Consider the following 131,221-nt stretch of genomic DNA (forward strand, 5'->3'; position numbering starts at 1 on the left):
AACAACAGTACTGGCACGGAGGGGGTTAACAGTCCTACCAGACCCTGCAAGCGGCAGCAGCAAGGGAAGCAGACAGAAGGAGGCTGTGGAGGGGAGGCAGCCGGCACGGGGATGAACAGCTTCAGGATCGGACGTAGAGGTATGCGATGTGGAGCCCGACGAAACCGGAAGTAGCGGAGCGCTATGAAGCTCCGCCCACCCCTCGCCGCGCTGAAGAGACGCAAAGCCGCGCGCGCGCGGCAAAATGATTTTAACCCCCAAGATTGGATGAGTGCCGGCCAGCTATGGCGCCTGTTCGTGCCAAGGAAAAAACGGCCCCCAGCCTACAGCCGTTCCCTGAAGGGAACCTCCCTTCTATGAGTTCGTGCCCTGCCGATAATAAAGTGGATTTTTGCCCTGACAAAGTCCCCCCCAAATGATACCCGGTAAGGTGGCCGGTAAGATATGCCCATGGGGGGGGGGGGGCTCGATGTAGCAGCAGTGGGAAGGAAGGGGAGGCTGGAGCAGCCACTCTCACCATACGCTGTCTTCGCCCTCAATCCATCCAGCAGGGTCGCCCCTTCAGCTACTGGCACCGCAGTGGCAGGAAGCCGGGGGAGGGACTTGGCGTGCGGGCGACCCTTGAGCTGGCGGGACGCAGGGGAGCGAGGCTGCCCTGGTCCACCTTGTCTTCTGTGGGGGAGGCGGCAGTGCGGTATTGCCGGCACTGGCGCAACTCAACCCCGGGAGAAACAGAGGGGTCTAATGCGCCTCTGTTGTCCCTGTAAGTAGAAAAAAATCGAATTAAAAACAACAAATAACGCAAAAAATTAAAAATTATAGGAAAACAACCCTGCATAAGCAGGGGGTGTCTTGCCTCCTTGGACACTAAGCAAAAACTGGCAGTCTCTTCTCCAGGCTGAGGGGTATAGCTGATGGAGGAGGGGCTTACAGCTTTCACTTAGTGTCACGCCTCCTAGGGAGCAGAGCTATACCCATGGTTTCCTGTGTCCCCCAAGGAATATGGGCGAGAAATACATACGTTCGTGTGCATGAGGCTTAACAGCAAAAAAGTGACTCAAATATAGATGAAAAACGGGAAACCTGTAACAAAATACAGAACAATAGTGGATACAACATGGAAGTAAAAAATCTAAATGTAGGTTCCTCTGTATATTTGACCCCGCTGTGTATTTTATTTCATTATTTGATGAAATTTGGATTTTTAGAAACTTCTATATTCTGATAATTTTTCTGCTGTTAAAGTGTATAAATTTACAGGAAAATGGACTTTCACACAATGACCCACAGGGACCCTCTTGGACTGTCCAAAATGTTGGTTGGAATGATCATGAGGCGGGAGACCTTTCGATTCTTCTGTTTTAGCTGGGTACACATGGCCTCTGCTCCAAAGGACTAGGTCAGTGACAGGAGGGTCTCCACTGGGTCTGACACCCAGCTGTCAGGTAGTCGCTCTTCACACGAGCCAGGAAGGAAACTCCGCCCACTGCCAAACATCACGTGACCCGGCAGCAGGAGCAATGTGGGGTTCACGTGAGTGACGGCTGCCTTAACCAATCAGTGAAGTCTCCGCCCAGCCGGCTGTGGGTAGACTGGTTACAAGGCGACGGGGATGCGGTCTGTGTAATGTGCCCCCGGTGGCGCTGACTGGTGAGTGTCTGATTCCGGTATATAAGCAGCCCTGGTGCATGGCTGCCGGTCTCACTTTATTACCGGAGACACGAAAACGCACTATTACCGGGCTACAAGGGAGGTCGCAGAGCGAAGCGTTCACCCAGTGCTGCATGCTGGGAGTAAAGACTTGTGACGTCATAAAGAGGCGATCTAGAAACCAGGTGGTCTGGCGCTCAGGGGTCCCCGTTGCCTGCTTGTTATGTAGGGGGTGAAGTACATGGTAATTGTAGTTCACCCCTCGTTACACGTGTAAATATCCCCCTTGGGTACTTTCACACTAGCGTTTTTCTTTTCCGGCATTTAGTTCCGTCCTAGGGCTCTATACCTGAAAAGAACTGATCAGTTTTATCCCCATGCATTCTGAATGGAGTGTAAGGCCTCTTTCACACTTGCGTTGTCCGGATCCGGCGTGTACTCCATTTGCCGGAATTACCCGCCGGATCCGGAAAAACGCAAGTGTACTGAAAGCATTTGAAGACGGATCCGTCTTCAAAATGCTTTCAGTGTTACTATGGCAGCCAGAACGCTATTAAAGTCCTGGTTGACATAGTAGGAGCGGGGGAGCAGTATACTTACAGTCCGTGCGGCTCCCGGGGCGCTCCAGGATGACGTCAGAGCGCCCCATGCGCATGGATGACGTGCCATGCGATCACGTGATCCATACGCTTGGGGCGCCCTGACGTCACTCTGGAGCGCCCCGGGAGCCGCACGGACGGTAAGTATGCTGCTCCCCCGCTACACTTTACCATGGCTGCCAGGACTTTAGCGTCCCGGCAGCCATGGTAACCATTCCGAAAAAGCTAAACGTCAGATCCGGCAATGCGCCGAAACGACGTTTAGCTTAAGGCCGGATCCGGATCAATGCCTTTCAATGGGCATTAATTCCAGATCCGGCCTTGCGGCAAGTCTTCAGGATTTTTGGCGGGAGCAAAAAGCGCAGCATGCTGCGGTATTTTCTCCGGCCAAAAAACGTTCCGTTCCGGAACTGAAGACATCCTGATGCATCCTGAATGGATTTCACTCCATTCAGAATGCATTAGGATAAAACTGATCAGGATTCTTCCGGCATAGAGCCCCGACGACGGAACTCTATGCCGGAAGAAAAGAATGCAGGTGTGAAAGAGCCCTAATCCGTTCAGGATGCATCAGGATGTCTTCAGTTCAGTCGTTTTGACTGATCAGGCAAAAGAGAAAACCGCAGCATGCTACGGTTTTCTCTCCGGTGAAAAAAACTGAAGACTTGCCTGAACGCCGGATCCGGCATTTTTTCCCATAGGAATGTATTAGCGCCGGATCCGGCATTCAGAATGCCGGATCCGGCCTTCCGCCTGCGCATGCGCAGACCGATAAAAATGTGAAAAAATGTACAAGACGGATCCGTCTGTCCGCATGACAAGCAGAGAGACGGATCCGTCCTTGCAATGCATTTGTGAGACGGATCCGGATCCGTCTCACAAATGCTTTCAGTCAGCGGCGGATCCGGCAGGCAGTTCCGACGACGGAACTGCCCGCCGGATCACACTGCCGAAAGTGTGAAAGTAGCCTAAGGCTACTTTCACACTAGCGGCACGGACCTCCGGCAGGCTGTTCCGTCGGGTGAACAGCCTGTCTGATCCGTCCTGCCGCTAGTGAACGTGTGCCCCCGGACTACCGCTCTATCCCCATTGACTATAATAGGGGCGGGGTGGCGTTCCGGTGGAGAGGCTGCCGGAATAAATGTCGGACATGTGGTAGTTTTATTCCGGCAGCCTCTCGCTGGAACTCCGCCCCTGCCCCCATTATAGTCAATGGGGATAGAGCGGCAGTCCGGGGGCACACAGTCACTAGCGGCAGGACTGATCCGATGGAACAGCCTGCCGGAGGTCCGTGCCGCTAGTGTGAAAGTAGCCTTATGCATTCTGAATGGAGAGCAATCTGTTAAGTCTTTTTGACTTTTCAGGGCGGAGATAATATCGCAGCATGCTGCGGTTTTATCTCCGGCCCAAAAAACGGAAGACTTGCCTGAATGCCAAATCCGTCATTTTTTTCCATAGAAATGTATTAGTGCTGGATCCGGCATTCAAAATACTGCAATGCCGAATCAGTCCTTCCTATCTGCACATGCAACTGATCTGGTATTGCAATGCATTTTTCTGACTGATCAGGCATTTTTCAGACTGATCAGTCTGAAAAATGCCTGATCAGTCAGAAAAAAATGACATGCGTTTGCATACAGTTTGCCTGATCAGGCAACGGAACTGCCTGCCGGAATCAAACAATGCAAGTGGGAAAGTATCCTTAGGCCTCTTGCACACGACCATATTGTCATTCCGTTTTTTTTTTGCGGATACATAGGACGCAGACCCATTCATTTCAATTGGTTCGCAAAAAATGCAGACAGCAAAGCGTTTGCTATCCGCATCCGTGTGTCCGTTCCGTAGCCCCGCAAAAAAAATAGAACATGTCCTATTATTGTCCGTTTTGCTGACCAGGATAGGCATTGTTACAATGGATCCGCAAAAAAAAACTAACGGATGCCATATGGATGTCATCGGACCGCAAAACGCATACGGTCGTGTGAATGTAGCCTTACAGAGGAGCTTTCATCAGTTTAGCCCTAGTCTAATTATGGTCTTACCTTATAGGGCGTCCGCTACTGATGCCATGGCACTTTTTTTACCCCAAAGACCCCCCCGTCCGTCCGCTGTTGGCCCCGTAGATTTCGGCGCCTTATATTATAATGAGCTGACTCGGTTATACTAGGCGGAGACTCCGTTTTGCTGGGGGCGGTTCTCTTCTCCCTGGCTGTGAGCGCACCGCTCTTAGGCTCCATTCACACGACCGTGGTGTATTGTGGATCCGCAACACACCCGCCCGCCACCCCTATAGAAATGCCTATTGTCCGCAAGAATAGGACATGTTCTATCTTTTGCGGAGCTGCGGACCCGACGATCGGGGCCGCGCTATGCGGATGCGGACAGCACACTGTGTGCTGTCCGCATCAATTCCTTCCCCTTAGAGAATGAATGGGTCCGCACCCGCAAATTGTGGAACGGATGCGGACCCATTTGCAGACGTGTGAATGGACCCTTAGCCAGATGGAGGCCCCCGTCACCCTTGTGTGGTGACTATAATATACATGACTATAGCCTTTCAATAAACATTGTTTATGGTATAAAAACCCAACTGCAATATCCTCTTCTTTCTGCATTTGTCAGTTATATAAATGAAATGTTAGCTTTTATGTAGAAAAGTGACAACTGAGAAATTAGGCATATAGCTACATCGACGTCCAAAGCACAGTCCCATAGAAGTGAATGGAGCCATGGCCACCGCCCCTCTGCTACCTCAGTGTTCATAATCCCCAGTAGGGATGAGCGAATTGGTGTCTTCAAGTTCGGAATGCGAGGTTTGGGGTATCTAAGAATTCCATAACTTATGGCCTATGTTAGCGGGATACGTAACGGAATTCTTAGATAACCCGAACCTTGCACGCCGAACTTGAAGACACAAATTCACTCATCCCTAATCCCCAGCGACCAGACAATTATCCCCTATCCTGTGGGTCAGGGGTAAGTTCAGTTCGTGGGACATTTCTTTAAGGGGTATCTGTCAGCAGATCTGTACCTATGACACCGGCTGACCTGTTACATGTGCACTTGGCAGCTGAAGGCATCTGTGTTGGTCCCATGTTCATCTGTGTCCGCATTGCTGAAAAATATGTTTTAATATATGCAAATGAACCTCTAGGAGCAACAGGGGCGTTGCCATTACACCTAGAGGCTCTGCTCTCTCTGCAGTTGCTGCGCACTACGCACTTTACACCATGTTCCAAATTATAATACAAAATATATTTTTATTTTTCTAAATGGTCGATGCAAATGACAGTCAGTATAATTTTCAAGTCATCAACTGTTAGGCTACGTCACTGATGCCTTTCTGAGAGACGGACGTTGAAAATTAACCCATTCAATTGTATGGGGGCGGTCTGTCAGTGAAAAACAGAGAAGTTAGAACATGTTCTATTTTTTGACGTCCGTTTTTCACTGAAAAAAAACTGCCATGTGAATAACCCCATAGACTACCATTGGTCTTAAAACAGACGTGTGATGCAGTTAAAAAAAATGTACATCACATGTCCGTTTTTCACATAGTCTAATAGTATAATCTAATTATATTGAACAACCCTCCCAATGATAACAGTTAATTATAAAAAAAACTCAAAATGCGCTGTTCCAAATTATTGTGCACAACAGAATTTCTAAATATTTTAGAGGTTGTAAAAAACTGAAAAAGGTCACATTTACTGAAATCAAACGCTATTGCAATCAAAAATATCTTAACAGACCAAGTTACATGTTTACATAGGACCCCATATCACAGGGATGGCCAACCTGCGGCCCTCCAGCTGTTGCAAAACTACAACTCCCAGCATCCCCAGACTGCCTACAGCAGGGCATGGTGGGAGTTGTAGTTTTACAACAGCTGTAGGGCCGCAGGTTGGCCATCCCTGCATTATATCACCTTCACAATGAAATTCCATTGAACTTGTGAGTTTTTGGAGAGTTTCTGCTTGTATTTCTTTGCAGGATGTCAGAATAGCCTCCCAGAGCTGCCTCCCACCCTCATAGATCTTTTGCTTGATGATACTCCAAAGGATCTTAATAGTGTTGAGGTCGGGGAGGATGGTAATCTCGCGCATGCGCAGTTATTTCCCTGAGGCTGATGCCGGCACTGACATGCGGCATACTTGCGCATGCTCGAGATTACTGCGCTTCCACTCTGTGACGTCAGGGGCGCAAGGAGGAGGTTCGGAGGATGCTGGGCTCCTGAAACATTGGTAACAGGCCCTTGGGCTCCTTACTAGCCTCATTTACATATATATAAAATAATTTTTGAGTGAATAAAAGCACCCAGAGCTATGGGAAATGTATATTGTGGACGTGCTAGTGGCGATCTAGCAGCGTATGTCCGCAGCTCTATAGGCTCAAACTAGCTGACCGAATCCCTTTAATAATGTGGAACGTCCTTATCCTAGGTGTTTGAGACTGATTTCTGCGATCCAAAGAGCCCTGAGACACAATACCATCCATGAGTTTAATTGGACATCAAAAATGATGATCTTTATGACACTTAAATCCAATTTGCATAATAATTTGGAACCCAGTGTAATTGACAGGGCAGGCTGTGAGAATGTGATCACTTCCTGGCTCAAAGTGCAGAGAGCTGAGCCTCTGGGTGTAACGGCAACGCCCCCGTTGCTCCTAGAGGCTCATTTGCGTTTATCAAAACATCATTATGTTATGCGGATACATATGAACATGTCTTCAGCTGCCACATGTAACAGGTCAGTTAGTTTTATAGATACAAATCTGCTGCCAGATGCCCTTTAATGGTTAAAACAAAGCCACCATCTTGTATTCTTTGCAGTGTTGGGATGTCTCACACGGAGGACCGCCGCTATGTGGAGCTGTGTCAAGACTCTGTCCGTCTGACTGCAGAAAGTGTGGGGTTTGAGATCACTGATGAAGTGGCTGCTCTGCTGGCTGAGGATGTATGCTACAGGCTTCGGGAAATCACACAGGTAGGCGTCATACAAGTCGTCCGCTTTTATCTTCTTAAATCATTCTTGAAATGTTAAAAAGAATCTGTTAGCCAGGCAGGGGCAGAACCAGGATTAAAATTGGAGGGCGGAAAAATGGTCATGTGCCGCTGCAAATTTTGGAAGTAAAACATAGAAACACCTAATTATACAGGAAAGATTGCTGTACCGTACAACTAAACAAGCACTAATGTAACCAGTAACAACTAATATATATATATAGTACTGTGCAGAAGGTTTATGCAGATGTGCGCAAAATGTTGCAAAGTAAGAATGCTTTCAAAAATAGAAGTGTTAGAGGGGTTGTCTCACTTAGGGTCCATTCACATGTCCGCAATTCTGTTCCGCATTTTGCTGAACGGAATTGCAGACCCATTCATTTCTATGGGCCCGCACGATGTGCTGCCCCGATCCAGAAATGCAGATCCGCATTTCCGTTTCCCCAAAAAATAGAACATGTCCTATTCTTGTCCGCAATTGCGGACAAGATTAGGCATATTCTATTATAGTGCCGGCGATGTGCGGTCCGCAAAATGCGGAACGCACATTGCCGGTGTCCGTGTTTTGTGGATCCGCAAAACACACACGGATGTGTGAATGGACCCTTAAGCAAATAGCACCCTGCAATTCAGCACTGGTTGCACGTTATAAGAAAAAGCGTCAGCCCCTCTGGTGGTCGGGACCATGGGAGCACACGTAGGCACGCATGCGCAGCAGCTCCTGTCCCGACCATCTTGTATCTTCGCTGTACCTGGACATGAGCAGTGTATAATGTGTTTGAAAAATGTATCTAGCAAACAAAGGAGGCAATATGGACAATCACAATACATTAGTAAGTGCCTTGTATTAATTGAAGTGACACAACCCATATAATAGTTTATTTTTATTCAAGTGGATGAGGTGAGTATTTATTTTTATTTTTTGGCTAAAGCAAAACATTACAGCTGGGGGCCACTATGGAGGACATTACTAATTTTTGGGGCCACTATGGGAGACATTAGTTAAAGGGGTTTTCAGCAAATAGTATTTATTATGCAGATAAAGTTTCCATGGTTACGACCACCCTGCAGTCCAACAGCATGGCTGTGCTTGTACACTATAGAAAAAAGTACCAGCTTACGTGAGCTCCCACGGTCTCAGCCACCAGAGAGGCTGGCATTTTTTTTGTCATAGTGCGCAAGCACAAAAAATGCAAAACAAAAATACGTTTGTGTGCATGAGGCCTAAGTTTGTATACATATGTACATAGCTCACTGATAGTTGACCGGGGGCGGTCTTAAAGGGGTTGTGTCACTTCAGTAAGTGGCATATATCATGTAGAGAAAGTTAATACAAGGCACTTACTAATGTATTGTTATTATCCATATTTAGTAATAGGAAAATGAGCGAGCACTCATACACTTGGCAACCAAATTGACATGTGCAGAAAATATTTATTAAATCCCCATAAAATACAAGTAATAAAATTTATAAGAACAATGTAGCAATAATATACAACATTACAATCACATATATTGTGGTAGATATGATCGATACTATTTTCGATAAAAATATATTCGATAGAAATATTCAATAAATTGAATGGTAGAAAATTCAATGTTGAAATATTCGATACCACTCAATAGTGTCGATAAATTCAATAATATATATCATACCAAAAACTTCAAGTATATGCTGTTATTTGGGAAAGAGGGGGTATTATCTTCTAGAGCTCTATCCCAATTTGGGAAACTGAATGTCACTAAAAATGTTGTAGGTGTATTCACTGGGAGCGCAATATGTTCATAAAGTGTCCACAGGAATCCTGATAATGTGAAAAGTCTCTTATATCATATCCTTTTAAGCTCGATATGAGCTTTGGATTGAAGAAAACTTTAAATCGATGTTTGGCTTACCGTCTAGCGTCTATTGTCTCCCTATTGCTTCAATGGAGCTTTAAATATTTGCCGGCTTATTCAGTCGCTCCATACAGCAAGCTGGTTTAAATTTCGCGGGAGTTCCAAAGATCGCGGGAGTTGCCACTCTGTTCCGCAATTTCCTTTGGTGCAGCTTTCGACGATAAGAATAGTTAATCCTTTACTGTAGAGATTTTCTTCTGTATGGCCATACAGTATTATCGGAGGCTTTTCAATGCAGGTACATCACTTGTTTCACCATACGAGTTACGGGTAGATTCACTCTCCCTTCCTCAGTGGTCCTGGGTAAATTTGGTATTTTTTTTATAAATAAAAATGATTTTTTTTAACTTTATTTTACCAGTGTCATGAAGTACAATATGTGACGAAAAAACAGTCTCAGAACGGCCTGGATAAGTCAAAGCGTTTTTAAGTTATCAGCACTTAAAGTGACACTGGTCAGATTTGCAAAAAATGGCCAAGTCCTTAAGGGGTTAAAGGGGTTGTGTCACTTCAGTAAGTGGCGTATATCATGTAGAGAAAGATAATACAAGGCACTTACTAATGTATTGTTATTATCCATATTGCTTCCTTTGCTGGCTTGGTTCATTTTTCTATCGCATTATACACTGCTCGTTTCCATGGTTACAACCACTCTGTAATCCAGCAGTGGTGGTCGTGCTTGCACATAAGAAAAAAATTCCACTATGGGGGACATTATTACAAATGGGGGCCACTATGAGGGAGATTACTGCTGGGGACACAGTGAGGGACATTATTACTACTGGGGGCCACTATGAGGGACATTATTACTGCTGGGGGCCACTATGGGGGACATCTCTTGAGGCCACTATGGGAGACATTACTTAATATGGGGGACATAACTAATTTTGGGGCCACTATGGGAGACATTATTACTGCTGGGGGTCACTATGAGGGACATCATTACTGCTGGTGCCTCTATGGGGGACATTATTACACATGGGGGCCACTATGGGGGACATTATTACAGATGGAGGCCATTATGGGCATTGCAGGGGTTGGGATCTTTCTGAAATAAAATCAATGAAATTCATCTTTTTTTCATGGCCATTTTTAACGGTCATGAAAAACTGATGCAAAACAGCCATTAAAAATGGACAGATGGCGAGAAAATGGATGCACAAATGGTCATTCTGCTCCAGAGCAGGCGACATCTTTAAGTCGACGACATCCGCTGTATATGTATAGCAGATGTCGTCAAGGGGTTAATGACACCGACTGTATGTTTTGGGTGTTTGTCCTGCTGCAGAATAACTTTCAAGCCAATCAGACTCCTCCCTGATGGTATGGCAGGTGGCACTATTTCTTCTTATGAAGAGTGCCTACTAGACATAAGGAGTCTTTTTTATATATATATATATATTTTGTCACGGGCAGCGGATGTGAACCCACTGTGCTACAGACTGGCTGTACCCTGGAGGGACGTGACTAAGCAGCTACCTGGTTTTCGCTAGAGCCTCTGATGGTGAGGATACACTTTGCTGTTAGGGTAGTTGCCAGGTACCACTCCAGGGCAGTCCCAGAGTCAGTAGGTCCAGGCGAACCAGGAGGTACCTGCAAAGGTACCGACAGTACAGGCGTGGTTAGACATGCAGGGTCGTTACCAGGAGCATCAAAGACAGGAACTGGAGGATGAGGCAAAGACATAGTCGAGACAAGCAATGGGTCAGAGCCGGTGCCACAGGAACAAAGTCAGACAATCCGGTTCGGCAACAGGAGGAGCGATGCAAGCAGGCAGGGATCAGACGAAGAGCGTAGTCTAAGAATGAAGCACGTAGTCGGGAACACAAGTGGTAACTAGCTCAATTGCACAGGATAAGGCCTTGACTCTGATGCGCTTGAGTAGAGGCTGAGCCACTTAAATACCTCCAGGAGAGCCAGGGCAGGTCAATGGAATCACCTGACACAACACAGCCACGCCCAAGGAGTGATGCGTACAGCAGCCGAGCACAAGCAGCGTTCAGGTAGACTGGAAACTGCGGAGCGGAATCTCCAGAGCAGCAGACAACAATGGGTAAGATGGGGAAGAATTTTATAAAGAAGGGTGGGAATTGATTAGATTATATTTACAAAAATGATCACTGTAACATCATTACCAGATTAGACAGTGATCATTGTGATGGGAATACCCCTTTAAGTTCAATGTTTTGTTAATCTGACTTTTATGTGATGAATCAGAACACAATAGTCCAAGTTGGTGAAGTGAAATGAGAAATATATATAAATAAAACTATTGTTCAGAAATAGAAAACAGAAAATTGGCATGTGCGTATGTATTCACCCCCTTTGTTAGGAAGCCCATAAAAAGCTTGGGTGCAACTAATCACCTTCAGAAGTCACATAATTAGTGAAATGATGTCCACCTGTGTGCAATCTAAGTGTCACATGATCTGTCATTACATATATACACCTTTTTTTGAAAGGCCCCAGAGGCTACAACACCTAAGCAAGAGGCATCACTAACCAAACACTGCCATGAAGACCAGGGAACTCTCCAAACAAGTAAGGGACAATGTTGTTGAGAAGTACAAGACAGGGTTAGGTTATAAAAAAAAATATCCAAATCTTTGATGATCCTCGGGAGCACCATCAAATCTATCATAACCAAATGGAAAGAACATGGCACAACAGCAAACCTGCCAAGAGACTGCCGCCCACCAAAACTAACGAACCGGGCAACGAGGGCATTAATCAGCACAGAGACCTAAGGTAACCCTGGAGGAGCTGCAGAGTTCCACAGCAGAGACTGGAGTATCTGTACATAGGACAACAATAAGCCGTACACTCCATAGAGTTGGGCTTTATGGCAGAGTGGCCAGAAGAAAGCCATTACTTTCAGCTAAAAACAAAAAGGCACATTGTGAGTTTGCAAAAAGGCATGTGGGAGACTCCCACAATGTATGGAGGAAGGTGCTCTGGTCTGATGAGACTAAAATTGAAGTTTTCGGCCATCAAAAAAAACGCTATGTCTGGCGCAAACCCAGCACATCACATCACCCAAAGAACACCATCCCCACAGTGAAACCTGGTGGTGGCAGCATTATGCTGTGAGGATGGGACTGGGAAACTGGTCAGAGTTGAGGGAAAGATGGATGGTGCTAAATACAGGGATATTCTTGAGCAAAACCTGTACCACTCTGTGATTTGGGGCTAGGACGGAGGTTCACCTTCCAGCAGGACAATGACCCGAAACACACTGCTAAAGCAACACTCGAGTGGTTTAAGGGAAAACATGCAAATGTGTTGGAATGGCCTAGTCAAAGCCCAGATCTCAATCCAATAGAAAATCTGTGGTCAGACTTAAAGGGGTTCTACAGTTTGTTTTAACAGATGATCTATCCTCTGGATAGATCATCAGCATCTGACCGGCGGGGGTCTGACACCCGGGACCCCTGCTGATCAGCTGCTGGAGCGCCGCTGCCTTCTCACTGTTTACCGCAGGCCCAGTGACGTCACTACTAGTATCAACTGGCCTGGGCGGGGCTAAGCTCTATTCAATTGGACAGAGCTTAGCCGCGCCCAGGTCAGTTGATACTAGTCGTGATGTCACTGGGCCTGCGGTAAACAGTGAGAAGGCCGCGGCGCTGCTGGAGCACCGCTGCCTTCTCAAACAACTGATCAGCAAGGGTCCCGGGTGTCAGACCACCGCCGGTCAGATGCTGATGATCTATCCAGAGGATATCCAAAGATCCCCCCTCCATAACAGTGTCATCCACAGATCCCCCCCTCCATAACAGTGTCATCCACAGATCCCCCCCCCCCTCCATAAGTGTCATCCACAGATCCTCCCCCTCCATAACAGTGTCATCCACAGATCCCCCCCCCCTCCATAACAGTGTCATCCACAGATCCCCCCCCCTCCATAACAGTGTCATCCACAGATCCCCCCCCCTCCATAACAGTGTCATCCACAGATCCCCCCCTCCATAACAGTGTCATCCACAGATCCCCCCCCTCCATAACAGTGTCATCCACAGATCCCCCCCCTCCATAACAGTGTCATCCACAGATCCCCCCCCCCTCCATAACAGTGTCATCCACAGATCCCCCCCCCCCCTCCATAACAGTGTCATCCACAGATCCCCCCCCCCCCTCCATAAGTGTCATCCACAGATCCCCCCCCCCTCCATAAGTGTCATCCACAGATCCTCCCCCCCTCCATAACAGTGTCATCCACAGATCCCCCCCCCCTCCATAACAGTGTCATCCACAGATCCCCCCCCCCTCCATAACAGTGTCATCCACAGATCCCCCCTCCATAACCCATAATTCTTATGTACAGGATTCCATATACTCGAGAACCTTTTCAGATTCTAAAAAAATTGGATTTCTCCCACCTCTATTAAAAATCAACTTCTAGGTCCCGCTAAGCCACGCCCCTACCTGGGTAGGCCACGCCTCTTCCCCTCCTCAGCCGACAGGGATTGAAAAAATGCGGTTAAAAATCAACTTCTGTCAGCTGTAGGGGTGGGGGGGACGGTGACTTTCTTCCTGCAGCTCATGCTCAGACAGCACAGTGCTGCTGTCTGAGAGTGAGCTGTTGAAAAGGACATTCTTGTGTCCATCCAGGCCCTACTCCAGATGGAGGACAGGGAGTCTGAAAGCCGGCCTAAAACTGGACCGCTGTCCACCCTAGGGGCAGGCTGCTGTGGAGGTCACAGTTAAGGGGATGGTCCGCTATGGAGGTCAGTGTTAAGAGGCAGCTTGCTGTAAAGGCCACTGTTAAGGGGGCGAGCCCCTGTGGAGGTCAATGTCAAGGGGGTGGTGTGCTGTGAAACTCACTTTTAAAGGGGAAGGCTGCTGTAAAGGTCAAAGTTAAGGAGGTGGGCTGCTGTGGAGGTCCAATTTTAAGGGACGGGGCACTGTGGTCCGTTCAGTGTTGTGGGGTGCTGTGGAGGTCACGGTTAAGGAGGCGGGCTGCTGTAGATGTCACTGTTGGGGTCCATTCACACGTCCGTAATTTGGGTCTGCATTCGTTCCGCAATTTGCGGACCCATTCACTTTCAATGGGGCTGGAACAGATGCGAATTTGCATTTCCGGGATCCGCATCTGAATTTTCGGGATCCGCATACGTTTTTTCTGGATCCGCAATTCCGTTCCTGAAAAAAAATAGAACATGTCCTATTCTTGTCCGCAATTGCGGACCAGAAAAGGCATTTTCTATTATAGTGTCTGTGATGTGCGGTCCACAAATTGCGGATCGCACATTGCAGGTGTCCGCGCAAAACTCTTACGGACGTGTGAATGGACCCTTAGGCCTATTGCACACGATCGTATGGGTTTTTCAGTGTTTTGCGTCCCGTTTTTCACGGATCCGTTGTTCCGTTTTTTGTTTCCGTTGTGTTTCCGTTTCTGTTCCGTTTTTCCGTTCGGCATATACAGTATACAGTAATTACATAGAAAAAATTGGTCTAGGCATCACCTTTTCAATACATGGTTCCGCAAGAACAGATACAGAAGACATACGGATGCATTTTCGTATGTGTTAAGGTTTTTTTACGGACCCAATGACTTGAATGGAGCCACGGAACGTGATTTGCAGGCGATAATAGTACATGTTCTATCTTTCAACGGAACGGAAAAACGGAATGCACACATTCCGTTTTTTTGGACCCATTGAAATGAATGGTACCGTATACGGAATGCAAAAAACGGCCCGTGAAGGGGGAAAAAAACGGTCGTGTGCATGAGGCCTTATAGTGGATAGTGTAAATATCTTTTAACGACACACACAAACATTAAATTAAATATACCCGAGCGAAGCCGGGTCCTTCAGCTAGTGTGTGTAATAAATAAATAAATATAAATAAATATAAATATATATAAATATATATATATATATATATATATATAGCAAAAAAACCACTGGCAGCACCACCCTGGATAGTGTGGAAAAATAGACGGGTGCAATGTCCAAGTATGGTAAAAGGTGCTTACCCACTTTAGAAGACAAAAAAATCGGACTGCACTCCAAGCATCTCTTCAAGAAAGTTTAGTTTTTATTCACCCATAAGGTGGCAAAGCGACGTTTCGGCTCAAGCATGAGCCTTTCTCAAGCTTGAGAAAGGCTCATGCTTGAGCCGAAACGTCGCTTTGCCACCTTATGGGTGAATAAAAACTAAACTTTCTTGAAGAGATGCTTGGAGTGCAGTCCGATTTTTTTGTCTTCTATATATATATATATATATATATATATATATATATATATATATATATATATATATATATATATATATGTATTTGGAAAAAAATTACCAGCGGCACCACCAAAACAGAAATCAAGTAGAGAGGGTGCAGGTCCGAGTATGGTAACTGGTGCTTACCCACTGATACGGAACAAAGAAATCGGACTGCACTCCAGTTGTGTCTTCAATGAAAAAAGGTTTATTCACCCATAAGTGGCACAAGCGACGTTTCGGCTCGCAATGAGCCTTTCTCAAGCTTGAGAAAGGCTCATTGCGAGCCGAAACGTCGCTTGTGCCACTTATGGGTGAATAAACCTTTTTTCATTGAAGACACAACTGGAGTGCAGTCCGATTTCTTTGTTCTATATATATATATATATATATATATATATATATATATATATATATATATATATATATATCTCTATTTCAGTTTCCGTGTGTCGTAAAAAGATATTGACAGTTTCCCCCATAACAGTGACCTCTACAGTACCCGCCCCTTTAACAATGACCTCCACAGTGCCCGCCCCTTTAACAATGACCTCCACAGTGCCTGCCCCTTTAACAATGACCTCCACAGTGCCCGCCCCTTTAACAGTGACTGCCCCTTTAGCATTGACCACCCCTTTAACAGAGACCTCCACAGTGCCCGCTCCTTTAACAGAGACCTCCACAGTGCCCGCCCTTTTAACAGGGACCTTCATAGCGCCCGCTCCTTTAAAAACAGTTACCTCCACAGTGCCCACCCCCCCTTTAAAAACAGTGACCTCCACAGTGCCCACCCCCCCCCCTTTAAAAACAGTGACCTCCACAGTGCCCACCCCTTTATGCAGTAAAGAAAAATGGATGGGTTGTTATGGAAACCTGGAGTAAAACTGTGATTATGGCAGTTGGGATTTGGAGAGAAAGTCTTGCAGGCTTGTATTGGCTAATCTGGGTCAGTTTTTGGGAATATCTCAGGAACGGTAAGTCCTAGAGGTCTAAAACCTTCACGGACACCTGATGTACCTGTGTGCCAAGATCGGTCCAGTCGTTTGGTCGCGCATAAAGAACGTCCAGACAAACGTCTAGACAAACAGAAACTCATTTTTATATTTATCTGTTCTATATATATAAAAATGAGAGAATAATATATATAAGATATCGCACTAGAAAAAATGGAAACCAATAGGTGCTCCTGTAAAATTGAGACCACTCACTCAATAAATAAGTATTAAATAGAATAATATAGATACAGGGCACTCAAGAGACTGTGACCATGTGGTTGCAACAAATGTATAGATTTATTGATAATAAAACAAATAAAATAGGAAATAAATACAATATAGTATAATTAGGAATATAAATACACAGTTAGTAAGTGCTTCAATGATTATAATAACTAAATTCGAGCTATTCAAAAGTCCGCTGCATGTAAATTGTCATAAAAGCGGACCTCAATGATATGACCAGCAATTGGTTGGTATCGCAATCACTAAAAGTTTAATCCAATACTTATGTGCAGTCTTTGAAATAGATACCTGAGTATGGTTGATATAGACCAGAAATCAAATGTCCCGCACTTAGTTGCAGCGGCGTCCCGCCGAAACAGATGTGGGTAGCGGCGTCCCGCTACTAATATACTTGCAAGTAAGAATAAATTATAATCGACCAAACCTTGACATGTGATCACTCTCCGGAATGTGCCTCTGTTCGTGCAGCACTTGTGAGATCCGGAGATTGCAGGCGGCTCAGGGTGCGACACCCCTCAACTTTGTACCGAAAGACCTAAGTACCGAAGACTGAGCAACTTACAGAGCAGAAGTGGACCTTTACCGACGAAATTTTCCGTCATTATACTACTGCGGTATTTCCACCTAAAAGCGGAGGTCCATAGGCTTGAATAGCGATTTATAGAGCCGCCTGCAATCTCCTGATCTCACAAGTGCTGCACGAACAGAGGCACATTCCGGAGAGTGATCACATGTCAAGGTTTGGTCGATTATAATTTATTATTACTTGCAAGTATATTAGTAGCGGGACGCCGCTACCCACATCTGTTTCGGCGGGACGCCGCTGCAACTAAGTGCGGGACATTTGATTTCTGGTCTATATCAACCATACTCAGGTATCTATTTCAAAGACTGCACATAAGTATTGGATTGAACTTTTAGTGATTGCGATACCAACCAATTGCTGGTCATATCATTGAGGTCCGCTTTTATGACAATTTACATGAAGCGGACTTTTGAATAGCTCGAATTTAGTTATTATAATCATTGAAGCACTTACTAACTGTGTATTTATATTCCTAATTATACTATATTGTATTTATTTGCTATTTTATTTGTTTTATTATCAATAAATCTATACATTTGTTGCAACCACATGGTCACAGTCTCTTGAGTGCCCTGTATCTATATTATTCTATATATAAAAATGAGTTTCTGTCTAGACGTTCTTTATGCACGACCAAACGACTGGACCGATCTTCACCAAATTTGGCACACAGGTACATCAGGTGTCCAGGAAGGTTTTAGACCGGGTCTCAGCTCTCTAGGACGTACCGTTCCTGAGATATTCCCCCAAAAATTACCCCCCCCAAATACAAGCCTGCAATTCTTTCTCTTCAAAGCCCAACTGCCATAAACTCCAGGTTTCCATAACAACCCAGCCATATTTCTTTACTGCTTAAAGGGGCGGTCACAGTGAAAGCCACAGTTGAAGGGGCGGGCACAGTGAAACCACAGTTAAAGGGGCGGTCACAATGAAAGTCACAGTTAAAGGAGCGATCACAGTTAAAGGGGCGGTCACAGTGAAAGTGACAGTTAAAGGGGCGGTCACTGTGAAAGCCACAGTAAAATGGACGGTCACAGTAAAAATCACAGTTAAAGGGGCGGTCACAGTGAAAGTGACAGTTAAAAGGGCGGTCACAGTGAAAGTGACAGTTAAAGGGGCGGTCACAGTGAAAGTGACAGTTAAAAGGGCGGTCACAGTGAAAGTGACAGTTAAAGGGGCGGTCACAGTGAAAGTGACAGTTAAAGGGGCGGTCACAGTGAAAGTGACAGTTAAAGGGGCGGTCACAGTGAAAGTGACAGTTAAAGGGGCGGTCACAGTGAAAGTGACAGTTAAAGGGGCGGTCACAGTGAAAGTGACAGTTAAAGGGGCGGTCACAGTGAAAGTGACAGTTAAAGGGGCGGTCACTGTGACAGTTAAAGGGGCGGTCACTGTGAAAGTCACTGTTAAAGGGGCGGGCACTGTAGAGGTCACTGTTATGGGGGAAACTGTTGATATTTTTTTTACGACACACAGAAACATAAAATGAAATAGATGAAATATACCCGTGCGAAGCCGGGTCCTTCTGCTAGTCTCTTATATATATAAAAATGAGTTTCTGTCTGTCAGTCTGTCTGTCTAGACGTGTGTCTGGACGTTCTTTATGCACAACCAAACGACTGGACCGATCTTCACTAAATTTGGCACACAGGTACATCAGGTGTCCGGGGAGGTTTTAGACCAGGTCTCGGCTCTCTAGGACTTACCGTTCCTGAGATATTTGCAAAAAATGAGCCCCCCCCCAATTCAAGCCTGCAAGTCTTTCTCTTCAAATCCCAACTGCTGTAAACAAAGTTTTACTCCAGGTTTCCATAACAACCCAGCCATTTTTCTTTACTGCTTAAAGGGGCGTGCACAGTGGAGGTCACTGTTATTAAAGGGGCAGGCACAGTGGAGGTCACTGTTATTAAAGGGGTGGGCACAGTGGAGGTCACTGTTATTAAAGGGGCGGGCACAGTGGAGGTCACTGTTATTAAAGGGGCGGGCACAGTTGAGGTCACTGTTATTAAATGGGCGGGCACTGTGGAGGTCACTGTTATTAAAGGAGCGGCCACTGTGAAAGTCCCTGTTAAAGGGGCGGCCACTGTGAAAGTCCCTGTTAAATGGGCGGCCACTGTGAAAGTCCCTGTTAAAGGGGCGGCCACTGTGAAAGTCCCTGTTAAAGGGGCGGCCACTGTGAAAGTCCCTGTTAAAGGGGCGGCCACTGTGAAAGTCCCTGTTAAAGGGGCGGCCACTGTGAAAGTCACTGTTATAGGGGTGGCCAATGCTTAAGGGGCGGTCACTGTTAAAGGGGCGGGCACTGTGGAGGTCATTGTTAAAGGGGCGGGTACTGTAGAGGTCACTGTTATGGGGGAAACTGTCTATCTTTTTACGACACACGGAAACATAAAATGAAATAGATGAAATATACCCGTGCGAATCCGGGTCCTTCTGCTAATATATATATATATATATATATATATATATACAGTACAGACCAAAAGTTTGGACACACCTTCTCATTCAAAGAGTTTTCTTTATTTTCATGACTATGAAAATTGTAGATTCACACTGAAGGCATCAAAACTATGAATTAACACATGTGGAATTATATACATAACAAACAAGTGTGAAACAACTAAAAATATGTCATATTCTAGGTTCTTCAAAGTAGTCACCTTTTGCTTTGATTACTGCTTTGCACACTCTTGGCATTCTCTTGATGAGCTTCAAGAGGTAGTCCCCTGAAATGGTTTTCACTTCACAGGTGTGCCCTGTCAGGTTTAATAAGTGGGATTTCTTGCCTTATAAATGGGGTTGGGACCATCAGTTGCGTTGAGGAGAAGTCAGGTGGATGCACAGCTGATAGTCCTACTGAATAGACTGTTAGAATTTGTATTATGGCAAGAAAAAAGCAGCTAAGTAAAGAAAAACGAGTGGCCATCATTACTTTAAGAAATGAAGGTCAGTCAGTCAGCCGAAAAATTGGGAAAACTTTGAAAGTAAGGGCTATTTGACCATGAAGGAGAGTGATGGGGTGCTGCGCCAGATGACCTGGCCTCCACAGTCACCGAACCTGAACCCAATCGAGATGGTTTGGGGTGAGCTGGACCGCAGAGTGAAGGCAAAAGGGCCAACAAGTGCTAAGCATCTCTGGGAACTCCTTCAAGACTGTTGGAAGACCATTTCAGGGGACTACCTCTTGAAGCTCATCAAGAGAAGGCCAAGAGTGTGCAAAGCAGTAATCAAAGCAAAAGGTGGCTACTTTGAAGAACCTAGAATATGACATATTTTCAGTTGTTTCACACTTGTTTGTTATGTATATAATTCCACATGTGTTAATTCATAGTTTTGATGCCTTCATAGTCATGAAAATAAAGAAAACTCTTTGAATGAGAAGGTGTGTCCAAACTTTTGGTCTGTACTGTGTATATATGTATATATATATATATATATATAATCTGGTGGCCAAATTAATTTGATTTGTTGTGATATAGTGGTTCATAACTATAATAATTATTAGTATTGCTTTTTTATATAAAATTTTGTTTCATTTAATGCCTCCTTTGATCATTGGTGGTATCAGTGGGGAATAAAGCGCTGGCCAATTAGGAAAATACTTACCACATAGGAGGATCCAGTGACGTCACCGCACTCTCCTCCTTCTTCTGTGATGCCAGCTGTCTTCTCTTCCGGGAGCACTGTGACGTATTCGGCACAGGTGCAGTGAGGAAGCCGGCGAGTGTACTTCCCTCACTGTGCCTGCGCTGAATACTGAACGGGATGGCGCAGGTGTGAGATTTCCCCAGCACACATGGCCAGCAGGAGGAGACTAACGCTGCCTGTCTCTGTCAATCAAGGATGGCAGGGCATGACCAGAGGTGGGAGAACGGAGCCTCTAAGAGCAGGAGCAACACCCCCCTGCTCCTAGAGGCTAATTTGCATATAATAAAGCTTAAAATTGCGCAAAATGTCGTCTTTTTAAAGATGGCGCCTGCTCCGGAGCAGAATGATTGCCATAGCTACAGGGTGCCCAGGGCTAATGTCTGCCAATTAGACATTTAACCCCTTAGATGCTGTGGTGACTATAGCATGTGAGAGCGGATCAAATTTTGGCACTCATATTGAACTAGACTCCATGGTGAATCTGCAATGGATATTTTCTGTTGCAAATTATGTCCCGTGAGATATGTCAGCTCCTCTGTATGGTGAAATAATTTTAAAGCATCTTTTCTTCGAATTTTACATTGTGCCATTCCTCTAGTATTCCTTATGGAAATGTATGAATAAATTAACAACTGGGTGCTATCATTTCCCTTGTAAAGAAGGCTTTGTTCTTACACAGGATGGAAGTGTCCAGTCACTTATCAGACATCCCATTGACAAGGAGAATGGGAACGCCCAGTTATCATATCACTTCTCCATACTTATCGTGATATTCTGTGCATTTTGATTGGTTGATATGTGTAATAAACTGATGGCGGATATATTTATTTATACACTGTGACATGAAGCGCTTCAGAAACGCATAAGCAGACATACTTTAAAGGGAACCTGCCATTTTGTGGTGTCTATTAGCTGCAGGCACCATATTATAGAGCAGGAGGAGCTGAGCGGACTGATATATAGTTTTCTGGAAAAAGATTTTGTATAAATTGTATTTCATTCATTTAAAGGCTATGTACACCTTTTGCAGTCATTTTTTTATGATTGTATTTTACTCATTTGGGCCTAAAAATTATTTTTTCATTTGGTCTTTTTTAAAAACATTGAGCCGTTCTGTTACAAAGGGTTGGGGTACTTTCACACTTGCATCGCCGGAACTGCCTGCCGGATCCGTCAAAACATATGCCAACTGATGGCATTTGTAAGACTGATCAGGATCCTGATCAGTCTTACAAATGCATTGAAATGCCGGATCCGTCTTTTCGGTGTCATCTGGAAAAACTGATCCCGCGTTTATTTTTTTTCACAGACCGGAATGGCGGATTCTGGCATTGCAGTATTTTGAATGCCGGATCCGGCACTAATACATTCCTATGGAAAAAAAGGCTGGATTCAGGCAAATGTTCAGTTTTTTTGGCCGGAGATAAAACCGCAGCATGCTGCGGTATTATCTCCGTCCTGAACAGTCAAAAAGACTGAACTGAAGACATCCTGATGCATCCTGAACGCATTGCTCTACATTCAGAATGCATGGGGATAAAACTGATCAGTTCTTTTCCAGTATAGAGCCCCTAGGACGAAACTCTACGCCAGAAAAGAAAACCGCTAGTGTGAAAGTACCCTTAGGCTACTTTCACACTGGCGTTTCTAGGTCCGCTTGTGAGATCCGTTTTAGGGCTCTCCCAAGCGGCCCAAAACAGATCAGTTCAGCCCCAATGCATTCTGAATGGATAAGGATCCGTTCAGAATTCATCAATTTGGCTGCGTTTGGTCTCCGTTGCGTTTTTTAGACGGTCACTAAAATGCAGCTTGCATCGTTTTGGTGACCATCTGACGATGCGGAGCCAAATGGATCTGTCCTGGCTTACAATGTAAGTCAATGGGGACAGATCCGTTTTTCACTGACACAATATGATGCAATTGAAAACGGATCCGTCCCCCATTGACTTTCAATGTAAGTCAAGACGGATCCGTTTTGACTTTGACTTTTTATTTATGAATAATGCAAACGGATCCATTATGAATGGATACAAGCGTTTGCATTACCTGTGCAGATCCGTCTGTGCAGATACAAGACGGATCCGCACCAAACGCGAGTGTGAAAGTAGCCTTAGCTGTGTGCATCCTACTTTCGCTTTCACTTTGTGTCGGTCATCTAATAACCCTTTTCTCAAAATTACTAAGAGGTCATAAACACTTATTTAAGCCACATTGTCATCAGAAAGATAAGAACGGCACTATAATGAGTGTTTATAATGTCTGAGAACAGAGATAAGGAGCCTGTCAGCTCCCTGTCTGACTGAGCAGAGAGAAAATTCAACTTCTGCTAATAGAACATCTCAGTTCTGCACGGAGAAAAGGGTTCCATGTTTTTAATAAAAACCAAGTAAATAAATGAATTCTAGCTTGTAATAAGTACAGTGCACTAATGAAAAACAAATTGCCCCCAAAGCTGTACATAGCCTTTAAATTCATTCTTCTAATTTGGGGTTTTGAAGTCAAGCAGGCGGTCCTATCAGTGACTGACAGCTCTCTGTATACACAGTCATAGAGGGAAGGCTGTCAGTCACTGATAAGACTGAATCCTTGACACCCAAGCCCAGAATGAGCAGGAACTTTAATAATTAAATTACAAGTTTTACTGAATATTTTTCCACAAAACTATATCTGATTCTCCTCCGGCTCTATAACATGCTGTCTGCAGCGCAAATATCTTGTTCAACGTGACAACTTCCCTTTAAGGACTGTTTATTGGATTTTACACTGGAGCAATAAAGAAGAAATGTTATTCCTAATACCAGTGCTGGATTAACTCTATACCCCCTCCCATATTCTCCAGTAGCTGTCGAACCATTCCCATTGACAGACACATAAGCACTCATGGGGCTCAGGTCCTCTCCTTGTCTCCTCTCCGATCTCCATGGCTATAAGCTCGTGCACTGCGCCTGTAGGGGTTGTGGGGAATCAAGATCAATACAAGAGTAGGAAAGTAATATTGCTGCCTGGTATTATTGAAGCATGAAGGAACAATTTTATTCTACAGGACAGCCTCTCGTTCTCTTCATGTCAGTATTCTATGTAACACTCTGCCTCCAGTGTCTCATGTCCCTTTATATTTTGATCCACAGTTCAGTGCACAGTGTCTCAGGCACTCTCGGAGGAGAAGACTTACAGTGGAGGACTTCAACCGAGCATTACGCTGGAGCAATGTAGAGGTAATGAGATAATGCAGGATACTGGAAATCATAGGAATCTTACCTAAGTCATTTTGGTACTAGGGGTCGATTTTGTTAGTTCATCCTTCATACATTCCAGATTCAGGATTAGCTATATGTTAATCTGAATATTCTCTCTAACTTGGTCATATTCATGAAAGCCAGTGCTGGATAGATGTACCGTATTTTTCGCCGTGCGGCCCACAAGAGGAGAACAATAAGAAAAAAATATTTTCCATTACACCTTAGGTCTGACCAGCAATCGGACCCCCAATGTTAATCAGACCTCAGCTTATAGCCCCAATCAGACCCCCAATGTCAATCAGACCTCAGATCAAACCCCAATACCTCGCATCAACCCTCCAACCATCTATCAGTCCCCTTATGTCAGCCCCCATATATTCAGCCATCAGCCCCCAGTGCAAATAAAATTTAAAAAAAACCTCACCTCTTCTGCTCCTGGACGCCACCGCTCCTCACCATCGCGATCCTCTTCATCCTGCTGTCGGTTGTGTATCGCGGCGCACAGTGTGAGGTCACAGAGCGCCCTCACGCTGTGCGCAGCCCTGCACAGCCGATAGCCGAGCCGAGGACCAGGAAGCTGTGAGTACAGAGTCTTCACCGCTTCCCGGTCCTCCGGTACTGATGAAGCGCTTCCATAATGGAAGCGCTTCATTAGCATTCGCCCCATAAGACGAAGGGGCATATTTCCCCTACTTTGGGGCGAAAAAATTCATATTATTTTGAGTACAAGCTCCTGTAGGTCATTCTTCCTGTCGTTAGAGCAGTGTTGTTCACTCGGTTAATTTACATAAACAATGTGCAGTTGTCTCTTTTAGCCAATATATGGACATGGATCCCCAGACCCGGTATCGTTTCGCAGTGTTAGAGATGGTGACTGTCATTGTGCTGAGGATCGTGATATAAATTTGGTGGAACTGGCGTTAGCCACAAACATTCCCAAAGGAACTGCAGAGACTGCTGTAAGAGGTAAGAAGCCATCTTTGCCTTGGTCTGCAAATATTCTGAGTGGTTGGTTTTTTCTAGATCTTGCTAAATTGTCTTTGCTTTCCCCAGTTCATGTATCTTATCTGGACAGTAAAGGAAACCTGGAGCCACAAGGGACAGGTAAGTGTTCACATGTTACATATAATTCCCTATGAACATTTGTGGATGTTAATTTTTCATATAATCTTCCAGTTCCTGCTGGTGTATCAATGCTAACAGATGACCTATTGAAATATTATCAGCGTGTGACGAGAGCTGTCCTAGGGGATGATTTGAATCTTATGAAGGTACTAATTATATTTATTATATACCTAACACTAAGTCAATTGTGAATGTGGCCCATCACTACCATCAGTACTCTAGGGAGTTCTTAAGTTGGCCATACACATTCAGTAGGTGATGGAGTAGGAAATCCATTTGTATAATATGAAGTTGTCTAATCGCTAACAATCTCATACCCGCCGTTTGACCAGGCATCTGTCCCCCATCTTTACATGTAATAATAAGGAACATTTAAAAAAAAAAAAAAAACTAGTAAGGACCTCAAGTCCAAACGATTATCTATGCTTATAATAATCGAGTCGATACATGTTTGATTGTTTATCGTGATTTGTATGACATCTCCTGGTATAATGGTAACTTTACTCTCATATGTATGGCCTTGTTTAGTATTATCCCATTTACTCATTACTGTTTATGCGTCTTGTCTTAATCCATCCCAGGTGGCACTTCAGGATTTACAGACAAACTCAAAAATAGCTGCATTGTTACCATATTTTGTGTATGTTGTGAGTGGGGTAAGTATATAATTACCAATATTGTAGTAATGTCTTACAGTATGTTAGTAATTTAAAGGGGTTCTCCAGGAATGATTTAAAATGGCTGCAGCAAACTGTCCTAGAATATGAGCAGGACTGATTGCCACCACTTGCAGAGCTGCCTAGGAGGTTGATACTGCTCTACAGTAGATGGTAATGATGCAATACTATCATGGCTGAACAGCCTGACAGGAATGCTCACTAATATGTTGTATATGGAAGAGCCAGAGTGTAGTGAGCCCTCGCCCCCTCACTCACCAGGCAGCTCTGCAAGTGGAGGCAACCAGTCCTGCTCACATTTAGGCTACTTTCACACTAGCGTTCGGGGCTCCGCTTGTGAGTTACGTTTGAAGGGGCTCACAAGCGGCCCCGAACGCATCCGTACTGCCCTAATGCATTCTGAGTGGATGCAGATCCGCTCAGAATGCATCAGTCTGGCAGCGTTCAGCCTCCGCTCCACTCAGCAAGCGGACACCCGAACGCTGCTTGCAGCGTTCGGGTGTCCGCCTGGCCGTGCGGAGGCAAACGGATCCGTCCAGACTTACAATGTAAGTCAATGGGGACGGATCCGTTTGAAGTTGACACAGTATGGCTCAATTTTCAAACGGATCCGTCCCCCATTGACTTTCAATGTAAAGTCTGGACGGATCCGTCTGAAGCTACTTTCACACTTAGAATTTTTTCTACAATATAATGCAGACGGATCCGTTCTGAACGGATCCCAAGTCTGCATTATAGGAGCGGATCCGTCTGGGCAGACATCAGACGGACCCGCTCTAAACGGTAGTGTGAAAGTAGCCTTAATCTGGTCATACACATTAGATAATTTTCAGCTGACCTTGTATAAGTCTAAGGCTACTTTCACACCTGCGTTTAGGTCGGATCCGTCTGGTATGTGCCCAGACGGATCCGCACCTATAATGCAAACGCTTAGATCCGTTCAGAACGGATCCGTTTGCATTACCCTGAACAAAAAAAAAAATAATTTTTTTTTTTTTTTTTTCATGATAATGCAAACGGATCCGTTTTGACTTTACATTGAAAGTCAATGGGAGACGGATCCGTTTGAAAATTGAGCCATACTGTGTCAACTTCAAACGGATCCGTCCCCATTGACTTACATTGTAAGTCTGGACGGATCCGTTTGCCTCCGCACGGCCAGGCGGACACCTGAACGCTGCAAGCAGCGTTCAGGTGTCCGTCTGCTGAGCGGAGCGGAGGACAAACGCTGCCAGACTGATGCATTCTGAGCGGATCCGCATCCATTCAGAATGCATTAGGGCTGGACGGATCCGTTCGGGGCCACTTGTGAGCTCCTTCAAACGGAACTCACAAGCGGAGCCCTGAACGCTAGTGTGAAAGTAGCCTAATGTGTATTAGAGCCCAGCTCCCTGGTGTCTGTGCAAACAAAATCCACTTGATAGGTTAGAAATGCAGGATCGGTGGGAATTAGACCTCTAAAACCGATCTTGCATTTATTACCTATTCAGGGAATAGATGAAAAATACATTAAACTGGAATATTCTGTATTGTCCCAGCTCAAAACAATATTATTTTTACATTACATTTTTTTACTATGCAAAACCCATTTAAAAGCAGGCTTGGCAGATATCAAAATATACTGTGAGAAGTGACAAACTGATCATATCTTTAATCTTTTGGGATGACCATTAACCACAGTTTTCCAGTTTTCCCCGAGTTTAGCTCGGGCTTTGGGAAAAGCACAGAATTGTTCTGCCCGAGACCAGTTAGGACAGAAGGGAGGGCTGATTTAACTGCTCAAATCTCTGAATTATTAGCAGCTAGAGATATGGGCCTGGTCTTGTTTGAAAGCTGGCATTCCATGACAGCATTAGCACATCATCAGCAGGAGATATTGCTGTTCGAAATCGAGTTGGGAATAAACGCAGTAAAACCTGCTTTCACTTTCAGGGACATTCACTGTATCCTGATTTCCCATGTCTCTAGCTGCTACCTATCCAGAGATATGAGCGGCTAAAGCAGCTGCTCCCCCTCACTTTCAGCCTAGAGGAGGGGGGGGGGGGCAGCCCAGGAGCTGATAGCCTGCAGAAGGAAAGGAAAAAACATAATCATAAATGTACAGAAATGTGGCATCATCATCATTGTAGTGACCCACATAATAAAGTTTTGCTAGTTATACCACACAGTGAACGCTGTAAATAAATTCCACAAAATAATGTTCAAATTGCAGTTTTTTATCTTTCCCCCTAATCCCGCAAAAAAATAAAATAATTTAGTAGAAAAAAAATAAAAACATGACTGCTGGAACACAAAGGGGGTAAATGTTTCTGGTCCTTAAGGCTAAAATGAATTATGTCACTAAGGGGTTAAAAATGCAATTGTGAGTTGTGCGCGAACACGATTTACTTCAGACACATTAAAACTCTACTATAAAAAAGTGACCTTTTTGAAAGGGATTTTCCAATTTTAATGTGACTGTTAGGAGGTTAAAACGGCACCATCTGATGGTAGGTAAGGCAAAAACCTCTACTGTTAATTGTCTATTCTTTCCCCCAAATGTATTTTTTTTATTTTCCCCTAGGTCAAGTCAGTGAGTCATGATCTGGAGCAGCTGAGTCGTCTGTTGCAGTTAGTTCGGTCTCTCCTGTCAAATCCGTATCTGTATTTGGGAAGTTACGGCTGCAGTCTCATGCAGAGTGTATTGTACTGTGTAACTGAGCCGCTTGCTGCCTCCATAAACCCACTAAATGATCACTGGACGTTACGAGACTATGGAGCGGGATTACTGAGTTGCATATGGTGAGAGAGAATCGATAGTATGGAAGGTGCAGTGGCGCTTCTCAGAGTGCTCTGCACCTTCCGCTTGCATCAGCCCTGCTCTGCATTACCGATCCATACAAAGCATATAGGATCCATACTTTGCATGCTGCCGGAACAGAGCCAATGCAAGGGGAAGGTGCCGATCAGTCTGACCTTTCATCTCTAGTGCTTTGTGTGAAGGTTTAGGTAACCTTTAACTCTTTTGGTTGCTGTTTTAGAAGAAATTGTTCAATGCAGTCATGAACTTAAAAGTATATGTGAGTGAGTGTTTTGGTATTGTATAAAGGGAAATATATAATCAGAAAATAACCAATTGTTTAAGGCTACTTTCACACTAGCGTTGTTTTAATCCGGCGTTTAATTCAGACACCGGAACTGCCCGCGGGATCCGGAAAAACTTGTGAAAACGGATTACATTTGAATTCTGATCAGGATTTTGATCACAATAAAAAAATGCATTGGAAAAAACGGATCCGCCATTTATGGACTTTAACTTTTTTTTCACATTTTTTGGGTTTAACATGCAAAAGCCGGATCTGGTTTGACTGAACACACAGCGCCGGATCCGGCGTTAATGCAAGTCAATAGGAAAAAGACCGGATTTGGCGTTCAGTCAAAGTGTTCAGGATTTTTGGCCGGAGGTAAAAATACAACATGCTATGTTTTTCTGAAAAGACTGAACTGAAGACATCCTGATGCATCCTGAACGGATTACTCTCCATTCAGAATGCATTAGGATAAAACTGAACAGTTCTTTTCCGGATTTGAGCCCCTAGGAAGGAAGTCGGCGCCGGAAAAGAAAAACGCTAGTGTGAAAGTACCCTTAATCAAGTTTTTTATGTTGATTGTTTCTAAAATCCTGCTGTTTTCACACTGGCCACTAAGTCTCATAATATGTGGAGGCTTCCTCTTCTGTAGAAATTTCACTTTTTACCAGTGATCTAATTATCATCACAAGCAGGATTACAATGGCAGATATCACCTCTGTATAGATATCACAGGATCCACCATTCACAATAGGTGATGGACACAGCTTTTCTACTTCCTACCTGTGAAGTGATGCTGCACAGGTCACAGAGCAGGTGTAGGAGACTCTCCCATAGAAGTCAATGGGTACCATCCAGTCTAATGGGTCTGTGGCCCTTATGGCAGCTGTAAAGCAAATCTCTAAATGCAAACAACAAGTAAAACAAGATGGCTGCCCCCATAATCTTGCCTAGGAAATGGAATAAAATCTACAGATCTCCTGTGGCATTAGGGACTCCGACTTTGCTCTTTCTTGCCCTTATGTTTTACATTACAGTTCAGCCTGCTATGTATAAGCAGAAGGAAGTGCACAGAGTGCTGATGATTGCTATTGGGTATCTGACTATTCTTCTGATCTATTCCTTCATGTTATATGCAGTCCGAGGACAGTGGCAGGTGGGGAGTTTGATTGGGGCAGTACATCTGTCAAGCCGTAACGTGGGTGTCCTAAGGCGAGCTCGGGGAGGACAGAATCCTCCTGTTGAGCTGAAGGTTTTGGATGAATTCTGTCTCCATGTGAAACCACTGCTTGGTGCCTTTGGGCAGAAAAGCTGGGTAAAAGTATAGGGAAATTAATATATGAGGTAATTCTATCTAACGTTCAGCACATTTATAAGTATGGTCAGAAAAGTGGAACTATACTTGAAAGGCACCAAATGTAGTGCAACAAAAAAGTCCTGCATGAGGGAAAATTTGTCCTTAAAAGCTATGGACATCTTCAACATAGAAGACAATGATTTTTTGCATGTGTTAGAGGTTACCTTCAGTTCAATAGTTGTGCTAAGTTTTGGCCTGCAATCTGTATTCTTTTATGCATTGTCCGACCTTCACTTTGCAGTTTGCAACCTGCTTTTCTTATGTGGGCTTGTCCCTCCCAGTAATACATGCTGGATGGGAGTCCTGTGTGTCCAGAATGCTGCTTTCGTCACTAGTTCTCTTGTATCAGCAAAGCTTCATTCCTGGACTGATTCCTTCTCAAGCCCTTAAAGGAATTCTCCCTTTTGCTAACAGACACTGATACTGAGGGATGTGCCATTCCCCCCTTCCCCTGCAGTGTTTCCAGCGGGTGCTGACACTGGTACACAGCTATGTTATTCAGTCCCCGCCTTCTTCTGTAGAATTTTCTGCTCTCCCTGATAACCTGGATGCTTTCCCCCTCTCCACAATCTGATCTGCTGTGTACTTCCCCATCTTTGCTGCTATCTCTAACACGAAGAGGAAGGGAGGGAGATAGAGGAGAGAGCCAGAACAGTCAGGATCAGTGTGCTTTTTGAAGTTAAAGTGGTTGTCCAACTTTCAAGTGCTTTTTAATAACCTCACTTTCCCCCTCAGTGGGACCTGTAAAGTGAAGCATAATTATCTGCTCTCCAACACTTGCATTCAGCTCACTGCTGTCTTCACTGCTCTTTGGTCCCGCAAGTAAACATTTGGTGCAAATGGGTTTCATATGTGCTGCTGCAGCCAAAGACTGGCCACAGCAGTGACGGTGACCCCTGTCTGTGCGGGAGGTTGGCATGCAGTGAATAAAGCGCAGTGAAGACAGCAGGTGACCAACTGAACGTCATTGAGCATGTAAGTATGCTTCCCTTGACAGGTCCCACTGGTGGGGGGTTATTTAAAAAGGACGGCTATGTGAAGGAGTCCTCAAACTCTACAGCAGTAACTTTATTAACAAATACGATTTAGAAGGGTCTTCAGTTTAATTAAAGGAAGCTTGTTCGCTTCGGAAAACTAGGTGTCCATGAGACCCCACACTAGAACTAAAAGTTAGTGACAGGCTGCCTTAATCACATTTCCACAGAATATTTGTTTGCAGGACTCTTTACGTGTTCCCAGTACCAAGTAGATTGCTGTAAAATGAGAGTCTGTAGACCGAGAATTTTAGTGCATGTTTTTTGTTTTTACAGTTTAGGCTGTTTATTTCTGCATTGTGGTAGCTGTTAAAAATGGAAACCATGGCGCATTGCACAGTTGTACTGTATATCAATGCTGCCTGACGGCCATCATTAAGGGTACTTTCACACTAGCAATTAAGTTTTCCAGTATTGAGTTCCGTCATAGGGGCTCAATACCGGAAAAAAAAACGCTTCAGTTTTATTCATTGTCAATGGGGACCAAACTGAACTGAACAGAACGGAATGCTCCAAAATGCATTCCATTCCGTTTAGTTGCGTTCCCATACCAGAGAGCAAACCGCAACTTGTTGTATTTTGCTTTCTGTCCTGGGATGCGGATGCAAGACTGATCCGTAATGACCCCATTGACTTTAAATTGAGTTAATTACGGATCCATCTTGGCTATGTTATAGATATGTTTAAGATAATACAACCGGATCCATTCATAACGGATGCAGATGGTTGTATTATAACTAACGGAAGCGTTTTTGCTGGACCCTGCCGGATCCAGCAAAAACGCTAGTGTGAAAGTACCTGAACTTTTAATGAGTCTGTAACTGCATACAAGAGAATGCTCCAAACTCCGAACGGTACCTCACGAATAGCTGCTAGCAGACGAATAGGAAACACACCCAAGCTGCTTACACTCCTAGCAATCAGTCTCTAACAGCATACAGTGAATCCCCCCAAGAACGAGACGAAGCTCCGTGTTGAGGGTCAAGCAGTGGTCACCCAGAGCTGTGTGTTTATTGTTCTTATATAACATTGTTACACATTAGTACCACCCACAGGGTTTTGTAAAAACAACCAATAAACACGTACAATACAGTAAAACACTCCCACACAAAATCCTCCCCTCTGCCTGTGATACAATTACCTTACACAATGGGTTGATGTAATTATCACAGGCAGGAGAATACACAATGTCTTCTGTCCTGGAGACAACCGAGGAGTAATTCAATTATCTCTCAGGACAAAGGGAAATCGCCAATACACACGTGGGGACAATAGGACAGACATCACTATTTAAATATACAATGTCCCAACCATTACAGTAACATAGACATTTAACATATCCCCAGATGGCTTGGATCTGAGCGCTCAAAATATCCAAACAGCGCTCAGATGCCACAAACACAGTCGAATCGCCATGGGGTTTTAGTTTAGCATGGGCTGATGAGAGGGCCCATAATCCTGGGGCAAGAGGCTGGCAAACTGGCCCCTCCAAAACCCAGTGGAGCGGTTAGTTTCGCCACAGAGTCCATCGTCATGGTGTTTGTCACTTGCATGCAGTGCTAATTTTTGGCAAATGTGACAGAATCTTTTAACATAGTCTGATGGTAGAGCTTTTAGCCACAAATACTTATAATTTTATTTTATTTTTTGTAATCTTCAGGACACATCGGGACTTGGAAGGTTCACTGTATACACAGGTTTTGCAATCTCTGCAAAAAGTTTTGGGAGACCCTGTCCGCCCTTTGTGCTCCCATTATGGTGCTGTGGTTGGTCTCCATGCCCTAGGCTGGAAGGTAAGCTGTTTTAGCATGGCTTGTGATCTTTTCATTATATAAGGATGGATGCATATTTCAGTATGTAAGGTAAAAGCTGGCCACAACTTGAATGCTAACTTTTCTCATTCAGGCAGTGGAACAGGTGTTGTACCCTTTGCTACCAACTTACTGGTCTGGATTGCAAACCGTGCTAGATGATCACTCAATGTCCAATGCACAGGTTAAGGCGGATGGCCATAAGGTCTATGGAGCCATTCTAGTAAGTAGACAAAGGTGAAATAACATATTGCAGTAAGGTTGAGTATTTGACAATAGTTTATTTTAAGTGGAGTTATAAGTGTTTAGAGAAACATGGTTACTTTCTTCACAAATCTCCACCACACCTTTCTATGGCTTGTACCCGGTTTTAGACCTTAAAGGGGTTATCCAGTATCATAAAAAGCCCCCCCCCCCCCATGTGCCGGGCCCCTCACAGGGAATATACTTACCCCGCTCCCTGCGCCGCTCCTGGTCCCAGCGCCACCACTGCTGCTTCTCCCTGTACACGGATGAAAACATCTGGTGTCGGGGGGAGCAGCCAATGGCAGACGGGGGGGGGGGGGGAGCCTCCCTAGCTTTGCGGGTGACGCTAGGGAGGCTCGTCCCCGCCTGCCATTGGCTGCCCTCCCCCCCCCCCCCCCCCCCGACACCAGATGTTGTTATATATAGATCTCTCTGTATAGATGTGTTAATTTTTGGCTAGTGTTCAGATTTTTTTTTCCTGGAGTAAATTTTGATTGTCAAATGTTTTTTATTATCATTTTCAAGGGTACAAGGTAACAATAATTCCATAGTCATATGAGATTACACAGTGTACAGATTTCGGATCTCTGATGCAACATTGACATATACATATGGGACTATAGTGATGCAGGAACATTAAGAGCAGTGAAAGCAGTTAATAATGTTCCCCATTGCATCCTTGTTTTTATGGAAGTGGTAGTCTATTTCAATAGACTGGGATACAAGAAAGATAATAGAAAAGCATTAAGCAAAATATAACATAAGTGAACAAAAGCAACAACAGTAACAGAGCACTCTCTGTTCCGGCGTTAAAGGTGGGCTCTTCTATGGGTCGGATACAACTGCATTAGAGGAGGACCGCAAAATCTGCCACATAGAGGCAAACTTGCAGTGTTTGTGATTCATAAGGGCTATCATTTTTTTATGAGTGCAGGTAGTATATACCATCGCCACCACTTCTTTGATGGGAGGAGTTGCAGGGGATTTCCAGTATCTCATGATGGGTACCGTAGTTTTGTGGAGAGCAAAACATGTGCTATTACTGTACGTAGGTGTGTTGGGAAGTCCATAATGCCAAGAAGAAGAAAGCTAGCCTGCCAGACTTCCTGTAGGAGGGGGCAGGACCAGACTATATGAAATAGTGACCCCCTGCCTCCACATCCTCTCCAGCAGGATATATGTAGCTCAGTTTTTCACTGGTAAGATACCACCTAAGGGCGGTTTTTCTTTTTTTTTTTTTCTTTTCAAAATCTTTTTATTAATTTTCAGTAATGAAATACATACATAAAGGCAAAAACAAAACTGCCAACTGGCAGGTACAATCCGTAGAGCGATTGAAGGCAATTTCTGAAACATTATGCCAACGGTGACCTGTGATTTATAAGTACGTTTCCAAGGGAAGAGTAGACTTAGTTCACATCAAAGAAGCAAAGGTTTACCTAGTCCCAGGCTCTCTGAGTACTCACGATCTGAGCTAGAGAACCGACCTCAAATCTAGGTAATGTTGTTCTAAGGCTCAGGAAGGGAGAAGAGGTCTGGGGTAAGCAAAAGGTCGTGAGAAACTTATTTGTCTACATAATAGTGTTTCAGACATGGAAATGAATTAGTACCTGCAAGGAGAAGGAAATAAAACAAAAACTCAAAACATAAGGTATAATACAGAAGGAAGGAGGGAAAAAGGGTAGGAGGGGATAGGGGAAATATGCCACTCTAGATGATTTCGTGCTGCATCTTGACTTGTATTAGATGTCTAGGGAGTGCTACTAAAGATTGAGTCTCGTTTTCAGAACCAAAAGGACCTGTTAGTGCGTGGTTATGTGAGGAGAACCATTTCATCCATGGAGACCAGATTTTTTTGTATTTACTATGGGTCCTAAGTTCCCAATGTGAGAGTTCTTCTAGTCTGGAAATGGCAGCTACTTTGTTTGACCAACAGGTGCTGGATAAGGGACCTTGTGCTTTCCAGTTGGAAGCTATAAGTAACCTTGCTGTTGCCAAAAGGACTCTTACTAGTTTCTTATCTGTTGAGGTTAGATTGTGTGGGAGAATGTTTAAAAGTGCAATTTCTGCATTAAGGGCGGTTCTTCTGAACGCTTCGTAGTGGGAGACACAAGTTAAGTTCCATTCACCCGTCCGCAAAATGGGTCTGCATCCTTTCCGCAATTTTGCGGAACAGGTGCGGACCCATTCATTTTCAGTGGGGTCGGAATGTGCTGTCCGCATCTGCACTTTCGTTCTGCAAAAAAATAGAACATGTCCTATTCTTGTCCGCAATTGCGGACAAAAAAAGGGATTTCTCGCCCATTTCCTTGGGGGACACAGGACACCTTGGGTATAAATCAGCTCCCTAGGAGGCGTGACACTGAGTGAAAACTGTTAAGCCCCTCCTCCAGCAGCTATACCCTCAGCCTGGAGAGAGAGACTGCCAGTTTTTGCTTAGTGTCCAAGGAGGCAAGGCACTCCCTGCTCTGCAGGGCTGTTTTTTCTCCTTATTTTTTATTTTATTTTTAATCAGGATCTTTTATTTTTTCAGGGATAACAGAGATGCCTGGACCTCTCTGTTTCTCCCGGGGTTGAGCTGTGCCAGTGCCGGTCATCCGCACTGCCGCCTCCCCCACAGAAGACAAGGTGGACCAGGGCAGCCTAGCTCTCCTGCATCCCGCCAGCGTAAGGTTCGCCCGCACGAAAAGTCCCTCTTCCAGCGTCCTGCCACTGCGGTGCCAGTAGCTGAAGGGGCGACCCTGCTGAAATGGACCGAGGGTGAAGACAGCAGGATGGTGAGAGGTGGCTGCTCCAGCCCTATCCCCCCCTCCCCTCCCCCACTGGCTACTTGGGGTCTGTTAATTCTGGGGCCTTTTTAGTTCTAGGGACCTGCTGGCTTCCCTTTCCACCTCTATCCTTTGGGGCCTCCCAGCTACTACGCTCCCCCACTCTTGCTCTAACCTGGGTATCGGCGCTGTACTATCAGGTCCTTGAAGATCACCGGCACTGCGGGTGTCCGCAGTGCTTCTACTTTCTGTACTGGCATCCAGGACCGCGTCTGCGGTCCTTACATACATTCGCATTACCTCCGTCCGGCGAGCGCACATCCACTCTGCTCTGCACTCCTGCTACTACTGCAGCTGCTGTTGCTCCTTGCTTCCCGAGGCTCTCCTGGTAGGACTGTTACCCCCTTCTAGCGCCAGGTATAGGCCTCTCTTCCTGGGTTATTTTACCGTCATCACCAACATGTCGGATCCCACAGGGGCCCCTAAGCCCTGGTACCATGTCTGTACCGCCTGTAGAGAACCTTTTCCACGGGGGCAATCTGATCCGCATTGCTCTGCATGCCAGGCCCCAACGCAGGGTCCGCCAACCGCTGTGCGGCTCCCGGTTCCCTCTGGTCCACCTGACTGGGCTAGGTCCCTATCCAAGGCCGTGGAAAGCCTCACCCACATAGTAGGCCGCCTTGTAGACAAACCACCTACCCCGCAGGCTGCCACACCCCCTGTCGCATCCTCCGGGTCTACTGCTTCTGCCGCTCCCTCTGGTTCCCTCGCTCCCAGTGAAGCCTCCAGGGCCCGGCACTCTCAGAAGCACTCCAGGGCAGAGTGTGCATCCTCCTCAGATGCGTCTCTCTCTCTGCCACTCGTGCGGACTCAGTCGGGATTCTCCTCCTCACAGGACATGCCTTCTGAGGGAGAATTGGCGGATTCAGATTGGGACATGGACTCGGCACTGCCGTCCAAGCTAGCCTCTGCAGTGGGTCATCTCACCGCTAACATTCGCGATACCTTTAAGATACACGACGACCCTCCCAGCACTGACCAGGCCGGCGTGTCCTTTTTCCGCCCCAAACAGGCATCCAAGGTTTTTCCTCTCCACGCCGACTTCTCTTCGGTGGTCTCTAAGGCTTGGGCTCGCCCTGCCGCCCGCTTTACCGCTCCCAAAAAGCTGGACATATGTTATCTATTTCTAGCAGGTTGACCCTCCCGTGGCCCGCCTGTCTAAGAGCACGGCCATTCCTGTGGCAGACGGCTCCTCACTTCAGTCCACCGAGGACCGTCGTATGGAGTCCCTCTCTAAAGCCATCTTTGCTGCCTCCGGGTCAGCCCTCAGACCGGTCTTTGCCTCCGCCTGGGTGGGGAAAGCGGTCTCTGAATGGGGCTCGCAGCTTGAACAGGAATTGGGTTTGGACGTTCCCATTCAGGACCTCCGATCCTTAGCCCAACTGATGGTTCAGGCAGGAAAATTTATTTGTGAGGCTTCTCTAGATGCGGATGCCCTCATAGCCCGCTCTTCTGCCCTAGCCGTTTCAGTCAGGAGGGAACTTTGGCTGAAGGTTTGGGCGGCAGACGCCGCCTCCAAGCGCTCCCTTGCTGGGCTGCCATTCACAGGCTCCCGTTTATTCGGGACCCGTTTAGACGAGATTATTTCAGAAGCCACGGGTGGAAAGAGCACCCATCTTCCCCAGCCCAGAACCAAGGGCGCCACTCGAGGCCGTTCTGGTTCATCTCGTTTTCGGTCCTCCCGCAGGTTCTCCGGGCCTCGACCCGCAGCCGGTCCGTCCTCCGGTCCCTCCCAAGATAGGCGCAAGAAGCCCTTTTTTCGGGCACAGCCCCACCTGGCGTAAGTCACAAGCTGCTCACCCCACACCCCCACCCCCCCACGGACAAGCAGCCCTGCGCTTGAAGGTGCGACCCTCCTCCTTTTCAGGGACATCTGGCGGCTCACGTCTCCAACGCCTGGGTGCTCGAAATTGTGTCTTCCGGATACAAAATTAAGTTTGCGTCACTCCCTCCGGATCGCTTCTTTCGGTCCCGTCCTCCGCGAGATCCCGAGTGTGCGGCCGCCAACTCCGTAGCCATTCGCACCCTTCTGGACAAGGGAGTTATTGCTCCCGTGCCTCAGGCAGACAGATTCAAAGGGTTCTCCTCGAACCTCTTTGTTGTCCCCAAAAAAGAGGGCTCGGTGCGGCCGATCTTAGATCTCAAACGGTTAAACCGTTTTTTCCACCTTTGGCGATTCCGGATGGAGTACCTCTGATCTGCGGTGGCTTCCCTGGAGAAGGGGGATTTTATGTCATCAATCGACATTCAGGATGCCTACCTCCACGTTCCAGTCGCTCGGTGTCACCATCGTTTCCTTTATTTTGCGGTGGGAAACGATCACTATCAGTTCGTCGCCCTCCCCTTCGGCCTGGCGACGGCTCCTCGGGTGTTCACCAAGGTCCTAGCCCCTGTCCGGGCCTTGCTCCGCTCCAGGGGTGTTTTTCTGCTGCCTTATTTGGACGACGTCCGCCAGCATGGACCTCACTCTGGAGACCCTGGCGCGATTCGGTTGGCTTATCAACCTTCCCAAGTCTTCCCTGACCCCCTCCAGATGGTTGATCTTCCTGGGGATGCTGCTGGATACGGAGGCGGCGGAGGTCCATCTTCCAATGGACAAGCGTCTGACCCTCCACCGGTCGGTTCGCAATCTTCTTCACCACTGCCCGTCCTTCCGATCCAGCATGCGGGTGTTGGGACAAATGGTTGCCTGCTTTGAGGCGATTCCGTTCACACAGTTTCATTCCCACACCTTTCAAAGGGCGATCCTCTCTGCCTGGGACAAGTCACCGGAGAGTCTGGACCGGCCCTTCCTTCTAACTCGGGCCTCCCTCCGCTGGTGGTTGCAGTCCCCTCTCCAGGGGAAATCCTTCCTTCCACTGACATGGCAGGTGGTTACCACCAACGCCAGTCTGGTGGCATACATAAACCACCAGGGGGGCACTCGCAGCGCCGCGGCAATGCGAGAGTTTGCCCGCATTCTCCTCTGGGCAGAAGCTCACTTTCCGGCCCTGTCAGCGATTTATATTCCAGGGGTGGAGAACTGGACGGCGGACTTCCTCAGCCGGACCACCATCGACCCGGGCGAGTGGTCGCTACACCCGGACGTGTTCGAGTCCATTTTCCTTCGTTGGGGTCGCCCGGACGTGGACCTCATGGCCTCCAGGTTCAACTACAAGCTTCCCACCTTCCTGGCCAGGGCAAGGGAACCGAGGGCGTACGGCGACGACGCCCTCGTTCTTCCGTGGCAAGAATTTTCCCTTCTGTATGTATTTCCCCCCATTACCTTACTGCTTCGGGTTCTCCGGAAGATCTCGGCAGAAGGCATTCCCACGATCCTGGTCGCTCCAGATTGGCCTCGTCGGTCTTGGTACGCCGATCTGATGCTGCTCCTGGGAGACGCGCCGTGGCCGTTACCTCTCAGAGAAGATCTCCTCTCCCAAGGGCCGATCTTCCACCAGCATTTCAGGTCGCTACGTTTGACGGCGTGGCTGTTGAGACCGCAGTTTTGACGCAACAGGGGTTTTCCACAGATGTGGTTCGCACCATGATCCGCGCCCGGAAGCTTGCCTTGTCCAAGATCTATTACCGGACTTGGAGGTCTTATTTTGGATTCTGTGAGAATCTGGGTGTTCCCCCCTCTCCATTTCTCTCTCCCCACGGTTCTGTCCTTCCTCCAGTCCGGCCTGGGGCTGGGTCTCAGTTCCTTGAAGGGTCAGGTATCGGCGCTGTCCATCCTCTTCCATCGTCCCCTGGCTCCTCTGGGACCTGTCCAAGACCTTCATCCAGGGAGTGGCTCATTCGGTTCCTCCATACCGTTCCCCGATTCCGCCCTGGGACCTGAATATTGTGCTCTCGGCGCTCCAAGCTTCCCCCTTCGAGCAGTTGTGGAAGATCTCCCTACGACTTTTGTCTTGTAAGGTCGTGTTCCTTGTTGCCATTACGTCTCTCAGATGGGTGTCCGAATTGGCGGCCCTTTCTTGTTCCGAGCCTTTTCTGGTCTTTCACCAAGATAAGGCTGTTCTCTGTCCCGTCCCTTCCTTCCTTCCGAAGGTGGTCTCCGCCTTTCATCTTAATGAGGACATTGTCCTCCCCTCTCTGTGTCCATCCCCTTCCCACCCTCGAGTACGGGAACTTCACTGCTTGGACGTTGTTAGGGCCTTGAAGATTTACCTGGTGATCGCCGGCCCCTTTTCGTCGCACGGACTCCCTTTTTGTAGTTCCGGAGGGTCCGCGCAAGGGGTTGGCAGCCTCCAAGGTGGCTATCGCCCGTTTCATCAAATTAGCTATTGCTGAGGCTTGCCGCGCCAAGGGCAGGGTTCCGCCTTTCGGTGTCACCGCTCATTCCACCAGAGCGGTCGGTGCCTCTTGGGCCCAGAGACATCGGGCTTCGGCTGAACAATTGTGCAAGCCGGCCACTTGGTCTTCCTTGCACACCTTTACCAAGTTTTACAGAGTGCACACTCATGCATCGGCGGATGCTGCTTTGGGTCGTCTGGTCTTACAGGCAGCGGTTTCTTGATGCCTACGGTGGCTTCGCCTTGGGCTGTGGTCCCTCCCTTCTTGGACTGCTCTCGAACATCCCAACATGTCCTGTGTCCCCCAAGGAAATGGGCGAGAGAACTAGATTTTTGTATAACTTACCAGTAAAATCTCTTTCTCGCTCTTCCTTGGGGGACACAGCACCCACCCATCATTATTTGTTCTACAGGTTACAGTTTGGTTGCCCCTGTCGGGTAGTTGACTTGTTTGGTTTCCACTTTGTTGGTCATTGCCTTTTTTTCTCACTACTTGGACACGCATCTGGTACTCTCTCCAGGCTGAGGGTATAGCTTCTGGAGGAGGGGCTTAACAGTTTTCACTTAGTGTCACGCCTCCTAGGGAGCTGAGCTATACTCAAGGTGTCCTGTGTCCCCCAAGGAAGAGCGAGAAAGAGATTTTACTGGTAAGTTATACAAAAATCTCGTTTTTCTATGAGAGTGGCGGCGAAGTGCGGTCCGCAAAATGCGGAACGCACATTGCTGGTGTCTATGTTTTGCGTAATGTGTGAATGGATCCTAAATGTTTTGACCCTGAATGTTGAAAAGGCCCAAATTTTAGTGGGGAAAACTTCTCCCAGTTCCTTTTCCCATGCTAGATATGGACTTGATTTGAGAAAGACATTTTTGGAGTCTAAAAGTGAGTACATAGGTTTAAGGCCCTTAGGGGATGGTGTTTTTGAGTCCCAGAGCTCAAAAATCTCCTTACAGGCGAGAACTGTAAGGGGGTCTGTGGATTTGAGTAGATGTCTACTTCTAAGGTATTGTAGAACAGTGATAGCCAGTTCGCATTGTTCGCCCGCGAACACATGCGGGCTGCCATCTTTTCTCACAAGTCCGGCGAGGTACAGGTAAGCCCTTACCTGTGCCTGCGCCGCGAGCCGATCTGAAACAAATGCGGTCACCGGGAGCAGGCAGCTCCAAGAACAGCCGCAGGGGGCCTTCATCGGGCTATTCTCGGAACTGCCTGCTCCCACTGACCGCATTTGTTTCAGACCGGCTCACGGGCACAGGCACAGGTAAGGGCTTACTTGTGCCTCGCCGGACTTGTGAGAAAAGATGGCAGCCCGCATGTGTTCGCGGGCGAACAATGCGAACTGGCCATCACTGTTGTAGAATTCTCTATGTGGGATGTGGAATTTCTCATGACTGAAAATTGGCACAGTTGAGAATTATCAAAGAGGGAAGATACAGTGGAGAGGCCATTGGAGACCCAGAGTTGTAGATCCATTTCAGGGAATATAAAACTAGAATCTCAAGGGGGGCATAGGAGTGTAAAGAGATGGGGGACTTGGCTGTTCTTGAATGAAAAAGTCTCCATTGGGTTATCGAGGTGGATATAAAGTATGGCAAGGAGCTAACCGGGAGAGAGCGGTCTCAAGACGCCACTAACAGAGCTTTTAGGTTTCCTCCTGGAGTTGCCGAGGATTCAATGTGAATCCAATGGTGTCTCCCATGTCCCTCCCACCATTCCCTCAGGAAGCTTATGTGGGTAGATAATGCGTGGACGTCGAGGGGTCCAGAGAAATGAGTTTACGGATCCTTGTAAAAAAGGAAGCCGGTAGTAGGATAGGCACTGTCCTAAATAAGTATAGGATCTTTGGGAGAGTTAGTATTTGAAAAGCCGCTATGCGGCCTACCCATGAGATCTCATGTTTGTTGTGTTGGTTTAAATCTTTCTCCACTACTTCAAGCAGTGGGAGGCAATTAAGGTGATATAGATGTTTCATCTGGTTAGGGACCTGCGTACCCAGGTATTGTACATGGCTTGTCTGTCAATCCAGTTTAAATCTGGAGCTGAGTGTTAAGGGTCATAGGAGACACACTGATGGGCAAGGTTTGGGATTTTTTTTCTCATTTATTTTATAGTAGGAGAAGGAACTAAATAGGTGGATTATGTCCATTGCGGCAGCCAATGATTTTTCTTTTGCGATAAGGGTTAAGATTACATCATCTGGGGGGGGGGGGGGTGCGTGGCCAACTGCCGCCATGAACGGTCGCAAGTGAGATCTGCTCCGACTCCCGCATGTAATCCTGAGCCATCCTTACACCCAGTGACCTCCCTGAACACCCCAACCGACGTATCGAGGTTGCCAGGAAAGGTGGAGGCAAAATATGGGTCCAAATAAAGTCCAGTCAGCAGCGAAACGCCTGAAAGACTTCGCTAGGCAGGAGCCTCAACATGGCGCCGCTACATCCGCCTCACCTCGCGCTCCTCATACACGCGGTCAGGCGCTGCAGGCACAAGTGGATGAAGCTGTGGAGCCGGATTTTACTCTAAAAACGGCACATGAGCTAATGGCGGCGATCGTTGCGTGTCAGTCGTCACTTACTGGCAAAATTGAAGAGGTCAGGGTGGATCTGGGGCTGCTGCGACAGGATGTCCAGCAGTTAAGGGAGAGAGTGCGCCACACTGAAGAGAGAGTTTCTGATCTTGAGGATCTAACAAGGCCCCTTACTGCCAGAGTGCAGGCTATAGAGAGCTCTGTGGAGCTATGGAGGCAAAAATGTGATGACCTCGAGAATAGAGCGAGGAGAAACAATGTGAGGATCCTTGGCATGCCGGAAAGAACAGAGGGATCCGATCCAGCCATGTTTCTAGAGCAGTGGTTCAAAGCTACATTCCTGGATGCTAACTTCTCAATGGCGTACGCTGTGGAAAGAGCTCACCGTGTTCCAGTGCGGCCACCACCACCAGGGGCACCTCCTAGACCCCTTCTGGCCCGTATGCTCAATTGGAAGGACAGAGATCTTATATTGTGCCAAGCAAGAAATAAAGCCACCATCACTGTGGGCAATGCCACCGCCTCACTGTTCCCGGATTTCTCAGCCGAGCTGCAGAAGAAGAGGGCCACCTTTTGTGGCGATTAAACATTGTATGAGGGAAGCTAACCTTCAATATTCAATGGCGTATCCAGCACGCTTGAGAGTAGCAGATGGCGGGAAAACCATATTTTTCACCAACCCGCAGGAGGCTGCAGAATGTCTTACTAAGCGTCAAAGACGTCCACTTCCCAACTGAAAGTTATCCGGGTTCCAGGTGGACTTTACCTCGCCTCTGGTCATCTAATGGAGGACTCTCAAATACCAGGTGTTTTGTCTCTTAAGTATGTATAATGGGACTTTTGGTGTTGAGATGTGTCTGTACTCAGCTAACAAATACTTAGCCAGCACTGCTTAATGTTCTCTTTTCATGTTTTGGTTGCTGGGATAATTACTATTGTTTAGGGAGTTTGCTCAGGCACCTGCATAGGTATAACATCCCACTGCACTATGCAGGTCCCCGAATACATAGCTACTGAAAAAGTTAAGTTTTATATGTTTAGTCAATTGTTATGTGAGACATGTTGCCGTACTGAATATAGAGGTTTCGGAATACTCCTGCAATGGACACGTTGCACGATACTGGTACATACCGGTGGTTCAAAAGAGGTTTATCCTGTCATTAAAATTAAACAAAGGTCATGTCTGCCCTAACTGTGATGTCCTGGAATGTGAGAGGTCTGTGGGGTCCCAGGAAAAGAATGGCAGTATTTGCACATATTCGTAGGTATCACCCTCACATTTTGGGAGTACAGGAAACACATCTGATGGCTGATACTGGGGAGAGGATGGGTAAGCCGTGGGTGCAATGGAAAGAAAATTCATATGGGAATTCGCATTCTAGAGGGGTATCCCTGCTGGTGCACCGAGCCATTCGGTGGGAAGTGCACCGAACAATGACAGACCCTGAAGGGCGATATGTTTTTGTCTTTGCTCACATTAATGGCATACCATATGTTCTAATAAATATACACTGCTCAAAAAAATAAAGGGAACACAAAAATAACACATCCTAGATCTGAGTTAATTAAATATTCTTCTGAAATACTTTGTTCTTTACATAGTTGAATGTGCTGACAACAAAATCACACAAAAATTAAAAAATGGAAATCAAATTTTTCAACCCATGGAGGTCTGGATTTGGAGTCACACTCAAAATTAAAGTGGAAAAACACACTACAGCCTGATCCAACTTTGATGTAATGTCCTTAAAACAAGTCAAAATGAGGCTCAGTAGTGTGTGTGGCCTCCACGTGCCTGTATGACCTCCCTACAACGCCTGTGCATGCTCCTGATGAGGTGGCGGACGGTCTCCTGACGGATCTCCTCCCAGACCTGGACTAAAGCATCTGCCAACTCCTGGACAGTCTGTGGTGCAACGTGACGTTGGTGGATAGAGCGAGACATGATGTCCCAGATGTGCTCAATTGGATTGAGGTCTGGGGAACGGGCGGGCCAGTCCATAGCATCAATGCCTTCGTCTTGCAGGAACTGCTGACACACTCCAGCCACATGAGGTCTAGCATTGTCTTGCATTAGGAGGAACCCAGGGCCAACCGCACCAGCATATGGTCTCACAAGGGGTCTGAGGATCTCATCTCGGTAGCTAATGGCAGTCAGGCTACCTCTGGCGAGCACATGGAGGGCTGTGCGGCCCTCCAAAGAAATGCCACCCCACACCATTACTGACCCAATGCCAAACCGGTCATGCTGGAGGATGTTGCAGGCAGCAGAACGTTCTCCACGGCGTCTCAAGACTCTGTCACGTCTGTCACATGTGCTCAGTGTGAACCTGCTTTCATCTGTGAAGAGCACAGGGCGCCAGTGGCGAATTTGCCAATCTTGGTGTTCTCTGGCAAATGCCAAATGTCCTGCACGGTGTTGGGCTGTAAGCACAACCCCCACCTGTGGACGTCGGGCCCTCATATCACCCTCATGGAGTCTGTTTCTGACCGTTTGAGCAGACACATGCACATTTGTGGCCTGCTGGAGGTCATTTTGCAGGGCTCTGGCAGTGCTCCTCCTGTTCCTCCTTGCACAAAGGCGGAGGTAGCGGTCCTGCTGCTGGGTTGTTGCCCTCCTACGGCATCCTCCACATCTCCTGATGTACTGGCCTGTCTCCTGGTAGCGCCTCCATGCTCTGGACACTACGCTGACAGACACAGCAAACTTTCTTGCCACAGCTCGCATTGCTGTGCCATCCTGGATAAGCTGCACTGCCTGAGCCACTTGTGTGGGTTGTAGACTCCGTCTCATGCTACCACTAGAGTGAAAGCACCGCCAGCATTCAAAAGTGACCAAAACATCAGCCAGGAAGCATAGGAACTGAGAAGTGGTCTGTGGTCACCACCTGCAGAACCACTGCTTTATTGGGAGTGTCTTGCTAATTGCCTATAATTTCCACCTGTTGTCTATCCCATTTGCACAACAGCATTTGAAATTGATTGTCACTCAGTATTGCTTCCTAAGTGGACAGTTTGATTTCACAGAAGTGTGATTTGACTTGCAGTTACATTGTGTTGTTTAAGTGTTCCCTTTATTTTTTTGAGCAGTGTATATAATCCCCCACCTGCCAACATCTCCGTCCTGCAGGCAGCGGCGGGTTTTGCTGCACAATACTCCAATGTTAGGTTGATATGTATGGGGGATTTCAGCATGGTGATGGACGAGCGCCTGGACAGATTCCACGGCTCAGCCGTTCACCCTAGTGTGAGATCGTCTGTCACCATTTTTACCAGGTTCGCTGGTGAGATGGGATGGGTGGACATGTGGAGGGAAAGGAACCCTGCGAGAGAGGAATACTCTTGTTTTACTCCATCAAGGAGTGCACTATCGAGAGTAGATTACATATTTGGCACTGAAAATACATATTTAGATTTAATAGACGTAAAGTATAAACTGGAGGGTCTGTTGGATCATGCGCCGGTTACACTGAAACTAACGCTACCTAATGCACCAGCCGGAGGTAATAAGATGCGCACACATCCATTCTGGTTGACACTAATGACAAATAATGACAGAGTACCTGATCAGATCAATGTGTTCTTAGAAATGCATGTAGATGAAACAAATGATTTGCTAGTGTGGGAGACTCTGAAAGCCTATTTGAGGGGATGCTTGAAATCATCAATATCCTATATTAAAAAGCAACTCAGCGTAAAGAGAATGAGTTGAGCTCCCAGTGCAAGGATGCTGAGTCTCGTTTCACATCTGATCCCACTGAGAATAATAGGAGGGATTGGATGCATAAAGGGAGACAATACATGATATACCTTAAAGAAAAAAGCGAACGAAAGATGTTCTTTCTCAAGCAGAAAACATTTGAGTTAGGTAACAAAGTTGGGAAAGTACTGGCCCACATAGTACATAGGAACGCGGCGGCGCCATCAGTGTTGCGTATACAGGATACAGACTGGAGGATAGTAGAGGATGCCCATGGGATACTAAACAGATTCAAAGCATTCTATCAGGACTTGTATAAGTCCACTATTCAATATACCCAATGTGAACTGGATGGCTACCTAGGAGAGATTAGGTGCTCACAACTAGAAATCCAAGACAGGGATATATTAGATGAAAGGATTACATTAGAAGAGGTTAAGGAAGCCATAAAAAAGTTGAACTTGGGGAAATCTCCCGTTCCTGATGGCATCCCGTTAGAAGTATATTCCAGGTATATAGACAAACTAGGACCACAACTACTCAAAATGTATGAAGCGTCACTAAGTCAGGGATATCTCCCCGAATCAATGTACGATGCCACAATAGTAGTGCTACTAAAACCTGACAAGAATCCCCTTGAATGTGGATCCTATAGACCCATATCCCTATTAAACATTGACTACAAGACTCTAACCAAAATACTAGCCAACAGATTGAATAAAGTAATAACTTCCATAGTACATGAAGACCAGACGGGATTTATACCGGGCAGATCCACATCAAGTAATATTCGGAGGGCACAAGTTATAGCACAAATAGGACGGAAACAGGATAAACAATGGGCCTTGGCCTCATTGGACACGGCCAAGGCGTTTGACTCTGTTGAATGGCCTTACTTAATATACAGTTGCAAGAAAAAGTATGTGAACCCTTTGGAATGATATGGATTTCTGCACAAATTGGTCATAAAATATGATCTGATCTTCATCTAAGTCACAACAATAGACAATCACAGTCTGCTTAAACTAATAACACACAAAGAATTAAATGTTACCATGTTTTTATTGAACGCACCATGTAAACATTCACAGTGCAGGTGGAAAAAGTATGTGAACCTTTGGATTAATGGTTGAACCTCCTTTGGCAGCAATAACTTCAACCAAACGTTTCCTGTAGTTGCAGATCAGACGTGCATAACGGTCAGGAGTAATTCTTGACCATTCCTCTTTACAGAACTGTTTCAGTTCAGCAATATTCTTGGGATGTCTGGTGTGAATCGCTTTCATGAGGTCATGCCACAGCATCTCAATCGGGTTGAGGTCAGGACTCTGACTGGGCCACTCCAGAAGGCGTATTTTCTTCTGTTTAAGCCATTCTGTTGTTGATTTACTTCTATGCTTTGGGTCGTTGTCCTGTTGCAACACCCATCTTCTGTTGAGCTTCAGCTGGTGGACAGATGGCCTTAAGTTCTCCTGCAAAATGTCTTGATAACTTGGGAATTCATTTTTCCTTCGATGATAGCAATCCGTCCAGGCCCTGACGCAGCAAAGCAGCCCCAAATCATGATGCCCCCACCACCATACTTCACAGTTGGGATGAGGTTTTGAGGTTGGTGTGCTGTGCCTCTTTTTCTCCACACATAGTGTTGTGTGTTTCTTCCAAACAACTCAACTTTGGTTTCATCTGTCCACAGATGATTTTGCCAGTACTGCTGTGGAACATCCAGGTGCAAACTGAAAACGTGCAGCAATAGGTTTTTTTGGACAGCAGTGGCTTCCTCTGTGGTATCCTCCCATGAAATCCATTCTTGTTTAGTGTTTTACGTATCGTAGATTCGCTAACAGGGATGTTAGCATATGCCAGAGACTTTTGTAAGTCTTTAGCTGACACTCTAGGATTCTTCTTCACCTCATTGAGCAGTCTGTGCTGTGCTCTTGCAGTAATCTTTATAGGACGGCCACTCCTAGGGCGAGTAGCAGCAGTGCTGAACTTTCTCCATTTATAGACAATTTGTCTTACCGTGGACTGATGAACAGCAAGGCTTTTGGAGATACTTTTATAACCCTTTACAGCTTTATGCAAGTCCAACAATTCTTAATCGTAGGTCTTCTGAGAGCTCTTTTGTGCGAGGCATCATTCACATCAGGCAATGCTTCTTGTGAAAACCAAACCCAGAACTGGTGTGTGTTTTTTATAGGGCAGGGCAGCTGTAACAAACACCTCCAATCTCATCTCATTGATTGGACTCCAGTTGGCTGACACCTCACTCCAATTAGCTCTTGGAGATGTCATTAGTCTAGGGGTTCACATACTTTTTCCACCTGCACTGTGAATGTTTACATGGTGTGTTCAATTAAAAACATGGTAACATTTAATTCTTTGAGTGTTATTAGTTTAAGCAGACTGTGATTGTCTATTGTTGTGACTTAGATGAAGATCAGATCACATTTTATGACCAATTTGTGCAGAAATCCATATCATTCCAAAGGGTTCACATACTTTTTCTTGCAACTGTAAGTGTTAAAAAGTTTTGGATTTGGCCCTATATTTATCAAATGGATACATATACTCTACCAAAATCCCAAAGCTAATGTATTGGTGAACGGATCTTTGACTCCTATGTTTCAGCTAAATAGGGGAACACGACAGGGATGCCCCCTATCCCCCCTTTTATTTGCGATAGCAATAGAGTATCTAGCTATTAAAATACGCCAGGATCCCATAATTAACCGCTTTACGTCCGCCCATAGGATATAAACGTCCTATGGGTGGACCTCTATTTCTAAAAGCACGTTTTAAAACGTCCTTTCAGAAATAGCAGCTGCACGCTAATCGTGCAGCTGCTGATCGGGTTGCCCGCTGTCAGTGACAGCAGGGCAACCCTAAAACAAGGCAGGGACAGTGCCCAGGTGTCCCTGCCTTCCGGATCGCTGCAGACACAGCGCTCACCGAGCGCTGTGTATGCAGAGAAGGAAGCGATATGCGCTTCCTGTTCCGGCCCGGCGGTCGCCGGGACCGGAGAGTGCAGGGGCTGTGTGAGGTCTCTCAGAGACCTCGATCAGCCCTGCTCTGAGGCTGTACAGCGCTGGATTGCTGCTGTACAGCCTCTCTAGGGGTGTATTTGTCCTGTAACTGGGGCTACTATGTCAGCCCCAGTTACAGGAGAAATAAACAGTGAAAAAAAAAAAAAGTGAAGTAAATGTCCCCCAGAGGTCTTGTATGACCTTATGGGGGACGAAAAGTGTAAAATAAAAAAAATAAAAATAAAAGGTTGAAAATAAAAAAATAAAAAAAGTTTCACATGTAAAAAAAAAAAAAAGTCCCCAAGTAAGGAATGAAAAAAAAAATGTTAAAAATAGAAAAATAAAATAAAAAATTACATATTAGGTATTGCCGCGTCCGTAAAAACCAGCTCTATAAAAATATCACATGACCTAACCCCTCGGGTGAACACCGTAAAAAAAAAAAAAACTGTGTCAAAACAAGCAATTTTTGTCACCTTGCATCACAAAAGGTGCAACACCAAGTGATCAAAAAACGCGTATGTCCCACAAAATAGTACCAATAAAACCGTTACCTCATCCCGCAAAAAATGAGCCCCTACATTAGAAAATCTCTCAAAAAAAAAATAAAAAAATATAGCTCTCAGAACATGGACACATTAAAACATAATTTTTTTGTTTCAAAAATGCTATTATTGTGTAAAACTTTAATAAATGAGAAAAAGTATACATATTAGGTGTCGCCACGTCCGTAAAAATCTGCTCTATAAAAATGTCACTTGACTGAACCCCTGAGGTGAACGCTGTAAAAATAAATAAATAGAAATTGTGCTAAAACAACCAATTTTTTTGGTCACCTTGCCCCATAAAGTGTTATAATGAATGATCAAAAAATCATATGTACCCAAAAATAGTACTAATAAAACTGGCACCTTATCCCCTAGTTTCCAAAATGGGGTCACTTCTTGGGAGTTTCTACTGTAAGGGTGCATCAGGGGGCTTCAAATGGGACATGGCATCTAAAAACCATGTGGAGTTCCTTTTCTTCTGCGCCCTGCCGTGTGCCCATACAGCAGTTTATGACTACATGTGGGGTGTTTCTGTAAACCGCAGAATCTGGGTAATAAATATTGAGTTTTGTTTGGCTGTTAACCATCGATGTGTTAAAGAAAAAAATTGATTAAAATGGAAAATCTGCGAAAAAAGTGAAATTTAAAAATTTGATCTCCATTTTCCTTTAATTCTTGTGGAACGCCTAAAGGGTTAACAAAGTTTGTAAAATCGGTTTTGAATACCTTGAGGGGTGTAGTTTCTACAATGGGGTCATTTATGGGGGTATCCACTATGTAGGCCCCACAAAGTGACTTCAGACCTGAACTGGTCCTTAAAAAGTGGGTTTTGGCAATTTTCTTAAAAATTTGAAGAATTGCTTCTAAACTTCTAAGCCTTCTAACGTCCTTAAAAAATAAAATATTTCCAAAATGATGCCAACATAAAGTAGACATATGGGGAATGTTAAATAATAAATATTTTATGAGGTATCACTTTCTGTTTTAAAAGCAGAGAAATTGAAATTTAGAAAATTGCGAAGTTTTCTAATTTTTGGGTAAATTTGGGATTTTTTCATAAATAAAGGTGAAATATTTTGACTCAAATTTATGACTATCATGAAGTACAATGTGTCACGAGAAAACAATCTCTGAATGACTTGGATAAATAAAGGCGTTCCAAAGTTATTACCACATAAAGTGAGATATGTCAGTTTTGCAAAATTTGGCCTGGTCAGGAAGGGGGCAAATGGCCCAGATGGCAGGTGGTTAAAGGAATAACCATGGGAGGTAGGGAAGATAAAATAGGGTTATATGCTGACGACATTATCCTATACACTCGCCTAAAGAATTATTAAGAACACCTGTTCTATTTCTCATTAATGCAATTATCTAGTCAACCAATCACATGGCAGTTGCTTCAATGCATTTAGGGGTGTGGTCCTGGTCAAGACAATCTCCTGAACTTCAAACTGAATGTCAGAATGGGAAAGAAAGGTGATTTAAGCAATTTTGAGCATGGCATGGTTGTTGGTGCCAGACGGGCCGGTCTGAGTATTTCACAATCTGCTCAGTTACTGGGATTTTCACGCACAACCATTTCTAGGGTTTACAAAGAATGATGTGAGAAGGGAAAAACATCCAGTATGCGGCAGTCCTGTGGGCAAAAATGCCTTGTGGATGCTAGAGGTCAGAGGAGAATGGGCCGACTGATTCAAGCTGATAGAAGAGCAACGTTGACTGAAATAACCACTCGTTACAACCAAGGTATGCAGCAATGCATTTGTGAAGCCACAACACGCACAACCTTGAGGCGGATGGGCTACAACAGCAGAAGACCCCACCGGGTACCACTCATCTCTACTACAAATAGGAAAAAGAGGCTACAATTTGCATGAGCTCACCAAAATTGGACTGTTGAAGACTGGAAAAATGTTGCCTGGTCTGATGAGTCTCGATTTCTTTTGAGACATTCAAATGGTAGAGTCCGAATTTGGCGTAAACAGAATGAGAACATGTATCCATCCTCTGATGGCTACTTCCAGCAGGATAATGCACCATGTCACAAAGCTCGAATCATTTCAAATTGGTTTCTTGAACATGACAATGAGTTCACTGTACTAAAATGGGCCCCCACAGTCACCAGATCTCAACCCAATAGAGCATCTTTGGGATGTGGTGGAACGGGAGCTTCGTGCCCTGGATGTGCATCCCTCAAATCTCCATCAACTGCAAGATGCTATCCTATTAATATGGGCCAACATTTCTAAAGAATGCTATCAGCACCTTGTTGAATCAATGTTGAACCATGTAGAATTAAGGCAGTTCTGAAGGCAAAAAGGGGTCCAACACTGTATTAGTATGGTGTTACTAATAATTCTTTAGGTGAGTGTATATGGATGATGTAGAAAATTCCCTCCCCAGAGCAATAGACTTAATTGAGGAATTTGGCCGATTTTCTGGCCTCAAAATAAACTGGACAAAATCTGCCCTTATGCCTCTGCGGATGACAGTGTGGCCCTCAATATATCACAACCTCACGGTGGTAGAATATTTCAAATACTTGGGTATATTCATAACCAAGGATCCCCTGGTATCTTACGCTATGAACATTGCCCCCTTAGAGTCCCTATTCAGCACTAAATTCAAGGTGTGGAGAGATTTACCTCGACCATGGGAAGATTGAATCTGATAAAAATTATTTTGCTCCCCAAGGGTTTATATCTCCTGGAACATGCTTGTACTCCTATCCCCCGGGTTTTCTTTGACCGATTGAATACCTTGATGACTGCTTTTGTCTGGCGTAAAGAAAGAAGGAAGTTAGCGCTGGGCACACTTCAGAGAACATGGCAACAGGGGGGTGCAGGTTTGCCGGACTTTCATTTATATTTCCTGGCTGGGCTATTGAGATTCTTAAAAACATGGCTGTCTCAAGCTGCCTTGCCAAATGCTGAATACTTTCTACAATGTCACTTACGTCTTACTAACATGTGGCCAATTTTGGAGGATATCAGGATATTCCAGAAACAAGCTTTGCAGATACATAGATTGGCACATCAGGTCTGGAATGCAGCAAAGCTTAGACAGTATGGAGACTTAGCGGATGATATTCCGCTATGGGATAATCCGATGTTACCCATTTAATGTCACTAGAGGGAACCTCATTCTGGAAGGAAAATGGGATACTTACACTAAAAGATTTATACGATAACGGGACGTTACACTCTTTTACCCGGTTGCAGGATAAATTTGGTATTTCTCGTCCTCATTTCTTCAGATATCTACAGCTGAGACATGCCCTTCAAGCGCACTAAGTGCGCTATCTCTAAATATCCATTGATAGGTGTTTTGAATACTCAGGGGCCTAGGGGCATCATATCTGCCCTCTACACTTATCTCCTGAACACTCGGGTGGCTCTGATCCCTCTGAACTCAGAGGCCAGGTGGAGGGAGAATATTCTACAACTGACTTCAGAGGAGTGTGGAGAGGCCCTGGAAGCGGCCTCAAAAGTATCGCCCTCACTCAACAACAGATTGATACAGCTGTTCATATTGCATAGGAGCTATTTTTTTTTTTTAACTCGCTTTATTGAAAATTAGTAAGCAAGATATTTAACAGTACATTCAAAAAGTAATACAATGTGCAAAGTCATACATTACATTAAAGAATGCGATGACAAATTGAACAATCTGCAACATTACAGATAGCAATAATCAAAACACATTGACCCCGTACATCATGCTAGTAATCATCCTTAGTCAATATAGTACAGCATGAATAGTGGTTTATCTTTATTAAATTAAATAAGTCCCATTAGTAAACTCTGAAGATTTGCAGCTAATTGAACATATTGATTAAGCCACAGAATGTAGGTGGGCCGCCGTAGCAGTCGAAGGAGAAGCACACCATGGTCCCCATATCTTCTGGAACTTTTGAGAACAGCCCCTACGAGAGTACATAATCCTCTCAAAGGGAATAATATTGTTGACCATGGTTTTCCACTGACCAACCGAAGGAGGTCTGTCCGCCATCCATCTAAGGGCAATAGCTTTCCTGGCAATAAACAGAACCTCCCTAATGAAAGTGAGTGTGTAGCGTGAACGTGACTCTTCTTCTACAATACCTAAAAGGCAGGGCTTGGGACAAACCACCAATGAATCTGGGATCAGGGAGGAGACTACAGCCACTACCTCTCTCCAAAAAGCCTGTATATAACTACAGTCCCATATTAAGTGCCAAAAATCCGCATTTAATTGTGAGCACCTATGGCACTCCGTGTGCGTTCTCCTGCCCATTTTGAAGAGCCTAGTTGGGGTTAAGTAACACCTGTTCAGAATGAAGAGCTGTGTCAATCTATTATTGAGAGACTGAGATACAGCCACTGGGGCCTCCAGTGCTTCACCCCATTCCTCATTTGTCAGATTAGGTATATTTCCTCTCCATTTACTTTCTGCAACTAATGGAGATGCTGAGGTCTTAAGATTAAGTAAATGTGTGTAAATGGCAGATATCAGTCCCCGTGGGCCCTGTGTCCTGAAAACCCCTATCAAAGGGTAGGCTGATACGATTCTCTTCAGGTCTCTCAGCTGGGCCTGAAGGGCATGCCTCAACTGTAGATACCTGAAGAAGTGTGGCCTCAAAACACCCACTCTAGTCTGCAGTTGGGAGAAGGAGAACAGAATGCCATTTTCATACAGATCCCTTAGGTAGCATACGCCATACCCCTTCCATATCACTTGCATAGGAGCTATTTAACCCCCACTAGACTGCATAAAATGGGTAGGTTACCCCATGGCAGATGCCACAGATGTGCAAAAGATGGTGCTGATTTTTGGCATATGATATGGGACTGTAGCTACATTAAACAGTTCTGGACGGAGGTAATTAATGTGCTTTCAACTATAGACACAGGCCCGATGATGGTATGTCCTAAAATGTGTTTTTTGGGAATAATAGAGGATGAAATTTGGTCACATCATACGTGTATTTTTCTCAGGGAAACCCTGTTCCTTGCTAGAAAAGCGATAGCACTGAGGTGGATGGCCCTGGTGAACCAAATTATTCCTTTAGAGAACATATTTTTTTAGAACAGGAAATGCCCCAAAAAATTTCAGGTGTGGGGTAATTGGTGTTCCTCGTCTCTGATGTTTACTAATCAACACATGTATTCTAGGGATTAACTAATATGATAAAGGCAGGATTGAGTAAAAAAGAAACATAAGTCAATGGAAGTCATTCATTTTACTGGTTGGAAATCATAAACTATATATGTGTATACGTGCATATTTGGTACAATGTAGCTGATTTGTATAGAGGAACTCGTCTGATGTATGGATCATTTTACTATCATGACGATATTGGATATATACATGTAACATGTCTTGTTGTTTTTCAATAAAACAAGTTTAAAAAAAAAAGATGACATCATCTGCGTATAAAGATAGTTTGTGGGACCTTCCTCTTATCGTGATTCCTTGAACCCTATCTGATGGCTTGTGCTAGGGGTTCTATAGAGAGTAAATATGAGGGGACACAGTGGACAGCCCCAGTGGGTGCCATTTGTTATAATAAAGTCGGAGGATAGGGTGTTATTCACATATACCCACGCTAATGTATTATTGTATAGGGCCTGGATTGCGCCTAAGCAGGGGCTGCATATACCCATGGTTTGTAGCACTGAGAAAGCAAACGCCCAGTTAATACGGTCGAAGGGCTTCTCGGCATCTGTTACCAGGACAGCTTCTGCCCCAGATCTCTCCACAAAATCAATGATGTTCAACACTCTTCTTGTATTGCCTATTATCTGCCGTTTACAAATCCAGATTATTCGCAGTCAACTAAAAATGGCAGGATAGGGGCCAGACGCAAGGCTAAGACCTTTGCATAGATTTTTAAGTCCGTGTTTAGCTGAGATGTAGGCTGAAAGTTCTGTGCAGAGTCTGGGGTTTTCCCTGGTTTAGGAATAGTGACTATTATTGCTTTGAGCATTTCGTCTGGGAAAGTGCCAGTAGAGAAACCTGTTTGTAATGCGTCTAGTAAATTGTGGAGGAGTACCATAAGAAAGGATTTATAGTAGCAGTTTGACAGTCCGTCAGGCCCGGGGACTTCTGTAGGGGGAGGGAATTTATTATTTTTTATAGTTCAGGGGCAGTGATGGGGGAGCTCAACTGGTTTAATTGTTCAGCAGAGATTGACGGCAGTTAGAGGTTGTTCAGAAAGGCCCTAATGACAGATTGGGATATCTGTGGGAGGGCCTCCGTGGAACTTAAATTGTATAAGGAGGAATAGTATTATTTGAATCTGTTAGCAATTCCTTGTGGGTCTATGATCTTGTTGACTCCATGGGAGGGTAAAATATACAGGATCCTACCTAGTTAGGGATCCTACCTAGTAGTATCTATTTTTAATCTTTTTGAGATTTCACTCATCTCTATAGAGGCACTCCCAGAGCTGAATGCTAAGCTCTCTAAGTTGGCCTATGTAAAGGGGAGTTATCTTATTCTTGGTTTCAAGATCCCTGATGGAGTTCAAAAGGTCAGAGATCTTTCTTTTCTTTTTCTTTTTTCTTTTCTTTTCCTTTCTCTGTGGCCTATTTTGAGGAATATTCTTCTTATGAACACCTTATAGGCGTTCCAGAGCATCATTTGGGCAAGGTACAGAGCCCACGTTATAGTGGAAGAACTCCTTCAGTGCCGTTTCTAGTTTTTTTTTTGTTTTTTTTTTTTGTAGGATGGGTGGGTTATTAGGAAGGTATTATTGCGCCATAGACCCCCGTAGGGGATAGTGTGGGCCTCCTGAAGGGAGAGAGTAATTGCTGCGTGGTCAGACCACTTAATTAGGCCAATAGTGGAGTCTGAACTAAGGGGAGTAGGGTTTTGTCAACCATAAATAGGTCAATGCGGGAATAGGAATGGTGTGCAGTAGAAAACCAGGTGTAATCTCTTTCCTGTAAATGTTGAATACGCCAAACATCAAACAATTCTTCGGTGTGTGCCCAGTGCATCAGGGATGGACCCAGTTGTCTATGGCGGGATATGGAGTCAATATCTGGGTCAGGGAATAAATTGAAATCCCCACAAATTAGCAAGTGTCCGCGTTTAACTTTGTCTATTTTGCGGGCTAGGTTCTTCAGAAACCCGAGTTGATGGGAGTTGGGGGCATAGATCGCCACTATAGTGTAGTGTACATTGTTGATAGAGCATACTAGTATAACATAACGCCCTGCTTCATTGACTACTTTACAAATAGGGGAAAAGGCTAGGGTGTCCCATAGCGCCAGGAGCCACTCCACTTTGTTTTTTGCAAAACTGGGACTGCATTATTGTAGGGAATTTAGGGTGTCTCAGTCTGTGGCTATCCTTTGCCATGACATGGGTCACCTGGGCGCACAGGACATCACACCCGAGGTCCAAAGCCTCTTTCCATAAGAAGTATCTTTTTGGTGGGCAGTTCAGGCCCCTGACATTAATGACTTTTAATAACTATGTGAACAGAAGAAGAGCTTTGTAATGAGCCCTCTCCATGGCCCGAGATGGAGGACCCCAAACCAAAGGGCCCCCCATTTCAGGCACCCAGAGGCCCCCCGCCCCACCCATTACCCTGAGCAGGATATGCAGCCAAACGAATGGTAGTGTCTCCGAAACACCAAAGTTCTCAGAGAGTGCATGAGTCCAAGCATGTAAACTGAAACGAAAGGAACAGAAAAACTGGGGGAAAAAGCAGCCTCAAGTGCCACTGCAGACGAGTGGGTGAAGTCTGTACTATGGCACCAAGGTTCACGGTGTGGTTGTCATGAGCACCAAAGTCGGCAGATGATCGGTCCTCGGTGCTTGGTTTCTCTCCTGGCTTCCACTTTGTGCCATTCCTTCTCCACACGATTCGGCGCTGGAGCCCGATTTTTGTGGTAGTCCGAGATGTCGATGTTCCAAGAGAATAGGAGGGATTTGCCTTCTTCTATGGTTTTAAAGCGGTTGTCCTCGTTCAGAGCTGAACCCGGACATGCCCAGAATTTCACACAGGCAGCCCCCCTGACTAGAGCATCTGAGCATTTCATGCTCCTTTGCCCTGCACTATTTAGTATTTTCAGGAGATCCGGTGACGTACCGGGCTCTCCTTCGGGCTGCCAGGCAGAGGCTTCTGCCCAGCAGTGAGCCCAGTGATGTCACCGGCACTGATGGGTGGGCTTTAGCGCTGCCCTAGCCTGTTAAAACGGCTAGGGCATCGCTAAAGCCCGCCCATCAGAGCCGGTGACCTCACCAAACACACTGCTGGGCGGAAGCCTCAGCCTGGCAGTGCGTTATAGTAAATAAAAGATCCCTTGCCCTGCATGATCCTGCGCAGGGGAAGGCAGAGCATTAGAGCATGAACTGCTCCGATGCTCTTGTCAGGTGGGCTGCCTGGGTGAAATTCTGGGTATGTCCGGGTTCAGCTCTTTGGAGTACAAAAGTTTGACCGAGAATCCCCAGTGGTATGCTATCTTGTGATTTCGCAGGGCTAGACTGACTGGAGCAAGTTGTTTGGTTGTCTTAAGGTGACTGTTGAGAGGTCTGCTTACAGCTTGACTTGCTGAAATGGTGAGGGTAAAACCTCTCTCTTTCTGGTTTCTGGGTGTCAGAACCCCACCAATTAGACAGAAAACCCCTTTAAACACTTCCACGAGTATAATATGAAGGGTAATTCTTAGATTCACTGAACAAAAATATAAACGCAACACTTTCGGTTTTGCTCCCATTTTGCATGAGCTGAACTCAAAGATCTGAAACATTTTCTACATACAAAAAAGACCCATTACTCTCAAATATTGTTCACAAATCTGTCTAGATCTGTGTTAGTGAGCACTTCTCCTTTGCCGAGATAATCTATCCCACCTCACAGGTGTGGCATATCAAGGTGCTGATTAGACAGCATGAATATTGCACAGGTGTGCCTTAGACTGCCCACAATAAAAGACCACTCAGAAATGTGCAGTTTGATCACACAGCACAATGCCACAGGTGTCGCAACGATTGAGGGAGCGTGCAATTGGCATGCTGACTGCAGGAATGTCTACCAGAGCTGTTGCCCGTGCAATGAATGTTCATTTCTCTACCATAAGCCATCTCCAAAGGCGTTTCAGAGAATTTGGCAGTACATCCAACCTGCCACACAACCGCAGACCATGTGTAACCACACCAGTCCAGGACCTCCACATCCAGCATATTCACCTCCATGATTGTCTGAGACCAGCCACCCGAACACCTGCAGCAACAATCGGTTTGCAGTATTTCTGCACAAACTGTCAGAAACCATCTCAGGGAAGCTCATCTTTTTTTTTTTTTTATCCGATAATTTTTTATTCCGTTTTCAAGAGGTAACAAGCTATGAATATCATTACACGTGCATATTGCAGTATGTAATATACATAATCTCTGTTAATTATCAAAGCAGTATCACACATTATGCATATTATCCAGCAACATTTTAAGAGGAATTTCTATCAGTGGAGAAAGGTAACTATCATATTCAGTAATAAGAAAATGAGCGAGCACTCATACACTTGGCAACCAGATTGACATATGCAGAAAATATTTATTAAATCCCCATAAAATACAAGTAATAAAATTTATAAGAACAATGTAGCAATAATATACAACATTACAGTCACATATATTGTGGTAGATATGATCGATACTATATTCAATAGAAATATATTCGATAGAAATATTTGATAAATTGAATGGTAGAAAATTCAATGTTGAAATATTCGATAGAATATTCGATACCACTCAATAGTGTCGATAAATTCAATAATATATATCATACCATATCATACAGTATATGCTGTTATTTGGGAAAGAGGGGGTATTATCTTCTAGCGCTCTATCCCAATTTGGGAAACAATGTCACAGAAAATGTTGTAGGTGTATTCACTGGGAGCGCAATATGTTCATAAAGTGTCCACAGGAATCCTGATAATGTGAAAAGTCTCTTATAGCATATCCTTTTAAGGTCAATATGAGCTTTGGATTGAAGAAAACTTTAAATCGATGTTTGGCTTACCGCCTAGCGTCTATTGTCTCCCTATTGCTTCAATGGAGCTTTAAATATTTGCCGGCTTATTCAGTCGCTCCCTACAGCAAGCTGGTTTAAATTTCGCGGGAGTTCCAAAGATCGCGGGAGTTGCCACTCTGTTCCGCAATTTCCTTTGGTGCAGCTTTCAACGATAAGAATAGTTAATCCTTTACTGTAGAAATTTTCTTCTGTATGGCCATACAGTATTATCGGAGGCTTTTCAATGCAGGTACATCACTTGTTTCACCATACGCGTTACGGGTAGATTCACTCTCCCTTCCTCAGTGGTCAAGTATCATATTCAGTCAACACTTAATCCCTCAACCCCCATCAAACCCCCTCCCCAGACGATGAAGCGGGCATGGCATCAGCTATACAGTTGAAATCCACAGGGTAACCATCATTCCCTGAGTACCATATCAAACCACCAAGCATATCATCCCTTCCATGTAGGACTCACATTCACAGGCATGAATACACGTACACAGAACACAATACTGCCTTCTCGTAGAAGCAGCTCCACAGTGAGAGGCCTAATTACATTGCATCAGTCCTATAGTCCACCCATTTGTCCCATATTTTTTTAAACTTAAGATATATTCCCTTTTCTAGGCAAAGGATATCAGTCATTTTGTTCAGGAATTCTTTCCTCGATGGGGCTTGGGACCTAAGCCAGTATTTAGCTATCAATTTTCTAGCCTGGAAAAGCAGACGCTGCACTCCTAAACGATAATGACTGTTTTTAATGTACAGTATTCCCAGTACACATGTCCTCGGATCAGGCGAGATCTCAATGGTATAAGCGTCTTTAATAGCTGCCAACACATCAGTCCAGAAATTCCTAAGCTCTGCGCACTCCCAGAACATGTGTAGCAAGGAAGCAGGACTCGCTCCACATCGAGGACAAGATGCATCAGGTCTAACTCCTATCTTGAACAGAAATGCTGGAGTCCTATACACCCATTACATAAGAAACAGTTGGGACATGCGTTGGCCTTCACAGAGCGATAGCTGAGGTGTCAATGCCAATAGCGACTTCCATTGCTCCTCTGTTACTGGTCCAACCTCCCCCTCCCATTTATACTTGACCACTAGAGTATCCTGTTTCATTGATTTCACAAATAAGTTCCTATAAATGGATGAAATTAATACACTTGAGTAACCCGTGAGGATTTGTTGAGACAGTGGGACTGTCGTACACTTAAGTGACATAGATTTCACCTGAACCTGAAAGGCGTGTCGTAGCTCCAAAACTGATAAAAGGCTGTATGAGGAAGAGCAAACTCAATTCTAAGTTGCTCAAAGGACTTAAACTCACCATCTTTTTGCAGCTGATATAAGAATTCCACGCCTTTACGGTCCCAAGGCAAAAAACCTTCTAGGCAAAATATTTCGGGCAGCTGGGGATTTTTCCACACAGGAGTGACCTGGGTGAAACCCTGTATGGACAGCAGTACGCGACACCTCTGCCAGACTTTATATATCATACTGAGTGTAGGGTATCCCGCTATCTTATCAGAGAGACCACTATGTTCCAGCAAAGCTATCTGTGAATCATGGCCTATGATATATGCTATCAGCCGGGCAGATGCAACATCCCCAGGGATCCTTCCCCACCCCCTCAGCTGCTGCAGCTGTGAAGATATATAGAATAGCCAGGAGTTAAGGATAGACATCTTTCCCTCTCTGCAACGTATCCAGTCGGATCCTAGCTGTTTTATTGCACCAAATCAGACTTCTAAATAGTCTATCTATTCTAAGAAAGATCCGGCGAGGTATCCATACAGGGGAATTATGCAGGACATAAATGAGTTTTGGCATAAGAACCATTTTAAGGAGTTTACACCTACCCATTTCTGACATTGGGAGTTTGCACCACGCCTTAATTTGTTCAGACATAATGCCCAGGAGCGGCTCTATATTATTTTTCGCATAGTGCCCCAGGTTCGTTGAGACCACTATTCCCAGAGATTTGAATTGATGAGCAATCTGCAGCTGAGTGGACCGAAGAAAGAAATCAACAGGGAACACATCTAGCAGCAACAGAGTAGATTTATCCCAATTAATACGAAGACCAGACCTGTCACCAAAATCCTTTATGAGGGACATAATAGGACCTAGTGACTTCTCTATATTCCCCACATATATGAGCAGGTCGTCAGCATAGAGACACCCGCTCTTCCCCAGCTCCCATAGGAAATCCTACAATTTTGTCTGAAGAACGGAGTAGACATGCCAGCGGCTCAATCGCAATGGCAAATAAGAGAGGGGATAGCGGGCATTCCTGACGCGTCCCCTTGCCCAGTTTAAATGCCTCTGATATCCCTCCATTAGCTCTAATCCTAGCTGTGGGGCCCCGGTATAGTAATTGAACCCAAGATATAAAGGTTTTCCCAAAGCCCATGACTGGTAGCACTGCCCAAAGATAGTTCCATTCTACACTATCAAAGGCCTTGGCCGCATCTAGGGAAAGTATGGCCCGTCCTCCATCCGATTCTGCCCTCCTGAATATTAAGAAAGAGTCTTCTAAGGTTTACCGAGGTGGATTTATCAGGCATAAATCCCGCTTGATCACTATGTATAATGGTCGAGATGACCGTTTGTAACCGATTCGCTAGGACTTCCGCTAAAATCTTAACCTCAGAAGTCAATAGTGAGATTGGCCAATACGAGTCAGGTTGGGATCTTTTCCAGGCTTGGGCAGTACAACAATTATGGCCTCCTTCATGGAAGCAGGCATTTCTCCTGTTAGAAAGGCATCATTAAATACAGATAGCAATTGGGGCAAAAGGACACCGCTATATTTCTTAAAAAACTCAGCTGGCAAGCCTATTCCAGGGGCCTTTTCATTTGGGAAGGATTTGAGCGCCAATTCTAACTCTGGTAACGTCAAGGGCCAGTCTAGATAGGCCACACTCTCCGCAGAGAGCCGTGGAACACTAATCCCAGCAAGATATTCAGTAATATTAGAGGAATCGACTGTAAGCTTTGTTCTATACAGGGATTCAAAATATGTAAGAAATATTTCAAATATATCTGCGTCTGACGTAACCACAGATCTATCAGTTCCTCGGATAGACAATATTTTTGATGGCCCATCTTGCGCCTTGACAACTCTGGCTAATAATGTACCAGAACTTTCCCCCACTTCAAAATACCTTTTGTTTCAGAAAGAAACTTTTATGATCCGGGGTGTGAAGGAAATGTTGCTTTAAACCTGCCTGTGCTGCTATAAATGACTCCTCATGGGCACTTGAGGGGTGGTTAACAAACCTCTCCTCCGTTTCTACGACTAGAGCCTGAATTTTTTTTTGAGTTTCCCTGGATTTCGTTTTATGACGACTTATCCGTTGATTTGTAAAGACCCCGGATAAATGCCTTGCACGTATCCCACACTACCCCAAGAGGTGCCGACCCCGTATTAGTAGCGAAGAATTCCCTAATCTCCTCTTCAATACCTGTATCCCTATCTACCAGCTGCAGCCAGAAAGGGTTAAGTCTCCACGTACCAACTCCAAAAGAATGCCGGACACCTAATTGAAGTTCCACATAAATAGGGGAATGGTCAGATAGACTTCTGGGCAAATACGTAGCCTCCACCACAAGAGACAATACATCAAGGGTCCCTATAGCGAAGTCAATCCTAGACAGTGAATGATGGGAGCTTGAGAAGCATGAGAAATGGCGCGCATTTAGGTTTCTCACCCGCCATATGTCATGCAGGTCCAATTCCCGCAGTACAGTGGCAAAGTTAGTGTCTCTGCCCGCGTCTCAACCACCTACCCTATCCAGCCGTGCAGAAGTCGGGTATTAAAGTCGCCCACTATTAGCAGAGGACACTGAGATAGCCCCTCAACGTATACCATAATCTCCTTCAACACTTCACTACTATAAGGGGGAGGAATATACACTGCCACTAAAACAAAGGAGAAATGATTACATGTACAATGTAAACACACATACCTTCCTGCAGAATCTATACGGGACGAATGACAGACAAACAATATAGATCTGTGCACGAGAACACTTACACCCCTGGAATGCGTGGAAAACGTGGAGTGGTAAGAATGACCCACACATGGTTTGTGTATGACATAGGTATTAGTAGGAATCAAATGTGTCTCTGATAAACATATTTTTGCAGGCTGGAAACGTTGTAGCGCTAAAAACATCGCAGCTCTCTTTGTTGGGTCCTCTAAGCCCCTTATGTTCCATCCTACTATTTTAAGGCTTTAAGCCATACTTCTCAGAATTATATGTAGTGACAAGGGGTACCTCCCGTATACTTAGGTCACCCTTCCGCCATTTCCACTCACCCAATATGTCTCATACCCACCTCATCGCCAGACCCACCCAATCCCAACCCCCATAATACAACCATAAACATTAATACAGCTTCAAAGGATGAGCTCCATAAAGGAGGTAACCCAACATTTAAAATAACAAGTAGGGCGAAAATATACCCTGTAGCCCGGGCACCCATACGTCAAAGTAACAGTCAAAAACATAAGAACAGATCAGATACTATATAACGGGTTTGTCTTACGGACCTGCCCTATGAATAGTAATTTCTGCAACGCACCAGAAATAAATAGACCACGAAATTGTAGTCTGAATGATCTGAGTCACAGAGAACTCTAACAGAGGTAGCCTAGTGCCTACAGAACAGGAACAGATGCTAGTGCAATTTGCATCACTAATACCGCTATAAACAAGAGTCCTTTTGTAGAAAAAAAAAAAAGTCAAAACACACAACCCGTGGCTTGTGTTACTTATCAGGCGCATCTTTCAGCTCCCGTAGGATTCAGCACAGTTCCAGAAACCTTGTATGAGGAATGTTCATCCATTCTTCGCCGATGCTTTGAACGCAGGTTCATTGGCGTCCACCCACTGTGCCGCGTCCAATGGAGTTTCGAAAATGCAGACTTCTCCATGTGCCACCACTCGCAGCTTGGCCGGATACAGCATAGAGTAGGGAATCTGCAGGTTCTGGAGATGGCGTTTCACATCTTAAAATTTGACTTTTTTTCGCTGTACCTCGGCAGAAAAATCCGGATATATAGCGATTTTATTCCCATTAATTAGAAGCTCAGGATGATCTGAAGTGCAATAGTTTCATCAAAACTGGGCGAGGGGGGGCCCCCGGTGGTGGAGCGCAGAATGGCACCCTATGTGCTCTCTCAATGGCAAACACACGGGATAGAGAATCTTTGCCAAATTTAAGCGTGAGCCAATCATCAAAAAATAATACAGGATCGGTACCTTCTGCCTTTTCTGGGACCCCGACTAGCCGCAGGGTTTTTCTCTGTGATCTGTTCTCCAGGCTATCAGTTTTAGACATCAGCAGAGTCACATTATGTATAATCCTACCAAGATCCCTCCTAACAGGGGGCAGTTGATCTTCAATAGTACCCACTCTGACCTCAACCTCTGTAATCCTCTCACTGACCGTTTTAAGATCTTGTAATGAGAGAAACATTCTCCTGCAATCTGCCCATATGTGTGGTAAGTAGAGCAAGGGAGCTACTGCACTGTTGCACAGCAGCATAGATATCTTTAGATGTGGGTTCACTACTCTCAGTAGCAGGCTGACCATACTTCACAGGAACAGACCCAGTACCAGAAGGAGGAATCTGTAGGGCAGAGGCTCCCGCCATAGCAAGCTGCTGGGTCTCCATTGCAAGGATCCCATGCGCAGAGCCAGCGCCTTCAGTGGGGGTTAAGGATGCCCAGGGGATTTGGAGGGAGCGGTAGTCACTACAGGAGGGGGCACCGAGGATGAGCGGGCATATTTACCGAGGCGGGCCGCAACCTCCGCGGCTCTCACCTCCGATGCGGCGCCATCTTGTTTTGCCAGTGTAGGAGGCCCAGCGTCCCTCAGCTCCTTGTCTCTCTTCCCCGTGCGGGTAAGGATGTCACAGGCAGGATCCGCACCTCCAGCGATGTCCCCCAGAACACTTTAGTGTAACAGCGAGCGCTGCAGAAGGAGGATGAAGGATGAAGGATGATAGTAGACGGCAGGTCCGGAGCTCCCCGCAAGCACGTCTTCCTACATGCCCGACCAGGCCACGCCCCCTCAGGGAAGCTCATTCTCATGCTCGTCGTCCTCATTGGGGTCTGGACCTGACTGCAGTTCGTCGTTGTAACAGACTTGAGTGGGCAACTGCTCACATTCTATGGCGTCTGGGACATTGGAGAGGCGTTCTGTTCACGGATGAGTCCTGGTTTTCACTGTTCAGGGCAGCGTGTTCCAGTTGCTGCCAATATTCTGCAACTTCGCAGAGGAGTGGACCAACATTCCATAGGCCACAATCAACAACCTGATCAACTCTATGCGATGGAGATGTGTTGCACTGCGTGATTCAAATTGTGGCCACACCAGATACTAACTGGTTTTCTGACCCCCCAGAGTAATGCAAAACTGTGCACATTTCAGAGTGGCCTTTTATTGTTTCAGATCTTTGAGTTCAGCTCATGCAAAATGGGAGCAAAACTGAAAGTGTTGTGTTGATATTTTTGGTCAGTGTAGATGTAAGTTGTATTTTGAAGTCACGGAACAGTTTTATTTTCTGATCCTGTGGGTAGGGCAGGGGGAAGCTGCAAGCGACATGAGGAAGAAATACACACACAGCTTGTTATTGTCATCTCTTCCTGTATACAGCCTCCAGTGACTCCCAGGGCAGTGGGTACAGGAACTTTTCTTCATGCTATTATCCTACAAACCAATATGAGAGAAGGTGTCACATTTGAGAGGTGTATTTTTTTATTTTTTATTTCCTTCCCCAAAACTATAGGGAAAGTTACCTTTTATTCTTTTCCTTTTTTTTTTTTTATAGAAGAGGTTGGGTGCACTGTGATAGCTGCACCCTCTTCCTCGGCCATGTGATGTCACCGTATATCGGTCACATGGCCTAGTTGCAGCTCATCCCCTTTCAAGTCAATGGGGCTGAGCTGCAGTACCATGCACAGCCACTATATGATGTACGGCACTGTGTTTGGAAAGCTTCCGGAAGCTCACAGAGCTTACCAGTGCTCCACTTCTGAGACTGGGACCCCTGCTGATGTGATAATGAGGTCATTATTATCTTTACTCAGATAACCTCTTAACCCCTTAAGGACTCGGCCCTATTTCACCTTCTGGACTTGGCCATTTTTTGCAAATCTGACCAGTGTCACTTTAAGTGCTGATAACTTTAAAACGCTTTGACTTATCCAGGCCATTCTGAGATTGTTTTTTCGTCACATATTGTACTTCATGACACTGGTAAAATGAAGTTAAAAAAAATTCATTTTTATTTATAAAAAAATTGCAAGTTTACCAAAAATTACTCTACTTCTATAATACATAGTAATACCTCCAAAAATAGTTATTACTTTACATTCCCCATATGTCTACTTCATGTTTGGATCATTTTGGGAATGATATTTATTTTTTGGGGATGTTACAAGGCTTAGAAGTTTAGAAGCAAATCTTGAAATTTTTCTGAAATTTTCAAAAACCCAATCTTTAGGGACCAATTCAGGTCTGAAGTCACTTTGCGAGGCTTACATAATAGAAACCACCCAAAAATGACCCCATTCTATAAACTACACCCCTCAAGGTATTCAAAACTGATTTTACAAATGTCGTTAACCCTTTAGGTGTTCCACAAGAATTAATGGAAAATAGAGATACAATTTCAAAATTTCACTTTTTTGGCAGATTTTCAATTTTAATATTTTTTTTACTTTTACAAAGCAAGGGTTAACAGCCAAACAAAACTCAATATTTATGGCCCTGATTCTGTAGTTTACAGAAACACCCCATATATGGTCGTAAACTACTGTACGGGCACAGAAGGAAAGGAATGCCATACGGTTTTTGGAAGGCAGGTTTTGCTGGACTGTTTTTTTTTTTACACCATGTCCCATTTGAAGCCCCCCTGATGCACCCCTAGAGTAGAAACTCCATAAAAGTGACCCCATCTAAGAAACTACACCCCTCAAGGTATTCAAAACTGATTTTACAAACTTTGTTAACCCTTTAGGTGTTGCACAAGATTTAATGGAAAATAGATACAATTTCAAAATTTAACTTTTTTGGCAGATTTTCCATTTTAATATTTTTTTTCCAGTTACAAAGCAAAGGTTAACAGCCAAACAAAACTCATTATTTATGGCCCTGATTCTGTAGTTTACAGAAACACCCCATATGTGGTCGTAAACCGCTGTATGGGCGCAGAAGGAAAGGAATGCCATACGGTTTTTGGAAGGCAGATTTTGCTGGACTGGTTTTTTTGACACCATGTCCCATTTGAAGCCCCCCTGATGCACCCCTAGAGTAGAAACGCCAAAAAAGTGGCCCTATTTTAGAAACTACGGGATAGGGTGGCAGTATTGTTGGTACTAGTTTAGGGTACATATGATTTTTGGTTGCTCTATATTACACTTTTTGTGAGGCAAGATAACAAGAAATAGCTGTTTTGGCACCGTTTTTATTTTTTGTTATTTACAACATTCATCTGACAGGTTAGATCATGTGATATTTTTATAGACCAGGTTGTCATGGATGCAGCGATACCTAATATGTATACTTTTTTGTTATTTATGTAAGTTTTACACAATGATTTCTTTTTTGAAGCAAAAAAAAAAATCATGTTTTAGTGTTTCCATAGTCTGAGAGCCATAGTTTTTTTTATTTTTTCGGCGATTGTCTCAGGTAGGGGCTCATTTTTGGCGGGATGAGGTGACAGATTGGTACTATTTTGGTGGGCAAACGCCTTTTTGATCGCTTGCTGTTGTACTTTTTGTGATGTAAGGTGCCAAAAAAATTGTTTATTTAGCACAGTTTATATTTTTTACGGTGTTCATCTGAGGGGTTAGGTCATGTGATATGTTTATAGAGCCAGTCAATACGGACGCAGCGATACCTAATATGTATACTTTTTTTTCCCCCTATTTTTTTACCAATTTTTTTTTACTTTATTTGGGGAAAATGACATTTGTGTTTATTTTTACTTGAAACTTTTATTTTTTTGGGGGGGAAAACTTAATTTTTTCAACTTTTTTTTCACTTTATTTTTTGTCCCACTTTGGGACTTGAACTTTTGGGGGTCTAATCCTTTACAATGCATTCCAATACTTCTGTATTGGAATGCATTGGCTGTATGAGTAACACAGTGTGTATTACTCATACGGCTTCCGGCCTGTGAGATCCAGGGGGCTGGATCTCACAGGCTCGTCACCGGAAGGCAGCGCGATGCCTTCCATGCCATCGGGTCCCCCCTACAGCCCCATGTGGACCCGATGGCACCACCACTGCCGCACCAGGTAAAAGCCGCAAACCGCAGATCTGAATTGACCTGTGGTTTGCGGCGATCGCCGACACGGGGGGGGGGGGGTCACGGGACCTCCCACGCGCATTTAGCCGAGGTGCCTGCTCAATGATTTGAGCAGGCACCGGGTTCCGATCACCGCCTGCTGGGCGGCGGTGATCGGAACTATACATGACGTACCGATACGTCATGGGTCCTTAAGGACTCGGGAACCATGCCGTACCGGTACGTCATGGGTCCCTAAGGGGTTAAACAAATACAAGTTGTCCTGCAAAAAATAAGTCTTCTTAATAAACTTAACCCCTTAGTGACCAAGCCTGTTTGGGCCTTAATGACCAAGCAACATTTTGGAAATCTGGCATGTGTCACTTTAGCAGAGAATAACTTCGTAAAGGTTTTACACATCCAAGTAATTCCGACATTGTTTTATCGTCACATATTGTACTTTACTTATGTGGTAAAATTTTACCAATACAATATGCGTATCTTGATTAAAAAATTTGCATATTTTCCTATTTTCAACTGCAATATTTCACATACATACATAAATACTATTCAATATTTTTATCAGAAATATATTTCCACAACTTTATTTTGGCTGCACGTACAAAAAACTTGAACTTTTTTATTTTATTTAGGAAACTTACCATTTTAACATTAATTTAAAATTTTTGAAGTACATATTTTTTCCTGCAACAAGCCAAGTTTGCAGAGGCTTATAAGTGTTAGGTTAATATAAACCCCCCCCCAAAAAAAAAGTGACCCCATTTTAAAAACTAGACCCCTTAATGTATTAATCTATGGGTGTAATGAGTTTTTTTTTAAAGAAATTAATGCTAAGAAGGTGGAAAAAAAATTTAAAGACAGGGTTTTTTTTTTCCCACAGAGATTGGTACTATTTTGAGTTGCATATGACTTTTTGATCGCTTGGTATTACACTTTTAGTGATGTATAGTGACAAAAATTAGCATTTTTGGTACAGTTTTTTTTATTTATTTTTATTTTGTTTACGGTATTCACCTGAGGGTGTAGGTCATGTGATATTTTTATAGAGCAGGTCATTATGGATGCGGCGATACCCAATATGTCTACTTTTTTTACATTTATTTAAGTTTTACACAATAAAAGCATTTTTGAAGAAACAAAATAGTATTTTTTGTGGGAAGAGATGACGATTTGGGGGTACATGTCTTTTTGATCGCTTGGAATGACACTTTTTGTGATGCAAGGTGACCCAAAAAATTGCATTTTTTTGCTTGTTTTTTTTATTTTTACGGTGTTCACCGATTATGGGTCCTTTTTATAGAGCACGTTGTTATGGACACGGCAATACTTAATATGTCTGTTTTTTATTTAAACACGATTTTATGGTGATGGGGCTTTTATTTTTTTATTATAAAAAAACACTTTTTTTTTCATATTTGTCCCACTGTGGGACTTCACCTTTACAGTGTTTGATCCCTGTTTCAATTACACAATGAAATGCTGACAGTTGCCTAGGAGACCCAGCCTGCAGGCTGGATCTACTGGGCTTCAGTAGCTGGCAGGCTCTGATGCCTGTGTAAGGTATCATAGCTGCCATGACAATCATCGGCCCCCTGTCACCGCGGCGGGCTCTTCCTCTCCCTCTGCAAACCCTGCACGTGCCGCGGTCAGCGCTGACCGTGACATGGGAAAGGGTTAATCCATCACCGCATACAGTGATGCCGGCGGATGCAGCAGGGGCCCGGTTATCAGTAACAGACGGGCCCGTGCTGCTGATCGGGCGGGTGCAGCTCCTGCACCTGCCGGATCACATCAGGTACATGCACATGAGGATGCGGCAAGAGGCCGCATTCCCTAACGTACATGTACGTAAATATGCGTGAAGGGTTTAAATGTCAGAGATAAGGAGCCTTCAGGTGAGTTGGCTCACAAAGCAGAGAGAGAATTCCGATCCTGCTACTAGAGCATCTCATCATCCACAGAGAAAAGGACTCCACATTTTTAATAATGACTAATTAAAAAAATTTGTACAAAATTTTTTAAAAAATTGCCCCCAAAGGTGTTTATAGCCTTTAAACTGCTTATCCAAGCCCTATAATGCCCCCCAAAACGCCCAGGTACCACATATAGGTTATACTTTTCCCGACACCCTTGTCACTCCTGATGCCCACATGGCCACCGCTGCATATCTCCCCATTGCGCAGATCAAAACATCTGGCGACAGGGGGTCAGCCAAAAGCAGGCTGCGATGGTAACGAGCCTCCCTAGAGTCACCCGCGATGCTAGGGAGGCTCATTCCCATCGCAGCATACTATTGTCCCCCCTCCCAGACGCCGAATATTTTTATCCGCGCGATGGGGAGATGCAGCGGCAACCGTGCGGGGAATCAGAATCGACGCGGGTGTTGGGGTAAGTATAACCTGTATGTGGTGCCCGGGCATTTTGTGTCTTTGAAGGCAGGGAGGGGGAAAAAAAAAACTCAATAGCAAAAATTGGCCTGATCTTGAAGAGGTTAAAATGACATTGTATGAATGAGAAGAGCAGCGATGGCATAAATAAATATACTGGCATTCAGAACTAATAAAGTTTGTTGTCCCCTTAGGTTGCTGTGGAACGCCTTCTGAAAATGAAAGCTAAATACTGTGAGAAAGATGCAGGCCCCTCTCCCCATGATTCGTACTCTACACTCCCTCCTGCCCCCACTGTCTCTCTGCTGGAGATGTACAATGAGTTGTATTGCTTTTTTGGTGACAGCTTAGCTGTTCGCTTTGGGACTGGAGGAACTCCATCACAACCAGGAACAATTTCTAGATGCCAACAAGAGCCAAAAAAGGAAAACTCAGTGGATGGGGCAAGGAAAATGCCACAGTTGACAGCTCATGCAGAAGAAGAAGTGGCTAACCCTAGCAGACAACCTCAACGACCTCCTCAGATCTCTCTAGCTTCATCTTCACGCCCTCGAGGGGCTTCACGGCAGGGAGTAAGAGACGCATTCCAAAGGAGTAGACTTGCACCACGTGGTTCTCCCCGCTTCACCTTCCTTATAGGAGGTAGACAAGCAGGTCGTGGGGGCAATGGTCGGAGGTTTCAGAGTGTCTTCCAGCTACACACTGGCCCTTCTGCCACTGCTAGCCGCTATGCCCAAAAGTTGCCAATGATCGGAAGAATGACAAAACCTGGACGCAGAGGATCCCAGGCTGAACTTTCACTTTATTTACCATTGTGATCAAGATCAGACTTGTGGTTTAAGCAAGGTGGACACTAAAATACTATCTACAAGAACACAGTCAATGTGCTGCTGAACAACAGCCTGAAGAACATGTGTTTATGGTTGAATCATATTGCAGTGCACTACATTTGGAATCTGCTTCCCTGACTGATCAGCATTGGCAGCTTAAAGTACTACCTGCTACGGACAACAAATCATTGTGTATTTTGTACATTGGAATAAATGCAAAAATACATGATCTTAAAAGGAATATGCCACCAATGCCACCATGTCTATACTGCCCTCCCTGCGGGCAGCATTAAGTAGTGAGTGACTTGCTGTTGGTTATATGTACCCATGGTGTATTTTTTGTGAAAGTTGCAGCACTCGCATCGTGATGTGAACCAGGAGATGGCAGTATTCAAGCTAAGGCCCCTTTCACACGGGCGAGTTTTCCGCACGGGTGCAATGCGCGAGTTGAACGCATTGCACCCACACTGAATCCGGACCCATTCATTTCTATGGGCCTGTTCACATGAGCGGTGATTTTCACGCATCACTTGTGCGTTGCGTGAAAATCGCAGCAAGCTCTATTTTGTGCGTTTTTCACGCAACACAGGCCCCATAGAAGTGAATGGGGCTGCGTGAAAATCGCAAGCAAGTGCGGATGCGGTGCGATTTTCACGCATGGTTGCTAGGAGACTATCGGGATGGGGACCCGATCATTATTATTTCCCCTTATAACATGGTTATAAGGGAAAATTATAGCATTGTGAATACAGAATGCAAAGTAAAATAGGGCTGGAGGGGTTAAAAATTTTTTTTTTTTAACTCGCCTTAATCCACTTGTTCGCGCAGCCGGCATCTCTTCTGTCTTCATCTGTGAGGAATAGGACCTTTTGATGACATCACTACGCTCGTCACATGGTCCATCACATGATCAATCACCATGGTGATGGACCATGTGATGAACGCAGTGACGTCATCAAAGGTCCTATTCCTCACAGATGAAGACAGAAGAGATGCCGGCTGCGCGAACAAGTGGATTAAGGTGAGTTAATTTTATTTATTTTTTTAACCCCTCCAGCCCTATTTTACTATGCATTCTGTATTCAGAATGCTATTATTTTCCATTATAACCATGTTATAAGGGAAAATAATACAATCTACACAACCTTGAACTCAAACCTGAACTTCTGTGAAGAAGTTTGGGTCTGGGTACCACATTCAGTTTTTTATCACGCGCGTGCAAAACGCATTGCACCCGCACGATAAAAACTGAACAAAACTGACTGCAATTGCATACCTACTCGCGCAGGTTTGCCGCAAAGTATCCGGACCTTATCTGGACACGCTCGTGTGAAAGAGGCCTAAAGGCTGCCCTGCTAATTGACAGCTTTCTCTCTATTAAAGGAAATTTGTCACCAGTTTTACGCTTTTCATAAATAAGGGCAACATAAGATAGTGACAGATCCCTCTTAGCAAAACGCTGGGTCACTTTCTTTAATTGACTTAGCCATTTTGCTAAAATCTCTTATTGAACAGCTCCAGGTTATGCCCTATGCACATTAAAGGGAATCTGTCAGCAGTTTTATGCTGCTAGGTTCTAACATCTCCAGCACATGCCAAGGAGTCCCCATATTCATGAGCTCACGGCTCTCCCCGCCCACCTGCCTTTGATTGACAGTTTTTTCTTTCATATGCATCAGCAGCAGGTGGCCGGGGAGAGCCAGGAGCTCATGAATATGGGGACTCATTTCGCATGCGCTGGAGCAGTTTAGCACAAGATTGTAGAAAAATTGATTAGTCAATTAACCACCTCCGGACCGCCTAACGCAGGATCGCGTTCCGGAGGTGGCAGCCCTGCGCAGAGTCACGCATATATGCGTCATCTCGCGATGGCCGAGACTTCCTGTGAACGCGCGCACACAGGCGCGCGCGCTCACAGGAACGGAAGGTAAGAGAGTTGATCTCCAGCCTGCCAGCGGCGATCGTTCGCTGGCAGGCTGGAGATGTGTTTTTTTTTAACCCCTAACAGGTATATTAGACGCTGTTTTCATAACAGCGTCTAATATACCTGCTACCTGGTCCTCTGGTGGTCCTCTTTGTTTGGATCGACCACCAGAGGACACAGGTAGCTCAGTAAAGTCCCACCAAGCACCACTACACTACACTACACCCCCCCCCCCGTCACTTATTAACCCCTTATTAGCCCCTGATCACCCCATATAGACTCCCTGATCACCCCCCTGTCATTGATCACCCCCCTGTCATTGATTACCCCCCTGTAAAGCTCCATTCAGATGTCCGCATGATTTTTACGGATCCACTGATAGATGGATCGGATCCGCAAAACGCATCCGGACGTCTGAATGAAGCCTTACAGGGGCGTGATCAATGATTGTGGTTATCACCCCATATAGACTCCCTGATCACCCCCCCTGTCATTGATTACCCCCCTGTCATTGATCAACCCCCTGTAAAGCTCCATTCAGACGTCCGCATGATTTTTACGGATCCACTGATAGATGGATCGGATCCGCAAAACGCATCCGGACGTCTGAATGAAGCCTTACAGGGGCATGATCAATGACTGTGGTGATCACCCCATATAGACTCCCTGATCACCCCCCTGTAAAGCTCCATTCAGATGTCCGCATGATTTTTACGGATGCACTGATAGATGGATCCGATCCGCAAAACGCATCCGGACGTCTGAATGAAGCCTTACAGGGGCATGATCAATGACTGTGGTGATCACCCCATATAGACTCCCTGATCACCCCCCTGTAAAGCTCCATTCAGATGTCCGCATGATTTTTACGGATGCACTGATAGATGGATCCGATCCGCAAAACGCATCCGGACGTCTGAATGAAGCCTTACAGGGGCGTGATCAATGACTGTGGTGATCACCCCATATAGACTCCCTGATCACCCCCCTGTCATTGATCACCCCCCTGTCATTGATCACCCCCCTGTCATTGATCACCCCCCCTGTCATTGATCACCCCCCCTGTCATTGATCACCCCTCTGTAAGGCTCCATTCAGATATTTTTTTGGCCCAAGTTAGCGGAATTTTTTTTTTTTTTCTTACAAAGTCTCATATTCCACTAACTTGTGTCAAAAAATAAAATCTCACATGAACTCACCATACCCCTCACGGAATCCAAATGCGTAAAATTTTTTAGACATTTATATTCCAGACTTCTTCTCACGCTTTAGGGCCCCTAGAATGCCAGGGCAGTATAAATACCCCACATGTGACCCCATTTCGGAAAGAAGACACCCCCAGGTATTCCGTGAGGGGCATATTGAGTCCATGAAAGATTGAAATTTTTGTCCCAAGTTAGCGGAACGGGAGACTTTGTGAGAAAAAAATTAAAAATATCAATTTCCGCTAACTTGTGCCAAAAAAAAAAAAATTCTATGAACTCGCCATGCCCCTCATTGAATACCTTGGGGTGTCTTCTTTCCAAAATGGGGTCACATGTGGGGTATTCATACTGCCCTGGCATTCTAGGGGCCCCAAAGCGTGAGAAGAAGTCTGGTATCCAAATGTCTAAAAATGCCCTCCTAAAAGGAATTTGGGCACCTTTGCGCATCTAGGCTGCAAAAAAGTGTCACACATCTGGTATCGCCGTACTCAGGAGAAGTTGGGGAATGTGTTTTAGGGTGTCATTTTACATATACCCATGCTGGGTGAGAGAAATATCTTGGTCAAATGCCAACTTTGTATAAAAAAATGGGAAAAGTTGTCTTTTGCCAAGATATTTCTCTCACCCAGCATGGGTATATGTAAAATGACACCCCAAAACACATTCCCCAACTTCTCCTGAATACGGCGATACCACATGTGTGACACTTTTTTGCAGCCTAGGTGGGCAAAGGGGCCCATATTCCAAAGAGCACCTTTAGGATTTCACAGGTCATTTACCTACTTACCACACATTAGGGCCCCTGGAAAATGCCAGGGCAGTATAACTACCCCACAAGTGACCCCATTTTGGAAAGAAGACACCCCAAGGTATTCCGTGAGGGGCATGGCGAGTTCCAAGAATTTTTTATTTTTTGTCACAAGTTAGTGGAAAATGCTTATTTTTTTTTTTATTTTTTTTTTCATACAAAGTCTCATATTCCACTAACTTGTGACAAAAAATAAAAACTTCCATGAACTCACTATGCCCATCAGCGAATACCTTGGGGTCTCTTCTTTCCAAAATGGGGTCACTTGTGGGGTAGTTATACTGCCCTGGCATTCTAGGGGCCCAAATGTGTGGTAAGGAGTTTGAAATCAAATTCTGTAAAAAATGACCTGTGAAATCCGAAAAGGTGCTCTTTGGAATATGGGCCCCTTTGCCCACCTAGGCTGCAAAAAAGTGTCACACATCTGGTATCTCCGTAATCGGGAGAAGTTGGGGAATGTGTTTTGGGGTGTTATTTTACATATACCCATGCTGGGTGAGAGAAATATCTTGGCAAAAGACAACTTTTCCCATTTTTTTATACAAAGTTGGCATTTGACCAAGATATTTATCTCACCCAGCATGGGTATATGTAAAAAGACACCCCAAAACACATTCCTCAACTTCTCCTGAATACAGAGATACCAGATGTGTGACACTTTTTTGCAGCCTAGGTGGGCAAAGGGGCCCATAATTTAAAGAGCACCTTTCGGATTTCACAGGTCATTTACCTACTTACCACACATTTGGGCCCCTAGAATGCCAGGGCAGTATAACTACCCCACAAGTGACCCCATTTTGGAAAGAAGAGACCCCAAGGTATTCGCTGATGGGCATAGTGAGTTCATGGAAGTTTTTATTTTTTGTCACAAGTTTGTGGAATATGAGACTTTGTATGAAAAAAAAAAAAAAAAAATCATCATTTTCCACTAACTTGTGACAAAAAATAAAAAATTCTAGGAACTCGCCATGCCCCTCACGGAATACCTTGGGGTGTCTTCTTTCCAAAATGGGGTCACTTGTGGGGTAGTTATACTGCCCTGGTATTCTAGGGGCCCAAATGTGTGGTAAGGAGTTTGAAATCAAATTCAGGAAAAAATGAGGAGTGAAATCCGAAAGGTGCTCTTTGGAATATGGGCCCCTTTGCCCACCTAGGCTGCAAAAAAGTGTCACACATCTGGTATCCCCGTACTCAGGAGAAGTTGAGGAATGTGTTTTGGGGTGTCTTTTTACATATACCCATGCTGGGTGAGATAAATATCTTGGTCAAATGACAACTTTGTATAAAAAAAATGGGAAAAGTTGTCTTTTGCCAAGATATTTCTCTCACCCAGCATGGGTATATATAAAATGACACCCCAAAACACATTCCCCACCTTCTCCTGAGTACGGAGATACCAGATGTGTGACACTTTTTTGCAGCCTAGGTGGGCAAAGGGGCCCATATTCCAAAGAGCACCTTTCGGATTTCACAGGTCATTTTTTACAGAATTTGATTTCAAACTCCTTACCACACATTTGGGCCCCTAGAATGCCAGGGCAGTATAACTACCCCACAAGTGACCCCATTTTGGAAAGAAGAGACCCCAAGGTATTCGCTGATGGGCATAGTGAGTTCATAGAACTTTTTATTTTTTGTCACAAGTTAGTGGAATATGAGACTTTGTAAGAAAAAAAAAAAGAAAAAAATAAATCATCATTTTCCGCTAACTTGTGACAAAAAATAAAAAGTTCTATGAACTCACTATGCCCATCAGCGAATACCTTAGGGTGTGTACTTTCAGAAATGGGGTCATTTGTGGGGTGTTTGTACTGTCTGGGCATTGTAGAACCTCAGGAAACATGACAGGTGCTCAGAAAGTCAGAGCTGCTTCAAAAAGCGGAAATTCACATTTTTGTACCATAGTTTGTAAACGCTATAACTTTTACCCAAACCATTTTTTTTTACCCAAACATTTTTTTTTTATCAAAGACATGTAGAACTATAAATTTAGAGCAAAATTTCTATATGGATGTCATTTTTTTTGCAAAATTTTACAACTGAAAGTGAAAAATGTCATTTTATTGCAAAAAAAATCGTTAAATTTCGATTAATAACAAAAAAAGTAAAAATGTCAGCAGCAATGAAATACCACCAAATGAAAGCTCTATTAGTGAGAAGAAAAGGAGGTAAAATTCATTTGGGTGGTAAGTTGCATGACCGAGCAATAAATGGTGAAAGTAGTGTAGTGCAGAATTGTAAAAAGTGGCCTGGTCTTTCAGGGTGTTTAAGCACTGGGGGCTGAGGTGGTTAAAGAAAGTGATCCAGCATTTTGCTAAGGGGATGTGTCACTAGTTTATGTTGCCCTTAGTTGGGACACCATCAAACTGGTGACTGATTCCATTTAAAGGGAATCTGTCAGCAGTTTTATGCCACTAGGTTCTAACACCTCTAGGACAGGCCGATGAGTCCCCATATTCATAAGCTTCTGTTTTTTCCCACCCCCTGCTGCTGATTCACTTGGAAAAAAACTGTCAATCAGGGGGAGGAGAAAGCCAGAAGCTCATTGGCATGTGCTAGAACCTTCCAGCATTAAACTGCTGACAACTTCCCTTTATCGGTATGTCTGTTCCACAGCCTATTCTTGTGGACAAGAATAGGCATTGTTACAATGGGTCCGCAAAAAAAATGGATGCAACACGGACGTCATTCGTGTTTTTATGGACTGCAAAATACATGGTCGTGTAAATGCACCCTTAATGTACATAGAGAGAAAACACTGGCTACACCAAGCACAGACATGACTATCGCAGAGCTGAAAGCAGCAAGTCTGTCACTACTTTATGCTGCCAGCAGACAGGGCAACATCCACCTGGTGACAAATCCCCTTCAATTTAAAGTTTAGAGCCAAAAATTTCTAAATGAAAACTAGTCTGATTTCCGTATTTTTGGATTTGTCCAAACCAACAAGTTTATAAGAAAAAAATAAAAATTAAAAAGAATTAGTTGGTTTATCTGGCATTGTAAATGGTATATCAGTTAATTAGTAAAGGGAACCTGTCAGCTCCACAATGCACCATAAATCGCAAGCGTTACCTTACAGATGTTGAGATCATGTTTCTGGTGTTTTTGTCTAAGATGTCCGATGCGCATGATCTCTGAAAAAGCACTTTTATTCCCCCGCAGGTTGTATGTAAATGAGGTTCTTGAAGTCCAGCTTGCCACTCCTTTGCATTTGATTGATGGCCTTTTATATTAATTCAGGTGCGATTCCATCCCCGGTTCTCACGCATGCACTGTATGATCTCATTTCTGGCGCCTGCACATTGATCCCTACTGTAGTTTACTTGGCTTCAGTGGGTCAATGTGCAGACTCACCTTGGCGAGCGTGCCAGAGAACATCTCAGTGCCTCAGCTTCAGTGATGGCCAGTTCGCCGGCGAACACATGCGAGCTGCCATCTTAAATCACAAGTCCGGCGAGGCACAGATAAGTCCTTACCTGTGCCTGCACCGCGAGCCGGTCTGAAACAAATGCGGTCACCAGGAGCAGTCAGTTCCGAGAACAGCCCGATGAAGGCCCCGGCGGCTGTTCTCGGAACTGCCTGCTCCCGGTGTCCGAATTTGTTTCAGACCGGCTCGCGGCACAGGTAAGGACTTACCTGTGCCTCGCCGGACTTGTGATTTAAGATAGCAGCCCGTATGTGTTCGCCGGCGAACTGGCCATCACTGCTCAGCTTTAATCACAGGACAGCGGGGATCAATGCACAAGCGCCGGAAACGAGATCATGCAGTGCATTCGTGAGATCTGAGGGATGTAATTGCACATGAAAGCATGAAAAAGGCCGGGAAGGGGGCACGGCAAGTTTGACTTCAAGAACCTCATTTGCATGTGGCCTGTGGGGGGAATAAAGGTTCTTTTTCAGCGATCCTGCGCTGTGGAAGGAAACCTGATTTCAACATCCCTAAGGAAACGCTTGTGATTGATGGTTCCCTTTCCAACTGTTTGTTCTACCCTGGTGTAGTCTGTATGTGTGTCCTGAAAGATCTCTCATTTCACCACAATCAGTAAGATTTATTTTTACATATATACATAAGATTTCTGAAAGGAATCTCATAGTGTACGGTACGCTCCCACAGTGAGATCAAACATCTTGGCGTTGGAAACCTGTCCTTGCTTGTCCAACAGGTAGTACAGAGGTCGACCTTTAACCTTCAAAGGGATCATAGCTGGAACCTCAGAGCGGTGAGCCATGCAAGAGACATGCCTCAAAGGGATGGTGAAGGAGGAACCAAGGCCAAATACTCCTGCTGTGGCAATAGTCACGGTGTCTCCTCCTGCGTGCAGAGTCACAGCACTGACGGATCGGCGGGAGAAGAGCAGACCTGCAGCCATTATAAGGGAACCTAGCAAAAGAATAAATGTATATGAATACCAAATGAAGAAAGCCAGAATTGTGCAGCCACAGCCATCCCCTAAATTCTACATTCATCTTTAGCATATTAAAGAGCATCTGGCACCTCATTTGCATATAAATAAAATAAATCAGTTCTCAGCGATGGTGATAGCATTTTAAAGAGGACCTTTCACCTTGAAAAACAATGTGAACTGAGTATGCTGCCATGTAGAGCGGCGCCCGGGGATCTCACTGCACTTACTATTATCCCCGGGCGCCGCTCCGTTCTCCCCTCCGGTATCTTCTCTCACTAAGTTATAGTAGGCGGAGTCTGCCCTTGTCCTGTGGGCGTCTCCTTCTCCTAGGCTGCAGCGCTGGCCAATCGCAGCGCACAGCTCACAGCCTGGGAGGTTTTTTTCTCCCAGGACAAGGGCAGACTCCGCCTACTATAACTTAGTGAGAGAAGAACGGAGCGGCGCCCGGGGATAATAGTAAGTGCAGGGGGATCCCCGGGCGCCACTCTATATGTCTGTAAACTTAGTTCACATTGTTTTTCAAGGTGAAAGGTCCTCTTTAATGACTGATCAACTCTAATCACGGTGACAGATGCTGTTTAACCCCTTAATAACCCAGCAACGTATCTGTTTTTATTTTCGGCCTTCACAGAGCCATAACTTTTTTATTATTCCATTCACATAACCACGAGGGCTTGTTTCTTGTGGGACAAGTTGGACTTTGTACTGTCACAATTTTATATTGAATACGATGTAGTGAGAAGCTGGGAAAAAACCCAAATGGGGGAGAACGCAATTCCATCATAGTTTTATGGGTTTCGTTTTTATGGTGTTCCCTATTACCATCATTCTCCGGGTCAGTACAATTACTGTGAAATCCAATTTATATAGTTCTTCTTGTATTTTAATCCTTAAAAAAAATGGATCTGTGTGAGCTCATGCAGGGTGACCTGTAGTTTTTGATACAATTTTTGTTCTTTGTTCATTTTTTTGGGGAGGTAAAGCAACGAACGAAACTGAATTGGCCATTTTGATTTTCTTCCATTGAGGCGTTCACTGTACGGGATAAATACGTTTATATGTTAATAGTTTGGGAATTTTGAGACATGGTGATGCCTATGATCTTAATTTTTAATATGGGATAAGGGGAATAATTTATTTTTAACAGTTTTTTTCTTTTCACCTATTTTAAGTCCTCCTATGGGACTTTAAAATGTGGTCATCCGATTAACATTGCAGTTTATAGGAGATTTCCTATTTTCCTACAGAGCCTGCCACAGACCGGGCTTCATAGTAGCTACTAACGGAGAGCCGTTTGGGCCTAGGAGTCCAGCCCTCCTCAGACTTCACTGCTCAGATGTTGCACCCAAAGGGTTAAAAGTCTGATTGGCCGTTCACGGACAATGCATCCGGGTGTCTGCTGTGTAAAACAGCAGGTAAGTGGCAGCTACGGTACCCGCTCAGCTTCTGAGTGGGCACCATCTGTAAAGGGGTTTTCCTGCAGTTTTGTACTGATGACCAATTCTCTGGATAGATCATCAGTATCTGATCGGTGGGGGTCCAACACTTGAGACTCCCACCAATCAGCTGTTTCAGAAAGCACCGATGCTCGCAGTAGTGCCGTGGGCTTCTCATAGCTCACCAAGCACAGCGCCATACCCTGTACAGTGGCTGTACTTGGTATCGCAGCTCAATCCCCTTTACTTCAATAGAGCTGAGCTGCGCCTAGGCCATGTGACCAATGAACGGGACGTGGCTCTAAATGTGGTATTCGAGTAAAGAACTTTAATTGTGGCATGCTCCATCTAATGTACGACGCCATACACATAGCTGAGGCTACTTTCACACTGGCGTTTTGGTTTCCGTTTGTGAGATCCGTTCAGGGCTCTCAGAAGCGTCCAAAACGTATCAGTTTCGCCCCAATGCATTCTGAATGGAGAAGGATCCGCTCAGAATACATCAGTTTGCCTCCTATTAGTCTCCATTCCGCTCTGGAGGCGAGGCTGCTTGCAGAGTTTTGGTGTCCGCCTGACGATGCAGAGGCATCCGTCCTGGCACACAATATAAGGCTACTTTCACACCTGCGTTCGGGTGTCCGCTCGTGAGCTCTGTTTGAAGGGGCTCACAAGCGGCCCTGAATGCAGCCGTCCGGCCCTAATGCATTCTCAGTGGACGCGGATCCGCTCAGAATGCATCAGTCTGCCTCCGCTCAGCAGGCGGACACCTGAACGCTGCTTGCAGCGTTCGTTTGTCCGCCTGGCCGTGCGGAGGCAAGCGGATCTGTCCAGACTTACAATGGAAGTCAATGGGGACGGATCCGCTTGAAGATGACACCATATGGCTCAATCTTCAAACGGATCCATCCCCCATTGACTTTTAATGTAAAGTCTGGACGGATCCGCTCAGGCTACTCACACTTAGAAATTTTTCTAAGTTATAATGCAGACGGATCCGTTCTGAACGGATGTAAATGTCTGCATTATAGGAGCGGATCTGTCTGGGCAGACACCAGACGGATCCTCTCTGAACGCAAGTGTGAAAGTAGCCTAAGGCCTCCTGCACACGAACGTATTTTTTTGCGGTCCGCAAAAACGGGACCCGTTTTTCCGTGATCCGTGACCGTTTTTTCGTCCGTGGGTCTTCATTGATTTTTGGAGGATCCACGGACATGAAAAAAAAGTCGTTTTGGTGTCCGCCTGGCCGTGCGGAGCCAAACGGATCCGTCCTGAATTACAATGCAAGTCAATGGGGACGGATCCGTTTGACGTTGACACAATATGGTGCCATTTCAAACAGATCCGTCCCCATTGACTTTCAATGTAAAGTCTGGAGTCCCTTTTATACCATCGGATCGGAGTTTTCTCCAATCCGATGGTATATTTTAACTTGAAGCGTCCCCATCACCATGGGAACGCCTCTATGTTAGAATATACTGTCGGATATGAGTTAGATCGTGAAACCTCATTTCCGACAGTATATTCTAACACAGAGGCGTTCCCATGGTGATGGGGACGCTTCTAGTTAGAATATACTACAAACTGTGTACATGACTGCCCCCTGCTGCCTAGCAGCATCCGATCTCTTACAGGGGGCTGTGATCAGCACAATTAACCCTTCAGGTGCCGCACCTGAAGGGGTTAATTGTGCTATCATCTCCCCCTGTAAGAGATCAGGGCTGCCAGGCAGCAGGGGGCAGACCCCCCCCCCCCCCCTCCCCAGTTTGAATATCATTGGTGGCCAGTGCAGCCCCCCCCCCCCCCCCTTCCTCCCTCTATTGTAATAATTCCTTGGTGGCACAGTGTGCCCCCCCTTCCTCCCTCTATTGTAATAATTCGTTGGTGGCACAGTGTGCGCCCCCCCCCCCCCCCCTTCCTCCCTCTATTGTAATAATTCGTTGGTGGCACAGTGTGCGCCCCCCATTGGCCCCCCTCCCTCTATAGCATTAACAACATTGGTGGCCAGTGTGCGGCCTCCCATCTAGCCCCCCGCCCCCCATCATTGGTGGCAGCGGGTTACTAGCAGTAGTAATTCATACTTACCTGGGAGCTGCGATGTCTGCTTCCGGCCGGGAGCTCCTCCTACTGGTAAGTGACAGTTCATTTAGCAATGACACTTACCAGTAGGAGGAGCTCCCGGCCGGACACGAACATCGCAGCAGCCGGCCCGGTAAGTATGAATCTTCTACTATTGTACTATTGCTAAGTAACCATGGCAACCAGTGTCCTGGTTGCCATGGTTACCGATCGGAGCCCCAGCGATTAAACTGGGACTCCGATCGGAACTCCGCTGCCACCAATGATGGGGGGGGGGGGGGGGAGATGGGAGGCCGCACACTGGCCACCAATGTTGTTAATGCTATAGAGGGAAGGGGGGGGGCCGATGGGGGGCGCACACTGTGCCACCAACGAATTATTACAATAGAGGGAGGGAGGGGGGGCGCACACTGTGCCACCAACGAATAATTACAATAGAGGGAGGGGGGGGGGCCGCACTGGCCACCAATGATATTTAAACTGGGGAGGGGGGGGGGGGGTCTGCCCCCTGCTGCCTGGCAGCCCTGATCTCTTACTGGGGGCCGTGATCAGCACAATTAACCCCTTCAGGTGCCGCACCTGAAGGGGTTAATTGTGCTGATCACGGCCCCCTGTAAGAGATCGGGTGCTGCCAGGCAGCAGGGGGCAGTCTTGTACACAGTTTGTAGTGTATTCTAACTAGAAGCGTCCCCATCACCATGGGAACGCTTCTGTGTTAGAATATACTGTCGGTTCTGAGTTTTCACGAAGTGAAAACTCAGCTTTGAAAAAGCTTTTATACAGACGGATCTTCGGATCCATCTGTATAAAAACTAACCTACGGCCACGGATCACGGACACGGATGCCAATCTTGTGTGCATCCGTGTTCTTTCACGGACCCATTGACTTGAATGGGTCCGTGAACCGTTGGCCGTGAAAAAAATAGGACAGGTCATATTTTTTTCACGGCCAGTAAACACGGATCACGGATGCGGCTGCAAAACGGTGCATTTTCCGATTTTTCCACGGACCCATTGAAAGTCAATAGGTCCGTGAAAAAAAGCGGAAAACGGCACAACGGCCACGGGTGCACACAACGTTCGTGTGCAGGAGGCCTAAGTCAATGGGGAGGGATCCGTTTTCACTGACACAATAGAAAACGGATCCGTCCTCCATTGACTTTTAATGGTGTTCAAGATGGATCCGTCTTTGCTATGTTATAGATAATACAAACGGATCCGTTCATAACAGATGCAGACGGTCGTATTATCGGTGCGGATCCGTCTGTGCAGATCCAAACGCGAGTGTGAAAGTAGCCTGCATCCATGTACATCCTGATCCCTGCTGATGGCATCCTCCGTACAGTCCACAGCAGTCCTCCCATGGGACCACATTACAGGATTATTCCACTGTGGCCATCTTGAGCTTTGATCCCCTGCCCTCTGAGCCCTGGAGGTCATATCACACATACCAACGGACAAGCAGCTGGCCGTGAAGGTTGTCCTCCACAAGGGGGAGCCCATGTTCCTTCCTTTCATTTCCTTCTCTTCCCCAGGGTCGCTCTGTTTTATGTCCCGCAGTGATGTGTAACCAAAATGAGCCAAGTATGCCCAAAACGCGGCCTGGGCCACACAGAAACCGCCGAGCAGCCGGAAGAAGCGCGGCCTCCTGTGCTGAAACAGAAGAACATCTCGGGGCACAGGATCTGCTTGGAAATACCGAGAGAGAAGAACGGCGGGGGGTCTCCTTACTGACCAAGCCCGAACGTCTCCTAGCAACCGCAGAAGACCCATGCCGCCCCCGATAGAACCGGCGATCTAGAGGCGCGGGAAAGTGACGTCAACACATGGGCGGAAGCGATTTTGGTGCGTGCGCAGAAACCACACTGAGGCTGCCCGGGTGTAGAAAGGTGGCGTCGCTGTAAGGGGGAGGGGTGATTGGAGGCTGCCGTGCTAAAGTAGAAATAAAAGCAAACACAAAACCCTGTTTCTTGCACTTGTATTAGACCTAACCCTCTATTATACAATTGTGGTATAGCCCCCGGCTTAGGTGATGAAGTCCTAAGTCTGCTGAACTGTATATAGAATGAACATCATGTTTGCCTTCTATGAGAACAGGTTCCATGAACAGCTTGGATGCCCCCCAGGACAATTGTGTGCATGTACCTTGTCCTCAAATAATAGGCTCCTCTCCCATAACTGTATAGGTATACTGCTCCCTGGCAGAGATCAGTGGAGAGGTAGCAGTGGTCCTCCGGCTGTAGAGTGCAGTGGTCCTCCGACTGTAGAGTGCAGCAGAGAGGGAGCAGTGGTCCTCTGGCTGTGAAGTGCAGTGGAGAGGGAGCAGTGGTCCTCCGTCTGTAGGGTGCAGTGGTCCTCCGGCTGTAGAGTGCAGTGGTCATCCGGCTGTAGAGTGCAGTGGTCCTCCGGCTGTAGAGTGCAGCGGAGAGGGAGCAGTGGTCCTCTAGCTGTAGAGTGCAGTGGAGAGGGAGCAGTGGTCCTCCGGCTGTAGAGTGAATCGGAGAGGGAGCAGTGGTCCTCCATCTGTAGAGTGCAGCAGAGAGGGAGCAGTGGTCCTCCAGCTGTAGAGTGAAGCGGAGAGGAAGCAGTGGTCCTCTGGCTGTAGAGTGAAGAGGAGAGGGAGCAGTGGTCCTACGGCTGTAGAGTGCAGTGGAGAGGGAGCAGTGGTCCTCTAGCTGTAGAGTGCAGTGGAGAGGGAGCAGTGGTCCTCCGGCTGTAGAGTGCAGTGGAGAGGGAGCAGTGGTCCTCCGGCTGTAGAGTGCAGCAGAGAGGGAGCAGTGGTCCTCCGGCTGTAGAGTGCAGTGGTCCTCCGGCTGTAGAGTGCAGTGGTCCTCCGGCTGTAGAGTGCAGTGGTCCTCCGGCTGTAGAGTGCAGCAGAGAGGCAGCAGTGGTCCTCTAGCTGTAGAGTGCAGTGGAGAGGGAGCAGTGGTCCTCTAGCTGTAGAGTGCAGTGGAGAGGCAGCAGTGGTCCTCTAGCTGTAGAGTGCAGTGGAGAGGGAGCAGTAGTCCTCAGGCTGTAGAGTGCAGTGGAGAGGGAGCAGTGGTCCTCCGGCTGTAGAGTGCAGCAGAGAGGGAGCAGTGGTCCTCCGGCTGTAGAGTGCAGTGGTCCTCCGGCTGTAGAGTGCAGTGGTCCTCCGGCTGTAGAGTGCAGCAGAGAGGCAGCAGTGGTCCTCTGGCTGTAGAGTGCAGTGGAGAGGGAGCAGTGGTCCTCTAGCTGTAGAGTGCAGTGGAGAGGCAGCAGTGGTCCTCCGGCTGTAGAGTGCAGCGGAGAGGGAGCAGTGGTCCTCTAGCTGTAGAGTGCAGTGGAGAGGGAGCAGTGGTCCTCCGGCTGTAGAGTGAAGCGGAGAGGGAGCAGTGGTCCTCCGGCTGTAGAGTGCAGTGGAGAGGGAGCAGTGGTCCTCCGGCTGTAGAGTGAAGCGGAGAGGGAGCAGTGGTCCTCCGGCTGTAGAGTGCAGCGGAGAGGGAGCAGTGGTCCTCTGGCTGTAGAGTGCAGTGGAGAGGGAGCAGTAGTCCTCTGGCTGTGAAGTGCAGTGGTCCTCCGGCTGTAGAGTGCAGTGGAGAGGGAGCAGTGGTCCTCTAGCTGTAGAGTGCAGTGGTGAGGGAGCAGTGGTCCTCCGGCTGTAGAGTGAAGTGGAGAGGGAGCAGTGGTCCTCTGGCTGTAGAGTGAAGAGGAGAGGGAGCAGTGGTCCTCCGGCTGTAGAGTGCAGTGGAGAGTCCTCTGGCTGTGAAGTGCAGTGGTCCTCCGGCTGTAGAGTGCAGTGGAGAGGGAGCAGTGGTCCTCTAGCTGTAGAGTGCAGTGGAGAGGGAGCAGTGGTCCTCCGGCTGTAGAGTGCAGTGGTCCTCCGGCTGTAGAGTGCAGTGGTCCTCCGGCTGTAGAGTGCAGTGGTCCTCCGGCTGTAGAGTGCAGCAGAGAGGCAGCAGTGGTCCTCTAGCTGTAGAGTGCAGTGGAGAGGGAGCAGTGGTCCTCTAGCTGTAGAGTGCAGTGGAGAGGCAGCAGTGGTCCTCCGGCTGTAGAGTGCAGCGGAGAGGGAGCAGTGGTCCTCTAGCTGTAGAGTGCAGTGGAGAGGGAGCAGTGGTCCTCCGGCTGTAGAGTGAATCGGAGAGGGAGCAGTGGTCCTCCGGCTGTAGAGTGCAGTGGAGAGGGAGCAGTGGTCCTCCGGCTGTAGAGTGAAGCGGAGAGGGAGCAGTGGTCCTCCGGCTATAGAGTGCAGCGGAGAGGGAGCAGTGGTCCTCTGGCTGTAGAGTGCAGTGGAGAGGGAGCAGTAGTCCTCTGGCTGTGAAGTGCAGTGGTCCTCCGGCTGTAGGGTGCAGTGGTCCTCCGGCTGTAGAGTGCAGTGGTCATCCGGCTGTAGAGTGCAGTGGAGAGGGAGCAGTGGTCCTCCGGCAGTAGAGTGCAGCGGAGAGGGAGCAGTGGTCCTCTAGCTGTAGAGTGCAGTGGAGAGGGAGCAGTGGTCCTCCGGCTGTAGAGTGAATCGGAGAGGGAGCAGTGGTCCTCCATCTGTAGAGTGCAGCAGAGAGGGAGCAGTGGTCCTCCAGCTGTAGAGTGAAGCGGAGAGGAAGCAGTGGTCCTCTGGCTGTAGAGTGAAGAGGAGAGGGAGCAGTGGTCCTACGGCTGTAGAGTGCAGTGGAGAGGGAGCAGTGGTCCTCTAGCTGTAGAGTGCAGTGGAGAGGGAGCAGTGGTCCTCCGGCTGTAGAGTGCAGTGGAGAGGGAGCAGTGGTCCTCCGGCTGTAGAGTGCAGCAGAGAGGGAGCAGTGGTCCTCCGGCTGTAGAGTGCAGTGGTCCTCCGGCTGTAGAGTGCAGTGGTCCTCCGGCTGTAGAGTGCAGTGGTCCTCCGGCTGTAGAGTGCAGTGGTCCTCCGGCTGTAGAGTGCAGCAGAGAGGCAGCAGTGGTCCTCTAGCTGTAGAGTGCAGTGGAGAGGGAGCAGTGGTCCTCTAGCTGTAGAGTGCAGTGGAGAGGCAGCAGTGGTCCTCTAGCTGTAGAGTGCAGTGGAGAGGGAGCAGTAGTCCTCCGGCTGTAGAGTGCAGTGGAGAGGGAGCAGTGGTCCTCCGGCTGTAGAGTGCAGCAGAGAGGGAGCAGTGGTCCTCCGGCTGTAGAGTGCAGTGGTCCTCCGGCTGTAGAGTGCAGCAGAGAGGCAGCAGTGGTCCTCTGGCTGTAGAGTGCAGTGGAGAGGGAGCAGTGGTCCTCTAGCTGTAGAGTGCAGTGGAGAGGCAGCAGTGGTCCTCCGGCTGTAGAGTGCAGCGGAGAGGGAGCAGTGGTCCTCTAGCTGTAGAGTGCAGTGGAGAGGGAGCAGTGGTCCTCCGGCTGTAGAGTGAATCGGAGAGGGAGCAGTGGTCCTCCGGCTGTAGAGTGCAGTGGAGAGGGAGCAGTGGTCCTCCGGCTGTAGAGTGAAGCGGAGAGGGAGCAGTGGTCCTCCGGCTGTAGAGTGCAGCGGAGAGGGAGCAGTGGTCCTCTGGCTGTAGAGTGCAGTGGAGAGGGAGCAGTAGTCCTCTGGCTGTGAAGTGCAGTGGTCCTCCAGCTGTAGAGTGCAGTGGAGAGGGAGCAGTGGTCCTCTAGCTGTAGAGTGCAGTGGAGAGGGAGCAGTGGTCCTCCGGCTGTAGAGTGAAGTGGAGAGGGAGCAGTGGTCCTCTGGCTGTAGAGTGAAGAGGAGAGGGAGCAGTGGTCCTCCGGCTGTAGAGTGCAGTGGAGAGTCCTCTGGCTGTGAAGTGCAGTGGTCCTCCGGCTGTAGAGTGCAGTGGAGAGGGAGCAGTGGTCCTCTAGCTGTAGAGTGCAGTGGAGAGGGAGCAGTGGTCCTCCGGCTGTAGAGTGCAGTGGTCCTCCGGCTGTAGAGTGCAGTGGTCCTCCGGCTGTAGAGTGCAGTGGTCCTCCGGCTGTAGAGTGCAGCAGAGAGGCAGCAGTGGTCCTCTAGCTGTAGAGTGCAGCGGAGAGGGAGCAGTGGTCCTCTAGCTGTAGAGTGCAGTGGAGAGGCAGCAGTGGTCCTCCGGCTGTAGAGTGCAGCGGAGAGGGAGCAGTGGTCCTCTAGCTGTAGAGTGCAGTGGAGAGGGAGCAGTGGTCCTCCGGCTGTAGAGTGAATCGGAGAGGGAGCAGTGGTCCTCCGGCTGTAGAGTGCAGTGGAGAGGGAGCAGTGGTCCTCCGGCTGTAGAGTGAAGCGGAGAGGGAGCAGTGGTCCTCCGGCTGTAGAGTGCAGCGGAGAGGGAGCAGTGGTCCTCTGGCTGTAGAGTGCAGTGGAGAGGGAGCAGTAGTCCTCTGGCTGTGAAGTGCAGTGGTCCTCCGGCTGTAGAGTGCAGTGGAGAGGGAGCAGTGGTCCTCTAGCTGTAGAGTGCAGTGGAGAGGGAGCAGTGGTCCTCCGGCTGTAGAGTGAAGTGGAGAGGGAGCAGTGGTCCTCTGGCTGTAGAGTGCAGTGGAGAGGGAGCAGTGGTCCTCCGGCTGTAGAGTGCAGTGGAGAGTCCTCTGGCTGTGAAGTGCAGTGGTCCTCCGGCTGTAGAGTGCAGTGGAGAGGGAGCAGTGGTCCTCTAGCTGTAGAGTGCAGTGGAGAGGGAGCAGTGGTCCTCCGGCTGTAGAGTGAAGTGGAGAGGGAGCAGTGGTCCTCTGGCTGTAGAGTGAAGAGGAGAGGGAGCAGTGGTCCTCCGGCTGTAGAGTGCAGTGGAGAGGGAGCAGTGGTCCACCGGCTGTAGAGTGAAGCGGAGAGGGAGCAGTGGTCCTCCGGCTGTAGAGTGAAGTGGAGAGGGAGCAGTGGTCCTCTGGCTGTAGAGTGCAGTGGAGAGGGAGCAGTGGTCCTCCGGCTATAGAGTGCAGCGGAGAGGGAGCAGTGGTCCTCTGGCTGTAGAGTGCAGTGGAGAGGGAGCAGTAGTCCTCTGGCTGTGAAGTGCAGTGGTCCTCCGGCTGTAGAGTGCAGTGGAGAGGGAGAAGTGGTCCTCTAGCTGTAGAGTGCAGTCCTCTAGCTGTAGAGTGCGGAGAGGGAGCAGTAGTCCTCCAGCTGTAGAGTGCAGTGGAGAGGGAGCAGTAGTCCTCTGGCTGTAGAGTGCAGCGGAGAGGGAGCAGTGGTCCTCCGGCTGTAGAGTGCAGCGGAGAGGGAGCTGTGGTCCTCTGGCTGTAGAGTGCAGTGGAGAGGGAGCAGTAGTCCTCTGGCTGTGAAGTGCAGTGGTCCTCCGGCTGTAGAGTACAGTGGAGAGGGAGCAGTGGTCCTCTAGCTATAGAGTGCAGTGGAGAGGGAGCAGTGGTCCTCCGGCTGTAGAGTGAAGTGGAGAGGGAGCAGTGGTCCTCTGGCTGTAGAGTGAAGAGGAGAGGGAGCAGTGGTCCTCCGGCTGTAGAGTGCAGTGGAGAGTCCTCTGGCTGTGAAGTGCAGTAGTCCTCCGGCTGTAGGGAGCAGTGGTCCTCTAGTTGTAGAGTGCAGTGGAGAGGGAGCAGTGGTCCTCCGGCTGTAGAGTGAAGTGGAGAGGGAGCAGTGGTCCTCTGGCTGTAGAGTGAAGAGGAGAGGGAGCAGTGGTCCACCGGCTGTAGAGTGCAGTGGAGAGTCCTCTGGCTGTGAAGTGCAGTAGTCCTCTGGCTGTAGAGTGCAGTGGAGAGGGAGCAGTGGTCCTCTAGCTGTAGAGTGCAGTGGAGAGGCAGCAGTGGTCCTCCGGCTGTAGAGTGCAGCGGAGAGGGAGCAGTGGTCCTCTAGCTGTAGAGTGCAGTGGAGAGGGAGCAGTGGTCCTCCGGCTGTAGAGTGAATCGGAGAGGGAGCAGTGGTCCTCCGGCTGTAGAGTGCAGCAGAGAGGGAGCAGTGGTCCTTCGGCTGTAGAGTGAAGTGGAGAGGGAGCAGTGGTCCTCTGGCTGTAGAGTGAAGAGGAGAGGGAGCAGTGGTCCTCCGGCTGTAGAGTGCAGTGGAGAGGGAGCAGTGGTCCTCTGGCTGTAGAGTGCAGTGGAGAGGGAGCAGTGGTCCTCCGGCTGTAGAGTGAAGCGGAGAGGGAGCAGTGGTCCTCCGGCTGTAGAGTGCAGTGGAGAAGGAGCAGTGGTCCTCCGGCTGTAGAGTGAATCGGAGAGGGAGCAGTGGTCCTCCAGCTGTAGAGTGCAGCAGAGAGGGAGCAGTGGTCCTCCGGCTGTAGAGTGAAGTGGAGAGGGAGCAGTGGTCCTCCGGCTGTAGAGTGCAGCAGAGAAGGAGCAGTGGTCCTCCGGCTGTAGAGTGAAGTGGTCCTCCGGCTGTAGAGTGCAGCAGAGAGGGAGCAGTGGTCCTGCGGCTGTAGAGTGCAGTGGAGAAGGAGCAGTGGTCCTCTGGCTGTAGAGTGCAGTGGAGAGGGAGCAGTGGTCCTCCGGCTGTAGAGTGCAGCGGAGAGGGAGCAGTGGTCCTCCGGCTGTAGAGTGCAGTGGAGAGGGAGCAGTGGTCCTCTGGCTGTAGAGTGAAGAGGAGAGGGAGCAGTGGTCCTCCGGCTGTAGAGTGCAGTGGAGAGGGAGCAGTGGTCCTCCGGCTGTAGAGTGAAGCGGAGAGGGAGCAGTGGTCCTCTGGCTGTAGAGTGCAGTGGAGAGGGAGCAGTGGTCCTCTGGCTGTAGACTGCAGTGGAGAGGGAGCAGTAGTCCTCTGGCTGTGAAGTGCAGTGGAGAGGGAGCAGTGGTTTTCCGGCTGTAGAGTGCAGTGGAGAGGGAGCAGTGGTCCTCTAGCTGTAGAGTGCAGTGGAGAGGGAGGAGTGGTCCTCTGGCTGTAGAGTGAAGCGGAGAGGGAGCAGTGGTCCTCCAGCTGTAGAGTGCAGCAGAGAGGGAGCAGTGGTCCTCTGGCTGTAGAGTGAAGTGGAGAGGGAGCAGTGGTCCTCTGGCTGTAGAGTGAAGAGGAGAGGGAGCAGTGGTCCTCCGGCTGTAGAGTGAAGCGGAGAGGGAGCAGTGGTCCTCCGGCTGTAGAGTGCAGTGGAGAGGGAGCAGTGGTCCCTTAGCTGTAGAGTGCAGTGGAGAGGGAGCAGTGGTCCTCTGGCTGTAGAGTGCAGCAGAGAAGGAGCAGTGGTCCTCCGGCTGTAGAGTGAAGTGGAGAGGGAGCAGTGGTCCTCTGGCTGTAGAGTGAAGAGGAGAGGGAGCAGTGGTCCTCCGGCTGTAGAGTGCAGTGGAGAGGGAGCAGTGGTCCACCGGCTGTAGAGTGAAGCGGAGAGGGAGCAGTGGTCCTCCGGCTGTAGAGTGCAGTGGAGAGGGAGCAGTGGTCCTCCGGCTGTAGAGTGCAGTGGAGAGGGAGCAGTGGTCCTCTAGCTGTAGAGTGCAGTGGAGAGGGAGCAGTGGTCCTCCGGCTGTAGAGTGCAGCAGAGAAGGAGCAGTGGCCCTCCGGCTGTAGAGTGAAGTGGAGAGGGAGCAGTGGTCCTCTGGCTGTAGAGTGAAGAGGAGAGGGAGCAGTGGTCCTCCGGCTGTAGAGTGCAGTGGAGAGGGAGCAGTGGTCCACCGGCTGTAGAGTGAAGCGGAGAGGGAGCAGTGGTCCTCCGGCTGTAGAGTGCAGTGGAGAGGGAGCAGTGGTCCTCCGGCTGTAGAGTGCAGTGGAGAGGGAGCAGTGGTCCTCTAGCTGTAGAGTGCAGTGGAGAGGGAGCAGTGGTCCTCCGGCTGTAGAGTGCAGCAGAGAAGGAGCAGTGGTCCTCCGGCTGTAGAGTGAAGTGGAGAGGGAGCAGTGGTCCTCTGGCTGTAGAGTGAAGAGGAGAGGGAGCAGTGGTCCTCTGGCTGTAGAGTGCAGTGGAGAGGGAGCAGTGGTCCACCGGCTGTAGAGTAAAGCGGAGAGGGAGCAGTGGTCCTCCGGCTGTAGAGTGCAGTGGTCCTCTGGCTGCAGAGTGCAGTGGAGAGGGAGCAGTGGTCCTCTGGCTGTGAAGTGCAGTGGAGAGGGAGCAGTGGTCCTCCGGCTGTAGAGTGCAGTGGAGAGGGAGCAGTGGTCCTCCGGCTTTAGAGTGCAGTGGTCCTCTGGCTGTAGAGTGCAGTGGAGAGGGAGCAGTGGTCCTCTGGCTGTATAGTGCAGTGGTCCTCTGGCTGTAGAGTGCAGTGGACAGGGAGCAGTGGTCCTCCGGCTGTAGAGTGCAGTGGTCCTCCGGCTGTAGAGTGCAGCAGAGAGTGAGCAGTGGTCCTGCGGCTGTAGAGTGCAGTGGAGAAGGAGCAGTGGTCCTCTGGCTGTAGAGTGCAGTGGAGAGGGAGCAGTGGTCCTCCGGCTGTAGAGTGCAGCGGAGAGGGAGCAGTGGTCCTCCGGCTGTAGAGTGCAGTGGAGAGGGAGCAGTGGTCCTCTAGTTGTAGAGTGCAGTGGAGAGGGAGCAGTGGTCCTCTGGCTGTAGAGTGCAGCAGAGAGGGAGCAGTGGTCCTCCGGCTGTAGAGTGAAGCGGAGAGGGAGCATTGGTCCTCTGGCTGTAGAGTGAAGAGGAGAGGGAGCAGTGGTCCTCCGGCTGTAGAGTGCAGTGGAGAGGGAGCAGTGGTCCTCCGGCTGTAGAGTGAAACGGAGAGGGACCAGTGGTCCTCCGGCTGTAGAGTGCAGCGGAGAGGGAGCAGTGGTCCTCTGGCTGTAGAGTGCAGTGGAGATGGAGCAGTAGTCCTCTGGCTGTGAAGTGCAGTGGTCCTCCGGCTGTAGAGTGCAGTGCAGAGGGAGCAGTGGTCCTCTAGCTGTAGAGTGCAGTGGAGAGGGAGCAGTGGTCCTCCGGCTGTAGAGTGAAGTGGAGAGGGAGCAGTGGTCCTCTGGCTGTAGAGTGAAGAGGAGAGGGAGCAGTGGTCCTCCGGCTGTAGAGTGCAGTGGAGAGTCCTCTGGCTGTGAAGTGCAGTGGTCCTCCGGCTGTAGAGTGCAGTGGAGAGGGAGCAGTGGTCCTCTAGCTGTAGAGTGCAGTGGAGAGGGAGCAGTGGTCCTCCGGCTGTAGAGTGAAGTGGAGAGGGAGCAGTGGTCCTCTGGCTGTAGAGTGAAGAGGAGAGGGAGCAGTGGTCCTCCGGCTGTAGAGTGCAGTGGAGAGGGAGCAGTGGTCCACCGGCTGTAGAGTGAAGCGGAGAGGGAGCAGTGGTCCTCCGGCTGTAGAGTGCAGTGGAGAGGGAGCAGTGGTCCTCTGGCTGTAGAGTGCAGTGGAGAGGGAGCAGTGATCCTCCGGCTGTAGAGTGCAGCGGAGAGGGAGCAGTGGTCCTCTGGCTGTAGAGTGCAGTGGAGAGGGAGCAGTAGTCCTCTGGCTGTGAAGTGCAGTGGTCCTCCGGCTGTAGAGTGCAGTGGAGAGGGAGCAGTTGTCCTCTAGCTGTAGAGTGCAGTCCTCTAGCTGTAGAGTGCGGAGAGGGAGCAGTAGTCCTCCAGCTGTAGAGTGCAGTGGAGAGGGAGCAGTGGTCCTCTGGCTGTAGAGTGCAGCGGAGAGGGAGCAGTGGTCCTCCGGCTGTAGAGTGCAGCGGAGAGGGAGCTGTGGTCCTCTGGCTGTAGAGTGCAGTGGAGAGGGAGCAGTAGTCCTCTGGCTGTGAAGTGCAGTGGTCCTCCGGCTGTAGAGTGCAGTGGAGAGGGAGCAGTGGTCCTCTAGCTATAGAGTGCAGTGGAGAGGGAGCAGTGGTCCTCCGGCTGTAGAGTGAAGTGGAGAGGGAGCAGTGGTCCTCTGGCTGTAGAGTGAAGAGGAGAGGGAGCAGTGGTCCTCCGGCTGTAGAGTGCAGTGGAGAGTCCTCTGGCTGTGAAGTGCAGTGGTCCTCCGGCTGTAGAGTGCAGTGGAGAGGGAGCAGTGGTCCTCTAGCTGTAGAGTGCAGTGGAGAGGGAGCAGTGGTCCTCCGGCTGTAGAGTGAAGTGGAGAGGGAGCAGTGGTCCTCTGGCTGTAGAGTGAAGAGGAGAGGGAGCAGTGGTCCTCCGGCTGTAGAGTGCAGTGGAGAGGGAGCAGTGGTCCACCGGCTGTAGAGTGCAGTGGAGAGGGAGCAGTGGTCCTCCGGCTGTAGAGTGCAGTGGAGAGGGAGCAGTGGTCCTCTGGCTGTAGAGTGCAGTGGAGAGGGAGCAGTGGTCCTCTGCTGTGAAGTGCAGTGGTCCTCCGGCTGTAGAGTGCAGTGGTCCTCCGGCTGTAGAGTGCAGTGGAGAGGGAGCAGTGGTCCTCTGGCTGTAGAGTGCAGTGGTCCTCCGGCTGTAGAGTGCAGTGGAGAGGGAGCAGTGGTCCTCTGGCTGTAGAGTGAAGCGGAGAGGGAGCAGTGGTCCTCTGGCTGTAGAGTGAAGAGGAGAGGGAGCAGTGGTCCTCCGGCTGTAGAGTGCAGTGGAGAGGGAGCAGTGGTCCTCCGGCTTTAGAGTGCAGTGGTCCTCTGGCTGTAGAGTGCAGTGGAGAGGGAGCAGTGGTCCTCTGGCTGTAGAGTGCAGTGGTCCTCTGGCTGTAGAGTGCAGTGGACAGGGAGCAGTGGTCCTCCGGCTGTAGAGTGCAGTTGTCCTCCGGCTGTAGAGTGCAGCAGAGAGGGAGCAGTGGTCCTGCGGCTGTAGAGTGCAGTGGAGAAGGAGCAGTGGTCCTCTGGCTGTAGAGTGCAGTGGAGAGGGAGCAGTGATCCTCCGGCTGTAGAGTGCAGCAGAGAGCATTGGTCCTCCGGCTGTGGATTGCAGCGGAGAGGGAGCAATGGTCTTCCGGTTGTAGAGTGCAGCAGAGAGCAGTGGTCCTCCGGCTGTGGAGTGAAGAGAAGAGGGAGCAGTGGTCCTCTGGCTGTAGAGTGAAGAGGAGAGGGAGCAGTGGTCCTCCGGCTGTAGAGTGCAGTGGAGAGGGAGCAGTGGTCCTCCGGCTGTAGAGTGCAGTGGAGAGGGAGCAGTGGTCCTCTGGCTGTGAAGTACAGTGGAGAGGGAGCAGTGGTCCTCCGGCTGTAGAGTGCAGTGGAGAGGGAGCAGTGGTCCTCCGGTTGTAGAGTGCAGCGGAGAAAGAGCAATGGTCCTCTGGCTGTAGAGTGCAGTGGAGAGGGAGCAGTGGTCCTCCCGCTGTAGAGTGCAGCAGAGAGCAGTGGTCCTCCGGCTGTGGATTGCAGCAGAGAGGGAGCAATGGTCTTCCGGTTGTAGAGTGCAGCAGAGAGCAGTGGTCCTCCGGCTGTGGAGTGAAGAGAAGAGGGAGCAGTGGTCCTCTGGCTGTGGAGCGCACCATCCTGAGAATGGCAATAGTTTAATACAGGAGAGCACTTTCTAATGACAGCCAGTTACATAAGTACCAGATAACAAAGTCCCATAGAAAAGGGGTTGCACTGCTGTGAGTCCCTTTTAGCACTCAGTTTCCAGGAACGGATATTTTATATCACTTATAGGGGTTCTCAGCCTTAAGTCATGCACATACGTTTACCCCTCAGATGCCATGGTCAAATGTGACCACGGTATCTGGGCTGTCAGAAACCGGAAGCGTGCCCTCCCAGCCATGCACTGGCTCCCTCTAATGAGGATCGGGGAGACGGATTAGTGCATCAGCATCTGTCCTCCTGAGTGACAGGATGCTGCTGCACATTAATTCCTATGGAAAGCCTGTCTGTGGCAGGGCTCTATAGGAACAGTGTAATTGTCATAGAGTCTAATGCTAATATATTGGAGTGTATGAGAGAAGTAATCGGATGATTGCTTGGTATAGTTCCCCATGGAAACTATTAAAAAGTGTAAAAAAAAAAAAAAGTTAAAATTATTATTATTTTTTTAAATATTATAATTCTAATGGAAATGGAAAAAAAGTCATACACATCAAAGAAAACTACAGATTGCCCACAAGAAATAAGCCTTCATACAGCTCTGTACACATAAAGATAAGAAAGTTATGTGGGTAAGAAAATGGGGATGCAAATAAAAAAAAAAATTTCCCAAAGTTTTTTTTCAGTATTAAAACACGAAAAACCTATACAAATTGGTACCATTGTAATGACCCATAGAATGAAAGTAACAGGTCAGTTTTACCATAAAGGAAATGCTGTAAAAACAAAACCCATAAAACTGGCGGAATATTTTTTTTTAAAATAATTTCACTGCATTTGGAATTTTGTTTCCTGCTTTCTACTACATTGTATGCAACTGCAAAATATGCCATTTGAATGTACAACTTGCCCCACAAAAAACAAGCCCTTATACGACTATGTGAATAGAGAAATAAAAAAGTTATGGCTTTGTGAAGTTTGGGAGTAAAAAAACAAAAACGAAAGAAATTGAAAATCGCTTGGTCATAGTAAGTAATTGGTGTTTTCCAAGGGTTAAATGAATTCAGGCCACGGATATACAAACTTACTTATAGGCTGCAGCAGGTCTTTTGAGGCTAAAGAACCTGTGAGATGAGCGATCGTGTGACATGATGACATCATGAAAGGTTCTTTACTGGAACATTACATTATGCCAAAGGTCCTTTACACTCTGGTACATACATTTATGCCTATGGGTCATTGTATATCACTGTGTTCTACAATAGACACCAAAGATACAGATCTGTGCTCTGCTGTCTTAGCACAACACCGCCTCATTAGGGACACGCCCCAGGCAGCAGGCATCTGCTCGCCAAAAGCTGCGGCAAGCCGTGTACCCAGCGTATCATAGTAATGCAGCAACTTTGCCTCCCTTTTGGCAACAGGAAAACATGACACCATTTTGCTTTGATAGCAAGCGTCTAGAAGCATGGCTATCCAGTAGTCATCAGTTTGATGCTAATGATACACTTGTCAGTACGTTTGCAAGTAAGCATACAGCTTGCCTTGTGCAGTACCCCAGAATAGGGTATTTGCTAACTTATTTTATTATGTAATGTTAAAGGGCTTATCCCATGATTAATGTAAAAATGAAACTCATACATTATCTAGTACATGACAAGCTCTTTCTAACAAAGCTAGAACCAGCCCTGTACCTCACATGGATCCAGAGATCTCCCCATTTATTGCTCTGCTAGATTTCAAGCTAGCAGCTTAGGGGATGTGTGTCCTTTCTGCTGAAGCTGGTGGAAGGATGGAACTGAGCGTGCGCTCCTATCTCAGCGAGCAGGGCAAACAGCAGGTGCTGCTGCACAGATAGATTTCAGTAGCTAAAATAATTTTTAATTACATAAGTATTTGGATCCAGGTGCTGTTTTTTTTTTTTTTGGGACAATCTCTTTAATCGATGTTACTTCCTATATTATACGCCTAGTATAACCTTATATGGATTAGTTGGGATTAACAGTCTTCACTCTGCCCATGTAGGAAGCTAGGAGTTGGACTTTGGTTTGCCCCTAGTTCAGTCAGTGTGAGTTTAGTGTTAGCTGAGGAAGTGAGAGGAGCTACATGTGCTCATTACTTGGAGCTTTGCGTCAAGAAAGACATCTCTATTTTTCAATATTCCCGACAAGAGAGAGAGAAAGGAAGAACTAGAAGGTCTAGAATCTGCATAGTAGATCGCTGGTGTCAGTCAGTAAGATGTTTTTTGTTTTAAGGCTAGCAGTGAGAGGGACATTGCTAAAACTATCTTCTACACTTTGACATAGTCTTGGCCAGCCGTATCTTCATCCTGTACCCTCTGCCTGGGAATTACAGACAAGTTTTGCAAGAACCTTGTTCCCAGCCTCAGATTCTACAGATAGAGAGAGACTTTGGAAAGATAGAGGGAACGAGTACAACAACCCATGATTGGTGTTAATGCTGTTTCCATACAACATTAAAATGTATTGGCTCTGTGTAGCCATACTTTGCCTCACCCGAAGTTGTGCGAGACTTCGGTGGATTACTACGGTATTCCTATCTGCATATTAAAAAAACATTTTAAAATAGGAATCCGAAGAAGGCATTGGTACTGGCTGATACCTCAGTACCAAACCCCACTTCAGATTCCTATTTTCCTATAATTTCCTGTTTTTAAATACACATATTGGAATACCGTAGTAATTCACAAAAGTCTTGCGTAACTTCGTTTTTGAATGAATCGGCTTCGGATCTATGATCCGAAGCTCAATTTGCTCAAACCTAATCATAGCCATATATTGCTATAAGCGAAGATTTGCACTGTGAATTGTTTGGAATATACTACAACCTATCAGCAGTAGCAGGCTCTTCCTCCTGCTCCTCCTCCAGTAGTAGCTACTCATCTGTATTCTCCTCTTCTAGTTCCTCCTCCATGGGATTTTGCCTGTGTGGGTCCCCAACAGCTACAGGGTGGCCAGCCAGATGTAGAAGCTGTCCTTCTTCCACCATCCCTTGTTGCATCAGCGAGAGAGTTTTCTCTAATATTAATATCAGGGGGATGACATTTTTGATGCCACAGTTTTCCATATTGACAAATCTGGTGGCCTCTTCGAAGGGCCTGAGTACGCCACATGCATCTGAGGAACTGCCAGTACCTGAGCTCAAAATAACACATGTTCTCTGCTGTGGTGGTCTTGTGCATGATGTAATTATTCATTGCTTTATGCTGGCTGCTCTAATGTATGTAATTTGGAATGTTGCGAATTAAGCGGTGCAATGATAAACCGTTCTGCAAGTCCAGAAGGGCATTCTTAGCCACCTAAGAATGTCTGAAATGCACAGACACTCTCCTGGACATGGCCAGAACCCTCTTTAAAGGGAACCTGTCACCTGGATTTTGGGTATAGAGCTGAGGACATGGGTTGCTAGATGGCCGCTAGCACATGTGCAATACCCAGTCCCCATAGCTCTGTGTGCTTTTATTGTGTAAAAAAAAAAAAGATTTGATACATATGTAAATTAACCTGAGAGGAGTCCTGTCCCTAAGATGAGTCAGGGACAGGACGCATCTCAGATTAATTTGCATATGTATCAAATCGGTTTTTTTTACACAATAAAAGCACACAGAGCTATGGGGACTGGGTATTGCAGATGTGCTAGCGGCTCTATACACAAAATCCTGGAGACAGGTTCCCTTTAAGCCACAATACTTTTTCAAAAAGTGTTGCACCACTAAGTATATCCTAAACGCTATGCAGGGAGCATATGTTATTTCCTCCAAATGCAGCCTAGCCACAACATTCCTGCTATTGACACTGACCGCCTAGTTGTAGTTGGGGGATAGGCAGCCAGTGGAATATTTTCTGCTTAATACACTTTAAGGGGGTTATCCTGGTAAAGATAATGATGGCTTATCCTCAGGATAGGTCATATTATCACATCAGTGGGGGTCCAAGTCCTGGCATCCTTGCCGATCAGCTGTTTCAGGGAGCCACTCCACTCACTGGAGCTCAGGTGAGTGATGCAGGCTCCTGGCAGCGTTCCAAGGAATGCGCCGTACATCATATAATGGCAGGGCTCTGTATTGCAGCTCGGCCCCATTGACTTGAATGGGGTCGAGCTGCAACGAGACCATATGACCAATGTACAGTGAAGTCATTGGCCTAGGAAGAGGCTGCGGCGCTCAAGGCCTCTTCCAACAGCTAATCGGTGGGGGTCCTGGGTGTTGCATTCCAGCAGATCTGATACTGTTAACCTATACTGAGGATAAGTCGTAAGTATCTTTTCCTGGATAACCCCTTTAACAACTGATTCACTGTGTTGCTTCTCTCGCTGAGGCTCATCAGTTCTAAGATGCCATAGCAATGCTTCATTTTGCACATATGAAAGGAGGGATCTGGAGTGAAAGCAATGCTTTGCCCTGTTTCTATTGGGGACAGGAGAAAGCTAATTTAGACAGTGTGGAAACCAGACTGGCACAAACATGGAGGTGTCATTAGGACCATTGCTGTGGTGCTGTGTCTCCGTAGCTGTGCAAAACACTGACCCAGTGAGCCCTGAAAGAAAAGTACTCTCTCTGGCCATAACAGCTACTCCACATATTCCTGGAGGTGGGTACGTTGTCTCACTACAGCAATTCCTAGAAGTGACATAGATTTTCCAACATGTGACAGTACACGGCACAGATGGCTTTTTATTTTCTTTTTTAAATATTGAAAGAGGAGACAATTTAAAAAAAAAATGGACAGCTGGCCAGGTATACTAATACCATTGAACAGAATAAAATTGCTGGTAAAGGTGTAGAAGTTCACAACATTTAAAGAGTAAGACAATTTTATACTTGTTTTGAAATACAAAAATGAACAGTACTAATGCCATAGAGCAGAATAAGATTTTGGCAAGGATGTGGAACTGCAAAACAAGTGTGAAGAATTTTGGAGAACCCCAATTTTTATTTTATTTTTATTCACAGATGGCTAGAGGCATTACTGTACTAAATTTTTAGACAGATTTTGGGTGTCTCACATGCGAATGAGTAAATCTTGGCCAATATACGTTTGGCCAGGCACACAACTCTAACAATGTCCAATGTAATGTGTGTTAGATGGGGTGCATGACTTTGTTACATATAGTTTTTGACAAACAACTTTCATACATTTTTTAGAAAACTAAATTTGCACTTGGACAGAGTCCAATAAAATAACGCCTGGAGTCACTACCACCACTCAAGCCTGCCCTATGCCTGACACAGCTTTTCAGCCTGCAGCAACAGACTAATATATCAGGTTAAGTACACTAGTCTGTGCTAAATAGAATTTCTGTAATAACATTATTGACAGTTTATAAAAAAAAAAGAAAAGTGCGATTGGACACAGTCTGCGGGCTATCTATATGCTGTCGGTGATGCTGGAAAATGTACTTATTTGTACACTTATAAACAGTAGAACAATTGCAACAGTTTCTTTTCGGTTGTAAACACAGGCTCCTACGAATACACTGTACACTGGTATTGATGCTTTAAAATGCACTTAATTACGCAAGTATAAATGGTAGCAAAATGCAGTTTTTTATAATCAACACAGGCTCAATTAAATGTGCACTTTTATGAACAAACTGCACACGGTTATTGAGGCACTAAAATGTGTCGAATTGCGCAATTATAAACAGTAGACAAATTGAAATATTTTTTTGGGGGGATAATTAACAGGATTGATTAAACGTGACCTTCTATGAACACTATGAACACACTGCACACTGGTACTGACACACTAAAATGTGCTGAATCGTGCAATTATAAACAGTGGCAAAATTACAACTGTTTTTTAATAAAAGAAAAGGCTCAATTGCGCAGTGTATGCATCGACAGATATGCTGCTGGTGGAGTCTCACTTGCCTGTGAGACTTATAAGTCTGGGTCTCAGGTTTCTGTAGAAGGCAAGCCCTTTTGCATGTGGAAGGCATCTGGCTGCCTTCCCAGCCATTGGTTCTCCATCACCGCTGTGTGAGGACCCAATGAGGACGGGGAGGGAGCCATGCTAAGATCAGCGCTGACGAGGCATACAGAGGGTTAAAGCTCCAACATCTGTGATTTCACCGATGTCGGCATATACAGTAGGGGATCTGCCGCTGATCAGGAGGGTGCAGGATCAGCCCACCGTACATGTATGGTGCTGAGGCTTAAAGGGAACCTTTCATCAACTTTATGCTGACCTCACTGAGGGCAGCATAAAATAGTGACAGAAATGCTGATGTCAGCGGTGTGTCATTTATCAGCTAAAAGTAAGTGGTTGCCGAGAACCAACATCATAATCATTGCAGCCCAGGCCTTGTAAAGAGTCAAATCTACCTGAGAAGAGTCCTGGTTATTCATAATCTCCTGCTCTCTCCCCCATCTGCTGATGGTTGGCAGTTCTCTCCTAGAGAGAAAGGAGACAACTAGGTAGAAGACGGTCAGTCATCAGCAGGTGGGCAGGAGAGCAGGAATTCATGAATAACCAGGACTCTTCTCAGGTGGCCGGGACTCTTTTCCAGGCCCGGTCTGCAATGATTGTGAGGTTGGTTCTCGGCAACCACTTACTTTTAACTTATAAATGACAGACCGCTGACATCAACTCACCTGTCTCTACTTTATACTGCCGTTAGTATGGGCAGCATAACGTTGATGACAGGTTCCCTTTAAGTCACGTCTCAGTCGGTTATGGGTTAAATACTGCCGCTAATCAGTGCTCAGTCTAGTGTAAACACTGTCACAGATCAGTCCACAGTCTAGAGTGACTGCTGCCACAGATCAGTCCACAGTGGGTTGACAATCCCATCCCTGTTATGGGGATTCGCTCTGGTAGGCAGGGGTGAGCAGACGCAGTACAGAGGCACAAAAACAGTTCTTAACCAGAATTTTGTTTTTTATATTTACACTTGGCAGAGTTAACAGAACGAAAACAACTTCACCTTAAAGTCTGCATAAACAGTTCAAGTCCTGGATCTCATCGGCCTGCCCTCCCAGACGGGTTGCAAACATGCATCCAGCCACAAGCACCTTAACACAGACACCTACAGCACTAGAGCTGGCTTTTTTAAGACAGCTAGGCGTCAGCAAAGCCCGGACTGGCATGTGAGATCCCGTCCGGTACTTGACCTCACCTGGCTGAAATCAGTCCCAAAAAGAAAAAGGAGAGTGTTAAGCAAATAGCTGCTTGGGTGTAGGTCCAAGCGTTCTTAGAGTGACCGCAGGGCGCCAATAGGAAGGAGAGTTGTTGGCAATAAAGCAGAAGGAGTAGTAAGCAGCTGCCGTTAGGCTCCATTCACACGTCCGTAACGCGTTTTGCGGATCCGCAAAACACGGACAACAGCAATGTGCGTTCTGCATTTTGCGGACCGCACCTTGCCGGCACTAATAGAATATGCCTATTCTTGTCCGCAATTGCGGACAAGAATAGGACATGTTCTATTTTTTTCGGGAATGGAAATGTGGCCCCATAGAAATTAATGAGTCCACAATTCCGTTCCGAACGAAATTGTGGACGTGTCAATGGACCCTTAGTGGCTGAATATGTAGAAAACAGTGCTACATAGATAGAAATAATGAGAAAGGAATGGAGTTGTCAGCCACAGGAAGAGGTGCCATCTACTGAAGGTTGCTAAATATCAGTATGAGGATGTAGAATAAAACATAGGTAATAGTATAAATAAATAGTAATCAAGTGAAAGAATAAATAAATAAGTAAAAATTGGGTGAGAAGGAATGCCCACCTAAAATAATATTAGTATCCACGATAATAACGCTGATAAAATAAAGATAGTGAAAACTGCAATTGTAAATGGATAACTTCACCAGGGGAGTGGTCTGTGGGATAAAGCTCCAGACACCCACAAACTTAAAGAGGACCTTTCATCAGAATAAAACATCTAAACTGACTATACAGACATGTAGAGCGGCGCCCAGGGATCCCCCTGCACTTACTGTTATCCCTGGGCGCCGCTCCGTTCTCCGGTATAGGCTCCGGTATCTTCATAGTTAGGCTCCACCCAGGGGAACCTGACGGCGTCTCTTTCTCCTATGCTGTAGCGCTGGCCAATCGCAGCGCTCAGCTCATAGCCTGAAAGTTTTTTTTCTCTCAGGCTATGAGCTGAGCGCTGGGTGGAGCGCTCAGTATGAGAGAATGAGACGCCTGGAGGTTCCCCTGGGTGGAGCCGAACTATGAAGATACCGGAGGCTATAACCGGAGAACGGAGCGGCGCCCAGGGATAACAGTAAGTGCAGGGGGATCCCTGGGCGCCACTCTACATGTCTGTATAGTTAGTTTAGATGTTTTATTCTGGTGAAAGGTCCTCTTTAACCACCCCCGCCTGGATCACTTGTAGTATCTTAGGAAGGACTTCAGTCCCACAAATGGTACTTCTGGTAAAATCCTTTAATAGTATTACAGGTTCGTGCCAACGCGTTTTAGGGGTGTTACCTCATACCCCCTTCCTCAGGAGAAATCATAATTAAAAATAATGATAAAATCATGGAGTCAATAAGGCATATCACTAGTGTTGATTATTTATGTGGTCCAGGGGTTGTTTTCCCGCCTATTGCCTTAATAGGGTGGAGGAAAAATGTCACTTCCGGTTTCTGGTATGCGTTCCACAGTGGAACGCATATGATGTGGTCTATGCTATAAATAGTTATTTATTGGCCAATAGAAGTAGCCAATCAGTAGTTTTGGGGGGGGGGGAATTAAAATAAAATAAAATTTGAGGAGCAGGAAGGGTCGCACTGGATGGGTATTGGGGGAAGGAATAGACATAATGTAATGGAGAGCCGGCGGAGCGCTCTCTCTCTGCAGCGCCGGCGGCATCTCATGCGTCAGAAGGAGTGAGGAAGGGGCCAGTGTCCTCATCCTTATGGTAACAAGGGGGCAGAGAGGACCCGGCCGCCCACGCTTCCTCAGCGTGGCCGGCGTCCTTCATCCCTTAGACAACGAGCATCAATTAGACTTATTTAACCACTTACCGCTAAGCTAACGCCGAAAGGCGTCATCGCTGCGGCGCTCCCAGGCTACACTAACGCCGATTGGCGTCATCTCGCGTGAGCCGAGATTTCCTGTGAACGCGCACACACAGGCGCGCGCGTTCACAGGATCGGAAGGTAAGCGAGTGGATCTCCAGCCTGCCAGTGGCGATCGTTCGCTGGCAGGCTGGAGAAGCGATTTTTTTAACCCCTAACAGGTATATTAGACGCTGTTTTGATAGCAGCGTCTAATATACCTGCTACCTGGTCCTCTGGTGGTCCCTTTTGTTTGGATCGACCACCAGAGGACACAGGTAGCTCAGTAATAAGTAGCACCAAACACCACTACACTACACCCCCCCCCCGGTCACTTATTAACCCCTTATTAACCCCTGATCACCCTATATAGACTCCCTGATCACCCCCCTGTCATTGATCACCCCCCTGTCATTGATCACCCCCTTGTAAGGCTCCATTCAGACGTCCGTATGATTTTTACGGATCCACGGATACATGGATCGGATCCGCAAAACACATACGGACGTCTGAATGGAGCCTTACAGGGGGGTGATCAATGACCTGGGTGATCACCCCATATAGACTCCCTGATCACCCCCCTGTCATTGATCACCCCCCTGTCATTGATCACCTGTCACGACCGCTATCAAAGCAGCGGTCGTGTCGCACCAGACGGAGGGGAAGGGGGACCCTTATCTACAGATGGGAATAGTATGGCCACCCCTGACTAACCCTAAGCTGGCACCTGTCTGCCCTGATACCCTAGACGGGGTGTGAACCCGTGCGGCGAGCAGGATGCCTAAACCCTCAGTCACCCTAACAAGCCTAGAGTGGGGAAAGGCCGATGGGAGCACTAGTCACCATCACTCATGTCTAGGAGAACAGCAGGGGAAGACAGCAACAAACAAACTATAACAGAGATAGACTTATCCAGTCACGAGCAGAGAAGGCGATCCCAATCACGACAGTCCACGCCGGACAAGAGCTCCACAGCAACACCATCAAACGATCTCCTTCAAAGGTCAGAATAGAACTGGAAGTAAGGACTATATCTGGCAATGACTGCAAGTGAAAGTGAAACTAATATAGTAGCTGGGAGTGGCAGACAGGACTCACCTGAGAAGGATGCCTACAAACTCCCAGTCAGGACAAAAAGGTTCACAAAGCAAAACCCGGATGACATACCCTGAACCATGGAGCAAACTCACAAGCTATCGCGAGTAGCAAGTCGCTGCGACCTTCTCCTCCCAGACCTGTCTGGATCAGTCACAGTCGTGACAGTACCCCCCTTTCTACGAGGGGCCCCTGGACCCTCAAGACCAGGCCTCTCCGGATGGGAGCTATGAAAAGCCCGAATGAGTCTGTCCGCTTTTATCTCTGAAGCTGGAACCCACATTCTCTCTTCGGAACCATAACCTCTCCAGTGCACCAGGTACTGAAGAGAGCGGCGAACATATCGTGAGTCAACAATCTTTTCTACCTGAAACTCAAGACTGCCATCAACAACCATCGGTGGAGGCGGTAGTGGCAATGGTTCAGGAGGTTCTACATATCTCTTAAGCAGAGATCTGTGGAAGACATTATGGATCCTTAGAGTCTGAGGTAGCTCCAGACGAAAAGCCACCGGGTTAATGATCTTAATTACCCTATAAGGACCAATAAATCTCGGACCTAATTTCCATGAGGGAACCTTCAACTTGATATTTCTGGTAGACAACCACACCAAGTCATTCACCCCAAGGTCCGGACCTTCAGAGCGCCTCCTATCAGCCACACGTTTGTATCTACCACCCATTCTCTTCAAACTTTCTTGCACACTCTGCCACACTGAAGAAAGTGAAGACGCAAATCATTCCTCCTCGGGAATCCCAGACGGCCCCCCCTCACTAAACGTACAAAACTGAGGATGGAAACCATACGCACCAAAAAATGGTGACTTATCGGTGGATTCTTGACGACGATTATTAATGGCAAATTCGGCTAACGGTAAATAAGATGACCATTCCTCCTGATTTTTGGAAACAAAGCATCTCAAATATGTCTCTAGGTTTTGATTGGTACGTTCAGTCTGACCGTTGGACTGTGGATGGAAAGATGAAGAAAACGACAGATGAACCCCTAAACGAGAACAAAAAGCTTTCCAAAATTTAGAAACTAATTGGGTACCACGATCCGAAACAATATCGGAAGGGACCCCGTGAAGCTTCACGATGTGGTCAATAAAAACCTGAGCCAGTGTGTTAGCATTAGGCAATGCGGCAAGAGCAATAAAGTGCACCATTTTACTGAATCTGTCAACAACTACAAGATTTACAGTTTTCCCCGCTGATACTGGTAGATCCGTAATGAAATCCATTGATAGGTGCGTCCAAGGCCTGTTGGGGATGGCTAGAGGTAAAAGACGCCCAGCCGGACGAGTATGATCTACCTTAGAACGAGCACAGGTAGAACATGCAGACACAAAATTCAACACCTCCTGGCGCCACTTAGGCCACCAGAACCGACGAGACACTAATTCAGAGGTTGCCCTACTACCTGGGTGTCCTGCCAGTGTGGAGTTATGGTGTTCTTTTAGTATCTCCAGGCGTAAATTTTCTGGCACAAACAGTTTACCCGAGGGGCAGGAGGCCGGGGCGTCCCCCTGAGCTTCCAACACCCTCCCCTCTAAACCTGAGTGTAATGCAGAGACCACCACCCCCTTTTGCAAAATGGGCTCTGGTACCTCAACATCACCCCCTCCAGGAAAACTTAGAGACAATGCATCCGCCTTAGTATTTTTTGCCCCCGGGCGATAGGTTATTACAAAATTAAACCTAGTAAAAAATAACGACCACCGAGCCTGTCTAGGGGTGAGACGTTTAGCAGACTCCAGATATAATAAGTTTTTGTGATCAGTAATCACCGTGACGGGATGAACCGCCCCCTGCAAAAAATGACGCCACTCCTCAAAAGCCAACTTAATAGCCAAAAGTTCCCTGTTGCCAATATCATAGTTCCTTTCTGCAGTAGACAATTTCTTCGAAAAGAAAGCACACGGACGCCATTCACCAGGGGACGGGCCCTGAGATAGTACCGCTCCCACCCCCACCTCTGATGCGTCAACCTCTACAATAAAAGGAAGCGAGACGTCTGGCTGTACGAGAATAGGGGCCGAGGTGAATCTCTCCTTCAGAGATGCAAAGGCAGTTTTGGCTGCATGTGACCATTTGGAAAAATCGGATCCCTTTCGGGTCATGTCCGTCAGTGGTTTGACCACCAAGGAATAGTTCTTTATAAATTTTCTATAAAAATTGGCAAACCCCAGGAAGCGTTGCAATGCCTTCAGGTTCTCAGGCAGATCCCAGTCTATAATCGCCCGAACTTTCTCTGGATCCATGCGGAAACCTGAATCTGACAACACATACCCCAGAAATGGCAGTTCTTTCACGGCGAACACACATTTTTCTAACTTAGCAAACAATTTGTTGGCCCTTAATATCTGCAGCACTTGTCTCACATGGATCTTATGTGTATCCAGATCCGGGGAATAGACCAGGATGTCATCAAGATATATCACAACAAATCTCCCGATAAGGTGACTAAAAATATCGTTGACAAAATGTTGGAATACCGCAGGCGCATTAGTAAGACCAAATGGCATGACCAGATTTTCATAATGCCCTTCCGGAGTATTAAAAGCCGTCTTCCACTCATCCCCCTCTTTCATGCGAACCAGGTTATAGGCTCCTCTGAGATCCATTTTGGAGAACCATTTAGCACCAGCAACCTGATTAAAGAGGTCGGGAATGAGAGGAAGAGGATAGGGATCTCGGATGGTTATCTGGTTTAATTCCTGGAAATCCAGGCAAGGACGTAGGCCCCCATCTTTCTTTTTAACAAAAAAGAACCCTGAAGCCACAGGTGAAGAGGAAGGGTCTGATGTGTCCCTTAGCCAAACTCTCCGAAATATAATCTTTCATAGCCTTCCTCTCCGGGCCGGAAAGATTGTATAACCGGGTTTTAGGTAGTTTTGTCCCAGGTAGTAGATTAATCGGGCAATCATATGGACGATGAGGTGGTAACCCCTGACAACCCTTCTCAGAGAACACATCCATAAAATCTGACAGAAAGGCAGGTAAAGATGTTACAGAGAGTGTAGAGCACCTACTACTCAAGCAGTTGTCACTACAATGTTCACTCCACTCCACAATCTCCCCGGCCTGCCAATCCACCACTGGATTGTGAGTCACCAGCCAGGGAAGCCCCAATACCATAGGAGCCGGAAGACCGTCCAGGACATAACAAGAGATATGCTCTTTATGGAGGTCCCCTACCTGCAGATGGATATTATGGATGATCTGAGTTAACTCTTTCTGAGTAAGAGGGGAGGAGTCGATGGCAAAAACAGGAATAGTTCTGTGTATCGGTTCCGGAGTAAAACCCAGAGCCTGAGCAAACCGTGAATCCACCAAGTTGACCCCCGCCCCACTGTCCAAAAAGACGGAACAGATCTCAGTCTTATTGCCCGCTTCAACGGTAGCGGACAACAAAAACTGAGACATGCGTATGGAGGAAACGAATACGCCCAGACTGTTATCCTCCGCACAATCTGGGGACTCTAGTTTTCCGGCGGCTCCTTTGTTTGTGGTCTCTTGGGTTCTGAGGGACAAACCTTTACAAAATGACCCCTCCCCCCACAACTAAAACAAACCTCTGACCTACGGCGGAACTTAGGAGGATTCACCTGTCTAGTGGCGCCCCCTATTTGCATTGGTTCGACTGGATCATAACAAACCGATCCCTGCCCTATAGAGGCCTCCGTAAAATTTAATAGTCTCTCCCTGAGTCGTCTGTCGATTCTTATGGACAGAGACATAGCAGCCTCCAGAGACCCAGGGACCTCGTATACCGCCAGCGCGTCTTTTAATTTTTCAGACAACCCCTGGCAGAACTGACTCCTAAGGGCCGAGTCGTTCCATAACGTATCAGTAGCCCACCTACGGAATTCGGAACAATATAGTTCAGCAGACCGGTTCTCTTGCCGAAGTCTATGTAGCTTAGACTCAGCCAGTGAGACCCTGTCCGGCTCATCATATACGAGACCCAGGGCTTCAAAAAACTCCTCCACTGATCGTAAGGCCAGAGAGTCTGATGGTAGGGAGAAAGCCCAAGCCTGTGGATCTCCTTGCAGGAGAGAAATTACAATGCCCACCCGTTGTTCCTCACCGCCGGAGGATCTAGGGCGTAACCTGAAGAACAATTTGCAAGCTTCTCTGAAGGTTACAAATTGGTCTCTCCCTCCTGAGAACCTATCAGGTAAAGCCACTTTTGGCTCAGGAGTACCTTGGTTTCCCGTAGCAACGGTGGAACCCAAGGATGGCTGCTGCTGCTGCAGCACTGTTGCTTTTAATCCTGCCACTTCAAGGGATAATCCCTGTAATTGTTTCGCCAAAACCGTAACCGGATCCATAGTGGAACAGAAAAATACAAAGCAAAACAGCAAGCAAAAAAAAAAAAAAAAGAAATGTCACTTTTTTTTTAAAAGGCCAGATATACTATCACGACCGCTATCAAAGCAGCGGTCGTGTCGCACCAGACGGAGGGGAAGGGGGACCCTTATCTACGCATGGGAATAGTATGGCCACCCCTGACTAACCCTAAGCTGGCACCTGTCTGCCCTGATACCCTAGACGGGGTGTGAACCCGTGCGGTGAGCAGGATGCCTAAACCCTCAGTCACCCTAACAAGCCTAGAGTGGGGAAAGGCCGATGGGAGCACTAGTCACCATCACTCATGTCTAGGAGAACAGCAGGGGAAGACAGCAACAAACAAACTATAACAGAGATAGACTTATCCAGTCACGAGCAGAGAAGGCGATCCCAATCACGACAGTCCACGCCGGACAAGAGCTCCACAGCAACACCATCAAACGATCTCCTTCAAAGGTCAGAATAGAACTGGAAGTAAGGACTATATCTGGCAATGACTGCAAGTGAAAGTGAAACTAATATAGTAGCTGGGAGTGGCAGACAGGACTCACCTGAGAAGGATGCCTACAAACTCCCAGTCAGGACAAAAAGGTTCACAAGGCAAAACCCGGATGACATACCCTGAACCATGGAGCAAACTCACAAGCTATCGCGAGTAGCAAGTCGCTGCGACCTTCTCCTCCCAGACCTGTCTGGATCAGTCACAGTCGTGACATCACTTCCCTGTAAGGCTCCATTCAGACGTCCGTATGATTTTTACAGATCCACGGATACATGGATCGGATCCGCAAAACACATACAGACTTCTGAATGGAGCCTTACAGGGGGGTGATCACCCCATATAGACTCCCTGATCACCCCCCTGTAAGGCTCCATTCAAACGTCCGTATGTTTTTTACGGATCCACGGATACATGGATCGGATCCGCAAAACACATTTGGACATCTGAATGGAGCCTTACAGGGGGGTGATCAATGACAGGGGGGTGATCACCCCATATAGATTCCCTGATCACCCCCCTGTCATTGATCACCCCCCTGTCATTGATCACCCCCCTGTCATTGATCACCCCCCTGTAAGGCTCCATTCAAACGTCCGTATGTTTTTTACGGATCCACGGATACATGGATCAAATCCGCAAAACACATACGGACAGCTGAATGGAGCCTTATAGGGGGGTGATCAATGACAGGGGGTGATCACCCCATATAGACTCCCTGATCACCCCCCTGTCATTGATCACCCCCCTGTCATTGATCACCCCCCTGTAAGGCTCCATTCAAACGTCCGTATGTTTTTTACGGATCCACGGATACATGGATCGGATCCGCAAAACACATACGGACATCTGAATGGAGCCTTATAGGGGGTTGATCAATGACAGGGGGGTGATCACCCTATATAGACTCCCTGATCACCCCCCTGTCATTGATCACCCCCTGTCATTGATCACCCCCCTGTAAGGCTCCATTCAAACGTCCGTATGTTTTTTACGGATCCACGGATACATGGATCAGATCCGCAAAACACATACGGACATCTGAATGGAGCCTTATAGGGGGGTGATCAATGACAGGGGGGTGATCACCCCATATAGACTCCCTGATCACCCCCCTGTCATTGATCACCCCCCTGTAAGGCTGCATTCAGACATTTTTTTGGCCCAAGTTAGCGGAATTTATTTATTTTTTCTTACAAAGTCTCATATTCCACTAACTTGTGTCAAAAAATAAAATCTCACATGAACTCACCATACCCCTCACGGAATCCAACTGCGTAAAATTTTTTAGACATTTATATTCCAGACTTCTTCTCACGCTTTGGAGCCCCTAAAATGCCAGGGCAGTATAAATACCCCACATGTGACCCCATTTCGGATAGAAGACACCCCAAGGTATTCCGTGAAGGGCATATTGAGTCCATGAAAGATTGAAATTTTTGTCCCAAGTTAGCGGAAAGGGAGACTTTGTGAGAAAAAAATATATATATCAATTTCCGCTAACTTGTGCCAAAAAAAAATAAATTCTATGAACTCGCCATGCCCCTCATTGAATACCTTGGGGTGTCTTCTTTCCAAAATGGGGTCACATGTGGGGTATTTATACTGCCCTGGCATTTTAGGGGCCCTAATGTGTGGTAAGTAGTTTGAAATCAAAATGTGTAAAAAATGACCTGTGAAATACTAAAGGTGCTCTTTGGAATGTGGGCCCCTTTGCCCACCTAGGCTGCAAAAAAGTCTCACACATGTGGTATTGCCGTACTCAGGAGAAGTTGGGCAATGTGTTTTGGGGTGTCATTTTACATATACCCATGCTGGGTGAGATAAATATCTTGGTCAAATGCCAACTTTGTATAAAAAAATGGGAAAAGTTGTCTTTTGCCAAGATATTTCTCTCACCCAGCATGGGTATATGTAAAATGACACCCCAAAACACATTGCCCAACTTCTCCTGAGTACGGTGATACCAGATGTGTGACACTTTTTTGCAGCCTAGGTGGGCAAAGGGGCCCACATTCCAAAGAGCACCTTTCGGATTTCACCGGCCATTTTTTACAGATTTTGATTTCAAACCACTTCTCACGCATTCGGGCCCCTAAAATGCCAGGGCAGTATACCTAGCCCACAAGTGACCCCATTTTGGAAAGAAGACACCCCAAGGTATTTCGTGATGGGCATAGTGAGTTCATTGAAGTTTTTATTTTTTGTCACAAGTTAGTGGAATATGAGACTTTGTAAGAAAAAAAAATCATCATCATTTTCCGCTAACTTGTGACAAAAAATAAAAAGTTCTATGAACTCACTATGCCCATCAGCGAATACCTTAGGGTGTCTACTTTCCGAAATGGGGTTATTTGTTGGGTGTTTGTACTGTCTGGCCATTGTAGAACCTCAGGAAACATGACAGGTGCTCAGAAAGTCAGAGCTGCTTCAAAAAGCGGAAATTCACGTTTTTGTACCATAGTTTGTAAACGCTATAACTTTTACCCAAACCATTTTTTTTTTTTTACCCAAACATTTTTTTTTTATCAAAGACATGTAGAACAATAAATTTAGAGAAAAATTTATATATGGATGTCGTTTTTTTTTGCAAAACTTTACAACTGAAAGTGAAAAATGTCATTTTTTTGCAAAAAAATCAGTAAATTAAAAAGTTAAAATGTCAGCAGCAATGAAATACCACCAAATGAAAGCTCTATTAGTGATAAGAAAAGGAGGTAAAATTCATTTGGGTGGTAAGTTGCATGACCGAGCAATAAACCGCTAAAGTTGTGGAGTGCCAATTTGTAAAAAAGGGCCTGGTCTTTAGGGGGGTATAAACCTGTGGTCCTTAAGTGGTTAAACAGGTAACCTGCTGGCCACAGGTTGCCTGTGATTGGTCTTGCTACCTCACTAGCGTTCCCTGCATGTGTGACTTCCTTTATTTGACCTTGGCTTGTATTTACTTTTGACCTTGCGATACCCCTGGTACTGACGCGATCTCCTGGCTCCTGACCTCGGCTTGTATTTCACTCCGGTTGTGGTTCTTACCCATCCTGGGAAGCCTTTGCTTCTGTGTTTTCTGTCAGTGTCTTTTGTTCCCTCCCTTTATTGTTCCTTCCTTTAGGCCCCTGCACGTACGCAAGCTAAGGACTGCCGCCCAGTTGTACCCCGTTGGTTAGGACGGACAGTGCAAGTAAGTAGGGTTAGAGGTGTGGGTGGAGAGTAGGGCTGCACTTATCCCTAACTTTTTGTGACAGAATCACAGGCCTTACCTAAACCATGGATGCTATGCGGGTCCTTACGGATCAAGTACAGAGTCTCGCCCAAATGGTGCAAGAGAGACTACAGCAACAGGAGTTGCTTCAGACACCACCTATAGTGGTCTCCTCCTTTCAGAATCTTGAACCTCATGTTAAGATGCCGGATCGTTTTTCAGGGGACCGTAAGCATTTTTTTACATTTAAGGAGAGCTGTAAACGTTATTTTAGTTTACGCCTACACTCTTCGGCTTCCGAACAACAAAGAGTAGGCATTGTTATCTCTTTGTTGCAGTGAGACCCACAAGAATGGGCTTACTCTCTCCCGACGGACTCCCCTTGCCTAGCTACTGTTTTAGCATTTTTTCAGGTTTTAAGTGTACTCTACGATGAACCCGATAGGTCGGCTGTGGCAGAGTCTCATTTAAAGTCTCAGCCAGGGAGACAGACCTGTGGAGAATTATTGCGCCAAATTCCAGAAATTGTGCGTTTCCTCTGGCTGGAACGAATTTCAGTTCAGGGTAGGGCTCTCTGAAGACTTGAAGGATATGTTAGTCAGTTATCCCTCCCCTGACACCTTAGAGCAGACGATGACTTTGGCTGTTAGACTGGACCGACGAATTAGGGAAAGACAAAGAGAACTACTGACGTTTCCACAGGTGGTAGCTAAACCTGACTCCCCACCCTTGAGAGTAAAATTTGAGGATTGTCTAGAAGAGCCCATGCAGCTCGGGATGACCATGAGGGATCAAAGACGGCAGAGGGGAGCCTGCTTTTACTGCGGAGAATCGGATCACTGGTTATGGCAATGTCCTAAAATTCCTTCCTCCAGGAGATCTCCACATCCTGATGCCCAGAAGCATAAGGTACTTCCCAAGGTGGTTAAAGAGAAAGTATTGTTACCTGTGGTTATTTCTATTGGCCCCTGTAAGGGTTCTGGGAAGGCATTTATTAATTCTGGGTCCGCCTCTAATTTTATTGACCACAATTTTGCTCTTTCCCTTGGTGTGCCCATTTTGTCTCCCCTGATAACCCCATTCATATTATTGCTATTGACTCTACTCCTTTGGTGGGTGGAACGGTAGAATATTATACCCTGAGTTGACCTTGACTGTAGGGGCCCTTCATACTGAGTGTTGTTCTTTTTTGATTTTAAAGAATTTACCTGTGGAGGTAGTTCTAGGCATGCCTTGGCTCCAGGTTCATAACCCAGTCATCAACTGGTCCCCAGGTGAATTAGAGAAATGGGGATTAAATTGTGATTCATGCTATTATGCACCTATTATTCAGGCTGGGGTCACTACGAAGTCGAAAACTCTTCCCATGTATATTAATGACTTTGCTGATGTCTGTTCCATGTCGGATGCTGATTTCCTTTCCCCTCATAGAATATATGATTGTGCCATCAATCTTGTTCAGGGATCCAAGTACCCTAGGGGTCGTATTTATATTTTGTCCGGTCCGGAACAGAAGTCTGTAAGGGATTACTTGAAGGAGAGCTTACAAAAAGGATGTATTAGACCCTCGGTGTCTCTTATGGGGGAGGGGTTTTTCTTTGTTGGGAAAAAAGATGGTGGACTGAGACCATGTATTGATTATATAGAGTTAAATAAGATTACTGGTAAGAACCAGTACTCTTTGCCTTTAATCCCGGACCTGTTTAATCAAGTTCTTGGAGCTCACTGGTTCACTAAACTTGATCTCAGGGGGGCCTATAATCTTATTCGAATTAAGGAGGGGGGTGAGTTGAAGACGGCCTTTAATACCCCTGAGGGTTATTACGAATATTTGGTGATGCCGTTTGGTTTAAGCAATGCTCCGGAGGTTTTCCAAAATATTGTCAATGACATTTTTAAGCAATTTATTGGAAAATTCGTAATTGTTTATTTGGATGATATTCGGATTTATTCACCTGACTGGGATTCTCACATTATTCACACTAGACAGGTACTAGAGGTTCTTCGAGAGAACCGATTATTTGCGAAAGGCGAGAAGTGTATATTTGGAGTGCAGGAAATTTCCTTTTTGGGATATCCAGTCAGGTCCATAAATATTGGGACATCGACACAATTCTAAATTTTTTGGCTCTATACACTACCACAATGGATTTGAAATAAAATGAACACGATGTGCTTTGACTGCAGACTGTCATCTTTAATTTGAGGGTATTTACATCCAAATCATGTGAACGGTGTAGGAATTACAACAGTTTGCATATGTGCCTCCCACTTGTTAAGGGACCAAAAGTAATGGGACAGAATAATAATCCTAAATCAAACTTTCACTTTTTAATACTTGGTTGCAAATCCTTTGCAGTCAATTACAGCCTGAAGTCTGGAACATAGACATCACCAGACGCTGGGTTTCATCCCTGGTGATGCTCTGCCAGGTCTCTACTGCAACTGTCTTCAGTTCCTGTTTGTTCTTGGGGCATTTTCCTTTCAGTTTTGTCTTCAGCAAGTGAAATGCATGCTCAATCGGATTCAGCTCAGGTGATTGACTTGGCCATTGTATAACATTCCACTTCTTTCCCTTAAACAACTTTGGTTGCTTTTGCAGTATGCTTTGGGTCATTGTCCATATGCACTGTGAAGCGCCGTCCAATGAGTTCTGAAGCATTTGGCTGAATATGAGCAGATAATATTGCCCGAAACACTTCAGAATTCATCCTGCTGCTTTTGTCAACAGTCACATCATCAATAAATACAAGAGAACCAGTGGCAGCCATACATGCCCACGCCATGACACTACCACCACCATGCTTCACTGATGAGGTGGTATGCTTAGGATCATGAGCAGTTCCTTTCCTTCTCCATACTCTTCTCTTCCCATCACTCTGGTACAAGTTGATCTTGGTCTCATCTGTCCATAGGATGTTGTTCCAGAACTGTGAAGGCTTTTTTAGATTTCATTTGGCAAACTCTAATCTGGCCTTCCTGCTTTTGAGGCTCACCAATGGTTTATATCTTGTGGTGAACCCTCTGTATTCACTCTGGTGAAGTCTTCTCTTGATTGTTCACTTTGATACACATACACCTACCTCCTGGAGAGTGTTCTTGATCTGGCCAACTGTTGTGAAGGGTGTTTTCTTCACCAGGGAAATATTCTTTGGTCATCCACCACAGTTGTTTTCCATGGTCTTCCAGGTCTTTTGGTGTTGCTGAGCTCACCGGTGCATGCCTTCTTTTTAAGAATGTTCCAAACAGTTGTTTTGGCCATCCCTAATGTTTTTTTTTGTTTTTTTAGCCTAATGATGGCTTGCTTCACTGATAGTGACAGCTCTTTGGATCTCATCTTGAGAGTTGACAGCAACAGATTCCAAATGCAAATAGCACACTTGAAATGAACTCTGGACCTTTTATCTGCTCATTGTAATTGGGATAATGAGGGAATAACACACACCTGGCCATGGAACAGCTGAGAAGCCAATTGTCCCATTACTTTTGGTCCCTTAATAAGTGGGAGGCACATATGCAAACTGTTGTAATTCCTACACCGTTCACTTGATTTGGATGCAAATACCCTCAAATTAAAGCTGACAGTCTGCAGTTAAAGCACATCTTGTTCGTTTTATTTTGAATCCATTGTGGTGGTGTATAGAGCCAAAAATGCTAGAATTGTGTCAATGTCCCAATATTTATGGACCTGACTGTATTCTTACACCCCAATGCTTTAAGATGGATCCGGGAAGGTGCAGGCTATTTTGGAATGGGTGAGACCCTCCTCTCTTAAAGCGTTACAACGCATTCTGGGTTTTTCAAATTATTATCGGAAGTTTATTTAAAAAATTATATTATTGCAAAGCCTCTCACTAACCAAGAAGGGGGCGGATCTAGTGAATTGGCGGCCTGAGGCCATAGAGGCTTTGAAACACTCAAGAGGTGTTTTGTTAATGCCCCAGTATTAGTTCAACCAGACCAAGAGCGGCCTTTTGTGGTTGAGGTTGATGCCTTAGAGGATGGGGTAGGGGCCGTACTATCCCAGGGGTCATCTACCCTCACTAACCTGAGGCCGTGCGCTCTCTTTTCTCATAAGTTCTCTTCTACGGAGAGGAATTATGATATTGGTAATCGAGAGTTGCTGGCTATTAAATGGGCCTTTGATGAATGGCGTCATTTTTTGGAGGGGGCTCAGCATTGTATTACGGTACTTACTGATCATAAGAATTTAATGTTTTTGGAATCTGCTAAACGTTTGAATCCCAGGCAGACCAGGTGGGCATTGTTCTTTACACTCTTTAACTTTTGTATTACTTTCAGGCCAGGAAGTAAAAATGTCAAAGCTGAAGCTCTATACCAGAGTTTTTGTGCCTTTCAGTCTCCTGATACTCCACCAGAACCTATTTTGCCGGCAGGTATCATTGTGGCTGCGGTCTCTTCCGATTTGACAACCAAATTTACTGCAGGACAACACTTGGCTCCGGTACAATCCCCTAAAGATAAGTTGTTTGTCCCTGGTCATTTTCATCTCCGACTGTTAGGTGAGTGCCACAATTCTGTTTTTAGTGGGCATCCTGGCATTAATGCCACCAAGGAACTAGTTTCCAGGTTTTACTGGTGGCCCACCTTGGCTAGAGATATCCAGTCATATGTATCCTCTTGTGAGATTTGTGCCAGGTTTAAGACTCCTAGGTCCCGTCCGGTGGGTGAGTTACAACCGCTGCCCATCCCTAGTAGACCTTGGTCCCATATTTCCATGTATTTTATTACCGACCTACCAGTTTCGGAGGGTAAGTCGGTTGTGTGGGTAATCGTTGACAGATTTAGAAAAATGCTTTATTTCGTTCATTCATTGCCTAATGCTAAAACTTTAGCTTCCCTTTTCATGGACCATGTAATACATCGATAACGGAATTCCGGACAATGTGGTTTCGGATAGAGGCGTTCAATTCGTCTCCAAATTTTGGAGGGCCTTTTGTCATAAATGTAATATTTCTCTGTCTTTTTCTTCGGCCTTTTATCCTGAAACCAACGGTCAAACTGAACGTTTAAACTAGTCTCTAGAACAATATTTGAGGTGGTATGTCTCCAACAACCAACATCTTTGGGTGAAACATTTGTCCTTGGCTGAATTCGCCATTAATAATCGAGTGAACTCATCTACTGGTATGTCTCCCTTCTTTTGTAATCTTGGATTTTATCCACGATTTAGCTCATTCTCGATGTCTTCCTCTCAGATTCCTGAAGCTGATTTAGTAGTTAACCCCTTAACGCAAAATGCCGTGCATGTACGGCGGGGGATGCTGTGCCAGAACGCATTCCGCCGTACATGCACGGCGGGCTGATTGGGCGGGTGCAGGAGCTGCGCCCGCCCGATCACTGCAGGGGTCCGGAAGTCCCTTGTAGCTGGGCCTCTGCTGTATCCGCCGACATCACTGTTTACAGCGATGCTGGCGGATTAACCCCTTGTATGCCGCGGTCATCGCTGACTGCGACATAGAAGTGGTTTGCGGCAGGTGAAAGAGCGCATCAGGTCCCCACGCTGCTGTGGCAGGGACCCGATGTGTGACAAGGCAGCCTTGCATGGCATCAGGACCTGCCTTCTACAGGTGCCCAGGAGATACATCCTCAGGCTGCATTTCCTAGACAACCTGTCAGTGTATTACTCTGTGTAATACACTGACAGGCAATGCATTTCTAATGAAATCAGTCCCACCAGCACATGCTGGGAGGAAAATATCTCACATCTACCAACCAACACCTCACTGTGTCACATCCCCCCCCCCCCCCCCCCCCCATTTGTTCAACCTTGAGGGGATGAACACTCGCCAAATAGTTTCCCCGAACAGGGAATCCGCGTTCCCCTAACTCACCTTCTCCCTTTGAGAAACAGGGCAGTCTCCTCCTCCCAGTACCGATGCTATTCATTAGCATACCAGCTGGGAAAAACTGCAGGGGGTTACAGCAGGTGAACGGAGCGGCGCCCAGAAAAAATAGTAAGCAATATTACATCAGTGCACTATGCACTACATATCCTGGTAGTTATTTCATAATGTCTAGACCCATAAAAGGTCCCCTATCCACCTGGGGCATGGGATACGCATCAAATTTAGAGACATCATTTACTTTGCAAAAGTCGTCACAGAACCGTAACGTCCCATCCGGCTTGGGTATCAAGACTATTGGGCTGGCCCACTCACTCTTGAACTCTTCAATGGCATCTAGCCACAGCATCAGCTGTACCTCCTCCGAGTCTCGGGCACCCGGTATGGCTTTAACCGGACTTTCGCCTGGGGCTCCACATCCTTCCAAGGCTAAAGTAAGTTGACATGGTAGACCTGCTCTGGCTTCCGCCGACCTGGCTGGTGTACCTTGTAATTTACGTTGCCTACTTTCTCTAGTATCTCGTAGGGCCCCTGCTACCTAGCAAGGAACTTACTGTCTACAGTCTGTACCAGAACCAAGACCTGAAACTAGACCTGGACCTGATCTGCCCGATTATAGACCCGACTCTCCGCTCGCTGAGGTGCCTCCATATGCTTCTTAACAAGTGGCAACACTGTCGCTTGCATTTTTGTTACATATTCAATGACACTCTTAGGCCTCATGCACACGACCCATTTCAATGGGGCAGCAAAAGATGCGGACAGCACTACGTAGACTGTCCGCATCCGTGGCTCCGTTCCGCGGCCCTGCTAAAAAAATATAACATCTCCTATTCTTGTCCGCGCTTTGGTCGTGCGCATGAGGCCTTATGCGGAGTGGGCTGTTGTTCCTACACCTCCTTGGCCTCATCAAACAGCCCCAGGGGATGTCTGCCATATAGCGGTTCGAAGTATGCCCTCACACAGCTCCATAGACGTAAATAAAAAAAATGGGTGTCAGAATATGGCAATAAGAAGAAAAAATAAATTTTTGAAAAAGGTTTTACTTTTTTTCAGTATTAACCACTTACAGGCGAGTACATTTGCAGGACAGACTGTACTTTTTATCGATAACATTTTGGGGTACATAATACTTTTTGATGACTTCATATTGTTTTTTGGGAGGCGAGGTGGCAAAGCAAAAAAGCTATTTTGGAGTAATCGTTAATTTCTAACGATAATTTGTTTTCCCTTAGTCCTAACAGCAGCACAGATGGGGTTAACTGCCCCTGTGGACTGGTAGGACCGGCGGAATTTTAATGAGCCCAAGAACCAATAAACGATCTTCAGCTCCCTGAAAGGGAGGAGATCACCCCCCAGCCCACCGTGTTTTTAACAAGCATAATGTATTTAGGGTGGGATATTTGTGTGCTGCTGTTAGGACTAAGGGAAAACAAATTATCGTTAGAAATTAACAATTCCCTTACGTCCTCAACAGCAGCACAGATGGGAGATGAAGGTTGACTCAGAGCTCCAGGAGGCCGCCTTACAGATCAACTCTAAGGGGAGGAGTCTTCTCTCCGCAACCGAGGTGGAGACCGCCCTAGTAGAATGGGCTCTCACAAACTCAGGAGGATCTAAGGATTGGGAGACGAAAGCTTCCATAATGGCCTCCTTGATCCAGCGACTAATGGTGGCTTTAGACGCTTTACGGCCTTTAGACTTACCGGCAAACAGGATAAAAAGATTCTCATCTATCCTGAACTCACTAGATCTATCCACATAGATCTGGAGGCATCTTGAAATATCCAGCGGGTCTCTAGCTGGAGTATCAGAGGAGGAGGCTGTAAACAAAACTGGTAAAGATATTACCTGATTGATGTTCTGGAAAGTAGGCACCTTAGGCCTGAAGTAAGGTAAAAACTTCAGGAGTACTCTATCCTGTAGAAAAATAATGTACGGGTGAATTGCGGAGAAAGCCTGCAATTCAGAAACTCTTTTGGCTGAAGCTATAGCCAGAAGAAAGACCATCTTTAAAGTCAAAAATTTAAAATTTACCTCCTCCAAGGGCTCGAAGGGGGGAGATGCTAGCCCCCTGAGCACTACTGAAAGATCCCACTGGGGGATAGGTTTCAGTATAGTAGGCTTTAGTCTTTCAGCTCCCTTCAGGAAGCGTTTGATGAGTGGGTCCCGAGAATGTGGCCTGTTGAGACAGGCCGAGATGGCATAAACCTGTACCTTCAAGGTAGCTGGAGATAGGCCTCTATCTAATCCATCCTGAAGAAATTGAAGTATCGCAGGAAGGGGCGGATCTGCAGACGCCACCTGTCTGGAATCACACCATGCCTCGAAGATTCTCATGATCCTGGAGTAGGCCTTCTTTGTAGACTCTGCTCGGGAATGCGACAAAGTTCTCAGGACCGACTCGGAAAGCCCTTCTATGTTGGGAAGGGACTGATCAACCTCCAGGCTGTCAGGTTGAACCTGTGCAGATCTAGGCAGAGGTGAGTGTCCCACGACACCAGGGTCTGCTCCGGGGGGAGTCTCCAGTATTGTCCCCGACTCATCTGAATGAGCTGGGTAAACCAGGATCTTCTGGGCCAAAACGGTATGATGGCTATTACCGAGGCCTGATCCTGACGGATTTTCATCAATACCCTCGGTATCATTGAAAAGGGAGGGAAGATGTAAGCCAGCCTGAACCTCCACGGTATTGACAGAGCATCTATCGCCAGGGGGTTGTCTTCCCTGTAGAGGGAACAGAACCTCATCACCTTGGCGTTGAACCTGGTTGCCATGAGATCCACTTCTGGCATACACCATCTGTGAACTAGCTGCCTGAAGATCTCCGGATGCAGAGACCCCTCCATGGTCGGTAATCCTCGACTTAAGCGGTCCGCTATCATATTGAGGGAGCCTCGAATATGAACGGCAGATAGATGGGAAAGGTTCAGCTCTGCCCACCGAAGAATTACCCCGATCTCTGACAGAAGGGGCAATGATCTTGTGCCTCCCTGTTTGTTTATATAGAGAACTGCAGTCATATTGTCTGACTGGACTTTCACTGCTTTGCCCCGGATCTGAGGCGCAAAGTGAAGGAGGGCTAGCCGGATAGCTCGCATCTCGCGAAGATTGGAGGAAAGATGCCGCTCCAGAGGAGACCAAGATCCCTGAATTGGGGATCCGTCCAGGTGAGCGCCCCAGCCTACAAGGGACGCATCTGTAGTCAATATGACCCAAGCTGGTTGAGTCATAGACTTCCCTGCTGGTAGCTGAAACCACCATCTGAGGGAATTTCGGGTTTGACCGGACAGGGAGCACAGGGAATCTAGCCCCGCAGGGCTGCCGTTCCATAGGTGTAAGACCTCCGACTGAAGAGGACGGAGGTGCCATAGCGCCCAAGGGACCGCATCCGCAGCCGCTGACATGAGCCCCAGCATCTTCATGAGAGTCCGGATAGACACTCGACGAGGGACATAAAGGACCTTTGCCAGGTCCTGAATCCGCGCTCTCCTTTCTGGAGTCAACCGGAGGGACATCTCCACAGAGTCGACCACGAATCCTAAGTAATGGATTGAAGTCGATGGGCTCACATTCGACTTCTGCCAGTTGATAATCCAGCCTAGGCGGAAGAGAAAAGAGATTGCGACCTGAAGATGGTGGGTAAGGATCGGAACTGAAGAGGCTATGAAAAGCCAATCGTCCAGATAAGGAATAATAGTCAGTCCTTGGAGTCTCAAAGCTGCCACCACCGAAACCACCACCTTGGTGAAGATAAGGGGGGCAGAAGAGATTCCGAAGGGAAGCACGGCGAACTGAAAGTGCCTGCAAACCCCTGAAATCTGGACCGCGATCCTGAGGAGTTTCCGGGAAGCGGAATGGATCGGAATGTGAAGGTACGCATCCTTGAGGTCCAGAGTAGCCATGACGTCCCCAGGATTGAGGATATGGCTGACTGACCTTATGGTTTCCATGCAAAACCTTGTTTTCCTTACAAATCGATTGAGGAATCTCAAATCGATGATCATCCGGAGATCTCCTGTCTTCTTGGGAACCAGGAACACTAGTGAATAAATCCCTAGGCCCCTCTCCCCTGCCGGTACCTCCTCTGGGGCTCCCTTGGAAATATAGTCCTGAATGTAAGATTCTAGGACCACCTGTTTGGCAGACCCGAAGTTTCATGTGGCGATGAATCTCTCTGCCAGTCAACCTGTCCAGAGGACAGAAAAAAACACGGTGGGCTGGGGGGTGATCTCCTCCCTTTCAGGGAGCTGAAGATCGTTTATTGGTTCTTGGGCTCATTAAAATTCCGCCGGTCCTACCAGTCCACAGGGGCAGTTAACCCCATCTGTGCTGCTGTTGAGGACGTAAGGGAATTTTTATTTTATTTTTTGTGTTCACCTCATGGGGTAGATCATGTGATATTTTTATACAGCCAGTCTTATAGACACAGTCTATTTTTTTTCAGTTTTACAAAATAAGAACATTTGTTTTTGTTTTTTAAATTGTGTTGCCATTTTCTTAGAGACATTTTTCTTTTCTTTTTCTGGCTGTGGTCTTGTGTGAGGGCTCGTTTTTGGGGGATGAGGTGATGTTTTCAGTGGTGCCATTTTTGGGTAAATAGGACTTTTTGATTGTTTGATATTATGTTTTTGGGAGGTGACTAAAAAATAGCTGTTTTGGATTTTTTTTTTTTTTTTCGGCATTCACCTCATGGGGTACATCATTATAGAGCCTGTTGTTATGGGTAGGACAATACCAAATGTCTTTTTTTTTTTCAAATTCTATTTTTTACAGTTTTCAAATGACTTGATTAGGGGAAAGGACGCTTTTGTTGTACAACTGAAACATTATTATTATTTTTTATTGTTGCTGCTGATTTTTCCTGTAAATGGGACAGACATAGTAGCCCCAGTTACAGGGAGAATACAACCCCCAGAGAGTCTGTAAGCCTCACTGCAGGGCTGATTGAGATCTAGGAAGACCAGGCAGCTACTGTAGTCTCCCGAGCCGGAGGTCACATGATCGCTGGGACTGTAACAGGAAGCAGCATAGCACTTCCTCAGCTGTATACATAGCGCTCGTTCAGCGCTGTGTACAGTATACAGAGATACAGAAGGCAGGGACACTGTGGAATCGTCCCTGCTTTTTCTATGGGGTGCCCTGCTGTCACTGACTAATCGTGCAGCTGAGACTCTAAACAGACATTACAGAGGTCTGTTCAGAGATAAGTCCCAAACGCCCGGACGTTAGAGTCAATGGGTAGTCGGGAACGGGTTAAAGCACAAGAAAAACTATATAAATGTTGTATTGTTGTAATCCAAACGACCTGGAGAATGAAGATAACAGGTCCGTTTTGCCGCATAGAGAACGCAATAACGCAGATTGCGGTCATTACATCCTTTTGGTCCCGGAGCCACTTAGTTATCACTTTTGCCTTATGGCACGGTGCTCCATCGTGCTGGAAAATGCATTGTTCTTCACCAAACTGTTGTTGGATTGTTGGAAGAAGTTTCTGTTGGAGGGTGTTTTGGTACCATTCTATATTCATGGCTGTGTTTTTAGGCAAAATTGTGAGTGAGCCCACTCCCTTGGATGAGAAGCAACCCCACACATGAATGGTCTCAGGATGCTTTACTGTTGGCATGACACAGGACTGATGGTAGCGCTCACCTTTTCTTCTCCGGACAAGCCTTTTTCCAGATGCCCCAAACAATCGGAAAGAGGCTTCATCTGAGAATATGACTTTGCCCCAGTCCTCAGCAGTCCATTCACCATACTTTCTGCAGAAGATCAATCTGTCCCAGATTTTTTTGGAGAGAAGTGGCTTCTTTGCTGCCCTTCTTGACACCAGGCCATCTTCCAAAAGTCTTCGCCTCACTGTGCGTGCAGATGCGCTCACACCTGCCTGCTGCCATTCATGAGCAAGCTCTGCACTGGTGGCACTCCGATCCCGCAGCTGAATCCTCTTAAGGAGACGATCCTGGCGCTTGCTGGACTTTCTTGGACGCCCTGAAGCCTTCTTAACAAGAATTGAACCTCTTTCCTTGAAGTTCTTGATGATCCTATAAATTGTTGATTGAGGTGCAATCTTAGTAGCCACAATATCCTTGCCTGTGAAGCCATTTTTATGCAACGCAATGATGGCTGCACGCGTTTCTTTGCAGGTCACCATGGTTAACAATGGAAGAACAATGATTTCAAGCATCACCCTCCTTTTAACATGTCAAGTCTGCCATTTTAACCCAATAAAGCCTGACATAATGATCTCCAGCCTTGTGCTTGTCAACATTCTCACCTGAGTTAACAACACGATTACTGAAATGATCTCAGCAGGTCCTTTAATGACAGCAATGAAATACAGTGGAAAGTTTTTTTGGGGATTAAGTTAATTTTCATGGCAAAGAAGGACTATGCAATTCATCTGACCACTCTTCATAACATTCTGGAGTATATGCAAATTGCTATTATAAAAACTTAAGTAGCAACTTTTCCAATTTCCAATATTTATCTAATTCTCAAAACTTTTGGCCACGACTGTATACTATTTGCAGTATGGTAATTACAGAAGAGAGAATTTCACGTTATGAAATTTGTTCACGCTTCGTTTGGTGGTAAAAGCAGAATTGTGTTATGGATTCCGTTACCACGGACCATAACGCAATTCTATGACGGAATGCATAACGGAACGCCTTTAGAGGCATTCCGTTATTCATTCCATCATAATAGAAGTCTATGGCCTGCATAACAAATCTGTCCTGTTTCAGTTATGCAGGAGAGAACTCTCCTGCATAACGGAAACGGGACGGATCCGTTTTGCAGCTCATAGACTTCTATTATGACAGAATAAATAACAGAATGCCTCTAAAGGAATTCTGTTATGCATTCCATTATAGAATTGTGTTATGGTCCGTGGTAAAGGAATCCATAACGCAATTCACCTGCAGAAGATTCAGACAGGACAAGCAGATTCCAGAGCTACTGCTGTCTGTCCAGCTACTCTTATGAAAATGGCCTCTGCCAGCCCAGCAGCAGCCACTACCAACCTGACAATATGGAACAGCAGAGACGTGTGTTACCACTGCAGGACAGATTCATGTAAAGTTAACCACCATCCATGTATAGGACAGTGTGCTTATGGGACCTGTATCTTTGTTAAATAGTATGTAACAAAAAAACTATGCATATACTGCTAGGGGAGCCTATGTATATACTGCTAGGAAAGGCTGTGTATATACTGCTAGGGGAGCCTATGTATATATAGCCAGGAGAGGCTGTGTATATACTGTGAGAGGAGGAGCTGTGTATATACTGTGAACGGAGGAGATGCTATGTATATACTGTGAGTGGAGGAGATGCTGTTTATATACTGTGAGCGGAGGATCTGTGTATATACTGTGAGCGGAGGAGCTGCTGTGTATATGCTGTGAGCTGAGGAGCTGTGCATGCAGTATATATTGTGAGCGGAGGAGATGATGTGTATATACTGTGAGCGGAGGAGATGCTGTGTATATACTGTGAGCGGAGGATCTGTGTATATACTGTGAGCTGAGGAGCTGTGCATGCAGTATATACTGTGAGCGGAGATGATGTGTATATACTGTGAGCATAGGAGACGCTGTGTATATACTGTGAGCGGAGGAGCTGTGTATATACTGTGAGCGGAGGAGATGTGTATATACTGTGAGCGGAAGAGATGTTGTGTATATACTGTGAGCGGAGGAGATGTTGTGTATATACTGTGAGCGGAGGAGATGCTGTGTATATACTGTGAGCGGAGGAGATGCTGTGTATATACTGTGAGCGGAGGAGATGTGTATATACTGTGAGCGGAGGAGATGTGTATATACTGTGAGCGGAGGATCTGCTTTGTATATACTGTGAGCGGAGCAGCTGTGTATATACTGTGAGCGGAGAAGATGTGTATATACTGTGAGCGGAGATGTGTATATACTGTGAGCGGAGGAGATGCTGTGTATATACTGTAAGCGGAGGAGATGTTGTGTATATACTGTGAGCGGAGGAGATGTGTATATACTATGAGCGAAGGAGATGTTGTGTATATACTGTGAGCGGAGGAGATGCTGTGTATATACTGTCAGCGGAGGAGATGCTGTGTATATACTGTCAGCGGAGGAGATGCTGTGTATATACTGTAAGCGGAGATGTGTATATACTGTGAGCGGAAGAGATGCTGTGTATATACTGTGAGCGGAGGAGATGTGTATATACTGTGAGCGGAGGAAATGTGTATATACTGTGAGCGGAGGATCTGCTTTGTATATACTGTGAGCGGAGCAGCTGTGTATATACTGTGAGCGGAGAAGATGTGTATATACTGTGAGCGGAGATGTGTATATACTGTGAGCGGAGGAGATGCTGTGTATATACTGTAAGCGGAGGAGATGTTGTGTATATACTGTGAGCGGAGGAGATGTGTATATACTGTGAGCGAAGGAGATGTTGTGTATATACTGTGAGCGGAGGAGATGCTGTGTATATACTGTCAGCGGAGGAGATGCTGTGTATATACTGTCAGCGGAGGAGATGCTGTGTATATACTGTAAGCGGAGATGTGTATATACTGTGAGCGGAAGAGATGCTGTGTATATACTGTGAGCGGAGGAGATGCTGTGTATATACTGTAAGCGGAGGAGATGCTGTGTATATACTGTAAGCAGAGATGTGTATATACTGTGAGCGGAGGAGATGTTGTGTATATACTGTAAGCGGAGGAGATGTTGTGTATATACTGTGAGCGGAGGAGATGTTGTGTATATACTGTGAGCGGAGGAGATGCTGTGTATATACTGTGAGCGGAGGAGATGTGTATATACTGTGAGCGGAGGATCTGCTTTGTATATACTGTGAGCGGAGCAGCTGTGTATATACTGTGAGCGGAGAAGATGTGTATATACTGTGAGCGGAGATGTGTATATACTGTGAGCGGAGGAGATGCTGTGTATATACTGTAAGCGGAGGAGATGTTGTGTATATACTGTGAGCGGAGGAGATGTGTAAATACTGTGAGCGGAGGAGATGTTGTGTATATACTGTGAGCGGAGGAGATGCTGTGTATATACTGTCAGCGGAGGAGATGCTGTGTATATACTGTCAGCGGAGGAGATGCTGTGTATATACTGTAAGCGGAGATGTGTATATACTGTGAGCGGAAGAGATGCTGTGTATATACTGTGAGCGGAGGAGATGCTGTGTATATACTGTAAGCGGAGGAGATGCTGTGTACATACTGTAAGCGGAGATGTGTATATACTGTGAGCGGAGGAGATGTTGTGTATATACTGTAAGCGGAGGAGATGTTGTGTATATACTGTGAGCGGAGGAGATGCTGTGTATATACTGTGAGCGGAGGAGATGCTGTGTATATACTGTGAGCGGAGGAGATGCTGTGTATATACTGTGAGCGGAGGAGATGCTGT

General features: G+C 46.6%; 2 protein-coding genes across 2 annotated transcripts; one reads left to right on the forward strand and one right to left on the reverse strand.

The window, feature by feature from the left end:
- The first annotated feature begins 1,733 nt into the window (after positions 1 to 1,733).
- Positions 1,734 to 73,251, forward strand: TAF6L (TATA-box binding protein associated factor 6 like). Its single transcript, XM_040410035.1, has 12 exons — positions 1,734 to 1,894; positions 7,084 to 7,237; positions 23,967 to 24,053; positions 24,893 to 25,043; positions 25,131 to 25,181; positions 25,254 to 25,348; positions 25,784 to 25,858; positions 28,443 to 28,660; positions 32,999 to 33,131; positions 33,244 to 33,372; positions 72,228 to 72,863; positions 72,915 to 73,251. Exons 2-11 carry the CDS (start codon positions 7,091 to 7,093, stop codon positions 72,849 to 72,851), a joined length of 1,710 nt encoding a protein of 569 aa, XP_040265969.1. The 5' UTR covers positions 1,734 to 1,894; positions 7,084 to 7,090; the 3' UTR covers positions 72,852 to 72,863; positions 72,915 to 73,251.
- A 7,587-nt stretch (positions 73,252 to 80,838) lies between these two features.
- On the reverse strand, positions 80,839 to 86,676 carry TMEM223 (transmembrane protein 223). Its single transcript, XM_040409571.1, has 2 exons — positions 86,173 to 86,676; positions 80,839 to 81,184 (listed from the first exon to the last, which is right to left on the reverse strand). The coding sequence occupies exons 1-2, from the start codon at positions 86,492 to 86,494 to the stop codon at positions 80,892 to 80,894; spliced, it is 615 nt and encodes a 204-aa protein (XP_040265505.1). The 5' UTR covers positions 86,495 to 86,676; the 3' UTR covers positions 80,839 to 80,891.
- Between the last annotated feature and the right edge of the window lie 44,545 nt (positions 86,677 to 131,221).

The sequence above is a fragment of the Bufo bufo genome, chromosome 10 (genome assembly GCF_905171765.1).
Source record: "Bufo bufo chromosome 10, aBufBuf1.1, whole genome shotgun sequence".
Lineage (NCBI taxonomy): Eukaryota > Metazoa > Chordata > Amphibia > Anura > Bufonidae > Bufo > Bufo bufo.

Coding starts and splice junctions, on each gene's coding strand:
- TAF6L (XM_040410035.1), top strand. CDS start 7,091: ATGTCTCACACGGAGGACCGCCGCTATGTGGAGCTGTGTCAAGACTCT. Junction 7,238..23,966: donor GGCTTCGGGAAATCACACAG/GTAGGCGTCATA, acceptor TTTGATCCACAG/TTCAGTGCACAGTGTCTCAG. Junction 25,859..28,442: donor TTGTGTATGTTGTGAGTGGG/GTAAGTATATAA, acceptor ATTTTCCCCTAG/GTCAAGTCAGTGAGTCATGA.
- TMEM223 (XM_040409571.1), bottom strand. CDS start 86,494: ATGGGTCTTCTGCGGTTGCTAGGAGACGTTCGGGCTTGGTCAGTAAGG. Junction 81,185..86,172: donor GGCCAGCTGCTTGTCCGTTG/GTATGTGTGATA, acceptor TTCTTTTGCTAG/GTTCCCTTATAATGGCTGCA.